General features: G+C 36.9%; 3 protein-coding genes across 14 annotated transcripts; 2 read left to right on the top strand and 1 right to left on the bottom strand.

Annotated features, from left to right (window-relative positions):
* Positions 1-21,996: 21,996 nt before the first annotated feature.
* On the bottom strand, positions 21,997-25,429 carry LOC117329862. Its single transcript, XM_033888053.1, has 3 exons — positions 25,361-25,429; positions 24,368-25,101; positions 21,997-23,165 (listed from the first exon to the last, which is right to left on the bottom strand). Exons 2-3 carry the CDS (start codon positions 24,537-24,539, stop codon positions 22,393-22,395), a joined length of 945 nt encoding a protein of 314 aa, XP_033743944.1. The 5' UTR covers positions 24,540-25,101; positions 25,361-25,429; the 3' UTR covers positions 21,997-22,392.
* A 30,674-nt stretch (positions 25,430-56,103) lies between these two features.
* LOC117329860 (CREB-binding protein-like) lies at positions 56,104-79,085 on the top strand. 12 transcript variants are annotated; one of them, XM_033888042.1, is made up of 29 exons: positions 56,104-56,602; positions 56,846-57,483; positions 58,770-58,919; positions 59,225-59,507; positions 60,288-60,410; positions 60,659-60,796; positions 61,620-61,833; positions 62,864-62,896; positions 63,599-63,716; positions 64,060-64,186; positions 64,371-64,489; positions 64,674-64,865; positions 66,072-66,302; positions 66,590-66,919; positions 67,085-67,313; positions 67,652-67,770; positions 68,070-68,240; positions 68,517-68,674; positions 70,551-70,670; positions 71,134-71,229; positions 71,756-71,833; positions 72,038-72,105; positions 72,409-72,571; positions 73,003-73,149; positions 73,469-73,748; positions 74,121-74,330; positions 74,847-75,023; positions 75,662-75,943; positions 76,327-79,085. In XM_033888042.1, exons 1-29 carry the CDS (start codon positions 56,515-56,517, stop codon positions 78,109-78,111), a joined length of 6,867 nt encoding a protein of 2,288 aa, XP_033743933.1. In that variant the 5' UTR covers positions 56,104-56,514; the 3' UTR covers positions 78,112-79,085. The 12 variants fall into 12 exon arrangements, with proteins under 12 accessions (XP_033743933.1, XP_033743931.1, XP_033743939.1 ...); XM_033888040.1 differs by having other exon boundaries at positions 60,638-60,796; positions 66,075-66,302; XM_033888048.1 differs by having other exon boundaries at positions 60,638-60,796; positions 70,590-70,670; positions 71,173-71,229.
* Positions 79,086-82,874: 3,789 nt separating this feature from the next.
* LOC117329859 lies at positions 82,875-100,672 on the top strand. Its single transcript, XM_033888038.1, has 4 exons — positions 82,875-84,750; positions 85,155-85,341; positions 96,269-96,502; positions 99,468-100,672. The coding sequence occupies exons 3-4, from the start codon at positions 96,468-96,470 to the stop codon at positions 100,087-100,089; spliced, it is 657 nt and encodes a 218-aa protein (XP_033743929.1). The 5' UTR covers positions 82,875-84,750; positions 85,155-85,341; positions 96,269-96,467; the 3' UTR covers positions 100,090-100,672.
* Positions 100,673-106,689: the final 6,017 nt, after the last annotated feature.

The raw sequence follows: 106,689 nt of genomic DNA, 5'->3' as shown, positions 1-106,689 counted from the left end.
TTTTCTACTACTCTTAAGATTTCATAAATGTCATTTTTCATTGATATTTGAAACGAGATCATGATAATCCAGATGTGTTCAAAAGATCTTGGTATTTCCCCAACAGTAAATGTGGCCAGTTGATTCCCTGTATTGTTTGATAATTCATACTTGCAATGGATGCCTGTTGAACTGTAGCTTTAGCTTGCCTGGTCCAGGTATTCGGAACTAACAGTTTTGTTCCGACTTCCTTGTCCAGGCGGTTTTGTCCGGAGTGCCTGGCCAGCAGTTAAGAGACGAGCAATTTTGTCTCGAGTGCCTGGCCATGCAGTAGTGACCAGCGGTTTTGTCCACAGTGCTAACTAGTATGTTGAGTATGATGCTAATGTTATTTTGCTTAGATGTGAGGTTACAAAAAGTAAAAGAGGTACAACTTCTATGGTGTGTTGTGTTGTTTGTGAGTTAAAAATTGTCCAAGCTTGTGAGTTAAAAATCGTCCAAGCTTGTGAGTTAAAAATCGTCCAAGCCAAATGCTCATTAGCAATGTCTTCATTTTCATCCATTGCTATATTTTCTTTCCACTACTTTTAAAAAACTAAATGAAGAAGTTCAACTGAATTTGATCTTACTATATCTATCTGCAATTAAGCTCATGCCCACCACAAATCAGCCCCTTCTTCAGTTTGCAGAATCATAAATTTGAAAATAGCAAGCTACCTGTAGATCACAAATAAGCCCTTTCTAAACTTTGATAGCAGACTTTTACAATAAAAATATAGAATACATACTTGATTTAATTGTGAAACAAGTTATATTTACTGATATTATTTACCCTGTTGGCTCGGATGGAAGTGTGCGAGGTGTCTTACTGCAGGAGGAAACCCAGAGTACCCAGAGAAAACCCATGTGGTCGGGAAGGGGGCTTAATTTATAGATATATTTTGGCAAATGTAGGCTTCAGTGCTGTATGTGACAGCATTGTCCAAAGAGAAAATTTATAAAATTAAAAACAAAAACTGAATGCCACAGCTTTTCACTTTTATCTGCTGAAATCTTTCTGCATGAAGCTTATAAGTTATGATCATATCTTCTTTGGTCTCCAGATGAGGCTGTTATAAGTCGGTGTCACCATGTATGCAAAATCTGTTTCCCTTCCCCAAAAAAGTTTCTGACCCTATTCGGTTCATATCCATTCAGTACTTCATGACATGTAGCGATTTAACTAATTTTCACATTTCCCCTATTGGGCCCCGCCCCTCTGGCCCCAGGGTGTCCAGATTCACCATTTATGCAAAATCTTTCGATTTGATGGATTTGCTTTTAAATCTCCTATGGGGGTCAGAGTAGCTATGCAAAAGCCCAAAGGTACATATATTATAATAAAAAAAATAGAAACAAACTTTTGTCTACAGTTACAGTAACCCGACCCCGGGGGACGAGGATTTGAACCAATAATTCTGTGTGGTTTAGTTGAAGGCAGGTTTTTAGCTCACCTGCCCAAAGGGCAAGTGAGCTTATGCCGTAGTGCGGCATCCGCCGTCCGTCCGTCCGTCCGTCCGGCCGGCGTCAACTTTTTCATTTAATCAACTTCTTCTCAATAACCAAGAGGCCCAGGGACTTGATATTGGGCCTGTAGCATGCTGGGGTGAATGGCGACCAAGTTTGTTCAAATAAATGACCTTGACCTTCATTCAAGGTCACATGGGTCAAAAAGGCTTTAATCTTCAAACGCCTTCTTCTCAATAACCAAGAGGCCCAGGGACATGATATTGGGCCTGTAGTATGCTGGAGTGAAGGGCAACCTAGTTTGTTCAAATAAATGACCTTGACCTTCATTCAAGGTCACATGGGTCAAATAGGCTATAATCTTCAAACGACTTCTTCTCAATAACCAAGAGACACAGGGACTTGATATTGGACCTGTAGCATGCTGGGGTGAAGGGCTACCAAGTTTGTTCAAATAAATGACCTTGACCTTCCTTCAAGGTCACATGGGTCTAATAGGCTATAATCTTCAAACGACTTCTTCTCAATAACCAAGAGGCCCAGGGACTTGATATTGGGCCTGTAGCATGCTGGGGTGAAGGGCTACCAAGTTTGTTCAAATAAATGACCTTGACCTTCATTCAAAGTCACATGGGTCAAATAGGCTAAAATCTTTAAACGACTTCTTCTGAAACACCAAGAGGCTCAGGTACTTGAGGTTGGGCCTGTCTGTAGCATGCTGGGGTGTAGGGTTACCAAGTTTGTTCAACTGAATGACATTGACCTACATTCAAGGTCACAGGGGTGAAATATTTTTAAATCTTGCCATAGCCAAGAGTCGCCAAGACCTGATATTAGGCCAATAGTATGCTGGAATGATAGACTAGAATATTTATTGACATGAATAAACCTAGCTTACTCTGATATTTGAATAAATTGGTTATCAGCATAGTATCTGTAGAAATGACCTCCATCAACTGCAAATTTGCTGTAGAGCCAGCTGGTGAGCGATACAGGCCCATTGGGCCTCTTGTTTTCTTCTTTTTTTTCCCCCGCATCCTGTTAGTGGCCCGTACTGCATCCCGACATATCCCGAGAACCCCCACGACAGATTTCCCGAGAACCCCCACGACAGATCTTTCTTCACCTCATCTGATTCTGCTGGTCATCAAACGTCACGTTTAACCATTTTTCCAATAAAATCGTACGAACTAATTAAATATTTCGCGAAAACCTCAATAGATCTAAAGGATATAAACCTCAAACTATCTATTACCGTAAAACATTAAACAGTCTGAGTATATTTTAGATCATAGGCAGGTTGAGACCCATCTTACTGAAAGTGTGTTTCATATTCCATGTTCATTTTGAGCATCAGCATTCAATACTGAAATTAATTCAATTCGAATAATTTGATGTATTTGTTTCAAGAAATTGATTATCATTTATTTCTGGGATAATATAAATCTAAGAGAGAATGAATCGGCAGATATTTAACAATGAAATTGTGAAAAGCAAGATTTCAACCAACTCCTCCGAAATGTCTCGTCAAAGATCTGGGATAACACACGAATTTTTCATGGAACGAAAACTAGGAAAAAACAGACGAAGTGTTGGGGAAATGCAGGATTTCAACAGCAGCTTAAAATATGTTATTGCCAAAAATATGATTTCAAAGGAAATTTCTATCAATGCTGGAAATGTCAGTCTCTGTAAAGTTTTTAAAAAGTGTTTTCCGTGAATCAAACCTTCCGAATAAATAAATAATAAAAGAGCATGAGAAATCTGAACGATGTAAATGCTGATGTTGAATTCTCTGTTACTGTTAATAAATATTTATCGGTCATCCCATTGTCGATAGTGCCGTTTCCATTCTTGCATACATGTACACAACCTATCAATCATATTAAAACCTGTCTAAACCGACGCCCTGTTCACAATAGTTTGTACACCAGCTCGTTGTCGGATTAGAAAAAAAAACAGTTTACGGAGTTGAGTTTGAATGACAGAAGTGATCAAATCTTGTTTGGGAGTTACTTCCCTTACATTAGTTGGCATGCAGACAGGATATTATTATGTACACTTTTTTTGTAACATGTGCGGTTGAGTAATTAATTAGCGGTTGAGAAATGTTGTGCAAAATTCTCAAAAGGTCAGACATGATCTTGAATTTAATGTGTTTCTGTGGTCGTTTTGCTTTGGAATTTATACATTTGCATAACCTGAAAGAAACAGTTTTACATGCACGTGCAAGTATTCTTTCTCAACAGTTTTTCTCTCTCGTTTTTTTCGTATATCGTTTGGTAAACACAGACGACCAATTCATATAAAAAATACCACAGTTATATAGCACAGTTTTCATAATTTTGACAACAGTGTTAATTGATTATATATCAAAGGTGTTGTGACAGTTTTGCATGAAGTTAATTGCGGCTGAATAATATCATTAGTAACAGTTAACAAGGTTTTTTTTTTTTTTTTTTTGCAGTTATCAGATAATCACCAACTAGCACTTTCAACTCGTATCAACCGCAACATAAAGGTTTCACACTAAATTAAGTATAGTTATGAATTAAAAAAAACAACTTGAAAATGAACTAACGCCAGCCATAAGTAGCATGCTGCTAAACGGTTTTGTTATTTCGCCATCATTTAAAGTTTCTACTTAGGTATCACACTGTCACAGTGCTTGCGGTGAATTTTTACATTAAATTTTCTTAAATTTTATCAAAATTAAAATCCCTCACCCAAGTATAAGCCTTAACATCATACACTAGTTATACAGGAAAAACGGTTCCTTTACTGTCAACAGGAGTTAATTTTGTGAAGCTTCGTGTTTGAGTTTATTGAAAAGAAAGTACTATGTATGAACTATGTATGAATTGGCTTACCCCCCCCCCCCCCCCCCCCCCCCCCCCCCCCCCCCCCCCCCCTTCCCTTGTCATCGCTCTTGTGACTTAATAAACTGTAACAATGTCATTTAACTTAAAACTTCACATATCAATTTGTATAAGAATGCTCGTCCTCGACACTCCATGGGTAACGTTCATGCTTATTGCACACAGAGTATCGAGGATGGAGTATACCTCGAACTAGGTCGTGTTTCAAGGTGGCATGGTGAAGGTCACATTTATGATAGTGTATAGCTATAGGGAACGTCTTTGACATCTTTCTAACAGTTATATTACATGTACTCATAAAAATTAAGTAGCTTGAGTGATGTATCATAATATACTTTAGTATGTACAGCAAGATATACCTGTATTTATCGGGCAATAAGCGTTTGCCTGGAAATAAGCCAACCCATTTGTAGTTCAGTGGAAATGACAACTAATCTCAACCTTCTTGGCACATAGCATTTTAGTATTGCCCCTCTGGGATCATTGCATGGCATTTGCGCTATGCATGCTGGACTTGGCACGCGAGGTGATTTGGATCGTTTGATGCCCCAATAAAAACATGTGACAACATTTATATATTTTCGACATCCAGTGAAATGAGTTCATTCCACTTTTTATGGCTGTGATGGTTGCAAGATGATATGAAGGTTTATTTATCCGAAGTTATCATATTTCCCGAGGAATTACCTGAAAGAAATACATATATGCCACCTAGCTTGGGGTAGAAAACCTGTGTATAACTCAGCAACCAGGGTCATAAATTGTTTATTAAACCGAAAAACAATAAAAATTGACGATGCTAAAAGATAGGTTCGATACATAAGTTATAACTTTTATTTAAAGTCGATCGATAGCATTCGAGGTACAGGTATTATAACAAGTTTACTTAAGGTGGATCATGACACTTGTACTCCCCATATTACGTCATCATAAATATTTAATATCATCAAATATAGTAACAAAATCCTAAAAGAGTATATAATTATATTAATGCCAACAGTTAATATCAATAAATGGCTGGTGCTGATCAGTAATTGGTCAAAAACTTTTTTATGGCATTTGAGAAAAGTTGACTAGCCGACGAACGTTTGGTCTGAATGACGACGCACGTGCACAGGTAACCGGGTCGTCTGTGTCGAGACACACCTTGGATAAGTCTACACGGGTTAGCCACACGCTAACCTATGTCTGGTTAACTTACACATCTTTTTTGTGCGTGTAATGTAAAACTAAAGAATATAATAATACAATTGTATTAGTGATTATTTATGTCGTGCCAGGCATTGTAAAAAAATGTGAAAAAGCTCAAATTAGACAGTTTTTATGATTTAACATGAATATAAAAAAAAACATTTTTATTATGAAAATTATCAATACATCACCAGTTTGATCATTTGAACAAAAAAAAGGCTGACACGACATAGACAAACACTAATACAATGATATTATTGTAACTGTTTCACAAAAAATATTTTAGATAACCTCTCTGAATTTATAAGCCAGGTCATTTTATATAATCCAAATAATTTTGTATTGAAATTTCTGTTTTTAATATTTCTGTAACTATCTCTTAACAAATATACCACATTAAAACATTGGTGGAGGGATTCATCATTGATTACTAACTGTTTGGTTATTTTTCAAATCTTACTTGGCACAAGTATGCTGAAGCGCCTTAAGAAACTCCCAGAAACAGTTAACCAGTACATTTGTGATATTTTTGTGCTCGGAGTATTCTGTTCGGTATTATTTTATCTGACTGCTTCTTCGACGTTTGTGTTTGTGTTCGTCTGCAATTCGTGAACAACCAAAATGGAACAAACTCCCGTCAGAATATGAGGGTAACCATGGAGGCACGTGCCCACAGGTTCCAAAAGGGAATTAACGACAATGCATGTTAGGTAATGTTAAGGTTGATATTTCACTAGCGGCCTCTGTGTATGTGCCCAATAGTGATATTTAAAGTTGTATGGCATATTGCATCGTCCGGCCGTCTTCAATCTGTACGTGAACAATTTATTCTAACCTCTTCTTCTACTGCTAATTTGAATTTAACCTGATTTAAGTGGAAGCACTTTTGGTGGTGAGGATTCAGAATTGTAAATATGGTGGGACTGACCAACCAGGGGGCTGAGGGGCGGAGCTAAAAGAGGGCAATTTGGCTGTCACAATATTAATGATTTCTTCGGAACTATGCACCGAATACCAGTAATATTTGTGCGGAAAGATAAACATTTGCAAAAACTCCATCATTATCACAGATAATAAAGTCAGCATACGATGTTTTGAAATCCAAATTTCAACCGCCAAGTAATATTACGTAAATTGAAATGAAACCGCAACATCACGGTAGGAAATCACGTGACATACGTTGGTTAATCCATGTTAGTCGAAGATGGAGTCACCGTTCGATTCGAGGAAAACAGAGAAAACAAAAGCAAACTACAACATCTCAAATCTAGACATAGCCCACGTCTTTCGGACAATATTTCTGTTTCTTCTGATACTTGAATTACTATACAACTCCACTTCGTTTTCCCAAACACTTCTACAAACTTCAGCTATTGTCGATATCTCCATACGATTTGTTGTGGTATTTCCCAGGACAAAAATTTGTTTTGACGCCAAGACCCATTCTACTGTGACTACTGCCTGAATGAGCTGGTATATATTCATATTTGACCAAAAGTCACCAAATGATAAAATATCAATAGCGAAAATAGACTAAAAATACAATTTATCTTGATTTTTCTCAAATGATGAGTTCCCACGTACATATAGCACATATCAAGTCTAAGAAACCGCTTCGATTCCCCCTAGGTGTCTGGTATATTAACTTTTAATTCATTTAAATTAATTCTAACTAAGAGTTAATTCCAAAAGAAACCCTACAAATGATAGTTAAAAATGTGATTTCCCGGCAAACGTGAGACCCCAGGGTCATAAAATTCACAATTTTGGTAAAACACCTTAAGACCCTTTCATGTATGAAGAGTATTTGATTCTACCTTATTTGGGTTTTGAGAAGAAGATTTTTGAAATTTCAGCTAACCAGACCATTTTTAAGATAAGTTTTATTCTGATTCAAGACTACATAAAGTCCTCTATACTAGACTCACAATAGATACATAATATATAAGATACTTTATCCGGTTACATGTATATTGCTCTCTATGTTCTGATTATAGCTTTATGATTAAAATAGAGTTCCTGATTTTTCCAGTGGTTGTCCAACTCTTTTTTAAAAGTATCAAAATCTATTGCTGACACTACATGTTCTGGCAGTTCATTACAAATCATTACTGTTCTAATGGAAAAACAGGTTTTTTCTTAGCATGGTAGCTACTCGTTTTGAGGAAATATTCTTTTTGTGTATCTTCTACAGCTGTGGTGATTTGATGCATCTTTCGAGAGCGATATGGCAGTAATACATTCCTTATCATAAATCTGACTTGTTATTTTGTATAGTTCAATCATATCTCCTCTAGTCCTCCTAAAGACTAGCCTTGGTAGCTTTAGTTTCCCAAGCCTCTCACTGTAGGTTTGGTCCTTCATTCATTGAAAACACTTTGTCACTCTCCTTTGAACACCCACTATTTCATTAGATTCTTTTGTAGATGTTGTGCTCTCACAGAACTAGCATAGTCGAGCTGCGATCTTACTAAATATTTGAAAATTGGAATTAAGGACTTTATGTTCATGAACTGAAATGTTCTAAGAAGTGCAAATATAGTTTGCTTTTTTTAAACTTTTTCCAATATGTTCATAAAATACAAGATCCGAGTCTATAACTACACGATGTCTTTTTCTTGGTTGGACCTCTGAACACTTTTTTCCGTTAAAGAGGCTTACCCGCAGACGGACCGGTAAACGGCACATCTCCGATCACTAAATAAACTTCAGTACACGTTTCTATGTGACAAAATTAGAGGCTTTCCGACTTTATTTCTTGAAAACAATTACAGAATATGTATTTAAAAGACGTTTTATAATTCAACCTGAGAGGGAAATGTATGGAATATAACGGCAAATCTTCTTTGTAAATCGCCGCTGCCTTTGAAGTTATCACTGTGCGGCACTGTGCACCTTGTTGTTTCTTTGATGTGTCAATCAAATTAGACTTATTGCGGGTTGCGATTAAATAAATAATATTTAAAAATGAGGTTTTAATATCACTTTTCAGCGTTTTATAAGGAAAATAAAATGAAAAACTCAACAATTCCAACAATCTGTCATGTGTAAAAAATCTTTTTCTATTAGCCAATTTTTCTGATCTCTCTGCGGGCAAGCCTCTTTAACTAAACTGTCTTATTTGTTTTCTATTATTCTAAATATTTTTTATCGTCTGCAAATAAGAACACATCAGAGTTAACCGCTGCTAGGAGGTCATTTACGTATAATATTACAAACATCAGGGGCTTTAGTACTGAGCCTTGTAGGATTCCTGATGTAACTTTGATCAAATCGGAATCTGCACCATTTACAGATACATTTTGTTGCCGCCCTAACAAGAATGATGAAAGTTATATGAACATAATTTATTAATGAGTCTGTTGTGTGGAACCGTATCAAAGGCTTTTTGGTAGTCCATGTAAATACAATCTATGAGTTGTCCTTTTAATTAACCAAAGCAGGGTTCATACGAATTATGTCAAACAAAATTCAAGGCTTTTTCAATGTCTTAATTAAATATCCAAGCCCCATTTTACCCGTGATCTAAGTCAGCTTGTGAGGGAACAAGAGAACAAAAAAGCAACATATAACTGTCCACTTGATCAAAATACAACTTGACTTGATAATTATTCGTATCAAACATTTATTAAAACAGTAACGTCTGTAGGGAAGGCAGTAAAGACAAAGTTGAATCCAAATGATCAGTGGCCAGTGTTTCATTTATCCTAATATCCAAGGATTTTTCAAGGCTGTAGACCCATTTTCAAGGCTTTTCAAGGCCCAGAATGAAATTCAAGGCTTTTCAAGACCCAAGGTGAAAATCAAGGATTTCACAAGGTCCGTGCTAACCATGCAACGCTTCTGTCCATTTATCCAATACCTCTAATAGCTGTAGACATGTTGATCTCCCTGATATAAAACCGTATTGCTTGTCCGAGAAGTATTTGTTATTCCTCATGAGTTTAGTTATATGTTCCCGTCCTAAAGACTCCAGAACTTTACATACCACAGACGTTAAACTAACTGGCCTGTAGTTACCTGCTGCACTTTAATCTCCCTTCTTAAGATAACAGAGACTCGAGCCTTCCAATCGTCTGGTAGTGTTCCTGTTGAAAGTGATTGGTTGAATATGCAGCAGTGTTTATGAGAAACATTGGATGGAGTTCGTCCAATCCAGATGACTTTCATGGTTTCAGGCTAGTAAGCAATTTAAACACCATATCGACGTTGACTTTAAGCCTTGGCATTTCCTCGGTTATCTCCTCTTGTTTTTGTTGGGGTGTTTCCCCTGCCTCTTCCTTCACAAACACGCTACCAAAAAACTTTGAGAGTACATTAGCTTTTCTTATATCTGAGGAGTCTTTTGGCGAGTCTTTATCTTTTGGATTTGAATGAAGGTCTCCGATGTCTGACTTTGATGTTGATTTAGATTTTATAAAATTCCTAACGGATTTAGGGTCAGTTTTGGCTTTAACTACAATGCTGTGTTCGTACCTTTTTCCTTGTTTTACGAGTTATTTTTCTTACTTTGTTTCTCGCCTTATTATATTGATTTCTTACTTCCATGTATGTGCTTCTTGAAGCTTTTCTAAACAAAGGAGTGTTTCTTTTTAATGACGTCCAACCTTACCTGGTCTGCTAGAAAGCTGTGCCTGTTGTTCCTACCAACTGTGCTTATATTTGTCGGTAAATCTTTATCTTCAATTTCCTTTACTGTTCTTCTAAATGTGTTTTCATTGACGCTAAATGAATTGATTATCTTTTCATTTCATTTCATTTTTGGCCCCGCCCATCAGCCCCGAGGGTCAGTCAACTATAACAAATATGTGCATAAATTAAACTGTCGAACTTTTCGAACTCATGCGAGATCTTGTTAATATTTGGCTGCACACAAAGGTCCATTAAATTTGGTTGATATTTGCTCCAGTTATCGTGTTCATCAGGTTCAATAATAATATTATTACAAGGGCAATAACTCTGTAAGTTACAGTTGAATAAGTTCCATTTTCGAACTCGTCTGAGATCGTGTCGATATATAATATGTATGGCTTCATACAAGTTCCATTGAATTTGGTTGATAATTTACTCCAGTTATCGTGTTCACATGTACATGGTCCAGTAATAATATCATTATAAAGGGCTATAACTCTGTAAGTTACTGTCAAATAATTCCGATTTTCGAACTCGTCCGAGGTCGTACTGATATAAGACTGCATACCAAGTTTCATATATCTCAGTTAACTTTTACCCAAGTTATTGTGTTCACAAGGAAAACTTAATGCACGACGAACGACGACGAACAGAATGCTATCGCAATAAGTCACCTATGGTCAGGGGACCTAACAAGATTGTCCGGAAATTCTGTCAGACAAAGGGGCTATAAAGAAACAAAAAATAAAATTGACTCTCATTCTTTCGATGCCCCATCTGAACTATTTTCAAAATATTTCCCTCTACCTTACAGCCCTGCGCCAATAGCCTACAACGTCCATGGCAAAAGAGAACAAATATACACATACTAACAATTGCCTAATGTCAAACGTTTTAAGTATACCACTCTAACACTTTATCGCTGGTTGATTTGACCAAATGTCAATAATGTTCATGTTCAATTCATTAAGAGCTATTTGTTGATGTCTATTAATGTTATATATAGTTATGGAGCGAGGATCTCAACTGCTTTAAACATATATATTTCATAGAAACGAAGTCCAGACTACTGCTTTAAACAAACACACATATTTCATAGAAACGAAGTCCAGACTAAACATGTTTGTGTTAAAAGAAACTAAGTCCCTTGGGGTAGGGAAAGATCCCTGGGCTTATTTTTACATCAGTATTGTGTTTATCTAGAATGTCCTATGTATAGTAATATAAGGAACGATATGTTAATAAAGTTGAATCATTATCAACCATTACAACTGGATACTCTTCTGTATGGACATTTCTATCTGAAACCGGAATATAACAAAATTATTTTTGAAAGTGTCCAAGAATTTATTCATGCTAGATTGCTAGATTTTAAATATATCCTTGCAGAATAGGTGAGACTATGAGACTATTTTAAATACTTTATATCATACAAATACTCTTAGTATTCCATCTCCTATATTCCTGTCTTTCTATTAATTCCCTATACCCAATTCTACCACTACCCTTTCTGGAACGTTATGAATTGATATTTATGTATAAAATGTCCTCTAATATTTTGATATGTTCTGTAAATATTTTTCTGCCTGGCTCAATGAAACGTTACTTAGCAGGAGCTTGATTATCAAAAGGAGAACGATTAAGGAATGAGCATAAAAGGACAATGATAAGGTGAAGGAGCGTGCATATGTAGTTAGTTTGTTCCAGGCAAATATTATGTTATTGTGTGTAAAACAAATATTTTTGTTAGACATAAATTAATTATTGTATACTTATCTGTCTTCCCTTCACTTTCCCACTTTTGTCTTCCTTTTCTAATTTGTCAATCGTAAAATTAATGTAAATGTCCATTGTTTGTGTCACATTGTTGTAATAATGCTTGGAGGAGAGGGCTTTAATAAGTTGTATAACTTGTGCCCAATCCTCATGCTGAAATTTGAAGCAATAAAAATATGTTTAAACTAAAAGACGACATAGTATTTTGAAAAGGTGTGGTTCCTGCTGCATTTTAAACCTTACATCAATATTATCGGGAATATTTGGCTCAAAATCAAAATAAAACTGCAAAAACAGGCCGCCAAAATCAACACTCCCGATCAGTTGTTCCAATCTATACTCGCCGTATGGCAGAATTTATCCTTGGAGTATGTGCGATCTTTATTTAATTCTATTCCCAGGAGGTTGATGACATGTATACGTTCCATGGGACACCTGACCAAGTATTGATTTCAAAAAGCACTTCTTGTATTCCAAGCTTGACAACTCGCACTAGAACGGTGGCCATTTTCCCCCGAATACTTATATTAATTCTGTTAAATATATGGGATAAAATTGTAATGTATTGGTAATCGATAGTCGATATGAATATCATTTTGTGAATTTTCCGAAACTTAACAGCTATTTATAATATACACAGACAAAACACGTGAATTTCATGTGAATGACTTTTGCCTTTGTATTATCTGTAATGTGAATCTTATCCTGTAAAACTAAAGATTTTTTTATTATTATGTTTTACTAGGTACCAGACTCCTGCCATCACTTCCACAATATGGCAAGATTCCTTGACATGAAATTCACGTATTTTGCATGTGTATATCATAAATTTAGTCATCGTCTGTGTCATCTTCATTGACATTGATGTAATGTTGTACTTCCTCACCATCACCACATAGTCATATCCTTGTACCCTCCCTATCATAAAACAGAAAGTATTTCATTGTAAGTTGTATGTTTTTGTTTCTCCTGTATTTCAGACAAGTAGGTCAGGTTTGTGTATTGAGAAATTTTTACCCGGTGTTTAGGGTTATCGTTATTGCCATAATTGTTGTCTTCTGAAGATCATTCTCAAGATTAGACATCAAGAAGAGAAAATGGGGGTGGATTGGCCACACAATGCATAAAATCACCAGCAAACATCAGGCATTGGACTGGAACCCAAATTAAAGAAAACGAAAAGTCGGCAGACCCAGGCAAACTTGGCGAATAAGCACAGCCGCGGAAATGTCTGTTGGAGGAGTGCTGTTGTGGACCTGTCAAGTAAGTCAAGTATATTATTCTGAAGATCCGATCCGATGAGTTTAAATAAACTTACCAATTTTGTTGAAAAAAAAATTAACGCATTCAATTAAATCAAATCTCGAACCGATGCAATCGCGTTCCAGCAAAGGTTTTGCCCGAAGGCATCACCTTGATTTACTCCAGCAGTTTGGCTATAGTTTAGATATTTGTTGTAAAGCTGGAGGAATATTTAATTTTTGTTAAGATTTATTTTTTTACATAATAAAAATTTGGACAGCATTCTAGAAAAGTACAGGTATATAGTTTATTAATTTTGCTTGGTACCTGTGACCTCAGAAATAAGAGAAGAAAATTGATATACTTATCTCACAATACTGATGAGGAATTCTCGTCTTTTGTTAACACCAAGTTAAACGAATTTGTGGAAATTTATGCTAAGTATCCTCGACAGGACGATTTGATATTTCTGGAAGTTCCTAGCCCCTTAAAACATCTCGCAACTTCCCCAACCCCCGGATACTTTTTATTCTCCTGCATAAAATGTACTCCCCGGATACTTTTTATTCTCCTGCATAAAAAGTATACCTTCTTCGAAAATCTTTGATTCTAATTTAATCAATCTTAAATTGTGAAGATAGGATAAGAGGGCACAGGGGTTGTCATTGATCTCTGACCCTACCATGCCCCAAATCCCCACCGCATCCTAGATTACAGATATCCCCCAAACTCCCACGCAGTTGTACCATTATGTTTCTCCTCCCATTCAATAATTGAATTGATTCCTAGCACAGTGAATGCTTTGTCCTTCACAGGTATGGGTTGTAGGATCGATGTAGTCTTGGCTAGCCTGTTTTGTCGTTGGCATGGATCGCATTCTTCTACAAACTGTTTCACATCCTTCTACATTGAAGGCCAGTGATATCTGGAGCTTATCTTCTACCGTGTTCGGCGATTGATTGAATCGCTCTGAGATGATTCAATCAAGCCCTGTGCATTGCTAATGTGAAGTATGTCAACAACACTCAGGATGACTGTAATACATATTTACAGCAAATACAGCAACAAGAACTTGTCCAAGTTTCTACAATGGAAACTCCTTTCGAACTGACATATGGCAGAAAAGCAGTCCTCCCAGTATAACTAGATATACCGACGACTTTACCATCAGAACCAGCCCTTAATGATGAGGATTACCAAGAACTTATTAACGACAGAGGTGCCTCCTTTGTCGAACTGATGAGCATTCGGCACATTGAAAAAGAAGTGAAGTCAATTCCAACAATGGAAGCTTCCGAAATTGCAACTTTCATAATAGAAACTGTTTGCCGGCATGGATTTCTGGGGGTGTTCCTCACAGACTTTCAAATGAGAGACGAGTTACAACTGCCTACCATCCCCAAACAAATGGATTGACAGAACGTTTTAATCAAACCCGGTGCCATGCTATTGTGAAAAGTCAACAACACACATGATGACTGGGATACATATTTACAGCAAATAGTGTTTGCCACAAGGACTTGTGTCCAAGCTTCTACAAAGGAAACACCTCTCCAATTACCATATGGCAGGAAAGCAGTCCTCCCAGTACAACTGGATATACCAACAACATTACCATCAGAACCAGCCTTTATGTGGAGGACTACCAAGAGCCTATTAACGACAGGGCTGCCTCCTTTGCCGAACTGATGAGCCTTCGGCACATTGCAAAAGAACGGATAAATGAGAAAGGGGACAAGCTCCAGTCCAAATGGGTAGCCCATATATAAATTGTAGAAGTAAACCATAGTAATCAAGCTTTCACTATGTTGTTCAGCATGCCACAAAAACCCGATGGGATGATATCAGGAAGTTTACCGGAAATGGAGATACGCTGTAGTTATCACTGGCCTTCAATGTAGAAGGATGTGAAACAGTCTGTAGAAGAATGCGATCCATGCCAATGACAAAACAGGCTAGCCAAGACTACATCGATCCTATTTCCCATACCTGTGAAGGACAAAGCATTCACTGTGCTAGGAATGGATCTGGTTGGTCCTCTGAGAATGACATCTCAGGTTTATATAGATGTTCTGACAGATTACCTGACGAAGTGGCCGGGAATGAAGACAATTCTAACAATGGAAGCTTCCTAATTTGCAACTTTCATAATAGAAACTGTTTGCCGGCATGGATGTCCTGAAGTGATCCTCACAGACAGAGGGACAGAATTTTGTAATGATCTCAATGACAAGTTATGCCGCTAACTTTCAATTGAGAGACGAGTTACAACTGTCTACGCTCCCCAAACAAATGCATTGACAGAGTGATTCAATCAAACCCTGTGCAGTGCTATTGTGAAGTATGTCAACAACACACAGGATGACTGGGATACATCTTTACAGCAAATAGCGTTTGCCATAAGGACTTGTGTCCAATCTTCTACAAAGGAAACTCCTTTCCAACTGACATATGGCAGAAACACAGTCCTCCCAGTATAACTAGATATACCGACAACTTTACCATCATAACCACCCCTTAATGAGGAGGATTACTTATTAACGACAGAGATGCCTCCTTTGCCGAACTGATGAGCCTTCGGCACGTTGCAAAAGAACGGATAAAGGAAGCTCAAACCACACAGAAAGATAATTATGATAAGAAAAACTGTGGGAAAGAGCATGAAGTAGGAGACATCGTCCTCATCCTGAACAAGAAACGGATAAATAGGAAAGAGGACAAGCTCCAGTCCAAATGGGTAGCCCATATATAAATTGTAGAAGTAAACCATAGCAATCAAGCTTTTACTATGTTGTTCAGCATGCCACAAAAACCCGATGGGATGATATCAGGAAGTTTACCGGAAATGGAGATACGCTGTAGTTATCACTGGCCTTCAGTGTAGAAGGATGTGAAACAGTTTGCAGAAGAATGCGATCCATGCCAACGACAAAACAGGCTGCCAAGTCTACATCGATCCTATATCCCAAACCTGTGAAGGACAAAGCATTCACTGTGCTAGGAATGGATCTGGTTGGTCCACTGAGAATGACATCTAAGGTTTGTAAAAATGTTCTGACAGATAACCTGAAGAAGTGGCCGGAAATGAAGACCAACAATGGAAGCTTCCGAAATGGCAACTTTCATAATAGAAACTGTTTGCCGCTATGGATGTCTTGAAGTGATCCTCACAGACAGAGGGACAGAATTTTGTGATGATCTCAGTGACAAGTTATGCCGACAACATTCAATTGAGAGACGAGTTACAATTGCCTACCATCTCCAAACAAATGCATTGACAAACCATGCGCCATGCTATTGTGAAATATGTCACACAGGATGACTGCGATACCTATTTACAGCAAATAGCGTTTGCAACAAGGACTTGTGTCCAAGCTTCTACAAAGGTTGGTTGGTTGGTTTATTTTGTTTAACGTCCTATTAACATCTAAGGTCATTTAAGGACGGCCTCCCGTGCGTGCGACATGCATGCGTGTGGTGAAACCCCAACAGACACATGGCAGAAAAACTGCCTAGTATAACTAGTATAACTAGATATACCGACGATATTACCATCAGAACCAGCCCTTGATGAGGAGGATTACTAAGAGCTTATTAACGACAAAGCTGCATCCTTTGTCGAACTTATGAGCCTTCAGCGCATTGCAAAAGAGCAGATAAAGAAAGCTCAAGTCGAGATCATTATGATAAGAAAAACATCCTCATCCGCAACAAGAAACGGATAAATAGGAAAGGGAATACGCTCCAGTCCATATGGGAAGGACCGTTAACTCTAGGCAGCAACCACAAAATCAAAGACAAAGACAGTAACAAAAGAGAATGCCAGCCAACAGATTCCCAGACAAACAACAAAGACACTCAAACTCCTACCGTCAAGAAAGAAATAGACCAACAAATCTTAGAAAATTTGCCAACTGCTGTACAGGCCAGGATAGATGAACATGTGAGGAAAATGGACAGCAACATTAAGAGGAAGGTTTTCAGTGGATGCAGCAATACAACCATACAACAGCCAAATGCTGCAATAGGGAGCTCGCCGACACTATCCATTATCATGGAAGCTGACAGAAGATTTGAAAATGACGGGGAAAATTTAAACCAAGGATTTTCTTTCATGGTACATGACAGCAGGGCTCGAAGTTCAACTGGTTGACAAAGTGGATGTTTTCATGTTGGCTCCATCCCGTGTTACTACGTCATTCCATGACAACGTCTCGATAGAAGACATCTTGAAGACTATAAGGAATGTGCCAACGTCATCAATGAGTGCTGATTCACCATGCAAGATTCTCAACTCAACAAAGATGACAAAAGGGAACACAACCATTGATAGAAAAGATCTCTACACACTTTATCCTGATAAGTGGCTGAATGACCAGGTAAATGTATAAACAATAAGATCATGAAATCCTATCAAGTTATAACCCCTTTGAATGTTTTGAATACAAAGAACAGTGATAATGGGCATATTACACATTATTTGTGACTTAAACTTACTTCACAATCAAAATACTGGAAATGAATTGGGGCAGTGTTCAGAACATCACAATAGCAAGCTTTATTGCATTTTTGCCAGTGAAATATAGAAATTTATCAAACTAATAACACTAATATTTTCACTGCAGCGATGAGCAGTGAAAATATAAGTTTTTTGTTTTTGACCAATCAGAGTGAACCTTTGTATTCACTTCATTGTAACTTGTCGATTTTTTCCAATCAAAGCGAATATAGATAAATTGGTTATTTTGATGTATTTTTGAAATATTCAGACTAGTTTTTGACAAAATATTCACTTGACGTTAGCTATTCATTCACAGAATCTATGATAACAGCAGAAAACGCGTAAATTGCGTTGATCAGTCCCTACAAAATGGCGCCATCAAGTTGAAGTGGAGTAACGTAACAAGGAGATGACGTCATGAATTATGCTACTGATTACCACAATTTTTGACACTATTGATTTTTTTCGATGTTTTTAATTTTGTTAGCTCTTTTTAAAAAGGGTTAGAAAAATTGTCTAATTACAAACCAATCTCGATATTGCCTGTTTTATCCAAGTGTTTAGAAAAACACATACATGTTCATTTTTGACTGTAAACAATTTGATTACAGATAGCCAGTCTGGTTTCAGACCTGAACATTCATGTCAGTCTGCACTTACCAACATTACAAATTCTTGGTTTGATGCAATAGATAAAGGAAAGCTAATTGGTGTACTATTGTCGGATTTCCGTAAGGCTTTCGATCTTGTTAATCATCAGATTTTGCTTTCAAAACTTGAATTGTATGGATGTTCATCCAGAACAGTACACGTTTTAAAAAGTTATTTGAGCGGAAGATTTCAAGTTCTAAATTTTAAGAATACTCTAAGTGATTCTCTCCCCCTTTCAGTTGGGGTCCCTCAGGGATCAATATTGGGGCCATTGTTGTTTATTCTGTATGTAAATGATCTCCCCCTAGTTAATAATCAGAGTGGTATGCATATTTATATGTATGCAGATGACACTGCAGCTCAGACCCATGCAAAATCTATAGACCTATCCACATAAAGCCGCCATATTGGAATTTTAGAGTTACGTGCCCTTTGGTCGGAGTAAAGACACTTCCGGATTCCATTCAATACACATGGCTGGTGGTCGATAGTTTACAGATTAGAGCCGCTGTTCTTTAACAATCGAAAGGTATAAACTGTTCGTTGTTCATAACACTAACTGGAAGAGTTTTCTGTTTTATTTATGCCACCAAATAAAAATATTACAATGATCATGACAAATTACGATCGTTTGTTGGCCTGACCCGCTTGGCTGGCTGGCGATCTTAATCAGAGGGTCACGTCACTAGTCTAGTGTATGGTTTTGTGTATATTTTGACAAGTGCATTGCTTACCCTATGGCCTAAATTATGGGTCTTATACCCTATGGCCTAAATTATGGGTCTTACATTTAATCATAGAACTTGGATGCTATACTTTGTTGGTCACCACGGTTCATCACACAGACACATATCTCGAGGAAATCAAGCTGAACATAGTCCTTCCTCCTTACTATCGAAATGAATCGACACCAATGAAAAGAAAACATTTCACTTTTCAAAGTATAACAAAGTTTAATTCATTTTTAAGTAAAAAGCAAAGTATATAGTTCACAAGGCAAATTGAATCTTTTAACAGACTTTTATTATTCATAAATTCAGTGATTGGTACTGTTTATAATGGCCATTAATTATATAACTTCCTCAGTTATGTCTTGTGACTACAAACACTATTATATCTAAAACAGACATTAAGTCTTGTAACTACAAACACTATTATATATACACATACATGTATATCTATAATACACGTTATGTCTTGTTACTACTAACACTATTACATGTATATATACATGCATGTACTGTATAATTACTAACACTATTTATATATATACATACCTACAAATTTGTCTTGTTACTACTAACAATACCATACAATATGTCATATTTACAATATATTATATTGACTTGCAGATATTTGTGGTGGTGGATTTTAGACTGCATACTCATACTGCTATGTATCATACAGATACAAACATGCATGTTTGATTGACATCTAACTATAGCCTGCTTGTTCTACCTACCAGTGAACCTGTACCCATGTCAGCATCACCTAGCCTATGCACCATGTCATCCATGTGTTAAAAAATGCTTATTGTTTCAAGAACTAACCATGTCAGCACCTGTATCCATGTCAGCATCATCTAGCCTATGCACCATGTCATCCATGTGTTAAAAAATGCTTATTGTTTCAAGAACTAACCATGTCAGCACCTGTATCCATGTAAGCATCATCTAGCCTATGCACCATGTCATCTATGTGGTAAAAAATGCTTATTGTTCCAAGAACTAACCATGTCAGCACCTGTATCCATGTCAGCACCATTTAACCTATGCAACAACATGTCATCCATGTGTTAAAACATGCTTATCGTGCCAATCTGCTTAAATGTTTTGCTAGATTCAACTTTGAACCATTCTCAAACTTCTCATCTTGTCAACGTGCCAGCTTTAAACTCCTACTTGCCTGCATCATTGCACTGCATGTTGCTCAACGCTATTTGATTGCTTGCTGTTATAACTACATTCCTTGTTAAGAATCTTTACAAGCACATTGTTTGCTAAAACTGTGTTGTGATAATGAACAAATACAGATTATCAGTGTAATAAACTATGTTAATGCATTGCATTGAAATATTGACATTTTTCACTGTAAATAGAAGTTTACATATTGACATCACTTTGTTGTCAATCTGTTTTAGACAAAATACATAGAGTAATAATATGATAATAAATGTTTGTGACATTATCACTTTATTGTAAATGTGCATGTATGCTTATTTTATCTTTGCTTTTCTTTTGGTTTATTTCATTATCATATCCAGCAATGTCAAAACGAATGTGTTGCATTAGTGGGTGCTCCAATGGTGGATACAGACTAAACATTTGGAAAAGTAGGTTGTGTGTGATTCATTCAAGTAACTATGGTACTGACCCATGTACATGCAAGCCTCCTTTTAAACTTTTCTCTTTCCCAAGTGAATCTTCCCTCTGCATGCTTTGGACAAAAGCCGTCAATCGCAGAAACCCAAGAAATCCAACAAAAATATGGGAACCCAATACAGACTCAAGAATCTGTTCCTCTCATTTTGAGAATGGTTTTCCTTCAGAGGAAAATCCAATTCCAACACTCCTTTTAGGGTATGAGACCATCAAAAAGATAACACCTCGTAAGCCTCCAAAAACTAGGATGATTATTCCAGATTTAGATTCACCTCAACCAAAAAAAACAAAAACAAGACAGTCACAAAACTACAGTCAACAACATTATACATCAACATGACATCGAAGCTGAAGCAGACAGCACTATTGTCCATCATGATCATGTGTATGTTGATGTTGACAAAGGCTGCTCATCATGTTTAGACAAAGATTCTCAGATAAAATATCTGAAAAAACAAGTCCAAACTCTAAGTCAAGAACTGGTAAAATTGAACAATATTTATCAGGAAAAGGTGAAGAAGCCTTTTGGATACAATAGTATCTTGAATGACAAAGACATGAAATTTCATACAGGAATACCAACAATTAAAGCTTTTGATGCCATCTTCAATGTCATAAAGCCCAGTATAACACACATGAAATACTGGCATAGTGGCACATTTGTAAAGTTTGTCTGTAACCCTCTTAGGTACAAACGAAGCCCTAAAAAAACTAGTAGACGATGTCTTACATCCAAGGATGAAATGTTGATGACCCTGATGAAAATACGATTGGGTACACTGAATCAGGAACTTGCATTGAAATTTGGGATTTCAAAACAGACTGTTTCAAATATATTTACTACTTGGACCAAACTGTTGGCCAAATTTCTTGGAACTTTAGTGTTCAATCCACCAAAAGATGTTGTGAGGCAAAATTTACCCCCCTCATTTGAGAATTTGACATATAAGTATGTAAGGCACATCATTGATTGCACAGAAATATTTCTGGAGACTCCACAAAATCTTTCAGTACGAGCAAATACATGGAGTGATTACAAACATCACAACACTGCCAAGTACTTCATTAGTATCACCCCAGCAGGTATGATTAACTTTGTTTCAAAAGGATGGGGTGGACGAACAAGTGATAAGCATATTACTAACCATTGTGGTTTTCTTGATATAATAGAACCCTTTGACAAAGTTCTTGCTGATCGTGGGTTTCCAATCGCTGAAGACCTTGCACTTCTGCAAGCTGAACTACTTGTTCCCCCTGGTAGGCGTGGTACTGCACAGTTCACAAAAGAAGAAGTAAAGAAAACCAAACAAATTGCAAATCGTAGAATTTACATTGAGCAAGCCATTAGGAGAATGAAATACTTTCGAATATTGAAGAATGAACTACCATTAACATTGTTACATCATTTAGATGATGTTGTTTTGGTTGTAGCAGGTATCTGTAATCTGTATCCTCCTTTACCAAGGTATAGCAAATAAACCTTGTTAAGTATTTAATTGCATTGCTACAACCGTTATTAATGTGAACATGTGACAGTTTGTTTATGGTTTTACACATGCATACAAAGATAGTGTACAGATTAAGGTTTTACAGTTTTAGATGAATCATCACAATATAGGCAAGATATATGAAATGCAAAAACCATATATCACTTTCAAACAAACATACATGTTGGGCATAACCAGTCACCTAGGGACTTAAGAGAAGATTTGGTCATTTTGACACACTTGAAATGATACCATTTATCACACAAGTCACAGCACACACTCCTTGCCCCAAAACTATTGATGTTCTCATCTTCCAAAATTTTCTGGTGACATAATGGACAAAAATATGTTTCTCCAAATATATCCTCAGTTTCCATGTCCTCTACATCTTCGTTGACATTTGCTGCTCCGAAGTCTGTAGTGGACATTTTGAGCATATCCGGAATCATGTACTTTTTGAAGAAATACTCCAAATTATTGGACATATTTATCCAAAATGCAGAATTGAATTGAATTCTCTGCTGATATGTGGCATATGCAGTATATACATAGAAGTCACAGAAATGTCGTCCTGTTACAGCCATTTGCCCTTGAATTTGGCCAAAATATGCATGGTTTTCCTTTAAAGAAAGTTGACCATTTACATATTGAAAACACTTCAAACGTCTGTCTGGACAGGAACACATTTTTGTGGTACATTTAGAACAAGGTGGGATAACAGGACATTTTATCTCTACAACCCCCTTTCCACAACAAGTGCAAGAAGTTAACAAATCAGGGCTAGCTCCCAAAAAAGGTTTTTGTGGATGTATGAAAAAGCCACTGTTATCAACAGTTAAGTTCTGATGTTTTGTCTTGTTTGATTCAAAAAACTCTTTTTTGGCAACAGCTTCCATTTCTTGTCCATGTTTCATGGCCCTGGGCAGTTTTTCTGGATTATCTGTAAATGAACATGTAATTTAAATTTGTATTCATAGTAAAATAGACTAATTGACGATAAAAACCAGGATGATTCGCAACACATTTCAAAGAAAATACACTGAAACTTTATATTCATAATTTTTTTTATATGTGAAACTTAAGGAAGTGATTGTTAGACTTCTTTGTGAGTAACCGTGACTAATCTTATACAGGGCTTAATTAATTTCAACATACATAAATTAAAATTAACATGGAATAAAATGCATACCAAATATTTTTTTAAAGGAGATATGTTCTTTTTACACACTAAGAAAGATGCTCACTGTTTACAGATTAATAATTTTATTTCATCTGTTACACTCATTATCATTGGTTGGAAAATTAAGGTTATTTCTTCATAGCCCGAAAAAAATTACGTCATTTTTTATGACGTAATACACGTAGAACTACTTTTGACGTCGTCTGCTTGCAATATTATCAATATGTCGTTCAACGTCGGCAATCCTGATGATATTTTCGGATTGGATATCGAACAGAACCATTATAAACCCATCGGAGATACCGAACTCGATGCAATATTATCATTTTTTGGATCTGCTTCTGATGACATTTCCCCTCAAAAAGCCAATCGGGAAATGAACGAGACACTTGAAGACTGTCAGCTGTCTATGCCTACTCCATACACACAACCGAAACGCTTTCCAGAGCTCCATGAATCTTGTTTGCAAGAGATCGAGAAAAATCGACAGGCCAAAGCGACGAAGAAAAATACCAAATGGGGATTGAAAGTGTTTCAAGGTAAATTATAGATTATTCCATCATTCATAGCTGAAATTTATTCCATTTCAAAGAAATTTTAATCGAAATTTTGATTACACAGACCAGGAATTGAACCTGGATCCCTCGGACATGAAGCCCGAGTACTCTACATTGAGCTACCTGTGTCTAAAATTTCATAAACAATCTTTAGATCTATAGGCTACGCTATGTCCCGATTACAATTTTAATATGATTTTTTTTTTTACATAAAGCAACTAATGTCTCAGCGAAAAAGCTTATAGGCCATTTTTCATTTTTTTCTATGAAGAATGCCCCTCCGTTTTTTTGTCTATGACTTCATAAACCAAAAAAAAATTGAGAATAATGCTTAAAGAGAAAAGGGTATCCCATGCAGCAAGAAACCCCTGTTTTTGATATCTACATTATCAAGATTATTTTTACCTGATAGACTGGATTCACCCTTCAGCACTTTGAGAATGGATGAAGTGTCCGGTTCCATGGCTGCTTTCTTGATGGTATTCACCTTTGTATGCACTGCATAAAACCTGAAAGAAGTATAAATAAGGTCCCCTTTAAATTTACATTCATAATGCTGATGAATATTCAAGACCATATAATAGGTTAGGGTGTCAAGCAAACATCTTCCCACTCATGATCACTACTGTTAATCTAAATGAATTGCTTCAATCACTGCAGACAGATTTCAACTTTGATCGCCTTTCACCTTGAGCTAAAAGTACTAATGGTACTTTACACTGTTTGTGGTTGATTAATATATCATATAAATTGTCAAAGATAACAAGACACTGTAATATTTAGTTACACATACAATTGGATGGCATAGAAAGCCTGAAAGTACTGAAAGGCAGTAATTATATATAATGAGATCAATGAGATCAATGATTGTATACCACTTTCTACTATTCAGTAATATTAAGTAATTTCTAGTCTTTACCGAGAAGCTGTAATGCGGCCTTTACGAGCAGCATGCCAGATTGGAGACTGAAATTGCTGCTCCGTTGCCTTTGCCAAATCCATGATTTCCTTCTCTTCAAGGCATGGAAGTGAAGTAAAGAAATCCTCTTCCTCAGACTCTGTAAACTTCTGAGCGTGCTGACAGATGTTAAACCGGTCATCAGCTATGCTGCTGATGGCAGTACTAGTAGTATCCATATCTAAGTAGATATAATAAAAGTTGAGCTTAGCGAAGGAAATAAAAATAAATCCTGATTGACTGATGTTAAAAATAATACATAATTTATTATAGATTTACCCCCCCTAGTCCTTGTAGACTAAAACTGAGGAATATAAATTCCAGGAATTTGCTTGTTTAAAGTTTAAATAATGATACATTCTTTTATTTGGAAACCCACACAATGACCTGCTCTACAAAAGTACAAGTAAAATAACAATGCTTAATCCTAATATACATACCTTGAATGATGTCGGATGGTGTTTTGGCACTTTGACATGGGACATTTGACACAGTTTTGTCATTGGAGGACAAAATATTACCTGCAGAACAAAATGTGGATTTCAATACAGATAAATTTACATTATGAATGTACCTGGTATACAATAAATCCCATTTTTGTATTTTGATGTGTTTGTAAATGTAAAAAGTTTTTTTTATATATATTTGATACCCAAGTTAAGCTATCCTTGGCTTGCATGCACATGAAATATGTATTTCTTTACTTATTCCATCCTTTATTAGTGAATTATATTACATAGAATATGGCTGTAAGCTGGATTGAATTTTCCTGTGTTGCTTTATAATTGAATCTCAACAGCTATTAAATATGAATCACTGATTCATCTTCTGATGAAAAAATGCTGATGAAATTGCATTCAACTGAACTCATACCTATTGAGTTTTTTTCTGTCTTGTCTGTTTGACTTTTGAGCTCCACACCTGTACTGTCCACCTTGGAAACATAACCTATTAAAGTAGCATTTGAGTGTTAAATTTTCCAACTGTAGATGAAATTCAAATTTGTGTTAGGCATAATTATGTATCTATGCATCCATAAATGCCTGTGAAATGATTTCACAAGTGATAAGTTACCCTCATTGATATACAGATTTCAAAACTGTATTGTAATATTGTGATATACTGCCAGATGCTGAAACATTTTTAAGAGTGATCAGTGTAAATTAAATGTTGAACAGTTAAGAATTGAATTATTTTCACTTATAAGTACACTTAAATACATTGATTTCACACATGCTTACAGTAGAGAAAAAACCCTGAATAATCGGTCAATCTTTTACAAACCTTTATAAAGGCACGCATTTGGCAAAATTTCTAATAGAGCTTCTCCAAGGCTCTCCAGTTGGTTCCCTTGTGAAGGCTGGGGGATTGGCTGGAAAAGCGTTTTCCTGGCACTAACTAAGGGTCTGCTGGAGACTCGAAATAAATTAGATCATTAATTTCAATTATTATTTCAGACAGGTACATAAGATGGTCAACATATGAAATCATAGCATAACACAGTACTATTAAATGAAAATTTATTACTCAAATTTCTTAAAAACACATTTTTTTTCATAATACATGTATCTTAACTGACAGTATATTGTATTGTATGAATTATGCAATATTAAATTTAATTGTATAACCATATTTTTTATCATCTTCAAAGTTAAATTGAAGAATTTTGAATTTGTATTCACATTGTTTAAATATCTAGAACATAAATTAAATTGTTTTGTAATTCATTACCTGATTTTCCATGTTTTGACTTTTTCGGAAGCATGTCACAAACTTTTTGTGGGCCATACTTCACCTTCTCCCCAGGGACAGTCCATGTACAGGGTAATGATGTACATGCTGCGTTGGACATGCCCATACGGTTTGCATGTTCTATGCGAAACAGCATACCAGCAACATGATTGCATGTTTGTCCCAATCTGAAATTATAAAATCATTAATATATAGGCTTTTACCTACACTGGTCACATACTGTAATATTGAAAAAAATGTTATCGAGTTAGTATTATCCTAATAAAAGCTCCACAGGCCACAATAATTTGTTGACTATGAATATGGTGAGAAATAAAGATGATTATCAATGTGTTATATTTATTATAATATATTTGGAAGCTGTTACTAAAAATGTATATATTTTGCAATTATGATATACAACAGTTGACAATATTTTTCAACCTGATATACACATACATTGACGTTATCATGTATAAACATTGTTTAGTATCATCAACATTTTAAGATATTTACCCAGCAGTGCAGGAGCAGTAAGCAGACATGATGCGGCCTGACCTCTTCTCTGCACACACCCAAACTCCATGATCTGTATCAGACACCCGTTGTGAAGGTGTGCATTGAGATCTTAGCAAACAATACTTAGATTCTGAGGAGATTGAATGAAAATGCACCTCTTTCATCCAGTTACTTGTAAAATACTCATATGCCTTCCCAGTTTTATATGAGCCCAAATATTTATCTGCATTTGGGTCATTCACTGTAACAACAAAAAATTTGGTGATGTCACTAAGATACACAGGTGGCCAGTGACGCATTCCATCCTTCTCTCCAAACCAGCCGGAACCCAGCTTGAAGGGGTCGGGAATTTTAGCAGATTCAACTACCAATAAATCCTCGTAAGCTTTGCTATTGACTGCTGCTATTTCTTTTGATGAAAGTTTAACAGGGATATTGAGTTTATTGGCTGCGTAACAAAGAGCTGCAAGTTCTGCTTTCGTCCCTTCTTTAGAAAGACCTCGTTTCTCCAGGAAAAGTTTGAGGGAATCAACTCTCCACATAGAAAATAATTCCAAAGTCATATCACCAGGATCGTCTATATCCATGATGCAGCCGGCTGCTTACGTTGTAAATATGCGTGTAATTACTAATATGGCAAACAACAGGTTTTAAAAATGTAGAAAAAATGTAGAAAATTGATGTATTTATAGCAAAGGTCACAAAATATCATACAAAATCAAATAACATCGGAAACGTTGTGTTGATAGTAAAAAACGCAACTCACTTCGATAGCGTATCCATAGACGCCTACCAAAACCGGAAGTGTCTTTACTCCGGGCGCCACTATCGCGTTACAACGGGGGATAACTCAAAAAAAGTTATGTGGATAGGTCTATTGATGATGTATATAAAAACCTCAATGAGGATGCCAAGTCAGTTTCATCATGGTGTGATGTTAACAAAATGTGTATTGATACTGACAAAACCAAAGCTAAGCTTGTTTCTACCTCACAGATGAAATGTAAATTAGATATGTAAATATTGAAAAACATGAAATGCTGTTAGGAGTATCAGTTGATGATTGTATGCCTTGGGATTACTAGTTCTCAAATGTATGTAGAAAATATCATGTCAAATTTTTCAGATGAAAAAGCTAAGATCATTTTTAAGCAGACTTCCTGTATTACGTTTTTAACTGTTTCATCAATCCTCATATTGACTAATTGTGCTTCTGTCTGGGGCAATAGTACCAAAAGAATATTGTTAAGTTGGGGCGCCTTCAGAAGAAAGCATCCAAATTATTTTAAATTGTGACTTTTTAACTCCATCTAATAACATGTTTAAATCACTTAGATGGCTGCCTTTTAGCAAAAGGATTTTATATAGTCAGTCTATTTTTATGTACGAGATACTTAACAATCAAACTCATGATCCGGAACAAGAAACAGATAGATAGGAAAGGGGACAAGCTTCAGTCCAAATGGGAAGGACCGTTAACTGTATCGCTCAACATAGGAAAAGGTGTCTACGAGGTAGAGGGAAGGAAAGCTAAAGTGAACATCAAAGATATGAAAATATACCGACACCCAACGTAATTCCAACAAAAGATTCGTGGAGATTCAACTGATGAGACAAAGGCACCAACCACAAAATCAAAGACAAAGACAGTAACAAAAAGGAATGCCAGCCTCAAGATTCTCAGACAAACAACAAAGACACCCAAACTCATACCATCAAAAAAGAAAAAGACCAACAAATTTAAGAAAAAGGACCATTTACCAACTGCTGTGCAGGATAGGTGACCAAGTGAGGAAAATGGACAGCAATATCAAGAGGAAGGATTTCAGCAATACAACCATACAACAGCCAACCAACCCAACAAATGCTGCAATAGGGAGCTCGCCGACACTATCCATTATCATGGAAGCCGACAGAAGATTTGGAAATGATGTGGAAATTTGCACCAAGGACTTTCTTTCATGGTACATGACAGCAGAGATCGAAGTTCAACTGGTTGAGGCAGTGGATGTATTCGTGTTGGCTTCATCCCTTGTTACCACGTCATTCCATGACAACAACTCGATAGAAGACATCTTGAAGACTATATGGAATGTGCCAATTTCATCAATGAGTGCTGATTCACCATGTAAGATCCTCAAGACAACAGCAAAGATGACAATAGGGAGCACATCCATTGATAGAAAAGATCGCTGATTTTAATTAGATTGTATATGTTAGGTCAGTTATTCGCTACCGGCCAGGAGTAATTTGCAACGCGCATGTCTTTTCATGTGATTACACGCGAGAAATAAATAATCGTGCGTGTGCACGACGTGCCTCGCCACGTTGCCTTACTGGGGGAAAATGAAAAATAATAATAAAGGTAATATTCGTCAAAGAAAAACTGAAAGTTAGAATTCACTATTTTTTGTTTTTTCCCAACGTCACATTTGATCGCGTAGAAATTGACAGCACAAGAGGTGATGGTTCTTCGTCAACAGATGGACGATTTAAAGATTCTACTTAAGCCGATTCACTGGCTGATGCTATAACTGCGGAAAGCGCGGTCATATCAGCAGAGATTGCATAGCTGAAAGGAAACGGCAACAGTCAAAGCAAGAGGATGAGCGGAAAACTAGATGGTATAGTCAATGGGGGTCGTTTGATTACAACGACTGAAGGACCAAAAACGGACACGTATTATGAAGAGTGTTTTATTCCATCAACTGTCATGGACACCGGAGGTGATTTTTTAATCGATACGGGTGCAAGTATCTTCATTTTATCCACAAAAGTTTTAGAAAGATTGTGTCACAAGCTTCTAGATCTGGACAGTGTTCCTTGGCGTTACTAGGGGCCGCGGTGGTCGAGTGGTTAAGATGTCCCGACACTTTATCACTTGCCAGTTTTAGAAAAGTATGCTGAACTAACTTCAAATCTATATGAAGGTTTATGCGACATTTTATTCCAAATTGGATGACACCTGCAAGCAAGCATACTTCGATGTACCAGGTTTTAGGTGCTTTTAGGGAAGGACCGTAACGCCCACGGGGGTGGACTTTTGGCATATGTCCGATCTGATTTCCCGTCACGTAGGCGCGAGGACCTGGAGTTCGGCGAGGTAGAGTCCATTGTTGTAGAATGTTCCATACAAAAACGTAAATTGGCTTTCATATGTACTTACAAACACCCATCTATGGAAGATGATATTTTCATTACCTATGGATAGAATCTCCACATACTATGACAATTATATGATTTAAGATATAAACTACGACTATCCTAATGTAAACAAGGGCAAAACACTCTGTGACTTCTGTGACATTTTTTGTTTGAGTAATAAGATTAAAGAAACCACTTGTTTTGTAAAACACTGTATACCATCATTAGTTGACATTATTTTAACAAACTGCCCTAATCTGCGTTTTAAACTTCTAAATTTTAACTGCGACTTAAGTGACTGCCATAATTTTATTGCCATTGTAATTAAGGGTACAACACCTAAGTTACTCAAAGGTAAATGTCAATTTCGCAGCTTTGAAAAATTTGAACAAGGTACATTTATGTGTGATTTATCTAATTGCCTTTCCATGCTGCCTATGTTTTCGATGGCACAGACGATGTTTATTGGGCATACAAAAAAATGATGATGTAGGTGATCGATGAACACAAACCGATAAAAGAACGTAAACCCAGAATTAATAAACCACCTTTTATCAATGATAATCTCAGGAGGACTGCTTTCAAGAAGGGTAAGAATTGTACCTGCTGCCCCCATTGCATGATCATAAGAGGCGACTAAATTTGGGATCTTATCTTTTCTCTTCTTTCTGAACAACTTTCTTCTTCCTAATGTCTTCCTTGACAATTCCTCACTTTTGGCCTTTAATTGATACCGCAGCCTCCAAAAACACACAAACGCACTCGTAGACAATCTGTAAGACTGTATTTTCAGGAACGCTGTGGTGTTGGCCCAGCCTCTAAAGGTTTTAGGCCCACAGTCAAACCATTCTTATCTAACAAGTGTAAAAATGACCAGAATATTACATCAATAATATAAATAATATAATTTAGCTGTGTCAAATCAAAATGAAGTCTGTAATGTTTTTGATATTTTTTCTCAAATGTTGCGAATAATGTAGGAAATGATCTTGAGGGGGTATCCTTATTTACAGAACACCCCAGTGTAGTCAATAAACTGTGCTACTGTATCACATTTCCCTGATGCTTTAAAAAAAAGGCGCAGGTTATACCAATTTTTAAGAAAAATAATCCGATGGACAAAAGCAATTTTAGACCTGTTAGCATTTTACAGTCGTTGTCAAAAATCTTTGAACGCATTATGCATGACCAGCTCAGTGAATTTTTTAAACCATTGTTTAATCCTTTTTAGCTGCGTTCAGGAGCGGTTACGGTTGCCAGACTGTCCTTCTGTGAGCTCTTGAAGACTGTATTCGACACAATCTGCTGCTTGGGAAGCTGCGAGCCTATGGGCTAGGTGAGACGGCAATAGACTTAATCTGCAGCTACCTAGGCGGCAGGCAGCAGTGGGTCAGGCAGGCGCCCGAGACCAGCGAATGGGCCAAAATAAAGAAAGGTGTTCCCCAAGGTTCTATTATGGGACCGCTGATTTTTTTTTTACATTTTTATTAATTACATTGTTACCTTTGTAAAGCAATGTGATCTCTATAATTATGCAGACGACAATACTCTCTCAAAAATTTGTGATAATTTTGAAGCTTTAAAAAATTGTTTAGAAAAAGAAAGTAAAATTTTAATAAATTGGTTTAGTTTTAAAGCATCCGACTGGCCAACACCAAATAATGCTAAGGAGCATACCAGTTCCGAGGGTATTTGTTCTTATTATCGGCGGTTTGTGAAAGGGTGTTCAGCGATAGCCTGTTGCCTCTTTCAGCCGACCATTGTGTGGACTGAGGATCACAATACGGCGTTTTTGCAATTAAAGGCGAAACTAATGAGCTGAGAGACTCTTTGGTATCCGGATCCACAAAGAGCATTAATACTTTATACTGACGCTAACAACACGGCGATTGGCGCGGTTTTGTCGCAACATCAGCTGTACAACGGCAAAATTGGTTTGGTTTGGTTTGGTTTATTTTGGTTTATTTCGTTAACGTCCTATTAACAGCGAAGGTCATTTAAGGACGGCCTTCCGTTTGTGCGACATGCATGCGTGTGGTGAGTGCGTATGTGTGTTTTGGGAGGCTGCGGTATGTTCGTGTTAAGTCTCCTTGTGATAGGCCGGATCTTTTGCCGATTTATAGTGCTACCTCACTGAAGCATACTGCGGAAGACACCCAGCAGAACACCCCACCCTGACAACGGGCCAACCAGTCGTCCCACTCCAAATATGCTGAGCGCTAAGCAGTAGCAGCAACTACCCGTTTTTAAAGACTCTGGTATGTCTCAGCTAGGGGACAGAACCCAAAACCTTCTCACAGGGGCGAACGCTCAACTAAAGGCCAAAAGTGAGGCATTGTCAAGTGAGACATTAGGAAGAAGAAAGTTGTTCAGAAAGAAGAGAAAAGATAAGATCCTAAATTTAGTCGCCTCTTACGATCATGCAATGGGGGCAGCAGGTACAATTATTACGCCCTACCTGCAGGGCAGTGGATAGATACACTGAATACGTAACAACTCACAATTGAACACCGGGCAGGGAAGGCATTCCAACGCAGACGCACATTCACGACATGCAAGCAGTGGGGGCTGCAAGAAAACAGACAACATGATGGTGATGGCTTAAACAACAATAGTCGCGTTTATCAAGGTAAAAGAAAATGGCACAACGAAAGCACAAGAAGAAGACTGAGTACAAAAGTACAAAAATATGTAAAGGTGTAAAGCTTATACTTGGGTTCATCCAAACGTATTTGGACAAAGTTAGATTTTGAGAAAACTTACTTTGATCTTTTGGTGGGAGGTATGTGGTATAGACGGAATTCTCGTCGTCTGCGACCTGGTCTGTAAAGTAGCTTAGGCTAATCGGACGTTTTGTGGCAATGACTATGTAGTGGTATTGGTTCTTACTAGGTGTACGTACCCTTAGTCGCGATGTTAGCCGTACTCTGGGGGGTTCAGCCTAGGGTTTTCGGAGGGATATCGTGTCTAGTTTGACATGTGTCTGCTTCGGGTTGTTATTGCGGCTATCTTTGGAGATGGGCCGTGCTCAGCATGTGTCGAGTGCTGTTATTGGTCGAGGCACCGGCGGTGGAGCCAGTCGATGGGTCTCATAATTAGGTTCACTGGGGTCACGAGGTCACGGGTATAAAAGTCGAGCACGTGTGTGAAATTGTGCCTTTCTGTCGGAGAATTGGTGAGTTGCAGTCGGTTTCCGCAGCATTTCTTACGCTTTGAAAACAGAGCGACTCAGAATAATGAAGCTAGTTTAGACACTTATGCTTTGAAAACAGAGCAGACTTATGTTTGTTGTTAGGCTCTTTTAGAACATGACACGCTCGGAAAACTGAGCGAGCTTTCGGCATGTTTACATTATTTACGTAGGTTTACTTCAGCTACGCTCTGAAAACAGAGTGGTGGGTTGGACTTTAAAACACGTCAGCTTTGGGGCTGGAGTTAATTAAGGAGTCAGAGATGTAAAATTAGGATATTAGTACTGTTTGCCTCCACAGTTATGTAGGTTTTGTAATGTTTGACATGTAGTCTTTCCACAGGGAATGGGGTTGGAAGTAAGGCCCGTCTCGTAGGCTCAGCTATGTATTATTAGTATTAGTTAGGAGTAATAGGCACAGTTTTGTTAAGTCACAAGTTCTAGGGACAATGGTTGGTGTGTAATCTTAACTAAGGTATTGAGTGAAGCACCTGCACGGTGACTGTTCCAGCCTCTATGTTAACATAGGCCATATTTGAGTTCCATTTTTCCTAAGTTTATTTATTGTTTATTTTGTTGGTATTTTATTTAATTAACTATTTTTCTACTGGCTTTACACCTAAGTTTTATTATGTTGAACTTCATTTTTGGTTAACTACAACTTTTTGTTACTTATTGATTTATATACAGGCTGCCTCCATGAAACATAATTAAACTTGTAAAACTTATACTGGTGTTGTTGTGGATCTTTCCTAACACTTCGACTAATCCGGAGAAAGAACCGGAAGGTGAGACCGGGAGTTGACTGTTAGCCACGGTTAAAGTTCTATTTTGTAAAGTTTCGGCCTTGTACAACAGTACATTCTAAAAAATAACACAACACGAAGTCTTTTGTGTGGCAAACTCTCGTCTCCTGACCCCGCCTACTACAATTGTCCAAAAGCCACTTCGTAAAACAATTCTTTGGGAGTTGCATGAAGCGAAAACTGCAGTACATTTAGAATACAAAAAGACCGTCAGGAAAATCAGAGATATATTTTTCTGACGTCGCAAAATGGAACGCGTCATGTCCCGTTTGTGCGGCTATGATCCTGTAGCTGAGCGGGGAACCAATGGAAATGGTGGCTGATGATATATTAGGTCCGTTACCGGCAACTGACACAGGAAATCATTACGTAATGGTCGTTTCTGACTGTTTTACAAAGTTGGTAGAAGCGTACGTGATCCCGAACAACGCAGCAAGTAAGGAATGCAGTTGGAGTTCCATCCTGATCAGGGTAGAAATATATATTACCAGAGGAATACCACAAGGAAGTGTTTTAGGCCCAATATTGTTTGTTATTCATATAAATGATTTACCAGAACACACAACATCTACAACATTTTTATTTGCGGACGATATACAGTAATATCAAATGTGAAAATGACAAGGAATTATTTCAAAAAGATCTTAATATACTAAAATCTTGGTCTGATGTATGGCTGTTAAAGTTACATCCACAAAAATGCAAAGTACTTTCAGTCAATGGCAAAAACACGAGGAGTTATTTAGTACTGCATGGAAGGATCTGGTGAGGAGAAGATTTACATGAAAAAAATATAACACAAGGAAAAGACATCGGCGTGCTGGTAGACGGAGATCTTACTTTCGCCGCTCACATTCAACAAGCAGTAAATAAAGCGAAAAGTATACTTGGCTTATTCGCAGATCGTTCGTGTACTGAGATCAGACAACATTCAAGCATTTATTCAAGGGTTTAGTTAGACCACATATCGAATGCGGCGCTATTGTATGGTGCCCCTATAAAATAAAAGATATCGAAATGTTGGAAAATATGCAAAGAAGAGTGAATAAGTTAATTCCAGGAGTAAATGAGTTACCATACAGCGATAGACTAAAAAGTTTGGACTCTCAACGTTGGCCTATCAGTGAGATTCAGGGGACATCATAAATGTTTTTAAAATTACATACAAGGGTGTAAAATGACTGGGCAGGAAACCGGATTGTTTACTATAAAATAGATTATTTTCTAAGAAATAATTATGTAAATGTTTAACAATAATACGTTCGAAGACTTTTCCTACTACTGATGATAATGATATAGGTCTGTAATTTGTCTTTTTCTTCCTTTTTAAATACAGGTATAACTAGAGCCTGTTTCCACAGGTCTGGATATATACTCTCTGACATTGATCTATTGAATAAAATTCTTAATGGCTTACATATAGTTTTGGCTGTATAGTTTAACATGTGGTGACTAATGCCATCTATACCTGAGGCTTTTCCTAATTTCAGTACCTCCAATACATCTGCTATTTCTTCTAGAGTAATATCTATTGTACTAATAGAGGAATTTGTTTTAAGATCGATAGTCGGAACACAGATGTTTGAATCTTCTAAATTACTAATAGATGAAAAATAATTGTTCAATAAATTTGCTTTTTCGTTATCATCATAATAATTATATTATGTTTCCGCTTAAAGAATCAGTAAGAGGAGGAATTCTACAGAGTGACTACTAGACTTGAAAATTCTTCTCAATAATTTCCAATACTGTTTCGGATCAGAAGAGACGTAATTTTTAAAAAGACTATCTAAGTTTTCATAAAAGGATTCCCGAGCGTATGTTTTCATGTTGTTCACTCTATTTCGTGCACGCTTAAAATTTACAATATCAGTCAAACGGCTGTTTACTCCAGCTTTCTTGTGTAATCTATCACGTATTCTAATCATTTTCCTTAACTCTGACGTCATCCACGGTTTATCATTCGGTCTGATATTAACGGTTTTGGTGGGGATACATTTCCTCGCCATAGTTAGAAAATGTTCGGTAAAATTTGGGCAAGCTTCATTTGCATTTATCGACTGTAATAATAATTCATCCCACGGAAAGGCATCAATCAATCTATTAAATTCATTAAAATCCGCTTGTTTATAACACCATATTCATCGCTTATAAGAAGAGGATACGTTGTTATTTATATCAACGTATACTAAGCAAGCTATAGGTAAAACTGCTGATTCGATACGTTTAATTGGTTCTGACAAAAGAATTGGGTCAAGAAGACTAGCTCTCGTATTGCCGATTCTAGTGGGGGCATGAATAACATTTCTTAAACCATAAGTTGCCATTGAATCTAAAACTGCATGTCGGTTGACTGTAAGCATATCTACATTTATATCGCCTACAATAATGATATTTGGGCACGAGTCTATTGCTGATTCTAAAGATGAATATAGTTGTTCCCAAAATGTATTTGTTGAGTTTGGGGGTCTATAGACTTTGATGTCTTTTACGTTACTGTCTTTGACGTTCTATTTATATAACAAAGTTCACATAATCTATTCGTACACATACATATTTTACCATTTTTAACCAACTTTTATATCATAATGATCTAAATATACAATACGGATGCTTTTAAAAATGACAAATTTTGTCTGATTTTAACTTTAAAAATAAAACATGTTAGTATATTGTTTGGCCCTAAATGACCCTAGTTGTCGATGGGCCGTAAAACATAAACAAACAAACAAACAAACAAGGGTCTATAGATAGTACACAATAACATAGAGTACTGAGGAAAATCTAATTGTAGCCATATCAGTTCACCATTGGGGAATTCTAGATCTGGTCTTCTAATTGCCTTAATTTGTTCAGAAACGTAAACTAATATTCCACCACCCGCAAAATTTCTATCAGCTCTAAACGGATGGGTAAAACCTTCCAATTTAATATCACACATAGAGATATTATCATCGAGATGGGTTTCTGTAAGAGATATAATACTATACTCACTTGCTATATCCTCAATATAACTTAATTTATTACGAAATCTACGAACATTCAAATGAAAAATCGACATACCACTAATGTCAGGGCCTGTATTTAACTCAACATCCATACACAAACGCATTAATGTTATCAAGATGAAAGAAAATACGTTCTTGTTTAAATAAATCTGCATGTATAATAGAAACAATTTACAAAAATACTTGGAGCATTTCATAATATTACTAAGTTGTACTGAAATACTAATCAGAAATATTAGTTTTTTCATAGATAAGCTATGCGCTTTAATGTCGAAGAGTCCGATCGCAATCCTATGACACATTATACTATTACCCACTATCAAAAAATTCACGACTCTGTCGGATGCGATTTGACATTCTCCTAGGTCGTCAATATATATATCCAGATAATCTAGATTCATTTCTATTTGGAAATGAAAATCTGTCCGTAGACATTTATACAGAAGTTTTCAGACACGTGCGCGTTGATAAGTTAAAAAAAATTGTGCTTAATCCTCTGCTCAACTTTGGGCGAATAAATGTGTTCAAATCAAATCAACAGCGTTTGTATAAGATTGATATCGACATTGAGTTGACTGTGTATCACTCAGGATCTGTTTTTTATATAACAGTATTTTCATGTAAAAAAAAATAGAATAAACGCAGTATTATTTCCGATACTATGAATTAAGAGAGTTTTGCTTAATTGCAATAGACGTTTAATTACTTATATGACCGGAGAGAGAGAGAGAGAGAGAGAGAGAGAGAGAGAGAGAGAGAGAGAGAGAGAGAGAGAGAGAGGGAGAGGGAGGGAGGGAGGGAGGGAGGGAGGGAGAGAGAGAGAGAGAGATGTGTTTAAAGAATGATAGTTAGTCAAATGTCCCGACCTTTCCAGGAAATGTTGTGCAGCTTTGGCGATTTTATATTGTCAGCTGGAGAAATGCTAGGGTCACCCTTACAAAGAATATCTACGTTTATAGGACCGTACCATAACAGATCAGCAGCGAGTGTTCTTAAATTGACATACAAGGAACAGATTAGGAAAAATCATAGCAGTCTTCACAGGGATGTCCACATTGACAATCAGACGAATAAACTTGCTCGATTTCTTCATTATCTGTGAAGAATATTTAGTTTTCTGGGACCATAGCTAATAAACTGTTTGTTACATATATAATTTTCATTAGACTTGAAGGAACTTAGAGAAGGCGAGCTTCTAATATTGTTATTCAGATCGTTTCAAAGTTTTGAAGTAGAAGGAAAGAAAGAGTTTTCTGAGAATTGTAAACGAAATTGTTGTTCTCTAACTAAATGTGCATTTCGCAAATTATAAGGAACTACATTACCAATATACATTAGCAATAAGTCGATGAGAAAACCCGGTGCCAGATTATCAACTATGAAATAAAATAAAGACAGTTTTCGAGCGCCTCTTCTCTTCGCAAGAGGTAGCCATTCAGTTTCTTCATATAGAATCTGTTTTTTTGTAAATATGGGTAGTCCTTTTACTATTCTTGCAGCTTCTAAATTTATTTTTCTAATAACAAGGAATTTGTTGTATCGCAGTTGTCCCATACTTCGCATGCATATTCAAGTAGTGGTCGTATATAAGTAAAAGTACATTTTTTCTAGTGAATTTTCTATTTTTAAAAAAATAGTTTACGAAGGGGAGCTATATATTACGTTACTTTATTAACTATGTATTCTACGTGAATATTCCATTTATAATCAAGTGTTTATGCTGGTTAGTGATTTGGATGGGGGTATTGTCAAATGTGAAGGACGGAACAAATCCATGGGAGTTGTCTGTTTGAGATTACTAGGGCCTCAGTTTTGGAAGGGTTAAAGGTCATCAGTCATTCATTAGACCAAACTTCAAGTTTTCTAAGATCACTTCTTGCCTCAGCTTCAATAATATATAAGTTACTTAACGAGTAGGAAAGAGACGTATCGTCTGCAAAAAGCCTAGACAGAGAAGAAAGATCACAGGAAATATCATTTATGTATAATAGGTATAATATAAAAGAAAAGTGGACCGAGAACTGAACCTTGAGGAACACCAACATTTATAGTTTATTAGTATACGTAAAAACTAGCCCGAGTTTCCACTGGCCCTGACACCATGTCTGGTACACTGACAACATTTCTGTAACAGACTATAACTCCCTATCAACACACTTATGTAAACACCCTACCATAACCAAAGTTGGTGTTCGGGGAAGACCCCATCTGGTACCTTCTCCGCAATACTACATTATACAAATTAGATGACTGTGTGAATACCAATAGGTCACGTGATATTTTATTCGGCTATCGCTGTACAACAACGTGCATGCTCAGGTCAGGATAAGCGAAAACGGTCTTTATTTATTGTTATTAACGCAAGAACTCATAACTACATAACAATCTAATAAAATTATTTAATATTTTCACTGGAGTTAAAATTTTGAGCGTAAATACGTGGTAACCCACCTTTAAGTTTACTTTTCACGCCGTTATTAATATAAACCAAACACCATGGTTATTTTAAATGATGAACATCCTGTACAATGATAAGTATTCCTGAACAATAATTGTTAATTAGTATTCCTGATCAATTATTGTTAATTAGTATTCTTGTACAATAATTGTTGATTAGTTTTCCTGAACAATAATTGTTAATTAGTATTCCTGAACAATAATTGTTAATTAGTATTCTTGTACAATAATTATTGATTAATTTTCCCGTGCAATAATTGTTAATTAGTATTCCTGAACAATAATTGTTAATTAGTATTCCTGAACAATAATTGTTAATTAGTATTCCTGATCAATAATTGTTAATGAGCATTCCTGATCAATTATTGTTAATTAGTATTCTTGTACAATAATTGTTGATTAGTTTTCCTGAACAATAATTGTTAATTAGTATTCCTGAACAATAATTGTTAATTAGTATTCTTGTACAATAATTATTGATTAATTTTCCCGTGCAATAATTGTTAATTTGTATTCCTGAACAATAATTGTTAATAAGTATTCCTGATCAATAATTGTTAATGAGCATTCCTGATCAATTATTGTTAATTAGTATTCTTGTACAATAATTGTTGATTAGTTTTCCTGAACAATAATTGTTAATTAGTATTCCTGAACAATAATTGTTAATTAGTATTCTTGTACAATAATTATTGATTAATTTTCCCGTGCAATAATTGTTAATTAGTATTCCTGAACAATAATTGTTAATTAGTATTCCTGATCAATAATTGTTAATTAGTATTCATGATCAATAATTGTTAATTAGTATTCATGATCAATAATTGTTAATTAGTATTCTTGTACAATAATTATTGATTAATTTTCCCGTGCAATAATTGTTAATTAGTATTCCTGAACAATAATTGTTAATTAGTATTCCTGATCAATAATTGTTAATTAGTATTCTTGTACAATAATTATTGATTAATTTTCCCGTACAATAATTGTTAATTGGTATTCCTGAACAATAATTGTTAATGAGCATTCCTGATCAATTATTGTTAATTAGTTTTCCTGTACAATAATTGTTAATTAGTATTCTTGTACAATAATTATAGATTAATTTTCCCGTACAATAATTTTTAATTAGTATTCCTGATCAATTATTGTTAATTAGTATTCTTGTACAATAATTGTTAATTAGTATTCCTGATCAATAATTGTTAATGAGCATTCATGATCAATTATTGTTAATTAGTATTCTTGTACAATAATTGTTGATTAGTATTCCTGAACATTAATTGTTAATTATGGTTTTCCTGAACAAAAATTAATTAGCTCTCTCTAATTACAAGATTTGAATATACAGTGTTTTGTATTTTACATCTAGATAAAGACATTCTAAGAGACTGGTGTTTTCTTTACTTTTCCTCTTAATCATTTGAAAACAAGAGGAACCTGCATAAAAAAATCTGAGAAATATCCTTTAAGAACTCTAATAACTAACAAACTTCAACCAATACAAGAAGAATATAAATGAAATTCAAAAAGAACTTTCTTAGAAAAAGCGATCACAAACTTCAAAATTCAAAATTCAAAAAGGTCATCTAGGTGAAAGGTGAGCGTATAACCACTGTCACCTGTGTAAATTTTTGTTTTTTTTGTTTTTTTGGTAAAAAAATGGTTTAACTTAAGAGATTCGGGTGTATGGGGAAAATGAACGCAACTAATTTTCAATATTATTTATATTTATATTTGTAATGAAGAAATGTCAAATGATAAGAGAAGTACATTTTTCGGCATAGCCGTATAATATTCTTTTGGCCCCGGATATGACGCGACAGGTGGCGTTACTGGTCAAGATGAAGAATGTGATTGGTCAATGTAGCGGTAGATGCAAAATGCAGATATGCAGTTAAAAACGAAACAACTTTATGATTGAATGCAAGCTGAATAAGTGGATGTATCTTTTCAAATGACACATTAATAAAATTATATTCCTGATTCAAATGCAGTCCTATTATCACCAAAAATGATTCAAACTGGTATAATTTTGTTATCCGTGCTGAAACGCATTAGCTCCTTGATTTATTTCACCAGCAGTTTTACATTAAAACCACCAGCATTAAAACTATGCCGTTTATCTTTTTTAAAGATATTTCTTGTTTATCTATAAAATGATTTATAAGTACTTTTTCTGAATTGCCGCTATATAATCTATACAAAAATGTTCACCTTCAGCACAGGGGCATGTCTAGTCTTATATAAATCTGAGAGAATCATGCGCATGCGGATAGCAGTATGTCACGATAGAGCTGCGTTTGGGGACGGAAAACTAAATGGGCCGTTCGGGAGAGCCTGGAACCTCTTGGGTCGCAGATCATATCTAAGAGGGCTTTGGATGTTAAAAGACGTAATAGTCGCATGCAAGGTTTTTTGTATAAAAAAAGCGTTCCCATTCCTCCCCACATACACAACGAACGATGACCAGTAGTTCATTTAATGGCACATCGCTGCTAATCATAAACTTTTGTTCGAGGTTGTTTCCCCTCAAGGCACCCCACAGGTAAGATATTTTGACCAATGAAAATACTGCTAGTCAGTGAGCCCCTTGTCTGATACTAAAACAGATTCGTTTTGCCGCCGCCGTCAAACAAGAAGGACCTATCGTTTTGGTAAGATACAAATGTATTTTGATTAACATTTATACTGATGTTATACATGTCGTTTTGTCATTAACGACTTTATTTCTCCGTGTATTATCCATTATAGTTTAGTAAGTTGTTAGATAAGCTAAGTGCATGAGTTATTTATTTTGCTAGTCTATATTATTTTCCTACTCCTATTGGCCTAGAGCGTAATTAGACTAGAAAACCATGTATGCCTATAAACCTCTAGTGTTATGACGTATTTACTGAAAATATAAAAAATCATATTTCCCGGGGGCGGCAACTTTTTCTCCACAAAACCAAACTTCTGTTCTTGTTTTTATATATAAACTCTGATATAAAATAAGGGGACATCTACAAAACCAAATCTGTTCTTGTTTTTATATATAAATTCTGATATAAAATAAGGGGAGACAACTTTTTCTCCACAAAACCAGATCTGTTCTTGTTTTTATATATAAATTCTGATATAAAATAAGGGGAGACAACTTTTTCTCCACAAAACCAGATCTGTTCTTGTTTTGATATATAAATTCTGGATATCAAATAAGAGGAGACAGCTTCTATTAGAACAGTCAATTTAATTTGACCAGTGTAAAATTTAACTCTTCGGATCACTTCAGAAATCGGAATATATCTAGTTTGAGGCAAAAGCAAGCTTTGGCAATGTGAAAAGTGCCTGTATGCACAAGGTGCACCTGCAATTTTCTTGGTTAATAAATAGATTAGAAAACAACAAATGATTTGTTATTTATTATCCAAGATAATCCCCAAATCGGATTAAATTTTTTGAGTTATTTCCATTTATTTCAGTAATTTCTGGCATCTGTGGATTTACACCCTTAGTTCTACAACATGACAATTCATATCAATGTTGGTGTCATAATTACTTTCATTTTACCAATATGCACGCGAGCGATACAGACCCCTTCTGCCTCTTGTTTAGGACTCGCACAGCTAATCAAACAAAATCAAAAAAGAAAATGTTGAAATTTCTGAGGTGGTATAGCTATTTTCTACAGTTTTTAATGGAATAGATACTATGAAAATAGAATGATGTAGAAAAAAGGCAGGATTTTTTCAAAAAGATATAAATCTCGTATTATTTGAACTTCAAATGAGCAATTGAGATAACGGAGTTGATAGTAATAACAAGGTAAAATATTTTAGTTTTGCGAGTCCTGAAATTTCTTGGAATGTTATTCAAAATCAAATGATGCAAAGTTTCGAAACGAGATGTTACTGCTGCAAAGGTTAAAAATGAGTATACAGGTAAAGAAACCTTTTTCTATCACAATACCTTGTGTTATTCTACTCAGCAATTATTTAAATGAGCCAACTGTTGGACTAGTGGAAAATGTCCTTTCGATCTTTTGTTTGGTCAAGAATTCGAGCTGCAATTGTTATTGACGTTATCAATAATCGAATGACGTCACATCAGAGTCCTGGCCATCACCTGTACACTTTATTTGCATACATGAAATAAAACTAGACCATGCTTCCTAAATTCCTCGGACTAATTTTCTATTCGAAACTCTCCTTTGTTCCAGATATAAAATACTTGAAAGATAAGTGCTCAAAGGCAATGAACATTTTACGAGTACTATCCCATACTGACTGGGGTGCAGACCGCGAAATGCTTCTGCGCCTTTATAGGGCACTTATTCGATCAAAACTCGACTATGGCTCCATCGTTTATGGATCGGCACGAAATTCTTACCTGCAGGTGCTGGATCCTATCCAAAACCAAGGATTACGTCTAGTACTTGGTGCTTTTCGAACAACACCTGTGCAGAGCCTTTATGTTGAGGCAAATGAACCATCCCTAAATGACAGAAGGAAAAAACTTTCTCTTCAATATGCCACCCAATTGAAATCCAACCCGAAAAATCCGGCTTTTGACCTTGTTGTCAATCCGAAATACAAAAACATATTTAATCAAAACCAAAAACTTTTACCAACATTTGGCATTAGAATTTCTAACTTTCTTCAGGAACTTAACATCAGTTTAGACAACATAGGCGAGTACACTGTAACTGATGTACCACCGTGGCTTGTCGAAACACCTGATATTAACCTTACTCCTACATGAGAGGGCAAAGTCAAATGTATTACCCGAAGAGCACAAATCTTCTTTTCGGGAGTGCATTGCAGATTTTCCTGATCATGTTCAGATCTACACTGATGGCTCAAAAGATGGAGTAAAGGTCTCCGCACCATGCTATTCCGATCACCACTGCTCTTCAATCCGCTTACCAGATGGTGCCTCTATCTTCTCTGCGGAAGCATGTGCCATCGATTTGGCCCTCGACCATATCGAAGAACAACGCATCAGAAAGGCAATAATTTGTTCCGACTCTCTATCTGTCCTTCAGAATTTACAATCACGAGATCCAAAGAACATACTCATACAAAACCTTGTTTTACGAATATCTCGTATCTTAAAAAAATGCAAAATAACATTACTTTGGATTCCGAGCCATGTCGGAATTAAAGGCAACGAACTTGTTGACCGCCAAGCAAAACTTGCTCTAAATCTGCAGCAAACAAATATTAAAATACCATATACAGATTTCAAACCTGTAATTAGTTCTGCCATTCAGAGTAAATGGCAGCAACGCTGGTCTCTCGAGACGAGCAACAAACTTTTTAAAGTACAACCAAAACTTAAAACATCAAAGCCAAGTCATAAGGATCGTAGAGAGGAAATAGTCCTCTCTCGGCTCCGTACCGGGCACACATATCCTACTCATTCGTTCCTTTTGAAACGAGAGGATCCACCGGTTATGCATGTGATGCTCAATTCACAGTGCAGCATTTTTTAATAGAATGTTCCGATTTCAAGCACATTCGTGATAAATGCTTTCGAGCCCCGGATATGAAAACCCTTTTCAGTTCCGTGGATTCGAAAACAATATTTAGCTACTTGAAAGAAATCGATCTATTTTAGACTTTGATGTCTTTTACGTTACTGTCTTTGACGTTCTTTTTATAACAAAGTTCACATAATCTATTCGTACATATTATTCCACATAATCTATTCGTACATATATATATTTTACCATTTTTAACCACCTTTTTATCAATGATTTAAATATACAATACGGATGCTTTTAAAATGACAAATTTTATCTTATTTTAACTTTAAAAATAAAACATGTTAGAATATTATTTGGCCCTAAATGACCCTAGTTGTCGATGGGCCGTAAAACATAAACAAACAAACAAACAAACCATGCTTCCCTTTGATTCAAGCCGATATTGTGATAGAAACACGTCACACGACTCGTGATTATTGGATATGGAATTTATTTCTCACTCGTAAGTTATTTTTTTAAAGTTAAGACACTCGCTAAAGCTCGTGTCTTTTGTAACTTTAAAAAAATAACTTACTCGTGTGAAATAAATTCCATATCCATCACCCACTCTTGTAACCTCAATTTCTTTATCAGCATGAATATAAAATGTTAGATCTGTGTACAGCTCGTAAGAGTTATCTCTCTTTGGAATCCAAAAAGTGATTTGGCTTTTCTGGAAGCAACGTCAACATTTTAAAATTTCTTGAGTAATAAGCTATCATAAAGGCACCTGGAATACTTTTATCTTCATTTGTAACCATCCCTACGCATATTAAAGATTCAGAATTTTAACAAATTTGCTCTTTGACCATGTTGAGCTGACTTTCTCGTGTTTTTTTTTTTTTATATTTATAGAAAAACATTGTAGCATTTCCCGGTTTATTACAAATCCTGATCATGTCATATTCTACATAAATTAAAATTTCTATAAAAACATTATGCTACAATTTATCTCGTATTATTTCCAACAAATGTGTAATATGCTGAAGTGTGCCTTAGACAAATAACAATAATCCTATAGACGAGATTGATTGTTTTCTAGCGAAAAACTAAGACCATTGTTTTGCGTGTCCGTGCTGGTAGGATTTGGGACAATTTCGTAATTCAACAGAAATATATCGACAAAATGAAACTGTAACAGATTGCATGATTAATTAAATTTAAATCACTGCATTTGGGAATGTGATCAAGTACCAAATCTTATTCAAAGTCTAGATTTGTTGTTGGAAGCTTTATTTATACCATTAAACAAACATTGCTTTTTGGTAAGATCAATAGTAAGAACTTTTCATTATGCTAATAAAACAGAACATTTACAGAACTAGGTGTCTACACAAGTCATTGAATATTACTGTATTAATATATGTCATTCTTGAGATCATTATGAAATAAAAAATATATTACTAACAGCAAAGGGGAGAGGGCTAAAGATTTATTTGTAAATGGGTGGGAAAAGTGGGAACAAATAATAGAAGTCGTATTATGACAAGAATACGTTTATATGTATGTATAATTTATAGTATCCATATTTATTTTTCTATTTATGTATCGACACCAGTTCTCGGATAACCAGCCTCTGGCAAGGCCAACGTGTGCAAGCTTTTTGATTTTTTCTAATAATATCATTCGCCATCCATTTTCTTTACTATTCCTTCTCCTTTCATTTGCTTTCCTTTCTCAGTTATTTCCCATCTTCTCTTCTTTCTCTTTGAATTAAATCTCTCTCTCTCTCTCTCTCTCTCTCTCTCTCTCTCTCTCTCTCTCTCTCTCTCTCTCTCTCTCTCTCTCTCTCTCTCTCTCTCTCTCTCTCTCTCTCAAATATGTAAATAACTCATGATAACTTGTGCCCAATTCCCTTGCATATACATTTTTGTAATAAGATACAATTAGACATGTTATTATGACCTTTGAAAAACAATACCATGATGACTGCCATTTTCTCAAAATTAAAATCACACACATCAGAGATCAACTTAACCTGTATAGTTCGTGGGTGACTTAATTTCTATTTATTCTCGGTCATTAAATATAACATGATACTAGAATCAGCACGGATATTTATATACACATTATGGTATAGAAGTCTTTAGTTGTGCGAAAATAATTAACCACGAACTAATACCGAGTAGGAAAATTAACGACGGACACATGGACGGACAAATAACGATTGTTTACCAACTGAAGAACGGACGAACATGGACGATTTGAATTGACCATTCTCAGATTATGGCGAGAAAGTACACTTTAGATGAGAATAGGAGGAAGGGAATAAAACAGAAGAGATAAAAGAAGAGGCGAGATAAAAGAGGAGACGTTATAAAGGAGGAGACGAGACGAAGGAGAAAATAATATGATAAAGAAGATGAGGTAAAGCAGTAGACGAGATAAAGGAGACAAAATAAAGAATGAGATGAGATAAAGGAGAAAGTAATATAAAAGGGGAGACGAGATAAAAATGGAGACGACCTAAAGAAGGAGATGAAGACGAGTAGACGAGCTTAGAAAAAAAGGGGAAATGACATAAAAGAAGGAGACGAAACGAATGAGGAGACAAAATAAAGAATGAGATGAAATAAAGGAGAAAATGATGTAAAGGAAGAGGACGAAATAAAGGAGGAAACGAGATAAAGAAGGAGATGAGATAAAGGAGACAATGATATGAAGAATGGGATGAAACAAAGGAGGAGACGAGATAAATGAGGGGACGAGATGAAGGAGTATAAAGTAAAAGAAGGAGACGAAGGAGCCAAGATAAAGCAGAAAAAAATGTAAAAGAAGAGACGAAATAAAGCAGGAGAGGAGATAAAGGGGGGGGGGGGGGGGCCAAAGAAAGGAGGAGACGATAGGGAGGAGGAGACGAGATCAAGGAAGAGACCATAATTATTAAGGAGGAGACGATATAAAGGAGAAAATGACATAAAAGAAGGAGACTAGACGAAGGAGAAAATGAGATAAAGGAGATGGAATAAAGGTGAAAATGATAATAGAGGAGATGAAGTAAAGCAAGAGACAAAATAAAGAATGGGATGGGATAAAGGAGAAAGTAATATAAAAGAGGAGACTAGGTAAAAGAAAGACGAAAGAAGGAGAAGAGATAAGGCAGACAATGATAAAGAGAGGAGAGGTGATAAAGAGGAGACGAGAATAAGGAAACGATAATAACGAGACGAGTTAAAGAATAAGATGCGATAAAGTAGACAAGATAAAGTAGGAGCTGAGAAAAAAGTAGAAAATGACATAAAAGAAGGAAACGAAACGAAGGAGGAGACGAAAATAAAGAATGAAACGATATAAAGAAGGAGATGCGATCAAGGAGAAATTGATTTAAAGAAAGACGACGAGATCAAGGAGGAAAAGAGATAAAAGAGGAGACGAGCCAAGATAAAGGAGAAAATGGTATAAAAGAGGAAACGAAAGGAAGGAGGAGACGAGATAAAGGAGAAGAAGATATAAAGGAGGAAACGAAAGGAAGGAGGAGACGAGATGAAGGAGAAGACGAAAGGAACGAGACGAGATAAAGGAGGAGACGAGATAAAGGTTGCGACAAAAGGAAGAAGGAGACGAGAGGAAGGAGAAGGGGAGACAAATGTGGAGACGAGAGGAAGGAGGAGACGTAATAAAGGAGGAGACAAAATAAATAAGAGCTGAGATAAAGGAGGAGACGAGAGAAAGGAGGAGACGAGATGAAGGAGGAGACACAAAGAAGGAGACGAGATAAAGGACGAGACGAGAGGAAGGACGAGACGAGATAAAGGACGAGACAAAAAGAAGGAGACGAAAGGAAGGAGGAGACGAGAGGAAAGGGAGGCGAGATAAAGGAAGAGATGAGAGGAGGGAGGAGACGAGAGGAAGAGGGAGACGAGATGAAAGAGAAGACGAAAGGAAGGAGGGGACGAAAGGAAGAAGGATACGAGAGGAAGGAGGAGACAAGATAAAGGAGAAGACGAAATAAATAAGGAGCTGAGATAAAGGAGGATACGAGATAAAGGAGGAGATAAAATAAGGTAAATCGGATTAATAGAGGAGAGGAGATCAAGCAGAAAATAATATAAAAGAGGAGACGAGATAATGGAGGAGACGAGAGGAAGGAGGGGACAAGAGGAAGGAGGAGACGAGAGGAAGGAGGAGACGAGATAAAGCAAGAGACGAGAGGAAGGAGGAGATGAGATAAAGTAGACGAGATAAAGAAGGAGCTGAGAAAAAAGTAGAAAAATGACAAAAGAAGGAGACGAAACGAAGGAGGAGACGAAAATAAAGAATGAGACGATATAAAGAAGGAGACGAGATCAAGGAGAAATTGATTTAAAGAAAGACGACGAAATCAAGGAGGAAAAGAGATAAAAGAGGAGACGAGCCAAGATAAAGGAGAAAATGGTATAAAAGAGGAGACGAAATAAAGGAGGAGAAGAGAGGAAGGAGGAGACGAAAGGAAGGATGACACAAGATAAAGGAGCAGACGAGAGGAAGGAGGTAACGAGATAAAGGAGAAGACGAGATAAAGGAGGAGATGAGATAAGGTAAAACGAATTAATAGAGGAAAGGAGATAAGGCAGAAAATAATATAAAAGATGAGACGAGATAAAGGAGGAGACTAAAGGAAGGAGGAGACGAGAGGAAGGAGGAGAAGAGATAAAGGAGGAGACGAGAGAAAGGAAGAGATGAGATAGGGAGGAGACGTTTATATTATGCAGGAGACGAGGAAAGGAGACGAGAGGAAGACGGAGACGAGAAAAAGGAGGAAACAAGAGGAAGGAGGAGAGGAGATGAAGTACGAGACGAGATAAAGGAGGAGACGAGAGAATGAAGGAGAAAGGATAAAGGAGGAAACGAGAGGAAGGAGGAGACAAGAAGAAGGGGAGACGAGAGGAAGGGGAGACGAGATAAAGGAGGAGATTAGATAAAGGAGGAGACGCTGGAATGAGGAGACGAAAGGAAGGAGGAGACGAATTAAAGGAGGAGACGAAAAGAAAGAGGATACGAAAGGAAGAAGGAGAGATAAGGTAAAACGGATTAATAGAGGAGAGGAGATAAAGCAGAAAATAATATAAAAGAGGAGACGAGAGGAAGATGGAGACAAGAGGAAGGAGGACACGAGATAAAGGAGGAGACAAGAGGAAGGAGGAGACGAGAGGAAGGGGGATACGAGAGAAAGGAGGAGACCTATATATCATGCAGGAGACGAGAGGAAGGAAGAGACGAGAGGAAGGAGGAGATGAGATAAGGTAAAATGGATTAATAGAGGAGAGGAGATAAAACAGAAAATGGTATAAAAGAGGAGACGAGAGGAAGGAGGAGACGAGATAAAGGAGGAGACGATATGAAGGGGAGACGAGATAAAGGATGAGACGAGAGGAAGGAGGAGACGAGATAAAGGAGGAGATGAAATAAGGTAAATCGGATTAATAGAGGAGAGGAGATCAAGCATAAAAAATATAAAAGAGGAGACGAGAGGAAGGAGGAGACGAGATGAAGGAAGAGACGAGAGGAAGGAGGACACAAGATAAAGGAGGAGACGAGAGGAAGGAATGGACAGACAAGATTAAGGAGGAGACAAGAGGAAGGAGGAGACGAGAGGAAGGAGGGGACGAAATGAAGGAAGAGACGAGAGGAAGGAGGAGACGAAAGGAATGATGACACAAGATAAAGGAGAAGACGAGAGGAAGGAGGACACAAGATAAAGGAGGAGACGAAAATAAAGAAGACGAAAGGCAGAAAGAGACGAGAGAAAGGAGGAGACGAGATAAAAGAGGAACGAGAGGAAGGGGGAGACGAGATAAAGGGGGAGACGTATATATCATGCAGGAGACGAGATAAAGGAGACGATAGGAAGGAGGATACGAAATAAAGGTGGAGATGAAATACGGTAAATCGGATTAATAGAGGAGAGGAGATAAAGCAGAAAATAATATAAAAGAGGAGACGAGAGGAAGGACAAGACGAGAGGAAGGAGGAGATGAGATAAGGTAAAACAGATTAATAGAGGAGAGGAGATAAAGCAGAAAATAATATAAAAGAGGAGACGAGAGGAAGGAGAAGACGAGAGGAGGATGGAGACGAGATAAAGGAGGAGACGAGAGAAGGAGGAGAGTAGATAAAGGAGGAGACGAGAGGAAGAAAGAGACGATATAAAGGAGGATACGAGATAAAGGAGGAGATGAAATAAGGTAAATCAGATTAATAGAGGAGAGGAGATAAAGTAGAAAATAATATAAAAGAGGAGACGAGAGGTGTGAGGAGACGAGATAAAGTAGGAGACGAGATAAAGGAGGAGACGTGATAAAGAAGGAGAAAAGATAAAGGAGAAGACGAGAGGAAGGAGGAGACGAGATAAAGCAGGAGGCGAGATAAGGAGGAGAAAAGATAAAGGAGAAGACGAGAGGAAGGAGGAGACGAGATAAAGGAGGAGACGAGAAGAAGGAGGAGACGAGATAAAGAAGGAGACGAGATAAATGAGGAGACGAGATAAAGCAGGAGGCGAGATAAAGCAGGAGAAAAGATAAAGGAGAAGACGAGAGGAAGGAGGAGACGAGATAAAGGAGGAGACGAGAAGAAGGAGGAGACGAGACAAGGGAGGAGACGAGATAAATTAGGAGACGTGATAAAGGAGGAGACGAAATTAATAATGAGTTCAGATAAAGGAGGAGACGAGAGAAAGGAGGACACCAGATAAATATGGAGACGAGAGGAAGGTGGTGAGGAGATAAAGCAGGAGACGAGAGGAAGGAGGTGACGAGATAAAGCAGGAGAGGAAGGAGGAGCCGAGATAAAGAAGAAAATGATATAAAAATAAGGAGACGAGAGGAAGCAGAAAACGGTATAAAGAAAGTAAACAAGACAAAGGAGTAAACGAGTTAAACGAGGAGACGAGATAAAGAAGGGGATGAGATAAAGGAGACAATTATATAATACCGGGGTAGAGGAGATTAGATAAAGCAGGAGACGAGATACTGAAAGAGGCGACATGAAGAAGAAAATGATATAAAGGAAAAAGACGAGACAAAGGAGGAAACGAGATAGATGAGAGGAGGAGAGATACGAGATTAAAGGACGAGGGAAGATCAAGCGAAAATGTGATGCTGGCAGATAAATATGAATATAATAATAAATAATGGTGTAATGAAATATGAAAAAGGCAATGAGAAGAGGAGATGAAGAATGAGCGAAAAAGAGGATGATATATCCTGCAGGAGCGGAGAAAAAGAAGCAGACGGAACACAGCTAAATGGTCCTTTATTTCGTTGTTAACTTAAAATAGGGTCGTGATCTCGGGGTTATTAACTTAAAATAGGGTCGTGATCTCGGGGTTATTAACTTAAAATAGGGTCGTGATCTCGGGGTTAAAGTTGTGATCTCGGGATTATTAACTTAAAATAGGGTCGTGATCTCGGGGTTAAAGTTGTGATCTCGGGATTATTAACTTAAAATAGGGTCGTGATCTCGGGGTTATTAACTTAAAATAGGGTCGTGATCTCGGGGTTATTAACTTAAAATAGGGTCGTGATCTCGGGGTTATTAGCTTAAAATAGGGTCGTGATCTCGGGGTTATTAACTTAAAATAGGGTCGTGATCTCGGGGTTAAAGTTGTGATCTCGGGATTATTAACTTAAAATAGGGTCGTGATCTCGGGGTTAAAGTTGTGATCTCGGGATTATTAACTTAAAATAGGGTCGTGATCTCGGGGTTAAAGTTGTGATCTCAGGGTTATTAACTTATAATAGGGTCGTGATCTCGGGGTTATTAACTTAAAATATGGTCGTGATCTCGGGTCCTAACTTATAATTAATTTTTTGATAATAAAATGGTCCTCACCACGCGACTAATTTACTTACGATTAATGGGGTCGTGTCCTCGGAACTATTAATGGTAGGGTCCTGACCACGAGACTGATTTACTTATAATTCAGTTAAATACATTAATTGACTTTGAGTTTTACAGCTCATCAGTACATATAACATACAATACAATAAAATGGCGGTCACTGAAATAGAGCAGTGTAGTATCAATATATATAGAGAATGGACAAACCCGTTAACAAAGACTTTATATCAAGTTTGGCATCATACACTATATCTACTTAATATTGTTAAATCTTTAAAGTTTGTTGTACCAATTAATTGGATCATCATGAATACGGATGTTTTTTCCCCAGTAGTACTTTTTGACACATCTTGGTCTTAACACTTGAAAATTTGGACAAATTGACAGAAAATGATATTCATCTTCTATGTCTCCAGAGATTCAAACTCCGCACAGACGTTCATTTCTACCGTATTTCGATATCGACCAGTTTTAATATACAGAGTACGTGCTGAGAGACCGATTCTACTCAAACCAATATTACATGACGTTTTTACATCGTAATATTGGGACTCTTTACTTATGACAGAGTCCAGAACACGTGACTAATTTACTTATAATTAATGGGGTCGTGATCTCGGAAATATTTACTAATGACAGAGTTCAGGCCACGTGACTAATTATAATTAATGGGGTCGTGATCTCGGGACTTTTTACTTATGACAAGGTCCAGAACACGTGACTAATTTACTTATAATTAATGGGGTCGTGATCTCGGGAATATTTACTAATGACAGGGTCTAGACCACGTGACTAATTATAATTAATGGGGTCGTGATCTCGGGAATATTTACTAATGACAGGGTCCAGACCACGTGACTAAATATATAATTTACTTATGATTAATGGGGTCGTGATCTCGGGACTATTTACTAATGACAGCGTCCAGACCACGTGACTAATTTACTTATAATTAATGGGGTCGTGATTTCGGGACTATTTACTAATTAAAGAGTCCTGATCACGTGACTTATTTACTTTTAATTAATTGGGTCGTGATCCCGGTGCTATTTATCATAATCAATAGGACAATGATCATCCGGATAGCTTCGTGATCGTTTTTTTGTTTTTTGTTTTTTTTTTCCCCGTTTTATTATTAATTCATTAATACTTATTGCTCGTGAGAAATAGTTTACGATATGTAAATATTTGGATTTAACAACTTTCTAATTATTTCTTGGCAGTCATCCTATTCGTGTTGAAGGGTTGACTGCAAATATGTGAAATAAAAAAAACTTCCTTGTTCGTAAAGAAATGTCCGACATACACGTTAAAACCTTTGAGTTGGAAATACCTTAATTTGTATTGTACGCATTTTATACTTCCTTGGTGATGAGATTTACCAAATAAACAACACACACCATTTACCACAACAACTATCTGAGTAAGATTTCGAATTGAAGTTTTTTTTCTTTTTTTTTTTGTCGAAGTGTTATCCATGTATGTAGCAAATGTGAACCAAAATCATATGATTAAATGTACAATTTATAAAAGCGAGTTAAAATCAATTGGTTTATATAGTACATATGCAACCTCTAGATATGTTTTAATAATCTTCAAGTCAGAATGACGACTTTAATTTTAGCTTACTGGTCATTGTCGATTACAAGTTAAAATAGATTTTATTAGGCGGAATTGATTAATTGTTAAGATAAAGGTGAAAACAAAATGCTTTCTCGGATTAAAATCTTAGAAATATTGACTTTTTTCGCTTCATATTTCCTTTTTTTTCATTTAAAACGAAATAATATGGTAGATTTCAGCTGTTTCCCTCGTTCATTTTTTGTATATGACCGCGGACGATGCTAACGGACTTCATGAAACAGTATGCGAGGTCGGTGGAAATAATAATTATACATCAAATAAAAAAAAATTAGTTTCACGTTGGAATATCAACTAAACAAAAAACAGTAAGTTTTCGTTGTTTTTCTGACACGTGCTTTTTATTAAATATGTATTTTTAATTACAATATAATTACATGGTAATCATACCCAGCATCAGTATCATAAAAAAAATAACTAACGTTAAAGTCTGTATACAATTTTTTGACACATTTGAAATTAAGCTGTTTTGATTTCACTTTTATAAATATATCCCAAAATGCTATAAATATATCATTATTGATCCATTAGAAATGTCCCGTAATATTCTGTATCCATATCATATCCTTAGTCTAAGACTTCATTCACAACATATACATCTTATAAATTAATTAATTGTGTGAAAATTCTTCGTAAAGTTTTAAGATAAATTAACTCTTTTTCTCTATTTAACAAAATTTGAGTCTCTGATTTGCCCCCAAAGCTATATGGTACCGGTACCAACTGTCTATGGATGCTGGATGCCCTAGACACTATAGAATGTATAGAGCCCAGCCGGGGGGTCACCTATGGTAAAAGTCACATACCGGTTCCCATGATTTGCGACCAAATTGTGTCCAGTAACTTAGCGGTTACATAGAATAAATGACAGGCATTAACCTTGACATAATCTCATTGTCTAAATTTACTCCAATAACCCGGCACAAGAAGAAATCAATCTGATTTTTTCGGCGGCCATGATTTTTCGTTACCCTTTCCAGCAACATACATGTTTCGTGTTTACACTGATAAAATATGTTTTAATTTCACCAAAATCACACTTGCAAACGTAGTTTATATGATAATAAATCATTCGTGTGCGTTTGGTGTCTCAAGTGTGTTTCTATGTTTTGTATTTCATTGTAAAATGGAGGTATTGTATAATATTTTTTACAAGCCAATAACTAATTTGACGGGGTCGGCCGTATATCCCATAATTTTATTTCGTCAATTTCCGTAGTTCTCCGCTAATGACCCGAAATAGGGTCGATGAGTCACAGATAGCCAATTGCGCTGCGATACTGAGGTCACGTGGTACACTCGGTTTTGGAAATTTTACTTCGGATATGTTCGGAGTTTTCTGTGACAAGCGTAAAACTTTTCATCAACAGCCGCCATCTTGGGTTGTTGAGATCAGTAAATTTGGATTATTTTGAAGACAATAATTCGATGAAGACTTCCATTCATTGGATTATGACCAAATGATTTTCATCATAATTTATCGTTGAAAATTTTGAGATCGGATTTTGGACATTCCGATTGATTTTGTTCAAGATGTGAGCCTAATATATTCGGAATGTGATCGGCTTTGTGATGAACTCTCGGTGTGAATCGAAATTGGGCTTTCCAAATAACAATATTCGGAAATGTAATGCAGTTATGGCCGAAATTTTAATTTGTGCGGTATTCTTGAACATTCATTTTAATCTGACTGACTCTGGATCGTAGGTGTTATTGCATATTATTGTTGTCTGCAGCAGGTCAGGGCCTTGCTTTATTTAGCTAAGCGATCATGGCCGACCAACTTGCAGATGGCCCACCAGCGGCCAAGCGACAGAAAGTATCATCTCCACGGCAAAGTATGGGGTCTGATCAAGGAGGTAAGCAACTATTTGCAAAATATACATTTAATAATATCTGTTTTTACATTCGGAGCCATTTTGTTAATCTGTTGCATGCATTTTTTGATGGCAACTGCGATGACGCTTTTGCCACAGAAAAAAAGATAAAATGGTACCGTTCCGGCGCCTTGATCAGACGTTTTGGATTTTGCATATTTTTTGTTGAAATGAATATAAATTTGGTATATTCAATTTCATTATTGATTGTTTTGTTTTATTCAGAACTATTGTGGGATATAATGAACGATCTTCCTGACGAATTGATGGGAACAGGGGAGCCTTCCCATAATGGGACAAACGATTCTCATAGTGGACAAGACACAACATCACAAAGACATGTTCAACTCTCCCAGCTTTTATCCAGCAATCCAACTCCACCTCTGAATATAGTAAATTCTCTTCAGAATGCCCAGAACCGGAGCCCAAATGTTGGAAGTATTGCAAATTCTCTCAACAATGTGAAAAGTCCTCTCTCGAACAATTTATCCTCGCCCCCTCATGGATCTGTTGGTAAAGGTGGAGTGAGCGTGGATGGAAATTTCCCATCAAGTAGTGCTACTTTTACAATGGCAAACAATATTTCAAATAGTACTGTAGCTATGGCAAGCAGTGTACCGAACGCTGTTTTGAAGGGGATTCCACATGGTTCTGGACTTACTATTGGACATAATCAGATGATACAGAACGGACCATTGAGTGGTCCAAATCGAAGTATGAGCATGAACACAAATAACATGAGTCAGGCAATGTCACAAGCCAATAATATGCTTGGAAATTTGCCTGGTCCACAACAGATGCAGACTCACCAAAATTTAGGACTTCCTGGTTTAAATGCTGCACAAACTCCACAGTTGATGAAGGTTTGTATATAAGTGGAATCTAATGAATTATTGTAAACCCATGTAGTTGGGCAGGTGACCCCATATACCTTTCAATATTTCTCATCTGATGAGGAATTTAACCCCCCCCCCTGACTGCCTAGGTGAAAGAAAAGTGCATTACCACTGTCGCCGTCGCCTAACCACCCAATGATTCCATCCAGGGCTTTGGATGGAGAGACATTGGCCTCCAGCATACAAATCGTATTGGCACATGACATAAATATATATATTTTAAAGTGGTATTAGACGAACCAATCTGTCTGGTGTTGGTTGATAATAAATCATAACCAAACTGAATTAATTTTCAAAATGAAAACACTGAACATTTCATAAAACTCATTTGTATACAAGGTGAATGCTGCATAACTTTATGATGAAAGCAATATGTTGAACACAGAAAGTTATAGTAAAATAATGCTATACTGGAATATAGATGTTCCAAATACATGTGTTCTGTCTAGTTAATTTGTAATTGAGAACAGTGGTGATTGTTTCGCGTTTTGGTCACTTGTGGCCGGGGTAGAAAATCAGTTGATAGCCCTATATATGTTAGTGCCGATCTAGCCGTTTCATTTTCCCTCCCTTACAAACTCGCGATGACCTATCCATGTTTCATGTATGCATGGGTGTATTTTGTAAAGAGATACCCAAAACGATGTTGTAAATACTGCTGCATTCAGGAGGTAAAGATTTTGGAAATAGAGGAAAGAATTAGTTGCTTGTTTACATTGTTGTACCTTGATTCGAGTCCCACTCTGATCATTCCTTTACATTACTTACAAAATAAGTGTCAACATTGATAAACTTTGAAACCATGCTGTCGAAAAAAATATAGTACAAGCCACAGAAAAATGTATGACAAATGAAATGGCAGGTAACGTATACTGTCTTTTGATCAATTGTTGCAAGCTAGCAAAAGTTGTCAAACACATCAGTCAAGATTTCAGATAATGTCCCAAGATTTTTCAACTCCATAGATGCATTTTTAAGTGGCAATGCAGGAATATGCAGTCAACTATCATAAGTAGGGTAAAGTTATTAAGCTGATTAGATACTTTGAATGATTCGTTGTGCATTTGTAACAGTTTACGTTTGCTACATCCAATGTAAAATCTCTGCTCACTCCCAACAATAAATGTTCGCAACTTGGTCGAAAATATCTTCCTATTAAGTCTGCAGTTTTATATAATGTAAACTTGTGTTATGAATTGCATTAAATATTTCCAACCCAAAACAATATTATGATCGCCCATTGCTTTTTTCAGCCTAATGGGCCACCCCATGCAGGAGGCTTCGGTTTCAACAACCCTTCCAATATAGCTGGACACCCATCTTCTACTGCTAGCTATAATCAATCTCTGTCTTCTACCATGACCACAACATCAATTAGTATGCCAACAAATGCAATGAATACAGTAAGTACTGCATGTCACGTGCCTTGGAACAGTCAAAACACAAATCTTTTGAAGTTATCTTTGTTTAGAGAGAGTGCATGTACACGAAAGCCTTTAATAGGATGTAAAAAATATTGTAACCAATCTCCAGGTCATTAAAAACTTCTGTGTAGCAACACTGCTACTTTGAGCTGTAGATACAAATTTTATTGATCAGTTTACAGAAGTAGGGTGTCGAGTATCGTACAATTAAAATTTCATTGACCACTTTACATTAGTAGGGTGTTAATGTATCACATGTTTGAAATTAAAACACTTTATTTCAGAATCAACAGCATGGTGTATTGCCCAATATAGGTCCCAACACAGCAACAACATCAGCATCTGCAGGTACAGTCCCTGGCCCTGGAGGAGCTCAACCACCGACAGCTGACCCCGAAAAGAGGAAGCTTATTCAGCAACAGTTGGTCCTTCTGCTGCACGCACACAAATGTCAGAGGAGGGAAACCAGCAATAATCAAGGAGAAGTCTGCTCTCTTCCTCATTGTCGTACCATGAAGAATGTTCTCAATCATATGACCCATTGTAATGCTGGAAAATCTTGTCAAGGTAATTATTTATATAAAACGAAGTTTGTCTTGGTAAAATTCCTGCTGCTGCTCTTTGCACACAAATGTCAGAAGGCACAGTGGTCTAGTGGTAAGACACAGGGTATGTGACTGAAGGGTCGCTTGTTCCAGTCCCGGCACTGGCGCTGTGTTGTATCCTTGAACAAGATACTTTTAGTTTGCACTTTAGTCCCGCAAATATTTCAAGTGTTTGAACGAAAAGCAGTTACAAGCACTTGAAAGACTTAGCTAGTCGATGCAAATGGCTGACTATCTCCACCCAGATGATGGCTTTGATATTCGTGCACAACAATAATACTGTCATTTGATATACTTTCAGAAACTTGTACAATGGCATAATGATATACTATAAACTGAAAGAATGCCATGTTTCATTTTTATGAAAATTTTGATGTTTCTTGTTGAAATTAATGGACTCAGAAGTTGCTTCAAGTGATTTATTGAACTATTTCATTTTGATGCAAGCTCTGAGTCTCACAAAATTTCAGAGTTCATCTGAAAAATAAGAAAAGGGTTTTATAGAAAATGTTGGTGAAATTTTGCATTGTTGCCACCTTTAATCTATACCCTATAAATATTAAGACATGACTGAAAATCCAATTCATCAAGTTTTTATCAACATTCCTAAAAAGTTTTTTTTTCAAACTAATGCAAGATTCGTTGATATTTTCATCTAAGAGATATTGATTTCAACATTATATTGGGAAAATAGTATAGCTTACAGCGTCGTTCAGAAGTAATCAGAAATTATTTTTTTCAGTCGCTCATTGTGCATCATCCAGACAGATCATCACCCACTGGAAGAACTGTACACGGAGCGATTGTCCTGTGTGTCTTCCTTTGAAACATGCATCAGACAAGCAACGTCATCCTGCAGCAACAGGTATTACTATATACTGGTCTTGTCTGTCAACAAATTTGAGTTGTAAGATAAATATCAAACTTCTTACGAATTTTTTTTAAATGAGTTAAGCACTAGTCATTATCTTCTTCATAGGACGGTTATATGTTATAATTTAACTTTCGCTACAATTTTGGTTTTCAAGGAAAAAATCTTGTTTTTGTCTGTTTTCTCTGACACAATGCTATATTGAAACTAATTGGGAGTAGTGCTCCTTCCTCAAACTCCAGCAACCAGTGCCCCTGCTAACCCCCTGACAGGTCAGGGACCGCCAGGCGTTACTGACCTTCAGATGAAGAGAGCTTACGCTGCATTAGGGCTGTCTCCTCCATCTCAACAAAATCCCGTACGGGCACCAGGAGTTCCAGGTTTGTAGCTTTATTGAGAAAGAAGTAAAAAAAAGTGGAGTGCATAATCAAATGGAGGCAGCCATTTTGTTGTGTCATTCACAATTCACAACGTGATGTCATTGTCCATATTATGATAATGTGCACACAGATGAATTTACTGGATAACATGCTGATTATGTGATAAAAGTCTATACTAACTGTATATGTTAGGAGGAATACTGCTGTGTGATATCAATATTGAGGATGATACAATATCACATGTTGTATTTATGTACAATGATGATGCATATCTATGAGATGTTATGGTGAAGCAGTGGCTGAGTGGTTAAGGTGTCCCGACACTTTATCACTAGCCCTCCACCTCTGGGTTGCGAGTTTGAAACCCACCTGGGGCAGTTGCTTGGTACTGACTGTAGGTTGGTGGTTTTTCTCTGGATACTCCGGCTTTCCTAAAACCAGACACGTCCTTAAATGACAATAGCTGTTAAAGACGTGTCAAAAGTTAAACCAAAAAATAGATTTGAGTATGATGGAGAGGGTGATAAATGATGAATTAATGTTGATGATTATGATATCTGATAATTTAAAGAGGATGTATATTGTATGTGAAAATAAAAATAAAAGATATCTATATGGAGGTTGAGTATGATAACATTTTCACTTAAAAGTTATAGAAACTCAAACTTTTGGAAGCTGGTTATAACACAAAGTATGTAACTTTTAGTATTGTATAAAATCAAACAACAGCCTATTGTTCTTTTCAACCGATCGTAACTTCAGTTTGTAGCATCTTTGAATGAATAAGTGACAAATAATGATACAATTTACTGAATATTTACAGGAGGGTTGAACTCGAACCCGTCAAATCAGGTGTCACAGCTTTTGGGTGGGTTGCCTCCAGGTGTTGGTGGCTTGGGAACTGGCTTAGGGTCGTCTGACCCACTGGGCCAGAACCCTAACAACCCAGCACAGAACATGGCACAAACCAACCGAGGCTCTAAGGAATGGCACCAAAGTGTCACACAGGACCTGAGAAACCACCTAGTCCACAAACTGTAAGTTTTACCAGTTTATTCTATCTTCTCTTGATCTCATACATGTATTAATATTAGTACATACATGTATGTTTAGCTTTATACTGCATTTGGTTTGTGTAAAATATTTCTCTTTTAGTAGTTTGTTGAAATTTTAATTTGATCACATTGGTCGAAAACGTGTACAGTAAAATAGGTCAGTGTATGGGGAATTCTTCATTTTGTTTTATTGCTTGAAAGATGCATTTATAAACAGACTTGAAAAGTCCTTACTTGAAGGTACGGTTTTATAAAGATGAGTTTAAATGCAGACATTTCCATTTTTAAAAAAGTATTTAGATAAGCATTATGTTTTGGAGAAATTTTCGAAAATAACAACAGTTAAGATTGTAATGCTGTCTTGTGGAAAAACAAAATTAAAAAAAAATTGTAAGTTTGCTTTGATGGTTCAGCTTTTAGGTTTTTTTGCCATTCTTTGTAATACGGTATTATGAAGTTGTTTTCTAGTAATGGCTACAGACAGTTGATGTAGGAAATCATCTATAGATATCACATCTTAAAAATTGCATGGTGACCCTCATGATTAATTGAATTAAATATCATTTTATGCATTGCTGTTGATGTTTGAATGATAATATTAGTAATATAAAAAGTTCTTATCAATGGCGAAAGTATTTTGAAGAATCTGTATCCCCTTTGTTGCATTTTTGTTAGATACAGTATCCTAAAGTATAAGAAGCAGGACCAGGGATAAACATCTTGCATATTGGAACATTGATTCTTGGTACCTGAATTTCACAAGATATTTCATTGACAAAATTATTCATTTTTTGTCTTTTTTAAAAGAAAAGTGATTATTTGTGGAAATTTGGTTCCAAAATGATTTTTCAGTGGTGTCTATAGATAATATTCACCTATGGTAGCACATTTACTATTCCTTTGGCAGCTATCGGAAAAAGAAAAAAAAGTTAGAAACGAAAGATATAAATAGAGGAGTTTTGTGTACCATATGTGGGGTTTTCAATGATGTCAAAATGTTTCGTCATTGAAGGTTGAGTGGCCTGTGTGTGGAGTTTGGATTGAGGTAATTAGACAAAAAAAATATACCGGGCTCACTCTGTACTTCTTAGTGTTGTAGCCAATTCTCAAAATTGCTGATTTTTTCCGCAATACCCCAGGATATTTGGCTGGTTATGCTGACATTTTTCTGTGAACAAGAAATTAACTTTTATCAGATCATAATGGATCTTAATTATGAATATTTTGTTCCAAGTTTTTGTTTCGAAGCATGCCTGGAGAAATAAGGCAATTATATGGTTACATCAACTGATTACCACAGCATGAGCCCTGGTTGGATTGCTGCACGTTTATAACCAACTTGTGTGGAGACAAAAGCTTTTAACAGACCTGCCTATATCTTGTCAACTAAGGATGGGAAATATTAAATTAGTCCCTGAAATAGCTGTAAACTCTTGCATGACTTTGGTGAAAGTAAAAAGTGGACTACTAGATTTGATTTGAAGGGGTTGAATAGCCAGCGCTGAGGGTCACCATGCAGATTTTAACCAATATCTTTTTGCACCATAGTTTCTGATACTACAATACTAGTCTTGCTACATCTTGCTACCTGTTAACACAAAATATGAAAAGATATTTTAAAATGCGAGAACATTGCTTAAATATACTTGTTTTGTAACTTGATTTGTAATGGTTATGACTACACTGCACATGTATCAGGTAAATTTTCGGTAATTTTGTCTGCACATAGTTTATTTGTGTATTTTAGTGTCCAGGCGATATTTCCAACCCCAGACCCAGCTGCACTTAAAGACAGAAGAATGAACAATCTTGTAGCGTATGCAAGGAAAGTGGAAGGAGATATGTACGAGACTGCCAACAGCAGAGTAAGTAAAGAGGATAAAACAGCAAATGTTTGGGATGTCACCTGTGAAGTCAGAACCGTCTATCAGGTTTTAAAATTCAATATTCTTTTCCTGTTTGGTCATTGATCGTGGAAAGATTAAGGTCTCAGCATATGATTTTAAAATGGAATACTTCTATCTCAATAATCATGTTTGTAAAAGCAGATTAATTAAAACCTAAAGAAAAAACATTGAAATGAAATGTTGTATTATTGTAATCTGACACTTGCACAGGTGCAGGCATCAAATCTTTGAAGTTCTTATATTGTCTCCTTCGACTCATTAGTAAAGAATTGTAAAAAGAGTTTCCCAATTTTGTATACAGGAAGAATACTATCACCTATTGGCAGAGAAAATTTATAAAATTCAAAAGGAATTGGAAGAGAAGAGGATGCAGAGGATTGGTAGGACAGGAGGTGGCCCGCCACAGCCGCAGCTGAGAGCCACAGAAAGTAAGTAGTTCATTCATATTGGTACGACTCCGGAGGTCATATGATTCTATTGCAAGATAAATGTGATGTTCTGATATTCCTAAGCATATTGTTTGTCAATATTATTAGGTAGTAAATAGATATAAATTTAATGATTTCTTGCTGTTTTATCGTTCAGTTAACTGTGATTTGTCACTATTTGTAGATGGCCCCCTGGGAGCTGGTCCACCATTCACAGCTGATATGTTCAGTCTGTCCTCATCAGCCCCAATGCCAGCAGGAGGACCAAGGATGCCCATGCACTTGACCAGGCCACAAGGCCAGGTATGTTATTAATGATATATCATATCAATGTTTTCGTAGTTATTTGATTTCTGTAAAATGAGAAACTTAATAGACTAAATCTTGGAGATGAGCCACTTATGATTTCAGTGTAAATCTGAAGTGATAACTGTTATCTCAAAGTATCTTTATCAGATAGTTGACATTTTGTAACTTTCACATGTAGCTTGGACCTCCGAACTCCCAGAATCCACAACTCAATCTAGTCTCGGCACAGCTGCAAAGAGAGGTCCAAAGTCTGGAGGCAAAGACTCGCATGCCCGCGACACTCATGGCAGGTCAACCCCAGCCTCAGCTGCAGCAGCCAACATCCCTTCCCCAGTCACAGCAACAAACTCACTTCTCTCAGTTGCCACAGGTAACTATTACCATAGCAAGATGTACTCCAACAATGTTAGAGGTTTTACACGGCGAGATACTTTTGACTAGCGCCGTGTAACCTCTAACTGCCCATAGCTGATTTTCCCGATGCTGACGATGAAATTTTCAAAGTTCGTTTATTGCAAAAATATAGCGTGTCAACTTACATTTAAATGATCAACGGTGTCCAATATATATTTCTTTCCATAATCCAATGATTAAATGAGAATAATTTCGTAACAAACACATATTATGAAGTTTTCTTCTTCCGAAGCGGAGCAGAGCGCAAGCAGACAATACTGCCGTTAGTGATAGTAAAAATACCACGTGATTTGCCGGTTAATACAAAATTGGATTACAACCTATGTCCTACAAGCGGAATACAACATAGTCCATACCATTTCGTTCCGTTTGAAATAACGACAAATATTTTGTATCAACCTTTAGGCAGCCATTTTTAAAAACGACTAGAAAAGTGCTACAACGACATGGGCATGTATTTTGTGTGTTATACACCGTATTATACTATATATTTGTGTCTGTGACATACATATGGGATGAATATTGCATACATGATACGTAAACATCGTTGTAATGACCTGTCAACCTCTTAAGTATTTTTTTCAAGCATATTTAGTTCCGCCCGGATTTCGGGCGGAAACTGCATCAAAGAATTAGTGCTTCGGAAATAAGAGGTCGCAGTCGGCAAAATAATATCCAATAGAAAAAGAGCCGACCAGCGGCCTCTTATGTTATAGGAGTAAGCAAGATGATGCAGTATCTGTGTATTATCAACATTTATTGTAAATAAATACTAGCCCGGATTGATTTGAGGGATTTCGAATGAATTTTGTTGGAAATGTTTAAGTAGGAATGAAGGGTATTGTCCAAATGGGATCACAAAAATGCTCCTAACAGAGGCAATCTATTGAAATCTATTATTTTATGATCTTCCATTATTCATTTTGAAATAAAATTTTCTGGTGTTTTAAAAAAAAGAAACATTTAAAATGAGAAAGAAAACCAAAAACTGCAAATGTTGAACATGCATTTCTGTTGCCAATCGTGCAGTTCACTTACAAAACATAAAAGTAGGCATAAAAAGTAAGTCTTGTATATTGTACTGAAATAGCTGTCATCATCTACTACAAAAGTAGACTGAAGTATTGGCAATGGCTGACATATTATTTTGTTTCCTTGCCAGCAGTCACCGATCTCTGTATCCCAGGTATCCCAGTCACCACCCGTGTCCCAGAGTCAGCAAACTACGACGTCCCTGGGGCAGCTGAGTACGACGACCATGGACCAGCAGACTCTCAACCTGCTCAATAGTCCATCCCACTCCCAACAGCAGAGTCAACAGCCAAACCAAAACATTCAGACCACAGCTGTTCAAATGTCACAGTCATCCACCATCACTGCACCTAGCCAGCAGGTAGGTTAACTATTGTCAGTGTAATTACTGGGAATTTTTATCGGTGGAATCTGATTCACACAATACTTTGAAATGAATTTCACCTTACCGTAAAATCTCGTGTAATTTGCACATTTTTATTTGACTGAAATAAAGTTTAAAATCTATCTATTTTAAATTTAAATAAATCTTTTAATCTCCTTATGTTTTTTGGAACAATCATTTCTATGTAGTCTTGCATTGTACAGATAAATTCTGTTTTCTTGAATGATAAGTTTGTATGATGATGGAATTGTTTTCCCGTTTAGGTCACAGTTAGTTTACAACAGCCCATGCCGGATGTTAAAGTAAAGATAGAACCAATAGACATTCACAACTCTCAGCCCCAGACTTTGTCAGAGGTGCTGTCTGCCCCGTGTACGACAGGAAATCTACTGGTCAACAACTCCTCCGTCTCCACGTCTGTGATGGTTAGTTCTCCCATCACAGTCATGTCCACAGCATCCATGTCAACAGCCATGGTATCTGTGGCCACAACATCTGCTGCTGTCGATATCAAACCAGACATCAAGTCACCAGAGATCAAAATGGAGATGTCAACAGAAGAAATTAAACAAGAGAGCACAGAGAATGTCCCGGTAAGTGAAGGGATTTATTTTGAATTTAGAAATAAAATTGTAGGAAAGTAATTCTTGAGTGCAAGTGTCTAATTTTGGTTTCCTCGAAGATTTAGTAGAATTATTTCAAGATTAATGTCTTGTCATTTTGCTTGGATAAAGACAATATGATTATATGACTTTCAGGTGAAAGAAGAACCAGCCAGTGAGAAAAATTGTGTTAGTTTGGAAGTCCAAACCCCAAAATCTGCTTTAAGTGCTACGGAAGCTGAGACGTCCCTTGAACAACCTACTCCTAGTCCTATGAATGGAAGCACATCAACTGCTTTAATTGTCGCCAATAGTGCTACAGGGGCAACAGCAGCAGCAGCAGCTTCTGCTAATGCCACGCCAGCCAAGCCAAAACAAAAGAAAAGTAGGTGTTAAAAAGACCTGAAGTAAAAGTCTTGAAACAAAAAATACTTTTCAACTTAAGCTTATTTATTTCCCTTTCATTTAAATTATGAATCATAACATCAAAATTCAAGATTCGACTGCTGTTGAATTCATATGCGATTCATATCCTCACCCCATCAACTCTGTGAGGTTGGAATCCTTGTTAAGTGGTCAAGGGAGATAAATCTTTCTACATTTTTTATGGGGAAAATCATGGTTTTAAAAAAGGGAGAAAATAAGTTTTTAAACTATATATTCTTAAATTGATTAGAGGTTATACATATTTTGTTATCATCAATAACATTTATTTTATTGCAGCATTCAAACCAGATGAGCTAAGACAAGCTCTCATGCCAACACTTGACAAACTTTGTTGCCAAGACCCAGAATCCGTGCCTTTCAAACAGCCCGTAGATCCTATTTTACTACAGATTCCAGTAAGTGTAGTCGTTTGTGGACAGCCTCCCCATGTGTGAGATGCATGCATGTGGTGAATTAGTGTTTTGGGAGGTTGAGTATAAATTGATGAAACGCCTATATCGTGCATTTTAATTTTTACCTGGACTGTTATGAGTAACTATTCGAATGGTTGATGAATATCTTGTGCTATTCAAAGGGAAATAACAACTTTTGACTTGATTTGATTTGGAAATAAGTCTATTAAGTTATTATTCTCATAATTCTTTCGTCTTAAATTATTTCAAAGTAAATGTCAACATTGTTGATTTCTTTGTAGGACTACTTTGATATTGTTAAGCGTCCGATGGATCTGTCCTCAATCAGACGAAAGTTAGATACTGGACAGTACACTGACCCTTGGCAGTATGTAGACGATGTTTGGCTCATGTTTGACAATGCATGGCTGTACAACAGGAAGACATCCAAGGTCTACAGATTCGCTACAAAGGTAATGACTTCTTCAATAGTGTCTTGAGGTTGATAAGCTTTTTAGCAAGATACAACTATGTTAACGTGATAAAGTGTAATTGATGTCGTCCACATGCTTTTGTTAAGTTGATTGTGTATAATATTCAAGATTAAAAACAGACCAAATTGAATTATGATATTAAATTAAAAAAAAAAAAAAATTCATGTCTATTTTGTTCTGTTTTTGTCGTTAATTGTACAACATCAAACTTTGAGGTTTACAAAGAATTCAAAATTAATATATTGTTTGTTTCAGCTGTCTGAAGTGTTTGAGGGGGAAATTGATGCAATTATGCAATCCCTGGGATATTGTTGTGGCAGAAAGCATGTGTTCAGTCCTCAGGTTCTGTGTTGTTACGGCAAACAACTCTGTACTATATCCAGGGATGCCATCTACTACAGCTTTCAAAACAGGTATTAAACTAATTAACAAGTTATTTCAAATGGTCTAATTTAAGTTAAATTAAAAATGTCATAACAAAATTTCACTAAATGTCACAAAGATTTCAGTAAATGGATCAGTAAATGTTCAGAAACATGTTCATAACATGATTTTTGTAAGCTATTAAAAATTTTTATTTTTCTAAATTGTTGATGACTTAGATGTGTTTTATGTGTTTGTTGCTTGTTCACCTGCTTGTTTTATTAGTATCAGTAAAATTTAAACTTGTTTGTCTAATTGGGGTGTCATGGTTCAGATTTTTGTGGTGCGATTTGGTTATCAATTTGTTTCTGGCAACTTTGTAATCTTAGTTTTTGATGTCTTATCCAAAAAGCTCAAATAGAATATCTTAACAGTGATAAACATAAGATTTATTGAGGTTTGCCTGACTACGTGCATTACGTAGCATGTAGACATTATTGATATATAAGATACAAATAATACACACACTTTGCAAAAATAGACAACCACAACCACCTTATTCAGGACCGAACCGAAATATGAAAACTCCAATCTGCACCGAACCATGATTTTTTTACCCACTTTTAACCATTATTTTACTCAACCATGGCAATCCTATTGTGTGATTAGTGACAAAAAGTATTTATTCAACATATATATATAAACTTGTATATATCTGTAGTGTTCTCACCGTGTAGTAATCATCTATTTACCATGTTGTTAGGTTTGGTAAATTAATAGTAAGAAATAACTGGTTTTGTCTACAAATTGATCTTCAGTTGTAAAGTGTTGACTTTCAATTAAAGAATTAGAGAAATTGAATGGTGAAAGAAAGGCAAGCATGAAAATACAAAGCTTGTCAATTTAACTATTACTAAGCAGTCACATAATTTGATACAGAATTAAATATACTTCTAAAATGAAGAGAAGCCATTTTATAGAAGTTCTGAATTTGGCTGTTTTTGATTTGTGATTTGTAAACAGGAAATGAAGAGTTTATAACACATGTGGAAATAGAACATGGTAGATATATGTCTGTGTTGTAGTGTGTATAGATATCTTATCTACTGTGTTTGTATTTAGTTGAGCTAGATCAACATGCTTTTGACACGCTTTTCATTATCATTCATCAGCTTTATATATACCTTTTGCTTTAACAGTTTTATTCAAATGCATCTCGACTGGAAGACAAATTTTCTAATTGTAAACCTATATTAATCAATTCATCATAAATGAATTTTACATGATAGTCATACCCAAAAAAAGCAAGAATAATATTTTTCATGCAAATTTTTTAACTGAAACTTGAATGTCTTTATAAAGGCTGTTCCAGGAAATCATATGGCCAGGGGGGAGGCACTTTAATAAAATACATGTGGTAGGGTGGGTTCAAATTTAAATCACATCTATGGGTTGGTGGGGTTTAAAATAAATTGATTCTGTTGTTTGGTGTATTTGATGTTAGTGCCATTTTTACATTAAAATTGCTTCTATACAAGGGTACCGTCCTCAAAAAAGTGGAAATGTTGGAGAGTTAACAAAATTTTAAATCACTTCTATAGTTGGGTCCCCTAATTTCAAAGTGCCTTCCCCCCACCCCATATATGTTTTCAAGGAACAGCCCTAATGACATTTTAGGGTCTTTCTTCTTAATTCTTTTAATTTTTGAAAGATCCCATTAAAAGAGAAAAAAGTTAGATGCGTTTGAATAAAACTTTTCATTTAATTTTTGCTTATATCATTTTGCTTATGCACTTTTTTGTTTCTTTCTCTCCTCCTTTATTCAATGCTTGTCCGTGCTGTGCTGTGCTCCGCTGACGTTGATGTTGTATATTTTCCGTGTGGTCCATTTTGTGTTTGTGTCCAATTAATTTGGCACAATTCAAGTCAGAGTCAAAGAAAAACTAGTGACCTTGTTTCCGACAGATACATTTACTGTGAAAAATGCTTCCAAGAAATCCCAGGAGATGAAGTGGAATTATCAGATGACCCCACACAATCTGCAACGTAAGTAGACCAAGACAAGTTTCTTATTCATCTACTGTAATGATAATGTTTGCCCTGTAAACTGTTCATTAAGGGCTATTACACTTAAATATATACCCCACCATGGGGATTCCAATATATACCCCACTTGAGGGATTCCAAAGATAATCTATATACACGACTTCTGGACTAAAAATATTATTTTTTCCCCACAAGGGGATTCCAAAAATGATATATATACCACACTCCAAAAATAATATGTAAACCCCACTAGGGGATTCAAAAGTATATTCTTTATATAGTGTTGGTGATTTGAAAAATATATAAATGGTTGACCTTTATTTTACAATATGTATATTTTGTATTTTATATGCTTCCATTGCAATTTAACCTGTAAAATCTTTTTTATTTAGGTGTTGTGATACAGGTCCTTTGGACCACTTAATGTCAATTAGTATATTTTGCACTTCTCCATTATTTCCAGCTTTAATACCTTATCAAGATTTACAATGAATCATTGCAGCAAAATCAGGAAGGACCAATTTGTGCGTATGAAGAACGACCAGTTGGATTACGAACCGTAAGTTCCAATCCATATCGCTTATATACCTGTCGCTAAATAAAGTGTAAAAACTAGCGTTGATAATGCAATATTGATGTCCTAAACATTAGCTACCGTATATCACTAACATCTGAGAAACTCTTCACACTCTTATTCTCAGTGATGTTTTTTGTGTGTGGTGATTATTAACAAATTCTCTCTTATCTTTAATCTATGATGAAAATAATTTAGAACTGCATCTTGCATATCAATTGAGATAATGAGTATTCATATATTGTGTTAATGCATTATCTTGATTAGAAGTTACGTTTGAATATTGATAACCAATAATGAGAATATTTTTAAAAAGTAGTGACAAGCATTGCATCACAATGTGCAAAAAATAATGTTAAATGGTTATGAATTTGAGGTATCATGTCTAGATAAATTTGTAGGAAAATGTTAATAGTTTTGAACAAATAATATACATGTTATTCCTGTTTGTTGTATGCACTGGTCTCTTTTAACACGTTACTAATATAAACCCTGTCTTTGTAAATTTCAGATTTACAGAATGCGACGAATGTGGCAGAAAACTCCACACAATTTGTGTTCTGCATTTTGAACCAATCTGGCCAAATGGGTAAGTTCATGAAATCAGAAAAAGCAATTTTGATATGTGTACCATCTATTTTGTGAAAGAAGATTTGAAATATAAAATCAAAATTAATTGTATTTTCTCAAACTTTGTAGATTATCAAATTATTTAATTATGAATGAAATATTTACAAAATCAGATGATGAACTTTGAGGAAATGGTCTTAATGTTGTAAAATTTCTTTTTCAGTTTTACTTGTGAAAATTGTCTGAAAGCCAAAGGAATGAAAAGAAAGGAAAACAAATATAGTGCAAAGAGTAAGTAGTGTTGGTGTGTCGTCGTCAGTAATACCCGATACTTAAGATTTTGTGTAAAACAATTAACTCTGAAAATTTCAGTGTGATCACCATTACAAAGGTTGATGGTGTAAAATTTATGTTCTGTTGTGGAACAGATGATAACTGTAAAGTTGTAATAATGGTTTCAACAAAACAAAAAAAGGGAATTTGAAAAAGCATTATTGATTTTGAAAATAAGCCAGTTTATGAGGCCTTTCTGTCAGTTTGATACTTACTGGCATTGATGTATTAGAAACACCATACTTATGAGCTGGAAAACAGATTTAGCTTTTTCAGGAATTCCAAACACCAAACTAGGGACGTACTTGGAAAACCGAGTGAACAACTTCTTAAAGAAGAAAGATGCTGGAGCTGGAGATGTTACCATCAAGGTGCTGTCAAGTAACGACAAAATAGTTGAGGTGAAGCCAGGCATGAAGACAAGGTAAATATACTTAACATACACTTGTATACCCAATAGCCATCAAATTTATTGTTCAATAGTATATGAAGAGTTACTTCCCCTGGTGTTCTTTACTGTTTTTCCATGAAAATTGGTTTGAATTAGTTTTGACATCCTTAATTAATTTCATATCAATTTATATACATTACTTTTGAATTTAAAAAAGTTCCTATCCGCCATTGTCACACAATCTATCTTAATAATTAATTATTTAACAAATTTTTAAAGTTTACTATGTACAAGCATTGTTTGAATGATTAAATATTAACCTGATGTCCATCAGCTTGATAATTTCATATCGCTTATCTACCAGACTAGGATTTAATTAGATGTCTTGGACTGCAGATGATTTATTCTGAAATTAATATCATTTTGTTCTCGAGTCGGGACTTATTATGTTGTTGATTTGGCAGGTTTGTTGACAACAATGAGATGCAGGAGAGCTTTCCGTACCGAGCCAAAGCAATGTTTGCATTTGAAGAAATAGATGGCACAGATGTCTGTTTCTTCGGAATGCATGTACAAGAATATGGATCAGAATGTGCAATGCCCAACACACGGTAAGTACAAATTCCATATATACTCTGTAGAATTGGATTGCCCAGAGTTGTTTGTTTATAAAATTAAAATTGACTTCAGGATCTTTATTTTGTTTTCTGACAAGCATTGATTAAGTCTTTCAAGGGCAATTAACTTTTACAAAAAAAAAAAAAAAAGAATGATGTGAAAATAATTACGGTGTTTTTAAAATCAAAGAGGTACCTTAGAAACTTATATAAATTTCTACTTTATACAAACTTAATTATAGACCAGGAACACAACTTGTCTTGTATGACACTTTTATACTTGATTTTGATTGTTAACTGTTTATCTTTGCAGGAGAGTTTACATTTCCTATCTGGACAGTGTATACTTCTTCCAGCCTCGACAACTTAGAACTGCAGTGTATCATGAGATTCTTATAGGCTACCTGGAGTACGTCAAGCAGCTGGGGTATGTGTGGGCCCATATATGGGCATGTCCACCTAGTGAGGGGGATGACTACATCTTCCATTGCCATCCTCCTGAACAAAAAATTCCAAAACCCAAACGACTGCAGGAGTGGTACAAGAAGATGCTGGATAAAGCTATAATTGAGCGTTGTGTGATTGATTACAAGGTATGTGTACTGGAAATATTAAGTTTGTTTCACTACCCTAATCTTCAACAAGCAAAAATGCTAAATTTTTTGTTGGTAATGTCCTGCCTACCATCCTATTTAACTAAGTTTTAGAAACAAGTGGTCTGTTAGTATAGGTGTCACTTAGCAATACAATACCATAGTATCGACATGATAATTTATAAATGTAAGTTTATGCAAAAAAAAAAAAAAATCAAAGACTTATCAGAATTGAATTTGAACTCTTACGTATTCAATTCATTTACTTTCTTTTTTTTTTTTTAAAAGAAGAAGAAAAGTCTTGACTTATATAAAAAAATGAATTAAGAAAGAATTCCATCATTTGATTTGTGTCTTTATTTCTGCCTTCAGGATATTTACAAAGATGCCATAGAGAACAATGTGCAATCGGCCACAGAGATGCCCTACTTTGAGGGTGATTTCTGGCCCAATGTGTTGGAGGAGAGCATCAAGGAGCTGGACCAGGAGGAAGAGGAGAAACGTAAACGTGAGGAGGCTGAGGCAGCAGCTGCAGCGGAGGTGGAGTGTGTCGAGGGCACCGAGGACTGCGACAGTAGTTCTGTGAGTAACCAAATCGATGTCTGTTCTAGAAAATTATTCAACTGCCAAACCGATGTCTGTTCTAGAAAATTATCCAACTACAGATTACATTGAGGGGTTTCCTGTTAATTCTATGATTCAGTGTTAACTATCTAATCTACCATAGGATAACACTGATAGGTGGTATGAATAACATACAACTACCAAATCGATGTCTGTTCTAGAAAATTATTCAACTGCCAAACCGATGTCTGTTCTAGAAAATTATCCAACTACAGATTACATTGAGGGGTTTCCTGTTAATTCTATGATTCAGCGTTATAAATATGCATATGAAAATAGTGGTTTGTGTATCAGATTTTCTGTGGATGTTTGTTTCAAAACAGACAGAGATTCTCCCCTAATAGAGAGTATCAAACAGGAACAAAGGGGGAAATATAGTTGGTTGTACCGAGAATGTCTTTTTATGATATGTATGAGTATTTATCTTATGAACTTGACAGACAACGCTATATTTAGAGTGTTGTACTTACACAGAATCTTTGTGTCTTGCAGCAAAATGGCACAGGAAAGAAGAAAGGCAAAGGAGGCAGGAACAAAAAGGCCAACAAGAGCAAGAACAATCAAAGGAAAAACAACAAGAAAACCAATATGCCACATGGTGGAAATAATCTCTCCCAGAAGTTGTATGCTACTATGGAGAAGCACAAAGAGGTAAACTGGACTAATGTCAGCTGAGATAGTAGTATACTTGTAGCTTTCATGGAAATCCACTGATCTATCGTTTGTCCATGCTGGAATGAAGTATATGATATTTGGTCTCATTGTGCTGTTGAAGATTTATAAATATTTCTCAAAAATTGTTGACTATTTCAGTTGTAATCCTTTTCTGTTTGAGGTCCTGCTCTTCTAAGTACAGCAAATCTTCTACAAGATTATACGAAGGATTACCTAATATCTTAAATGTGTTCATGCTTTAATTTATGCAAAAACATTGGTTTTCATTGATTGCTGTGTGATATTGTATTCAATCGTACAGTGCAGGACGCCTTGATGTAATAATATACTTTGACTAAGCATAATACTGATAAAGTTGAAAACTCTTTTGTACCTGAAAATATGTTTAGAGTCAAATAATGCTGACTTTATATCCAAAATGTCCTTTTGATTTTCTTGCAAAAGTAGACATTCTTCCGAGACCATAAAATCATAGGGTTATATTGATTGTTCTAGTGATTTAATGTTACTAATTAAAAATACATGGAAGTCTACTAAAGACATGTTGTCGATGACATTATATTAAAGTACTAATGTTTGTTGTTTACTAAAGTACTAATGTTTGTTGTTTACAGGTGTTTTTTGTGATCCGTCTACACAGCCAACAAGTGGCTCTTACTCTTCCGCCCATACAGGATCCCGATCCGTACATCTCATGTGATCTTATGGACGGTCGTGATGCTTTCTTGACAATGGCTCGTGACAAACACCAGGAGTTCTCGTCACTACGGAGAGCTAAGCTCTCCACTATGGCTCTGTTGTACGAGCTGCACAACCAAGGGAGAGACAATTTTGTTTACACCTGCAATAACTGTAAAGCTCATGTGGAAACTCGGTGGCACTGCAGAGTGTGTGAGGTAAGTTATATTAAAATTAATGGATCATATTTCATAATGGAAGAACATGAAACATATTTTTCAGCATCTGTAGTGTACTTCAAAGTTGTATCATACTCAAGAACGAAAATACTGTTGTACTTCATCATTGTTCAACTACTTGACTTTTATTATATTATTGAATTGCACTGGCAAAAATACCTAGAAATACATGTGTGTGGGATGAATAAGGGGTCTGCAATTTTATGTAATATCCACTCAAATTTATTGGTTTCAAATTTCCCTCATGGTGTTGTTGCATACAGATCATTTAATTATATTGGTTTAAAACTTACAAGTATTTCAGAGTTAAACATTACTGTAAAAATCAGGATTTCTAATATTATTTTATTTGTTACTTTCAGGATTATGATATGTGTTCAACGTGCTATGAAAAGATTGGTCATACTCACAAGATGGACAAATTAGGTCTTGACTTGGACGATGGTTCATTACCTTCAGAAAAGCCAGAAAATCCTGCAGAATCTCGTCGCCAATCTATTCAGCGTTGTATACAATCTCTGGTACATGCTTGTCAGTGCAAGGACGCTAATTGTAAACTACCAAGTTGTTTAAAGATGAAGCGTGTGGTTTCACATACAAAGGGTTGTAGGAAAAAGACCAACGGTGTGTGTCCGATCTGTAAGCAGCTGATAGCTCTGTGTCTATATCACGCGAAACATTGTACGGAGAACAAGTGTCAGGTGCCATTCTGTTTGCAAATTAAACATAAACTGAGGCAGCAGCAGTTGCAGCATCGGCTTCAGCAAGCCCAGATGCTGAGGAGGAGAATGGCTTCCATGCAACGAGGTGGAACCACAACTACACCAGTAACGCAGGTGGCTTCTCAGCCATCCCCCTCCACTACTCCCATCCTACAACCGGCCATCCCGGGCAAGCCAGCTACGGGCCCTCCCCAAGGCGCCCTAGAGGCAGCTCAGTTGGCCAAGGAAGCGGCTCAGAGGCAAGCAGAGATGAGTATGGGCAAACCTGTGATGACAACTGCGTCGCCCATGCCACCTCCAATGCCTTCTACCATGAGCCAGTCAATCCCAGCTCAAAAAGTGCCAATGCAGACATGGACACAGCAGCAACAGTATCCTCAACAAAATCCCAACCCCAGTCTGCACCCGGATATGACACAGAACACTATATATCCGAGACCAAATCCTCAGCAACAACAGCCTCCCATCAACCCACCACAGACAGGGCCCAACGCACCGCGGCCTCCAACCACACCGCTTCAACAGTTGTTGGCAACTCTCAAATCTCCGGCTTCTCCGCAACAACAGCAACAAGTACTTCACATTCTAAAAACTCACCCGCAACTCATGGCAGCTTTCTTAAAACAAAGGACACAACAGCAGACTCAAAATCAACAGCCACATCCCCAACAACAACAACAGCCCCAACCCAACCATCCGATGTGGTATCAACAGCAACAACAACAACAGCAACAACAACAACAACAGCAGCAGCAGCAACAACAACAGCGTATTCGACTCCTTCAACAACAACAACAGCAGCAGCAGCAACAACAACAACAGCATCAACAGCAGCAACAACAACATCAACCGCTGACGATGCCACAATTCCAGCAGCCCCAGCCTCAGTATACTCAAGTACAACGACCACGTATCCCCTACACGGGACAGCAGGCCTACCAGGCGGATGGAAATGGTCAGCACATGTCGCCACAGTTTCAACAGCAACAAATGATGCAACAAGTACAGCAACAACAGGCACAGCTGAGACACCAGCTGTCTGCCGGGGGCAAGCCTGTCCAGGTTAATGCTCAGATGTCTGCCCAACAGGCAGTTAGTAACCAACAACTTATGCAGCAAGTGCGATCGCCCACGTCGGCATCGTTACCACAGACTGTTCGTTCTCCCCAGCCCACTTTATCACCCCGGCAGCAGCTGAACCCATCGCCGCGGCAACCACAAATGTCGCCACATCATGTTGTGTCTAGTTCACCTCACCCGGGCGCCGTGGGAGGTGACCCAAGTCAAATGAATCAGGACGCTAGTTTACTGTTGAGTGGTGGTATGTCATTGCAGAACCAGCCCCCAGACGGGGGTCTCAGTCTACCACAAGACACTGAGGTCACTCCACAAGACCAGTTATCACGTTACGTGGAGACATTGTAGCACATATTATTGTTAGGCTTTGTGACGACATTTTACTACAGAAATTATGGTGTCAGTGACATTATAACAAAGAGACTTATGTTATGTGTCCGATTGTTTTTCACCCATGTATTGACTTTTTTTTTTCCAGAACAAATTATCAACAGATTTTTTTCTTGTGTCAGACAGAAAATGTTTTAATATATTTTATTTTATATGACTAGGAAAACGTTTTGTGTGTTGGTGTGTTACTAGATGTGTGATTTCTACGTATGCTTGCGGGGAAGAAATTATGTATGAATGATTTTTGATGAGCGAGAGTTTGTTAAGTTGTGACAATATCAGGTATAAAGAGTAAGACAGTTTGCATGGTGAGACAAATGTTTTTTGTTACTGTCTTGTACAAGTTTAAAACGTTAACAGTTCCAATGTCTTTCTTTATACAATAAATTTTATCATCTCAGCCTTTGAATAAGAACCAGATTCATGTAATGATTTTATTAGGGAACGAAATCGGTTTGGTGGACAGTTAAACTTGTGTAAGCCAACCGAGTATATCATGTATTACGCATCCTTTAAGCTACTCTGTAGTCATAGAAAAGGAGTGCAAATGAGGAATGTGCTATTGTAGAATTTTTAAGTTGGAAACAATTTCCATTGTGTTTTCCATTCAAAGATGGCTGTATAGTTGTATGATTCCTAAATTAAATTAATTTTTCCCTTTCTGTAGATTAAGATATTTTTCATTGACCTTACCATAACCAAACCCTATAGACACTATAAATTCACTATTAAATGAATTACCATGCTGTTTGTACATTTTGTAATACTTCATAGTACTGTGTCATTTCCATGTCATCCATTAGTTTGTCAACTGGTCAGAAATCACACAAATCACATTATTTGGGTAGTGTTGAGTTTTCAGTGGTGTGCTGGAATGCCCATAACACAACCTGCAAACGTTGTATAAATACAGTGATGATAAACAAAGAGAATTTGTGTTTCGTCTCATGTTTTATAAATGTCTTAAGAAAAGAAGTCACGTGTGTTGGAGGTTTCCTGATCAGCCAAATTTTCCGCCTATTTAAAAACTCATTCGGTATCTTGGAAATTTGTTGTTGGTAAAAAAATTCAACTATCTAAATTTTACTGAATGTTGATTTAACTTAAAGTAAAAGAAAGAAAAGGTCATATCACACTTGCCCGAAACTTTGGAGTGATCTTGAAACACATGCATGTACTATTTCATGCCTAGTCTGGTACATCTTGTTCTGGATACACAAGCATGTCTAATTATGATATATTTAGGATTTGTGTAATTTTCACGATCGGTTATACAATTGTCTATTTCTAACTAAAAATCCCATTCAAAATGTAAAGTTCAGAAAATTGTGGTGACTTGTACTGGAAAGAATTTTCAGTCCGAGTCAGGAATCAGTTACCTCTTGATTAGAAAAAACGAAATGGCGAACAGGGCCCAGTTGTTCAAAAGGTGATTAGGCTAATCACAGTTTAACAAAAAAAAATTAAATCATGATTAAATTGTTTCTTGTAAAACTAATTTGACAAAAGTTTATCAAACTACAACACTCCTCAGTCTCTTCCTGCCTGCCTATTTTAAGGAATATACATACACAGATTTTGAAGTCGAGGAGAAATGAGATTATCACTTGTCAAGTGATTAAGCTAATCACTTTTTGAACAACTAGGACCTGATTGACAGTTGAATATATCGTTGACAATTTTGGATCAGAGAAAAAATTTAAAAAAAAGGAGTAGGTAGTTTGTCAATTTGGCCGAAAATTAAGACTTGGAGTATGTTCAGAGAGGTCTGATCTGATATCTATATTTAACATTTATCGATTAACAAAAAGAGCTTTAAATATGGATGTTGTTATAGGAATTGTGTAAAAGGTGCTGAACTTTGCGAAAATAACACCCAAAAATGATGGCTGATTTCAGAATCTAATTGGTGTCCTTGTTAAAATAATGTAAATCAATTTTGAGTTCAATTATAATTTCATTGAAATATTATTTTTAATTTAATTGAGACAAATTAAGATTAACATCTGAGCTTGACGGAAACATACTATTGTAACTTAAAACATTATCCGAGAATAGCGTTGGTGTAAATTGCATCCAAGTCTGCAGTTGCTCAGGTTCAATCTAGAAGAGTTATCTCCCTTCTTCTGAAATGCTTAGTGTCTGCTCTTGGAATTTGCATTCTCTGCCCCATCCCCTATCAAACTATCGCTTCTGACCGAGATCAGAATAGGAATTTGCCGACTTCATGTATCTAAAATGAAATTATGATTTTATCAGAAAATATTGGCATCCATGTACGCGACTGCAGGATGGGAACTCGACCAATACTTAATGGAAGGGTGCAATTACCTTTGGGAAGGAGATGTGGTCATATCTAGTTAACATGGATAAGGCTATGAGGAGGGAAATTGACTGAGGGGAGACTGAAGGAAATTGATTTGGAGGATGGGGGGGGGGGGGGGGGTGGGGGGGGGGAGAGAGAGACCTGAAGGAAATTGATGGGACGGATTGGAGGGTGGATGGAGACTTGAAGGAAATTATTGATGGGGAGGATGGGGGAGACAGAAGGAAGTTGATGGGGGGGGAGACAGAAGGAAGTTGATGGGGGGGGGGGGGACTGAAGGAAGTTGATGGGGGGGGGGTGGGAGACAAGAAGAAGTTGACTGGGGGGTGGGGAGGACCTGAAGAAGTTTTGATGGGGAGGGGAGGGGACTGAAGAAGTTGATGGGGGGGGGGCAGGGGGGACTTGAAGGAAGTTGATGGGGGGGAGACAGAAGGAAGTTGATGGGGGGGGGGAGACTGAAGGAAGTTGATGGGGGGGGGGGGGGACATGAAGGAAGTTTGATGGGGGGGGGGGGACTTGATAGGAGGAAGTTGATGGGGGGTGAGACGAGGGAGAGACAGAAGGAAGTTGCTGGGGGGGGGGAGAGAAGGAAGGAAGGGGAGGGGGGGGGGAGGGGAAGGGGGGGGGGAAGGTGAAGGAAGGAGGGGGGGGGGGGACAGAAGGAAGTGAGGGGGGGGGGGAGACAGAGGAAGGAGGGAGGGGGGGAGACTGAAGGAAGTTGATGGGGGGGACTGAAGGAAGTTGATGGGGGGGGGGGAGACAGAAGGAAGTTGATGGGGGGGGGAGACTGAAGGAAGTTGATGGGGGGAAGGACAAGTTGAGGGGGGGGGGACATGAAGGAAGTTGAGGGGGGGGGGGGGGGAAGAAGGAAGTTGATTGGGGGGGGGGGGGAGACTGAGAAATGATGGGGGGGGAACTGCGAGGAGTGATGGGGGGGAGGACGAAGGAAGTTGATGGGGGGGGGGGCGGGAGGGGCGAGACTGAAGGACGTTGATGGGGGGGGAGAATGAGGAAGATGATGGGGGGGAGGAAGAGAAGGAAGAGGGGGGGAGCAGAATGAGGAAGGAGGGGGGGAGAGGAAAAGAAGGAAGTTGATGGGGGGGGGGGGAGGGGATGGGGGGGGGGAGGACAGAGGACGTTGATGGGGGGGGGGGGGGGGAACTGAAGGAAGTTCGATGGGGCAGAGCGATTGTGGGGGAGACAGGAAGTGGAGGGGGTGGGGAGAACGAAGGAAGTATTTGGGGGGGGAGAGAGGAAGTTGATGGGGGGGGAGACTGAAGGAAGTTGATGGGGGGGGGGGGGAGACTGAAGGAAGTTGAGGGGGGGGAGACAGAAGGAAGTTGATGGGGGGGGGGGAGACAGAAGGAAGTGGGGGGGGGGGGGGGAGGAAGGTGGGGGGGGAGATGAAGGAAGGTGATGGGGGGGGGAGAAAGACAGGACAGGATGGGGGGAAAAACGAAGGAAGTGATGGGGGGGGGGGGGAGAGAAGGAAGGTGAGGGGGGGGGGGGAGACAGAAGGAAGTTGATGGGGAGGATTGGGGGGGAGACTGAAGGAAGTTGATGGGGAGGATTGGGGGGGGGGGGAGGAAGGACTGAGGAAGTTGGTGGGGAGGATGGGGGGGGGGGGGAGAGAACTGAAGGAAGGATTGGGGGAGGATGGGGGGGGGAGACTGAAGGAAGTTGATGGGGAGGATGGGGGGGAGACTGAAGGAAATTGATGGGAGTGATTGGGGGGAGAGCTGAAGGAATTGATGGGGGGGGGAGAGTGGAGGAACGTGGATGGGGGAGGAGTGGGGGGGGGGGGGGGGGGGGGGGGGGGGGACTGAAGGAAGTTGATGGGGAGGATGGGGGGGGGGGGGAGACTGAAGGAAGTTGATGGGGAGGATTGGGGGGGGGGGGGGAGACTGAAGGAAGTTGATGGGGAGGATTGGGGGGAGACTGAAGGAAAGTTGATGGAGGGATGGGGGGGGGGAGGAGCTGAAGGAAATTGATGGGGGAGGATTGGGGGGGGGAGAGACTGAAGGAAATTGATGGGGAGGATTGGGGGGGAGACTGAAGGAAATTGATGGGGGGGGGAGACTGAAGGAAGTTGATGGGGAGGAATTGGGGGGGGGGGAGACTGAAGGAAGTTGATGGGGATGATAGGAGGGAGGGGAGACTGAAGGAAATTGATGGAGAGGATTGGGGGGGGGGAGACTGAAGGAAATTGATGGGGAGGATGGGGGGGGGGGGGAGACTGAAGGAAATTGATGGGGAGGATGGGGGGGGGGAGACTGAAGGAAATTGACTGGGGATGATAGGAGGGAGGGAGACTGAAGGAAGTTGATGGGGAGGGGGGGGGGGGGGGGGAGACTGAAGGAAATTGACGGGGAGGATATGGGGGCAATCTTTCATTACTCTAAGAGCAAATGAAATCTTGTAACTATCGGGATCAAGGGCAATCGATGATATTTCTGTTTCGCTTTAAAAAAAGAAATCTTTTTGAAATAAACACTTGAATATATTGGAAACTTCTGGAGGATATTACTAGTAAGTACATGTGATTTATCATTAAGCATGTCAATTGCACAATAAAAAGTAAAAACCTTTTCTCAAGCGCGGCTCACTTAAAACCTGAAAGATAAATAAATATATTGATTATCACTTGAACCTGTTTGCACGATACAAGGTATTTTCTATACACTTGTATGTAATTTACGAGGATTTCAGGATTGTGCATCACCAGAGTTATCTCCCTTGTGTATTCTGTGATTCACAAATAAATTCGTTGGTGTCCAAAGAGACCTCATAGGTCGGGCATGCGATCGAACTTGCTAAGCCATGATGACGTCATCGTCGTCGTCATCAATTATTGGTTATGTATATATAGGTACCTTACCTATCTTAGTGTAAGACCGAAAAAAATACATTTTCTGTATTTTAAGCTGTGTCACATATTGTTGAAAAGTAATTATGCCATGTGACTCTAGTGAAGGTTTAGTTATACAGACGTTTTAAAATTGAAGTGGCAGATGAAACGAATGTATATCGAGGTTTACACTTCGATGAAACTGATAAAATATCACCTTTCCGTGAAATTTGTCGGATATTTACCGAGATACTCTAAATATTGTGTAAGCTATATACAGCTGCTAGCTAATTCAATCGTAATTGTTATCTAAACAGTACACCAGTCGGTGTTTGTAAACAAATCCAATATATCTGATTTTTATACCTATTTTAATAACAGGTTAAGTCAACAACAGTATTCAATAATCACCGCGTGTTGGGGACATAACCAGGCTCCCGTAATTCCGGCTACAAATCAGACAACTTCGGTTTCTGAAGGTCAAGCCAGTAATAAAATTACACGGAAAAATAACGTTCAATACTAAAATACAATATGGAAATGAGATTGTATATTAGAAATGATCATAGGATATCGATTATGCATTGAAACCAGAGTCAAGGGGTATTCAAATGTCATCTCTTTATTTAATGTCCGCTAAAGCCTGTCAACTCAGAACGTACCTGGCCGATCAGCCGACTACCGGCTGTATGGTGGAAGTTTAAATGTTACAGGATACCAGAGGCTAGGCATATCGCGATCAATCGGAGAGTAGGCCTTTTATGTCAACAATTTAATTCGAGTCTACTTGTGTATGAACACGATATACTCTGTACAATCTATTAAGAACTAGATATTATAAATTGACACGTCAGAATCGACTTTTTAGGCACTGACGACACACCCAGGAATCGCTGTCGTTCATACTTCTCGTCCGGTGGTCTGGAACACTGTCATCGGAAATATAGAGAAATGGACTTCGGTCCGGCGACCAAGGCAATCGGAATATTTCTATAAACAGAAGAAAAACCGCGTTATTTGAAGAAAATTCTTAACCAAACCAAACAGTGAATACGTTGCTATGGAATACATTTGAATTAAATTCTTATCCAAATCAACGGGGAATACGTTGCTATGGAATCCATGGGTTGCTAAGGAACAGTCGTTTTGTGTTTCAACGGATTCGTGTATTGCGTTCCTGGAGGATTCTTCTTGAGAAAACTTAATTCACCGACGGCAACTAAATAAATTGTTTATATCTCTATAATGTGGTGTGGGCATTGTAGAATAAACACACGTTCTATATGATGTATAGAAATAATTGATTATAAAGATTATTGGTATTTATATGCCCGCGGTCTTTGAAGAAGGCATAAAGGTGGTTGTTCAAACGTTTCTGCTAGCAGGCCAGGAACTAAGCTTGAACGATCCATGTACGCAAAAGGTATGTATGTACTAAATGGCAATTATTTCTGACTAGAAACCTATGAGGTACGTTAAAAAGCTATTTATATGTGTATGGTATATTAGAAGGTTGATTACTTTTAAAGTACAACACATTAACAAAAGAGTGTATTCGACATTTTAATTTCCTGTTCATACTTTGGGGCTGTTTACACAACTTAATTCCATTTCGCACAGCCAAATAAATCAAACTTATGCGAAAACGTATGTCTGGACTTCAGGTTTGTTTAACTAAATATCAGGTCACATTTGAATTCATTTAAAGAGGCGACAAAGTACTGACCTGCGAATAATTTTCCACATATAATCTTGTGTAAATACCTATATGCGAATGTGAAAATCGAATTAGCGCCGTCCTTTGTACACAGTTGTATATATATACAGGTAGGCCGTCAGTAGTACCAACTTACCCGCCCGGCACGCCGCATGGTAACTGTCAACAAAGCCAGCGAATACAAACTTTCTCCCTGGCCCCGGGATCAAGACCTATACTTACACGTGGATTAATACGCCACCATGGGATTGATATTTTGTACCTGTCGAAATATTGGATATGTTTAAAGGTTTCAAGGTAAGTTGACATTTTATCATCATGATAGTTGAATTTACTTTCGATACATGTCAAACTTGTCGATTCTCGTTTCGAGAGATCCACGATCTATGATGTGTTTATCAAATAAGAATAAATTTCGCGTTAAAATTGAAGATTTTCTTGAGGATCAAATCCGGGTTGTATTTCTGAACATATCTTGGGCGTTAAAGAACATTTTAAAGACGTTTTAAGGATTTTCTAAAGATATAATCCCTATTGTATACCATAGGCACTGAAAACGTTTAATGCTATTATTCATAATTACTATATTTTATGTGATTTTAAATCACACATATTTCCTCCGAATAAAAAAATGGATTCGTGAAGTCGCCTGGTTGTTGAACTGGCCTGATCTGTGAGGACAGATATTTTCTTATCCGGAATATGTGAACCGTTTGGTTTGACTTGCTTGTTTATTATACAACTTATGATACGTTCTGTACACTAATAGTCTACGCTTATACGGATAAGATTTTTATTATTGTGAAATGTTCAGAGAAGATCCTACTATATAGTTTCACGGCATTCCTAAGATTATTCCATAGCTCATGACGTTTTCTAAAATGTATTCTAATCGGTGGTATTCACATACTTTACCTGAAAATAAATCACTCATTAAAATCAATCGATAGTTGAATCCCCGAGTCTATCATTTTCATTCAGCTTCCGTTTCCGTGTAGTATTGTGTAGACCTGTTGTTAATTTTAACGCTTCTTTAAAATGTAATACAATATTTCTATGAAAACGCGTGAACTTATTGGTGTATAATTAGAAGAAAATCCATTTTTTTTTGTTAAACGCGATATGATTTTCAATATACTCAAATTCAGAGGTCATACGACCAATATTTGAACAGCAACTTTGACACATACCGTCACCCTTAAGATTTATTGATAATATATTCAAATGCAAACAATATCTTTGTAAAAAGACGGCTAGATACACACTATTTATTCCAAGAAACTTTATCGAAGAGCAATACCACATAAAAAGTATAATACGCCCGAAAAGAGAGTTCTTAATTCTCCATATGTATGTTATATGGAGCATTTTAACTGACTTTTAAGTATATAATAAATATATTTGTCGATATTCTGATATTTACCTGTTTCGCGTGAGGCGTGTGAAGTGTAGCGGACGTAATGCGTTATATATGACTGTCGGAGATAGAAGACTTTAAACCTATAAATCCTAGCTACCTCGATAACAGGAACTCTACGTCAAATGTGCTTCGTGTTTCCTTAGTCGTTGTCTGATAAATCTACACTGAATGTGTTTTATACAGCTTCTGTACAGTATACAAGGATTAAACGATAGTTAGGTATTCATACTGACATGGACGTTGAGAAGGGGGAAAAAACTGCCCGTACATATTATGTACCTATACATATATACGATGTAGCCGCGAAAGTACAGGGAGACAGCAGATCTGTGTTTGACTTTTTATTGTATTAGTATTTACCGTCACATGGACACTTTAACTTTATTCTATATATATTTATATTTGCCCACATTTTCTTTTTCGATATACAACATTGATTCGTTTGGTATTTTTGCTTTTATTTTCCGACTAAGTTCGATGTATTTCATTAATGTGAACATTTATGTTTTTCCGATATTGAAGCTTTTCTGTGTCGGTGTTATAAGATACACAAATACAACTTCATAACGTCAACAAAACATATGATTCTTTAAGGATTTTATTTGTCGAGGATTTGATGTTTTTATCAGTCATAAATTTAGGATTTTAATGGCCTTATATCGAGAAGAATTTTACGGATAATAAATTGAGGATTTTTAAATTGGTTTTTTGATGTCAGGGTGATACTTGTATTCAAACTTTTGTTGATTACCTTTTTTATTTATCATTTTAATAATAGGAAGACTCTTCAAAGTGATTTAGTAAGGAATATTGTTAGCACAGGGATTAAGAAGTAATTTTCAGTCCACGGTCCATATATATGTATTAAAGTACATTTGGTCATCAAGCTGAAAATTTAAGGAATGGATGAATTTAAGACACACTCTTAAATAAAAAGAAAGAAAGAAAGAAAAGAAGAGAAAAATGCATTGTTCACAAAATAGCGGTCTAGTGAATTCTGATTGATCGCAATTTAGTTGTTGTCCGATTTTCAGGAAGATTGGTATGGCATGATAAACCAACGATGAAATCTGTTTTGTGATTGGACAAATTACAGGCTTTTAAAATTCGATGTTTAAACATTAATTTTCATTCAGAGATTGACTATCTTAGGAGCACCTTGACGCACTCAAGTTGGAATATTAAACAATCAAAGTACTGAAAGTTCTGAATTGATGACACTACAGACACGACTGTGACTTCTTTTTTCTGGATTAAAAAAGCCGCCATTATCTTGCTTCTGATTGGTCTAAAATTTAGGTATTGTCTGATTTTTCTGAAATTGGGTACATAGGGTTTTTGAAGGATGTCTAAAACAATGACAATATTTTCGAATAGCTCGGTTGCCATGGTAATGAAACAGCGACCTCTGATTGGTCAGAATTAAGATGGTGTGTGATTTTGCCAAAAAGTGGTACATATATAGTGGTTTTGAGGGAGGCTGAAGACAGTGGCAACAGTTTCGAAAAGTTTGGTAGCCATGGTAATGAAATAGACACTTCTGATTGATGAAAAATAGATATTGTCCTATTTTGATAAAATTTGGTACAAATACTAATACTACTGTGACTTCAAAAAAATGGCCGCCATTTTGCTATCTGCTGATTGGTGGAAATTCAATGAAATATGGGGTTAAAACGCATCATAACTTAAGGGACAATACTTTGATTTCTAAGAGCTTTGTTATTAACCGTGAGGTGACTTCTATAACGAATACAATGTATAGAGAAACATATTTACAATATAATATATAGTAATTGTAGTGTCCGTAGTCGGCAGTACACAGTAAATAATGACGATATTAAATGTACATTTGTATCAAGGAGAATAAATATTGTAATAAATTACCCTGATAAAAGTACAAAGATTCTCCAGTGTTTTTGTATTAGTATTATTCATTAATTCATATAACATTATCGGAGGTTAAAATTTTCTGTATATTTTTTCCTTAAATGTTTTTTATTACTGTTAACTTTAAAAGAGGGGTATGACCTTCGGACGTCTTGTGGAACAATCTGAAGGTTTTATATTGAAACTTTCCATCGTAAGTGAAATAAGAGACGAAATTTGTGACATACAATGTATGACATACAATGCCCACTCTGCACAATGTCTCATGACGTCGCAGTAATTCATCTGTGTGCTGATTGTATAGGCAATATTGCTCTAAAACAAAGCTTTATGGAAGACATTCTCATTACCTTCGGTCCAACTGTATTCCATTTCATTGAGAGAATGGATGCTACTGCCTTCACCCGCACCATATTAGGAGCCAATACAGGAATTCCATTCATTGACGATACAGACTATGAACAATTCCTCATGAAATCTGTTCGATTTGTCGCTCGTGTTACGCGATGTCTGTCGTAATGTCTTGACTTAACCCAACGTAACTGTTTCGCGCGGACATGAAAATCCCTTTCAATGCCGCGCTTGTATCTCGATGTATATACATATTTTTTTCGCGTTTTCTTCTAATTCCTCTGTTCATTTACTTTTTTTATGTCGATTTCCTTGTATTTAAAATCTCCAACCGGAGGAAATAAAGTATGATGATGATGGTGATGATGATGATGAATATATCATAGAAGATGACACGATATTGATAATTATACTATGACGTCATACTCTCTAGGTACCAGGTAAGAACGACATAGCCATCAATTGTTCGAACCTGACACCCGTTTGTAGGTTATACGAGATGATACTAAATATTTAGTTGACCTTTCCGGTAAAGTCGTAAGTATAGGTCTTTAAATTCCGGTGTATTTATAGTTTGGTTCGGGACATAGTGGCCTAAGTCGTTTGATAAGCTACACTTTACACAAGGGATAATCACTGTTTTATATTGGAAGTTGGATTATACACAAACAGTCATTGTATTAGTATTGTTTATCAATTTTATTTTCATCCGTAATAATCCGCAAAATAATCTAAATTATCCCTCTCCGGAGCCCCACTTGATTTGCACTCTTCTCCTTCTAGAATATATCTTCCGGTCACTCGATTTGAAGCTCTTCTGCTTCTGGAAGATCTTCTACTTCAATCGCAACATCTCGGGGAAATTTCTGGCAACACTCGGAAATCTACTCCGGAAATTTCCCCGAGATGTTGCGATTGCTTCTACTTCTTCCGTCTCGAAGCAGGAAGATTTCTCTTCCAAGATGGCTGCGACCATGTTTTAAGTGTGCGAGTGATGAGTTTCACTAGAGAAGGATATATGACGCATACATGCATGTGTTTGTATCATAGTGTTTGAGAAAACTTAAAAACTTGTTTATTTTGGGTTATATTCTCCCGGTTTACTCGATTTACATCTAACGGAATGCGATCTTCTTAGAAAACTTCTCTTGTGAGAAGAGTGCAAATCGAGCGGGGCTCCGTATTCATTTGGGGACAGTGTATACACCGGAATACTATTGCGATCACTATCGGTATATTTAAACTTATTGTCTCTTTAAAATTTGATATGACTCCTCTGATAAATATTGATCTACGACATTGTTAAGGCAAACCTTGTTTGAAGTTACTTTTTTGCAAACATAATTCACTGATAGGATACAAACAATTTGTTTCGTTTCAATCTTCGGCGATCACGGAAAACACTTCATAAGCACTCGTCACAACACGGCTGTCGTTTGGTTGTCTAGGCGTTGTAACGTTCACCGCTAGATGTCGTTTGGTTGTCTAGGCGTTGTAACGTTCTCCACTAGATGTCGCTTGGTTGCTGAGGCGTCATTACGTTCACCGCTAGATGTCGCTTGTTTGCTGAGGCGTCGTAACGTTTACCGCTAGATATGTCGGTTGGTTACTGAGGCGTCGTAACGTTTACCGCTAGATGTCGGTTGGTTACTGAGGCGTCGTAACGTTTACCGCTAGATGTCGCTTGGTTACTGAAGCGTCGTAACGTTCACCGTTAGATGTCGCTTGGTTGTCTAGGCGTTGTTACGTTCCCCAATATAAATCACATTATGTTACAGAAAATCACTTATCGAGTATGTATGCAAGTACCCAGATGTTAAGTCAGTTTACACTAGTTTACAAAGACCAGCCACTCATATAATAGAACGAGAGATAATGACAATGCTCACCTATAACTCATCGTCATCCGCTACCAGGTACAACCGTAATACAATGTTGTTACTATCTTTGAATTTGGTTTCAATATTTACAGTTGTGTGTATTTGACGAGTACTAGCTGGTCGGATTCTGTTCATCTATAGTATAATAACCCGTCACATACACGCATCGCTACATACGATTGTATCATAACCCTGACTCTAACATGATGTTAACCTCCTCCTCCTCCTCATCATCATCATCATTCATCATCATCATCATCATCATTCATCATCATTCATCATCAACATCATCCTCCTCATCATCATAGTTTTGGTTTCTTAGGTATATTGCGTTGGTCCTAAACAAGTTTTTGCAAAATTCAATATCATTCTGGAATATTCCTCAATCTGAAGAGTGTTCATTACATGTTGAATTATATAATTAGCGTTAATGAGAGTCCGGGTACGAGAAAGGTTGTTTGTATTGTTTATTTCCCCGTAAACATTACAGCATGTCGTTACAATATATACGTGTAGTATATTTACACAATGTCGGTGAATGGTTTAAGAATACATTCTGGCAGATCTTCAGCTCTAGCTAGAAGCAGGTGTAAATGACTTTTAAAGTCACTTAGATTAAGACGATTACTGTCACAGAAAGACAGTTATTATCAGCAGTTCAATGTGTATATGATACTTTTGACAAATGAATTTGCTTTTGAAAGATCTTTACTCTTTTGATAAGTTGAGTTGGTGACATAATTACGTTTGAGGATTGGGTAGGTAACTTATCACAAGTGGTACCTGTACATGTGTTAGGGGTTGTTTTGATTGACAGCTAAGAGACATGAAAACACTCCAATTGATCATGTCGTTCATATTTCAATGTTCATCATTGCCTGGTAGCACCACTATGTACACCTAGGTAATTATAGAGCTATGAACGCCACGACCCTATTGTCGACATCACTACGCTATAGTTGGACATTGATCTTCCTGTAACGTAGTTGTTCTTATCTAACTAGAATACACAATACATACATGCAATTTAAAGGGGCATATCCTTCGTTTGAAAAGAGTTTAAGTCGTCAAAATTAAACTTACTGGAAAATATGTATTTTTTACAAATAGTAAAAGTTATAATCTTTACATTGATAAGGCAGTTTTACTCTCAAGATATACCAAAGTTCTTTAATTCCAGATACTTTTTTATTCGACCCGAAGTATCACTAACTACCGCAAAACATACAGTATTTGAATATGATACGCCTTTTTCCCTGTACATTTTGGCGTTTATTTCATTACCTGTATGCACAAATACTCGTATAATCATCGTTCTGATATAGATTTCATCAATATAATTTTTGCATGTTTCTGATGTGCGAACGAATGAATGCCCCTTTAAATGAAATACATTAAAGTCATATGTTCTACGATATTGACGTGAAAAGCATATGTCTAGTTTCCAGGGAAACGAATTTCAAGTTAAATTAATGATTTAAAACATATACACCTTACATATTTTTGTTTTCACTGTCTCAATAGTAATTAAAGAGATACTGACGATAATTTTCCGCTCATTGTACCGATGATAATTAGCTACTGATTAACAATATACAAAAATCGCATTTCTCGCGAAATATTCAAGATAAAGGTATGTTTCTTACGTTTTTTTCATGACATATAGTTCTATCGATAAAACAGACGATGTTTTTTTTTTGAGGAAATATCGCAGACCCTATGCGCTTATATAGGGATTGAAGGGTGTTTTTATTGCGTTTATGGTGGTATAAACGCAATGGGATACAGACATATTCTGTATAGCGCTAATTCTAACGCAGTAAATAAGAGTTTAATAAGCTGAACAAGGGACATATATACATGTATATAAAACAGAAAATGTTTCCCTTGAAATTTATATATCCAAAATTATCATGTATACATAATTTTGCTATGCTGCTTTATAGGATCCATAATTACATTTTGTATATTATGAATGCTTGTTGATAGTAATTTGATACCGCGCTTTGTTAGGTATCTACTAGTATATCATAATATATTTATAATGATCATGTACACTCAGAAATGTGCTTTCTGTTAAATCATCCAATTGGAAATATCAAACCGTTATATCATTATTTTCGTTGTAGATATATATAGTACAGTATCGTTATATTGAATTATCGGATCCACCTTAACGACACACAGCTTATTGAAAGTTCAATACATAATTCATTGGTCAGGTATCGTTTGAAATACTTTAAGCAATAACACATCAATGATTTAATCATCCTAGTCATTTTATACACATCCCATTTAAAACGAATGACTGTAAAAATACAAGAACCTTTGGCGAGTTTAATAAGGCGTACACAATACAGTTTTCTATAGTGCCAAAGAAATCATAATATGTTGTCAGAGTGTACAGACTATGAACATCATCAATGGGGGTTGTCAAACTTTAGATGTACCAGTTACCCCGTAACCATGACGACTCTGGATAGACTTGACTACGCCCTGCAACATCAGCAACAACTCTATATTGACTGAAACAAGTCTATCTGTGTCAGTCAAGCCGGGATACTTCGGGGTCTGAACTCAACTGCAGATCGTAAAATGTATCTCAGAAGCCAAAACAGAGATATATGTTTTGGGGAGAAATTGAATCCAAATTCGGAAGCAGTAGATGGGAAACTCTGCGAGTTCAATGGGAGAATAAGCACAGAATATAAGCAAATGCACGAAGCCGGCTTTTAGATGCTGAAACAGACCGGTCAAAGCGTTGCTTGAATAAAAATCGCAAAGATAACTTATAGAAATAACACGTACTATCCCTCAAACATCAACCCTCACCTCATACGAACAATGTGTTAAATCTACAAAGAGTTTTATAAATGGGCAGCTAAAAGAAATGTATGCTAGGTGTTGAGATTGAGGTATTACAAAGCAGAACTCGTAGCTCAGGTGCTGTGACAACTACAACCAGAGCCTATCATAACATCTTCACACATCAACCCACACTAATAGTTAAATTATCACCGTCAATAGCCTTCAAAAGTTCTGATAATCAAGGTCTTAATATAGATATCGGTAAGAGGAAGCCGTACTGGAATGTCTAACGATGAATAGTAAACACTAATACAACTAAGACACTCAAGTTTAAGGTGATAAAAATGTAAGTTATTGACAACAGTCATACAGGGTATTACTGAAGCAATATATATCCCCTACCGGCCCCCGCTAAAAATAGTAACAGTGACCTTGATCCTGACCCAAAAACCCTGAAACTCGATCTTGTCCCAGATATTATCGACCTTTATCGTTGTGTGAAGTTTGATCAAAATCCTCATGGAATGAAGCGGCTAGGGGACAAATTATAACCAACGAAAATTGACGACATTTAGTCCTGACATAATTAATTCCCTAACATTTTAGATCCTGTAGCGTAATGCATAAATTAAGGTTCTGGCGGGAGTGAATCCGTGTCGTCTGCGGTGCCCCGGGTTGATATATAAATCAGAACATTTCAACTGGTTCATAAATACGAAACGAACACGCCTGAATCACTACTCACTATTGATCGAGAGTGTCGATAAGGTGCATTGAAGTCAAATGTTATACATGTAAATTAAACGTGATTTATTACAGCGCACTTCACACCTATGTACCGCGCTCTCGAAAGCAGAAGGGCTCGACAATGTTTTGTGTGCAGACCTACATAACACCAGTGTATTAGGGAATTTAAACTCGCCTATTCATGCCAGTAGACAATACCGAGACGTATACTTATGTAGATTTGTGTATGTTTATACAGTAGAAAGTGTGATATATGGAGATTTAAGGTGTTATATGGCAATAGAGGGAACTTCATTAAAGGAACATGGTCCACAAATATAAATTTACTAAACCTGCCTAATTTCTAGTGGCTTCACCGGAGCTGGGGGCTTGTCTTGCAGATTTTGAATGAAGTTAATTTCATCTCGCTTTTATCAAGCATTTTAATTGGTATGAAAAATTATTTTATCAGCCTATAACGTGAAAAATGTATGGCGTCGACGTTTGTTACGTTGCTTTTGATTGGCTGATACGGGAGATGGCAGTTCATTAATACGAGTAGATTTCACAGGGATTGTGTAGAGTAGATTGAATTATAAGGATTAATTTGGATATATGTTTTATGCTTTGAACCTATAAAGCAAATTAAAAAAAAAAAACGAAAAAAGAAACAAAAAAACGGAGTGTATATTTAAAGTACATCCGAGTACACTTACTATAACATAAAAAAAAACTATAGACATATTCAAGCTAATCCTTATTTGACCAGCCAAAATGATTTTCATGGTCCTTACAAAATGTGATATCATTTTATCAACAAGATAAATTACTCGCGGAATAATGCTAGTTAGCGCCCGTGTTTCTTTAAAGGGTCTATTCATGATGGAAATGCATGTATGTTTGTATATATATATATGTATATGATAAACTACATTGTATTATCACCGTTTTGTCTGTTCTCCGCTACGCATGAAAACTATGAGCATGATTAAGTGGGTTTTAAAACACAAATCCACACTATCAGTATCTATAGAGTTAATTATTTAGATTCAAGAAGATCCGTTACGGAAACGGCAAGTGTATGTATGACAGTTATAATTATACCAATTCTGTATTGAACATCTACCTCTTTTATTGCGATTTTTTTTTATATATTCATGCGAGTATAGCTGTAGGTGTGTACTTTCCAACATTAATTTATGCAATCGGAACGCCTCGTCATTTTCTTCGAAACTCGCAGACGGAGGCGAGGTGTTCCGACTGGTAATATATGGTGCCATGCATTTAGGTGTTCGGAACAAAGTTCCTTTAAGTGTTCTCGAGATTGATTCGTTTTACGATGGCGCGGATGGTCCTCGGTTAATAGCAATTTAACACTATCAGGTAATGTATCCTTCTTGACGGGGATACATATCACAGTTTGGGATCAGTGAATTTTTAACACGAAGATGGAATTTATAATAAATTAATCAGAGAAAACGCCACGCTATGACATTTTCGCTTAAAGACCACTGGAGTTTTATGAATGCCGCGGAGCAGATCTGGACATTAAAGTTTATAGATATCATGATCCACTCGTTTAACGTGAAGACTCTACAACCCACAGTGTGGAATATGTTTTGAAATATTTATTAAACTCGATAATCAATATTGTTTGATGTTACATATTTGGCTGTATGACTTATCTCTCTCACATTTGAAAACAATCTCAGCGCCGTTGTGTGTGTTTTTTGTTATATTTTTGTTTTGTTTTTAAAGCTCTACTTTAAAAACCCTAATTGTATACGTTAATCACAAACAGTGTTTTATTGAAACCATTTAAATGGTTAAATATCAGGAAAGGTGTTTTAAATATTATCAACACGAAAGAAAATTAAAACCGATACTTAAGTATGACCCCGTTTCTTATTATCGAAGAGTGTAGCAAGTAATGATTGCCATAAAAGAAACTATTAAGGACAAATGTTAGAAGAAATTTAAGTAGCCTAAATACTAACATCACGTATGCATGGTATGGAAAGCGTAAATGCGTATTGAGAGAGATGTTTAACGCGAATCTCGACCGGGTTGCCCTATAGGATTAAGTTAGGTAAATATCGATTTGATTGACGAAAACGTCTGTAATTTATTCATTATATATATTTTTCAGATACCTCTGAATCAGTGACAAACCCCCGAGGAGAGACAGAGGAGAAGGCTTAGAGGGGGAGGCACCTCAGTGGAGCAAGTTTGGTGTGCAAAAGATAAGTTATAACGAGTCAGGCCGACCAGGTGACGGAGAGGAGGTTTATTCTATGAGCACCCCGAGGAGGAGGAGGAGTTTTATTGTATAGTTTGTGGAGCCCAGTATGCAAGTCATGGAGTTAACATATAGAGATTACCAGTAAGTCAGACTCTTGTCAATCAAAATAATCATGTACGACCAGGCCAAATAGGTCAGAATTGTTATTTCTAATCATCGTTACAAGTTCGCGTCTTGTCGGCAAGGGCAACTAATCCTGTTTTTCTTTATTCATTGTTTACATATGTCAGTTGTTTGTCTTGAGTTTGTTATATCGATACACCAGAAACATGCAGCGATAGTTTAGGCTCACTCAAAACAAGATAATTATGGTTGTTTTGCATCGTAACAAAAAGGGAGGCTACCATATGTCATAGACAATGAATATTATGACAAACGGCACACCTTAGCTACCATATGTCGTAGGCAATGAACATTATGACAAACGGAGGACACACCTTGGCTACCATATGTCATAGACCGTAGACATTATGACAAACGGAGGACGCACCTTGACTACCATATGTCATATAGACAATGAACACTGTGACAAACGGCGAAGTATTTTAAATGTTGTAATTAGCATGAAAAGTGATATTTGAATGAAGGATACTTTTTGCAATCATCAGAAGCTTAAACTGCCAACATATTACTAAATCGAAATCGATTGTGTTTTTCGTAGATAATAGTTGATGTCAACGTGTACCAGATATTAGAATATCCAAGCCTACTTTGTAATGGAAATTCCTGAGATATCAGATGACGTATTGCTGATATAACGTGGATGTTTATGACGTGTATCGTTGATGAAGCAAAAGACGCTTACCCTGCCGGGACGCTGTAATTTGTACTTGTTTTATCGATTTCGAGATTGAATTACGGTTTCCATTCCTTCGTGCCCGAATAATGAGACTAGAATTACTTCCAATTATCCGGATATATAAGGTGTCGCTGTGAATAGTGGAGTTCATAATCCGGACAAAATAAGGTATCATCGTAAAAGTGGAGTTTATCATCCGGACAGATTTCATACCTCACTCACACTCTGGTCAGTCTTCGCCGTTGTCGCTCGCCTGTCTACCTATTGTCACACAAAGGTCTCGCGCGCCAACCCAACTAGCCAGTCAGATATCATATATATACTGACGTCACAGTTTTAGACTTGACCTCTATACTGGACATAACATAATAAAATTCAATCCTGCCACAGTATCATCTTAAATAGTGGACTTTATAATCCGGACAGAATTAGGTATCATCGTAAATAGTGGAGTTTATAATCCGGACAAAATTAGGTATCATCGTAAATAGTGGAGTTTATTATCCGGACAGAATTAGGAATCATCTTAAATAGTGGAGTTTATTATCCGGACAGAATTAGGTATCATCTTAAAAGTGGAGTTTATTATCCGGACAGAATTAGGTATCATTGTAAATAGTGGAGTTTGTAATCCGGACAAAAATAGGTATCATCGTAAATAGTGGAGTTTGTAATCCGGACAAAAATAGGTATCATCGTAAATAGTGGAGTTTATAATCCGGACAGAATTAGGAATCATCTTAAATAGTGGACTTTATAATCCGGACAGAATTAGGTATCATCGTAGATAGTGGAGTTTATTATCCGGACAGAATTAGGAATCATCTTAAATAGTGGACTTTATAATCCGGACAGAATTAGGTATCATCGTAAATAGTGGAGTTTATAATCCGGACAGAATTAGGTATCATCGTAAATAGTGGAGTTTATTATCCGGACAGAATTAGGTATCAGCGTAAAAGTGGAGTTTATCATCCGGACAGAATTAGGTATCAGCGTAAATAGTGGAGTTTATCATCCGGACAGAATTAGGTATCATCGTAAATATTGGAGTTTATAATCCGGACAGAAATAGGTATCATCGTAAATAGTGGAGTTTATAATCCGGACAGAATTAGGTATCTGCCTGTATAAGGCTGTTCGTGCGTTCTTTGTCCTGAAACGGACACTAAAAGACATTCTCTCGTTTAGCTGAATGCTTTTTGTTTAATTCTGTGACATGTTGAGTGATTTGCGGAGTAAACAAAAGATCTGATGCATAAGTGGTTTGATAAAACCAAGTACTCGAGGAGAAGAAACACATGAAAATTAAAAGTCAGTGCATACTTGTGGTATGTCCCGGTAACAGAGTCTTCTACAGGTAGATGGCAAAACTTTGACAAACAATTGTCCAAAACCGGAAGTCTATTTACTCGGATTTATATCTTTATGTTTTATCGATATTGGCGTTTCTATTCAAACCCATTGAAAAGAGTCAACGACATTCGATATAGAATGAGCTGGATCACTTCACGTATTTGTATAAGAATGTATTTTGACAAGACAAATATGGGAAAGTAAATAGCATATTGACTCTCCACGATAACCGGTAATAGTCTGAAGAGCAATGACGGAGTTTGTGTTGTGTTTGTTCTTCGATTGATCAGGTCCTTCTAACCTAATCCGGGGGTTTATTGTGTCATTTGTCCGTCTGACGTAGGTAGTGTCAGATATACATTTGTCATGATGACAAGCACGTATTTTAAACGCAAAAAAACCCCCAACACAGCCTTGTAGAGTCCGTAGGATCTCATGTACCTTTCAGACACATTTTTTTTTCATTTTTTTTATCCAAATTTGAGGACATGTACGACTTTATTGACATAATATACATTATCTATATATACATTGTACATATGCACATATCGTTTATACGCAAACGTATAGTACTTAACAGTGGAGATTCAATTATCTAGACTTCCAGATGTTATCGGATTTCCATACTTTTTTGTTTATTTTTTGTTTTTGTTTTATTTTTTTTGTTTATTTTTTTTGTTTATTTATTTATTTTTTTTTTTATGGATGAGACCAGTTAAAACAAAATCCTCCAAAGCAATCTGAAAGCTGTATTGTAAAATATCATTACTTAATCGTATTGACATTCAATGCTAAACTAACGATAGTAAAAAGTTTCTGAACATCATTGTTACATATAGAATAAGGTTTTATTTAAAGGCATTTTAAAATGACCTTTTTATATTTTTACAGTAACCGAGTGTTTACTCACACCGAGAAGAAAATGATGGAGCTTGACAGACTGAAACTATTGGCCAACAAGCACCTTGGACGTCTTCATCAGCTCAAGATGCGCTACATTGATTGGTTTAACCGGAAGCACCAGTCATTTCTGGATTCCATCAAGCTCATTCATACTCTTGGCGGCTCACTACTTCCGTTTGAAGTCGACACCATACGTCATTACAGGCGCGTGCGCGACCTATCTCGGAGATTCCCGCGGAACGGGACTCCGCGAGACTCTAGTCCCGTGAAAATGGACGAGTTTATATCATTTTGGGAAGAATTGTATATGCTTAAACTTGAGAACGATGCTTTGTTTGATAGTGTTGAGCATTTCTGTCACAGTATCCGAAGACTAAGACAGCCGGAAATCATGGATGAAATAGACAGACTGCATTATAAACTAAATTTGTTCTGTGCGGAAGATTTCAAGTTCACAGAGCTGAACAACGAACGTGACAATTTGTTTACTTATAAGGTAGCCCCACACGACCACAAATATCACGGTTTAATGAACTTCATACCATTTCTCCTTGGTTACGCCACCCGGTTATGTTACTGGACCAGTAAGTTATTTATAGAAAAATCCTAACATGCAATATATTGGAATGTACAAGTGGTGTAAACACGTGACTTTGAACAGCATTCTGATTGGCCAAGAAAACTTTTTATATAAAAGACAGGGATAGTCGAAAGTTCAAATATTCAAGTGCTTGTCAATCAGCATTCTTATTGGCCACGTGACTTTCAGACGGCGTCCGAGTTACGGGTACAAAACTAAGAATGCACCAGACATAAACTGCAGTGCCCCATACATTTATTTACATTATATTTATTTATTCTTAAACATGGAGTACATTTTAATGTTCTATTTATTATACCGATCTACCCTTCGTCTGTGCCACGCTGCAGATGGATTTTATGATTCCCTGACTTGGTTTAAGTTGGAATGCATCTGTAGAAGAGATAGTATTAATGAAGACATATTTATTCAATGGTTCTCGATCACTTTAAGTGTCTCAATCATTATCAAAACAAAATTCGAGAATACTTCGTAATTCTTATAACCGAAGTATTGGACACATTTGTTTGAATGTGGAGCCCATATGAATCGGTGAGCGAAATCCCCAAACTGTCTGTGATACGATACGATATAAATGTTGTGATTATGACAATGTCGTTTCTTTTCAATTATCCCCCCCCCCCCCCCCCCCCCCCCCCCTAAACACTGGAACATCCCTCGGTGTGCAGAGTTATGGAGGGGAACGCAGTGCATTCTGTGAAAGATTGTCCCCCATCTTCCCATCATTCTCACAGTTGCACCGGGTGATACCGGAAGCTACGAATCCGACGAGGAGTATATACAAATATATACAAAACAAAAAAAACTGTATGCAACAATTTGATGAATAAAGCTCCATGGAGCATGCGCATCTTACAGAAAATGTTTCTAACCTCCCCCGTAAGCCAAGTGAAATCATTTAAATCTGCAATTGTGCCCGTCAGTTAATTACTCCTTACGTTAGATGCATTGTTGCGCTGTTCTACTCCCAGGAGCTACGGCCTCTCTCGGACGCTTAAATGTCGTATTATAGATTGAAAAACAATTCACTGTTAGATATTCTGTGAAACTTTGATTCAATTCTGTATGTAACGAATTACTGATATGTTGTATGTACACGTAAAAATGTCCAATTGACAAATATCATATAAATGACAACAGGAATCGTACACCTCTGAGAAACCAGAATTTTCCTGTATTAAACTTGTTTTCTCGTACCTATTTTTGAAAATCGGATGTCATGCCATAGCAGAAAATGGTGAACAGTCAAATGTCGATGTGCTCGTTTTCGAGCTATTGTTGATCAAATATAGAATATCAATTCATGTAACCCCTTACCAATGAATTTTGAAGTAGATACTTTAATAACGTCAACACTTATTTCCTTTAATTTTCAGGATAATGCCAACATGTAAAAAGAGTTCGTTGTGGCTTCACGCGCCCAAAAAAGGTTTAAATCCAATTTCGTTAACTCCAAAACGTTTAAAACGTTTTATTGCGCCTACAAAAAATACGCATAAACGTCAACGGGTAAGAAGTCCCTGGATCAAATGTAAAACATCAGAATCTTCCGATAATTGGGTAAATCTAGAATTATCTGGAAATAAATGAAATCATGTGTCATCTTGATTACAAATATTTGATATCTGAATAAAAATCAAATGAAAGCCTGTGTACTGATATTCCCCGTCGGATTCAGATTTTGGAGAGAGATTTTCCCCGTCGGAATTTTGGATGCCATTATAATTTGCCAATTAAGGTACTTTATAGCTGTAATCCAAACAAATTGTTGATTACTAATAGTTTATTGTAGTCAATGTTTAATGCCAAAACTCTGTCCATCGTGTTTTGATCGCGATTATTGGGTATTTTTGACAAAAATCATAGCAAATTCGTTGTTTGACAGTAGGGCAGCCGGATAATATTGAGCACCAATCAAACACGGCAAGTTTATGAGATTAACGAATTACTGATATGTATAAAGGAAATAGCGTAGAATTCCGTGGGTAATAGCGTAGAATTCCGTGGGTATCACCATATTTCCGATAGTATGTTAAAATGCCATGTATCACTATAAAACATACCCCAGCCATGTCCTTACGCCCTTCGGGTAGATACTCCCCGTCGGATTTGTATATACTCCCCGTCGGATTCGTAACTTCCGGTATCACCCGGTGAGTTGTGTACCCGTTAGGGAAGGCACGAAACTTTTCAAGATGGTCGGTCATCATGTTCACAGAAGATAGAAGTGCATTTAAGCTACAAAATCAATTGTTCATAAAAACAATCTGCCTGAGACAAGTTTAACACAGAAATAATTAAAATGTATTTTACAACATTTATCTGATGCTGTTTATTACCGAAACTATTCAAACAAAAGTTGTTTATAATTAGCAAAAGAGGTGCTGTTTTCCAAATCAAATAAACCCAAATCCGGAAGTTTGATGTTTTACATAGAACGCTCAATAATGAAATAAACAGAAGTCTCGCAGGAGTGAAACTGTGTCTATTTTCTAAGGGAGTTAAGATTTATCTTTAATGGCATCTAGTTCCATATATATGACTGAGCTTCTAACTTCAAAATCCCAAAATAACGTTCTCGTTATCTCTCGTGCGGAGATCCCTGTGATATTACGAGAATGATGGGCCAAGTGTAACACAATATTTAACCACGTATACAAATTTTCTCCAAATTGTGGCATGTGATGGACATACTGTAAAAGAGATTCGCGCGTCGAAATTTTCGTTTAGTCAGCCTCCAATCTGTTCGCGGTGTGAATATTTTCGCGCTGCCAGTCATGATGAAATATATTTTCGCACTGCGATGTCATTGGACATATACATAAAATAATATTTTTTTCGTCAAATTCCATTGAAAGCTCGCGACAATTGATCCATTAAAATACCAAACTTTGAGCTACAGACGGTTAATTGGTTGTATGTGTGATCATTGCATTACGTCTGTGACACAAAAAAATGATATGTGCCGTATATTTTAGCGTTGATTAAGTTTCAGTATACAAACAAGAGGCCCGTGGGCCTTAATGGTCACCCGAGTTTTGAAATATTTCAGTTAATCTTAACACTTTTGATTCCGCCCATAAGCCCAGAGGGGTCAGTCAGGGCCTATATATGCATACCATCAATCTGTCATTGAATGTTGATAATGTTAACAAAATTTAATTTAATTTCAATAGAAATCAAACAAATGATGGTAAAAAATGTATTTCCCTACATAAACGATAATAAAGTTTATCCCATCCCCACACGAGACCCCAGGGTCATGAATTTCAGATTTGTATACGATTTTCAGATATCTATGTGACTCATTTGCAGAACCGTTTTTCCGGTTTTCGATACTGGCCACCAAATCGTCTGAATTGTTTTCGGCTTCATCAGTTGCTTGTGTAAGTTTACAACAGAGTGCAACATTTGTCATGTCATAAGGAGAAAAAAACTGCATAACATTTAGTTTATTTTAATCTACAAAGATGCTTTGACATTTCTTATTGTTCTCTTCATAAATTCAATAATTTCAATTTAAAATATTACAAAAAGGAACGGGCTTAACATACCGCCTTGTTTTGTTCCAAGGTTAAGTTCGAAATTCCTTGACAGACCACCATCAACACAAATAAATGATCTCATATCGGATACATATATTTTTTAGCATCTTATAACTTTACTGACATTTTTTTTTATTCAACTTGTATAATAACAAAAGGTGTTGAACACAGTCCAACGCCATTGAATAAAGAAAAGAAAAATAAATATATACATCACATTCTTCCTTCATTTTATTGCGATACTTGTGCACAGGTGGTTGTATTGTGAAACGATGATCTATTGAGGAGCAATCACTTTAGTATCCTAGGTGCCATTTATGACTTATTTACACTTTATATACTGCATGCTAAAAGTTAATAAGGTAAGGTTACCACAAGCTATTGAAAATGGTACAAGAATAGCCACGTAAGTGTTAAATGAATTAAAAAAACTGCTTCTTCTCTTACACATAAAGTTGGTTGGCTAAAACATTTGGTGGAGATTACACTGCTAGATATTTGGCCTGATTCAAACTGTCCATACTATCAAAATAAGAGGCCAGCGTAAATCATCGTAAAAATCACATTGTATTAAAAGTGAACTTCCTCTTCAACGTCATTTGATAAACAATATATATATAGATTCAACGTTTTTATTGGTAAAATCGGCTTGGCATGCCTTCCCTTTTGAATTTTCATGAGAGTGACCCACATCTGAAATTGCACAACAGACCTCTTCTTAACCCTTGTTGCAGGCTTTTACCTATAGGTTCTATATAGACGTAATTTATTACCATTAGCTTTACCATCGTCATTAAATTAACCTTTACTATTAGATTATATACCAACGAATCCCAAGAATTACGGAATTCAATTTTCTATCACTTTCGATATTAGTTTTTCTTAAACAAAGTCTTAAAACATCAACAGTCGGTTTGGTGGTAGTAACAGACGTCCATCCAACGTCCCCTCCTGTTGCCAAGTTACTGGAAAACGTCGATACTCTGAGAAAATATCGACAGGTCTTGTTTTGTAGTAATGTTACTTCTCTGTAGAATTTTATACCCCAGAGTCTACTCGCGAAGTAAGTTATAGGCTCCACTAAAGACATGTACAGTTTTGTATAAAGCGAGTAAGTCATACCACCGGCGTGGGTGAACTTTGAGTAAAAGGCATAAAGGGCTCCACTCACAGACTTACACAACTCTCGTACAGCGAGATGTAGATCGAGATGTTCATGGAACCACAATACTAAGTATTTATACTTAGAACAAATGCCAATATCAGTGTTCACAGGTAAATTTGAATTGTGTTACAGGCGAAGAAAGGTTACGAAAATGAACAACGTTAGTTTTGTCCTTGTTTATAAATAGTTTCCAATTTTCACACCATTCTGCTAGAACATTACAATGTTTATTTCGAATATCAATTTTCCGGCTGACCAGAACAAACATCTGAGTATTTATTGAACGTCATAAGAGGTCAAGTTCGTCAAAAGGTCGAGCTGTCCTATACTTGAAACCAACGTCGGCTGTACTAGTCACCTCCGAGATCAATTATCGAACTGACAATTATGACGTTGTCATAATTCTAGTACCATGATTTATCAACACAACTCCAGTGGTCAATAGCAATGTATTTTTATTGATCAATGCAACAACAATTATGGTTTGGCTACAACAAGGTAGAAGTGACCTGTAAAAACCGCGGGTCAAGAGATGCCTTGGCCCGGCTAGAATTGCGCGAGGGGTCTTAGTGTGGGGGGAAACCGGAGTACCCGGGGAAAACCCACGTGGTCGGGGCTGGTGACGGTGACCCCATACCTTTTCACATCCGATCGGGGTATCAAACCCCAGTCACCTTGGTGAAAGGCAAGTGTGTTACCACTGTGCCACCCGACCACCCCATGGCTTGGATCTGTAATGGAAACAAAAGTTTATTCATGTATGTCATTTAAAAAGAAAATGAAGGTGTTTTCATTATTGATAAATTGATATATGTAGGTCTACAAACGAAAAATGAATTCTGTCCTATCCTGTCTGACCTGTCCTGGTCCTGTCTGTCCTAGCTGTCCTGTGGAATTCATTAGACACGCTGAGTCAATTCACAGGCGTCTGTTTCTGGTTCGTATTTATAGAAAAAAGTAACTGTCCTTACTCCTACTACATGTATACCTCACATTAACCAGAAACAGACGCCTGTGGTCAATTCCACGTCATTGTCAACTGACCAAATTCCCTATAACTCACGTTAAGTATCGATTGTCGTCGTCGTCGTCGTCGTCATCATCATCATCATCATCATCATACATACATACCTAGCCATAAATACAAAAGCCGGATCTTGACCTCAATCCAAGTTTGTCTGGTCCATGCGACTTCCAGATGGCTTCCCTTCGGATGACCTCCACCAAGTTTGTCTTGTCCTCGCGACATTGAGATGGCTTCCCTTCGGATGACCTCCACCAAGTTTGTCTTGTCCTCGCGACATCCAGATGGCTTCCCTTCGGATGACCTCCACCAAGTTTGTCTGGTCCATGCGACTTCCAGATGGCTTCCCTTCGGATGGCCACAGGACAGTTCCGCAGGGGAAGGACCTTCACAAACCTAAAATAAAACAAAAATAAATCTTTGGAAAACAAGGGTTTCGCCCCCGACACACGTACATTTTTCCTCCGAATAAAGTTAACGTGAATATTATGAGGGCGATTTTAATCAATTATAAGGTGGAAGTTGTTATGTACAAAATTTCCTCTTAAGACCATCAACACAGAGGTTGAACTGACCAATATAACACAAAAACAAAAACAAAAAACAAACATCATCATCATCATCATCATCATCACCATCATCATCATCATCATCATCATCATCATCATCATTATTCAATATTTCATCCTTTTCATGCTATACATTCCCTTATTAATATTCAAGCGCGTAGCATCAGTTTTCAAAAAAAAAAAAAAAACAACAACAAAAACAGAGAAACAAAAAGCTCTTATTTAAATGAGTTTATATTATAGACAAAATATGAATGCTGTCCCTAGGTGATGGTTCTAGTCAAACCCACTAATTGATATAACTAG

This window comes from Pecten maximus, chromosome 6 (assembly GCF_902652985.1).
Source record: "Pecten maximus chromosome 6, xPecMax1.1, whole genome shotgun sequence".
NCBI classification, from domain to species: Eukaryota; Metazoa; Mollusca; class Bivalvia; order Pectinida; family Pectinidae; genus Pecten; species Pecten maximus.
The sequence above is the reverse complement of the archived record's forward strand: the minus strand, read 5'-3'. Positions and strand labels throughout refer to the sequence as shown.

What these genes read in the sequence shown, in the direction of transcription:
- LOC117329859 (XM_033888038.1), top strand. Translation starts at nt 96,468, where the DNA reads ATGCAAGTCATGGAGTTAACATATAGAGATTACCA. An exon ending in TTAACATATAGAGATTACCA is followed by an intron (nt 96,503 to 99,467) that starts GTAAGTCAGACT and finishes ATATTTTTACAG; the next exon opens with TAACCGAGTGTTTACTCACA.
- LOC117329860 (XM_033888039.1), top strand. Translation starts at nt 56,515, where the DNA reads ATGGCCGACCAACTTGCAGATGGCCCACCAGCGGCCAAGCGACAGAAA. An exon ending in AACCACCTAGTCCACAAACT is followed by an intron (nt 61,834 to 62,863) that starts GTAAGTTTTACC and finishes TCGTCATTGAAG; the next exon opens with GTTGAGTGGCCTGTGTGTGG. An exon ending in AAGCCAGGCATGAAGACAAG is followed by an intron (nt 72,572 to 73,002) that starts GTAAATATACTT and finishes TTGATTTGGCAG; the next exon opens with GTTTGTTGACAACAATGAGA.
- LOC117329862 (XM_033888053.1), bottom strand. Translation starts at nt 24,539, where the DNA reads ATGGTCTTGAATATTCATCAGCATTATGAATGTAAATTTAAAGGGGAC. An exon ending in GGGTGAATCCAGTCTATCAG is followed by an intron (nt 23,166 to 24,367) that starts GTAAAAATAATC and finishes GTTCATTTACAG; the next exon opens with ATAATCCAGAAAAACTGCCC.